Raw genomic sequence first — 133,397 nt, forward strand, 5'->3', positions numbered from 1 at the left:
AGGGGGGGTACCAGTGCTCTCATCTGCCCCCCCTACCCATCACCTAAACAGGGAACACTGCTGTTAGGGGGTGCACCAATGCTCACAGGGGGTGCACGTGCCCCACCTGTGCATCCCCTATGCTTCGCCACTGATGGCAGCCTTGTTCCTACTCAGACACAGCAGGCCTTTTAAAAGAGTTCACAACTTCCTGCGTGGTACATAAGCTAGGGCAAATCAAGTCAATTTTAATTAATTTAATTCAGTGTTTTACCTTTATTTCACTCACAACACATAAACATTTATGTTATTCATATCAACAGGAGTCTCTCACAAAGGGACAAAGTAGAACAGCACTTTATTTTATTTTATTTTGCTACCTAGGCCTCATTCCTGTCTCAGTTAATGGAGTCATTCCATTGAAGCTAACTGAAAATGTCTTAAGGGACAGAAAAATTAAACCAGTCAAAGGGGGACAAGTTGTTTATTGTTTTTTTAACAAGCATGGAGAGGAGCCAACAACTGTACTGTTGCTGCCTTGTGCTGTTAGGGGAGAAAGACAGTGTTAAAAGAGTCCAGTAAACTCCTTATTAAGTAAGGCAGGGTTGCTCAGCCACTGGCCCTGATGATGACTGTGAAGCTTAAGTTGATCTGGGCCTACTCACAAAAGTTAAACTACAAAAATATTGATGACAATTGCATAGTACAAGATGTGTTTGCAGTTGGACCTTCTGAAAACAAATAATAAGGCATCACTTACAGTGCATCTATGATGATTTTAGGCAGGCTTCTGTGTGTTTGGTATGTAACTGTGTAAAATGTCTATCCTCGATTATTTAGTATAGTAAATAGTTCTTTCCAATTAACTTGTGTTTATGTGCAGGAAGAAACATTCTCCATATGGGTTTTGATAGGTGTTTCTTCCTGATTTACTTTTGTTTTGCCTCAGTGGTTCCCTTGATCTTCCAAGGACAACTCCTAAAAACCTTTGTGTTTTTCCTGGTTGATAAGCACTTTCTTGATATATTCCAACTCAGTACAAATCGATAACCTCCTGTTACTGAGGAAGGTAATTCAATGAAAATTGGGACTTTCTGATAACCAATAATGAACAGTTTGACTAACAGGATTTTCCTCTTAAATGTTGCTTGTGTTTCTCTCTTGATTTACACAGCTACAAAAAGGCTTTGAAGATGTTGGGCTAAAGGGTGTAAAAGGGGAATGAAGCAGTTAACAGGGTGCACTTTAAGAATGTGAAATAATTCTGACAAAAACAGCTACTGGACCCAGCTGATCTTCTGGTGAACAGATGCACATCTTGAGAAGCTGATGAGACTGTGACTGCCTTTTTGCCTTTATTGGTGAGATACTATCACTTTTACAGCTAAACATACTGGACTTTGCTTTGCTTTAGGCTCATTTAACAGTGAATAGTTGTAGTAAATAAAGGCTTTCTGTCATTTATCAAATGAGTTGTCATGTTAATTCTTTATACACTAGTCCTGAATCCCATTTCATAATTTAACAGGCCCGCAGGCAAAATTCAGCCTATGGATCCATGGCATCTGGATCCTCATGGGTTGGAAAATTTGGCAACAGGGGAGCGGTGGAAGCTCCGTGCAGCAGGATCCAGCCCCACCTTAGTCACTGTTGTGCAACAGGATCTTGGCCAGACACCCCCCCAAATCAGGCCAGGCTGCTCCCCCCCTCCAACCAGATCAGGGCCTCAATGCTTTGCTCCTACCCCCACACGTCTCAATCAGGGCCACTCTGCCTTCCCTCCTCCCCAGCTCAGGACCAAGCCTCTCTCCCCTGCCCCCTCCCAGGCAGACAGATCAGGGTCAGGCTGTGCACAACCCTCCATGGCCAGATTGGGGCCCTGCCACAACAGCACCATGTGTGAGATGAAGCCCAGCAGCCCAGTCTGGCTTGGGGACGGACAGAAAACTGCCCATCTGGCCCACACGGTAAAAAGGTTGGGCACGGCTGGAATAAGGAGTTTTTGAGGCCCTACAACAGTGATTCTCAGTCGGGGCCTCGCTACATTGCAGACAGTTAGGGAGGTGGGGCCTGACTCCAAAGAGGTTGAGAACAGCTGCTGGGAGGGGACCCCCAAAGCTTCTCCAGGCATCCTCTGGAAACCATTGCCAGAGGGGCTGCCCCACGAAGGGCACTGCTCCTCCACCTCTCCCGACTCAGGGCCCCTCATGGCAGCAGAAGCAACACCCCAGGCGCTTCTGTAAGGGGTGTAAAACCCAATGTGCCTATTCCAGGACTTCCCCCTCCTTGCAGAGAAGCCGGGATCACCCAGACAGGACCAACCCTGACTCCTTCCCCCCGCCTGGCTGAGAAGCCCCACCCCCTGAGGAGCCCCCCCCCATGACGCCACACGCAGGCCTGCCACCGCCCAGCAACTATCGAGAGCGGGAGGGCTACGCCTAGCCAGGCGCACAGGGAGGGAAGGGGGATATTTCCGCTCACGTGATTTCCGGCAGGGCACTCTAGTTGGCCGCGCACTTCGATGCTCCCCAGGTGCTGCGGCCGCAGTCCGCCCTGGCGCTGGCGGAGCATGCGCAGAAGCCGAGCGTGCCCTAGCAACCGCCTGGGTGACAGTAGCAACCGGAATGGTGAGGGAGGCGGCGCGCGGGGCCCGGCTGGGGCCGGGGCCGGGGCCGGGGCCGGGGCCGGGGCTGGGGGCGCCTCGAGTCCGGCCGGGGTGCTCCGAGCCTGAGGTGGCTGGAAGCTCGGCCGGCCGGCCCCGGGGCGCGGGGCCTCTCCCCGGCTCGGCTTGGCCGGGCGGCCGCTGCCCCAGGCGGGGCGGCCCCAGGAGCGCCGGCGGGGCCGTGCTGGGCCTGGGCCGGCAGCAGACACTTGGGGCAGCCCCTCGGGCCCGCGGTACCACGCGTGGACGCTGCCGACGTGGCTGAGTTGCGGGTCACCCCGCCCGGGGCAGAGCGGGTGTTTCTGCGGGGGGGTTGTTTCCACGCCTTCGTTGATAGTTGTCAGTGTCCCTGCAAACGCAGCTGTTCGGCGGGATGTTTTTAGCCCTCGGTGGCTTGGCATAATCGGTAGCGTAGGATTCGGGTGACTCGGCCTGCCTTGAACCTCAGTCGAGGCGACTCAGGTTGGTCCTGAGGCCGCACGGACCATTGGGCACCTTTGGTGTAGCAATAACTGTCCCCCATTCTTGTACAATCTGCCAGTGTTAATCCCCTCTGGTCTTTGATGCTGGTGGTCCAGCATGTCCTAGGTCTTCCTCATCTTGGTCCGTCCACAGCCCCCTGCAGGATGGCAAATCAGCCTGTGCGGGGCCCAGATGTGGCAGGGGTAGGGGTAGGAGAGGGGTTGGCGAGGTTGCCCCACCCCAGGGATGGCCCAGGTTCTAGGTATAGATTAAATAAGCATGGTGAGAGAAGACAGCCTTGGTGTACTTCTACTGATGTTGGGAGTCACTGTAGGAAAATTGTTCGTTCCCAGGTGAAGTTAGTCTCAGAAATGGGCTTGTTCATGTCAGATTTACAGCGAGGTCAGTTGTGCACCATGTCTCAGATGGGTGAAGCTCTCCAGTGGCAGGAAGAGAAGATGTATTGGCTGCGTCCACATGAGCATGGACATTGGGTTCCCCGGGGACAAGTAGCAGTGGGATACCTTGTGCTACCACTAGTTGTCCCCTGGGAATGCCTGTGCCACGTGCCCTCTGGTGTGCGGCAGGTTACCTTGGGTGGGGTAGGGGAGGCTCAGGTCAGCACTGGGCTGGCCCCAGCAACATTACCTGGGGTCCTGGGGGGCTCCTGGGGCTGCAGCAGTGGCAATCCTGCCGCTCGGAGCCTGGCTGACAGCCGGAGTATGGCTCTGGCTGGCCAGGCTCTGGTTTTGACCAGCTCACGCTGTTCCTGTGTGTGCTGCTCCTTTTTTTTTTTTTGTGCAGGTTTTTTGACCCATGGATATCCATGGGTCAAAAAAAACCCCTTGCGCTGCTCCCTTGCAGCACAGAAAACACCTGCATGTGCAGCATGCATCTGTGGTGCCACATACTGTACAGCTGCGCTGGTTTGGGTGTGGCTGTTGGGGCTGTTCTTTGGGGTAAATTCAAGTCAACGCCAAGAAACTCTGAGCTATGCTCCCTAGTTAGACATGTAAATCTTCAGGGGACGGTGAATAATCTTCTGTCTATACTTCAATTATATCTGGACCCTCAACTGAAGGCATGTATGTGCCTACCATTTGGGACCTGGTTACCTGAGAGACCCCCTCTCTCACTGTACTGTACTGCCACTCATGAGATAAGCAGAGATGTTCGAGCCTGAGTTTAAAGAAAGGAGGAAAATGACAGGCTGTTTTCTGTGACAGATTCTTGACTCAGGAATATTGTTCCTTCATTGGTATGCGTATTAAAATCAGAATTTGTTAAACTCTTGAGCATTCTACATGTTTCTGTCTCTTCCTTAACATTGGGTTGAAGGTACATTGAGAATCTCATGGTTTCTAATTTGGTGGTGATATTTTTGGTGAGACAAAATTCTGTTGTTACTGTAGGATAGCTCATTAAAAGACCTATATAGTAGCTTTCAGATTTTTCTGTATGTCTTTTAGTAACGTAAAGGGTTCAGACTTACAAATGTTTATGGAGAAATTCAGCTAAAATAAGAAAATTCCATAACCTACTTCTGGTCCTTTGCAACATGGGTAAAGTTCTCGTCAGTGCATCTCAGAAAGGCCTAGTCTATAAAAGGATAAAATGGTAGCCTTCCAGATACAAAACTCAGTGATTATTCACTGGTACAGACAGTGTGCTTTGCTAAGAGCATTAAACCAAATTCATCACTAAGAAAACTTTCACTGAATTCAGAGGAGTTATATCATGTACAGAGAATTTGATGTAGTGTTCAGTGTCTTGGATTACCCACATCTACAGAGAGAATAGACAAGATTCTGATGTGCTTGTCTGTGTGGGATATGCATCTGCATATAACAAAAGCAACTGCACCACTTCTGAACTTCTTGTTGACTGACCCACTGAGTGAATGAATAAAATTAAGAGCAGATTTTGAATGGTGGTTCTTTATTCTGGCTTCTTAAAATTGGCTATAGGAAGATAAACTATTTAAAAAGAATACACTAAAGATTCTTTTTCTTTTCTTTTCAAGGCAAAAGCAACAACTATCAAGGAAGCTCTAGCCAGATGGGTAAGTACAAGAACAGTGTGTGTGGGAGTGTTTGTGGTACTCAGTGGCACAGATCTTAGTTGCAGCTAGAGTGGCTTTGTGCAGTTTGGCAAGTTCACTACAATAACACTGAAGCACCAGCCACCAAATAAGATTAAGGAAGTAACATTCTTTTATGAATATGAAAAGGCATTTGAACTCCTGAGCTCTCTTCTTGTTAAATTCCTCTGATCATCAAAGACCCATCCCATTTTGGCCTCTTGTCTAACACTGCCAAATTGTATGTTGAAGTAAGATCCGGAGCTGCAAGATTTGTGCTGCAGAATGTTTTCCAGTTTTTGTCCTTGGTTTACACACCATTCACTCTTGATCATCTAATCAGAATTTGTCCCTAGCACAAAATAACCAAGTAGGAAATCCTGACCCTCAGTGGGGGTTTGCCATTAGATACAGTGGAATTAGGAAATCATTCTAAGGGTGGAATAAAGCAAAAATCCCCACAATAACTTTATTAAAAGCCAGTTCAGAATTAAATACTCTGAAGGTTAAAAATGATTCTTAGATGTAATACTCGCAGGTGATATTTCCCAGGCTAAGGGTCCATTATATTGTCTGTGATGCAGTTCTTGTTTATCTTAACAGCAAGGTGGTTGTTTTGTTTTTTTTTTTACTGTTCTTCAAGTACACTGTCAATACAGATCCTTGTTTTTTGGGATGCCTTTAAGGACTCAGAGCCTCCAAATTAAGTCTGGAAGCTATAGAAGGTTCTGGGTTTTTTGGAGATCATCAAACAGTAAGGTGAAATACTTTACTTCCCACTGAAATCCCAAAGAGTTTTCCACTGATCTCAACGTGCTTTAGATCAGGACATGTGTGTCATTCCCCCTTCCATTCTTCCTCCTCCACCCAACAACACACACTCCATCCCCACCCCCATCCCCCAGCCTACATACTGGTACATTCGAATTCATATCTTTTGCTAGAGCAGCTATTTACAGTGGTTTGTTTCTAGAACATTCTGGGCTTGGTGTGGAGTGTGCAGGTTGAACACAAGAGTACTGTAAATCTGCATGATCCTCAATTACAGGGGAGTAGATTCTTACTTCTTAGTTTCGGTATTGCTTAATGCTCTGTGTTTCTTTCAGTCTAAGGTTATGAAAACTTCACTCCTGGCATCACAGTGGGAGAAAAATGCAAAATCTTACAGAGTGTACTACTTCTAGTAATTTGAATTAAATAAGATTCTGACTCTTTCCACTCTTGTGCCCTAACATTTTTTTTTAAGTTGATCAGAGGTAACAGAAATGTATCAAAAGGTTTGATCAGTGTTAAGGAAGGAGCATTGAGAAGGCTTTGAGTTCAGGATGTTCCTTTTTAATTACCCTCCTCCCTATACCCCACCTATGTCTCTGAGGCAGGCAGTGGAACTTGATCTCAAGTCTTGACTGCATTCCAACCTACTGTTTGTCCTGTATTAGAATTTACTTCTATTAATTGTACTTTAAAAGCGGATTGATTCAAATCTAAGTGATGTAACTCTTCTAACAGGAAGCTTTAATTGAATTGTTTTGTATCTGTGCTTGTTGTTGTTTTCCTAAAGAGAAATTGATTCTCATTATTTGGTACAAGATGGTACTTCCTTTTACCTAGCAGAAGGCTGTACTAAAGCTATTCATATTTAGTTAATTAAAATTTAAAATTAGAACTCCAAATAATTGTTTAATTTTTATAATATGTTAGAAAATGGTAAATGACACATCTCTAATTTTCTAGATTTATTTTTTCCTCCGGATGATTTGTAGAAAGCTAAATTTGGACTGAAATTAGAATTCAATTACAATGCACAAATGGGATTTTTAAATTGTTATTGGTTAGTTATGTCACAACCCAAGGGTGTGATTTTTTGTTTGTGTGTGCTTCGGCACTGCTAAATTATTTTCCCGCCGTTTGTAGCTTTCTTTGCAGGGTGCATTTCTTCGTTGCAGCACAGAAATGCACATTGCAAGGAGTTCCCGCCGTTTGTATTTAAATTTGTGCCCCACTATTGGTCAGTTCTAAATTATTCCTATGTGGCGGCTAGCAATTGGCTTGCTGGCCGTACAAGAGGCTTGAGTGGTTTCCGCCCAAGTCGGAGAACTTTGAGCACGCTGCAAAGTGCCTCTAAGGAGATTTGACTTGCGGCTAGCTGATCGATAGACTGATCACCTATCAATTCTTCTCCCCGTCGCCGAACGATCCCTCGACGTACCCTTCCCTGCGCGCAAAAGTTCCACAGAGCCTTGAAAAATTTGTGTGAGCGAATCAGAGTTCTTTCAGAGTCCTTAAACTAGGATTTATGCGAAATATTCCTGGAAACGTTCCAGCCTACACCGCGACCATCTTCGGTGTAAATAAATAATCTTAAACAACCATTAAGCGTCCGTGCCTAATTCTAGCGCGCCGCCTGCCTTCCCCGGCCCGGCGTGTCCGGGCTGCTGGCCACAGCCCGCGCTGTACAAAAGGGCCTCGGATCGTTCCCGGCCCGCACGTGGTGACGAGGATGGGATTAGGAGAAGGCACGCTGGAGCTAGAATTAGTTAAGAACTGCCCTTGGCACAGTGGAAAACGCCAAGTAGAAAATTTCATGGAACTGGAGGCGCATATCGCTTACCACCAGGCGGGCAGAACGGGTGAGAGATTTATCAGTGGATGTCTTTCGCTGAAGGGAGAAGAGGGAGCTTCCAAAGATGGAGCCCCGAGAGAGAGGGAAGTGTATTTTCACTCCGCGGCATTCGGGTGTATGATGAGCGATGAGCGGGTCCTGTTCAGGCCCCTCGACACTGTGTCCCTCGCCAGAGTCAACCCGGCGGGCTAAGTGAACCCGACCCTCACCCAGGAGCGTGCCCGTTGCCTAAGATACGCTCGGGAGAGTGAAGAACCGGTGCCAATCGGTCGGTTCTCCCCCTTCATGGTGGCGTCTAGATTGAGGGGTCGCGAGCTTCCATCCGAGCTCCGCGAAGATCTGGAGACAGAGGAACGCGCTGCAGATGAGAAGGTGGCCCCACAATATGACAAGGGGGGAGTGTTAACTGCAACTTTTCGTACTATAACTGATTTAATGAATAAGAATTTAAGTTTGAAAGCCCAGCTGCGTATGGCTGTTCGAGCGGTCAGAGAAGTGGCTGAGAAAAAGGATCCTGAAGCACCGGTCCAAGATGGCACCGAGCAAGAGGGAGACCGCGTGGAAGAACCGGAAGAGAAGGGTGGAGCTTCGAAGGAACCCGCGAGAGTTCGGTCAGCGACTCTGCCCACCAACGCAGTGTCGTTCCCAGCGACCCCGCCCATCGACGCAGCGCCGTTTCTGACGACCACGCCTTCCTGCCGACAAAAGGGAGAATCGAGCGGAGGAGTGCACCTGCCTCTCCTGCCTGAAGCAATAACAACAGCAATGACTCCCGCAGCAGTAGTCCAGCCTGTAACAACATTGACTCCCGAAAGAGCAGCTCGTCCTGAAACAATGATCAACCCAGTGACTGATGCACAAGATGCCGCCACCAGTCGCATTCGTGCTTGGACAGAGTTACAGGAGCTGTACAAAGAATCTGAAATGGAGTCTGACGAGGCTATAGTCTTATGGCTAGAACTCATGTCTATGGAGTTTGAGCTTGACTAACCGCCTTGTTGTATGGAAATTTTGTAAATATTTTGTTATACGTTAACTTATTTTTTGAGAGTTTTTGTTTACAGATCCAGAATTCAAAGTGCATGGTGAAGGAAAGCCCCAAGAAGGATAACATCATTGAAAGAAGTGAGGGCCTGACACGCGACTTCGCCATGACGCCCACTGAAGCCCTGATCGTGCAGTTTTTTGTTATGAATCTGATTATGTGTATATGTATTTGTGTTGGTTATTATTTGGTTCGATCCCTAGAGGACGAACTTCTTATGTTAGTGGATTTTGTGTTTACCCATTTTGTTCGACGACCCGTGATAAGAGCTCTTGATTACTCGAGTGACGAGCGTGCAGCATAATTTAGCTATGCCTTCAGCAAGGGGGGACGTCACAACCCAAGGGTGTGATTTTTGTGTGTGCTTCGGCACTGCTAAATTATTTTCCCGCCGTTTGTAGCTTTCTTTGCAGGGTGCATTTCTTCGTTGCAGCACAGAAATGCACGTTGCAAGGAGTTCCCGCCATTTGTATTTAAATTTGTGCCCCACTATTGGTCAGTTCTAAATTATTCCTGTGGCGGCTAGCGATTGGCTTGCTGGCCGTACAAGAGGCTTGAGTGGTTTCCACCCAAGTCGGAGAACTTTGAGCATGCTGCAAAGTGCCTCTAAGGAGATTTGACTTGTGGCTAGCTGATCGATAGACTGATCACCTATCGATTCTTCTCCCCGTCGCCGAACGATCCCTCGACGTACCCTTCCCTGCGCGCAAAAGTTCCACGGAGCCTCGAAAACTTCGTGTGAGTGAATCAGAGTTCTTTCAGAGTCCTGAAACTAGGATTTATGCGAGGTATTCCTGGAAACGTTCCAGCCTACACCGCGACCATCTTCGGTGTAAGTAAATAATCTTAAACAACCATTAAGCGTCCGTGCCTAATTCTAGCGCGCCGCCTGCCTTCCCCGACCCGGTGTGTCTGGGCTGCTGGCCACAGCCCGCGGTGCACAAAAGGGCCTCGGATCGTTCCCGGCCCGCACAAGTTAACTAAAACAAATTTAAATATACTAAATATAAAGGAAAAATGTTTTTCATTTAGAACTGATTTTTATTAAGCAAAAACCGGTTATTTTTAGTGAATTGAACTGATTGTTTCTCATCATCATGTGGTTCCTCTTAGTTCTAGCTCTAATAGCCATCCTCGTGCACCTCATTTTAATTTGGATAAGTTATGAAGAAAAAAATAAGGTTTCTTGTCTTTTTTATTTCCCAGTTGGTCTCTCAACTATGAATGAACTAATCATTGAACTGAACTAGCTGAATAAACTGAAATGAAGAAAACCGTTCCTCTGTATCTGCACAAGAGGATACTACTTTCAAACGTTGGCTTAGTACCTAAATAAACTATGACTCCAAAGGGCCAGACACTACTTACAGCTCATCGTTTGACTTTTTTTTAAATCTGTGGAGTAAATGTGCTATATTACTAGGAGTGAGTATAAGAGAATCCTATAGGCGTGGAGGGGGAAAATCAGGAAGACCAAAGCATGAATTCAGATGCAGCTAGCAAGGCTTATAAAAGGCAACCCCTCTGCTTCTCAACTGGCTACTGCTGCCTCCAGGTAAAACTGCCCTGCATGTCTGCTGCAGTCAGCCTAAAAAGGGCTGTACCACGTACACAGTCTTCTTGCACTAGGGCTCTCTGCTAACCCTAAAACAGATAGAGCTGGCTTGGGCTGTCCTGCCCCTTCCCCACCCTCTTCCCAGAAACAGAGGCACTTGATTGGAACTGTGCTTTTGGCTGCTGTTTCTAGGAGGTACACAAGGAGAGCCAGACCAGGAAGCATACTATGTACCAAGCCAAATCTGCCTGTTTTAGGGTTATCAGAGAACCGCATTGCAGCAGGAATGCATGCATGATGCATCCCTGGGTATGGGGCAGTTCTACCTGGCTGCTGCCACAGCAGCCTCTGTATCACAGCATCCCTGATGAGATCTCACAACACCCCAGTTGAGAATCACTTAGGCTATTCTCTCTGAGACCTCATGAAGGTCAGGCAAGGTCCTAAGATATTGGAAAAAGGCAAATACAGTGCCCATCTTTAAGAAATAGAAGGAGGAGGGTCCAGGGAATTACAGACCAGCCTGTTGAACCTCAGTACCCAGAAAAATTATGGAGCATATGTGACAGACTTTGGTTTTGTTGCAATATTTCTGGGTTTGTTGTGTTCATAGTTTAATAATTTTTCATGCCTCAGTTTCCCTGACTAGCTTGTACATGGTGAAAAAAGGGGTTAATTTTATTTGAAACCAGATCACTTGGCAGGATCAGCCTAAGTGATCTAGTAGCGAATAGTGTGCCGTCAAGCAATAAAGAGCTAATTTGTCTATATTGACATACCAACTGGATTCTGGCTAAGCACCGGAAGAGACTCCCTGCTATTTTTTGGTGTCAAGAAGGCACTTGAGAGGAGAATTGTGCAAAGAGACTGGTCTTCAAAAACAGAGACATCCAAAGACAAGAGAAAGAAGCCTGAGAGCCCTGAGAGAGAATAGCTGGGGCTGTTTTTCCTGGCAGAGACTACCTGTGAGTTAGCCAGGGGTTTTCAGACCTGAGGACTCTGCCTGCTGTGTTCCTGTTAAATAATGGTTTTGTTTGAGATGAGCTGCCTGCTTCACTGCACGTGACTTTGGGTGCACCCTCTCCCCTTGAAAAGGTAACAACTCTCTCCAGGAGCTAAGCCAGAAGGTAGATCTCTGAAGAGGCATGGATAACCAGTGTATTGGGAGCCAAATTGCTGAGTCTTGACTTACAGTGTGGAAGCTATACCTGGGCTGGCTTCAGGGGGTACTTAACGAGACTATACAAGCTTGTTGAATCCAACCATGTGCACCTCTGGGGAAATCTGTGACAGCATGTCATCAAGGAATCTATTTCTTAACACTTAGAGAATAATAAGATGTTCAGGAACAGCCAATATAGAGTTATCAAGAACAAGTCATATCTCATCAGCCTGCTTTCCTTCTACAAGGTGACAGGCTTTGTAGATGAGGGAGAGCAGTGGATGTAATGTACCTCGACTTTGGTAAAGCTCTTGACACTGTTTCCCACAACATTTTCATTAGTAAGCTAGATGGAAGTATTGTGAAGTGGATATCTGATTAGTTGGATCTTTGTGCTTAAAACTGCAGTCATTCATGGCTCTCTGTCTAATTGGAAAGAAGTATTAATTGGGGTTCCACAGGTCTGCCCTAGGTCTGGTACTGTTTAAAATATCTGCTATTATGATTTGGAAGATGTGATTGAGTGCACACTCAAATTTTGTAGATGGAAATTTATTAGGAAGAAAGATATTAGGAAGAACTTTCAAACTAGGAGACTGGTTAAGCATTGTGGAATCCTAGTCCTTGGAACTTTTTAAGAACAGGTTATACAAACATTTGTCTGGAATAATTTAGACAGGGATGATCCTACACTGGAGGTCATCTGGGTTGGACCAGATGACCTCCAGAAGTCCCTTCTAGCCTGAATTTTTTTCTATTATTCTGTAAGCTACTTGAAAATTATTTTCCATTCAAATTATTTCAATGGATTAAAGTAAGTTTAGACCTTAATATAGGTTGTCATGATTTAATATTTAATTGTAAACAGAAAGTAGAATTCAGTGTCTCTCTACTGACCATTCCTTCCTTTCTTTTTTTTCCTTAGGAAGAAAAAAATAGCCTGAAGGCATCAGAGGCCAAGGAAGTGAAACTGTATGCCCAGGTTCCTCCTGTAGAAAAGATGGATGCATCTTTGTCCACACTTGTTAATTGCGAGTATGCTCTGTTTAAAAAAACAATCCTAGAAATACTAATTTTTATCATTATTTCTGGGGGGGTTTGCTGCCCTGTTTTCCTTACCTTTCTGTGTAGTTTTCATCTTAGCACCACTTCTTTTGAAGCTCTTCCATTCCTCTCATCCAAGCATCCTCCTACTTTTCAGCTTTATACTATCACTACTGTTTACCTGGGAAGAAAGGAAACACAATTCTTATGAATATTTACACAGACTTGGTATGAATACCAGTCCACGGACTGGCTAATAGATGGTATCCAGGTGTATCATTTTTATTCTGTATCTGCATTCCACATGTAGTGAACCTTGAGAACCTTTCAGTACTCCTGTAGACTTGTAGCTGCCACAAAGGCTATTGCTCATGTCTCTTTTTGAGATTGTTAACCAAAGTCTGCAGTGCCAAAATCAAGCTACTTGGGGGTTCCTTGTGAGCTTCTGTTCAGTAGTAAAAAATCCTTGAGGTTCTTGCATGCTGATTGTACTAAATTTTATTTTCTGTATTAACTTCCTAACAACTGAATGACAGACATACTGGGTGTGTTGATATGCCAAACCCTAGTGCCACACAGAGGTACCCAAACCAATTTGTTTAGAACTAGCTTGAGTCCAGAATCAGTGGCTAATTAACTAATAGCTATGCTACTTCTAGTAGCCAAGTCAGCTTTGGTATCTGTGCATGGTGCTGCTTTGTGCCAGACAGATATACCATATTGTTCCAATTATAAGTTGACCCTGCATCTAATCCAGACCTACATTTTCAGATTCAGTTTTTAGGAAAAACAACTTTTTCTCTGAATATAAGTTAATAACTACAGATAAAAACCTTGAACTACTGCTGCCCTTACAAATTCCTACAAGCAAATCAAATAACTCTGAAAAGGACCCAAAGGACTAAAAGCATGAAACATACTAAAATAAAAACTGCACTGAAAAAAAATTCTGACTTAGTATTTTTATTGTATGGATATAAATACTGCTAGTACAGAAGTCAACACTTTCTTAAACTTGATTATAAGTCAACTCTTTATATAAATCAGATGTAATTTTATTATTTTTTATGCTTGGGGTGTTAGATTTCTAGGCAGAACAATATGATATATGCTGAGTTCCTGGTCCACTACAATAATAGGAATTTTGATGTCTGAGTATAGGCTATTCATAACAATTAATTGGGCTCCTGTTTAGGACATTGCTTTCAATCAAAGGATATGCAAAGAGAACGTGGTCAGGTTAATTTTTGTATGATTAGGAAGGAAGAAGAAAAATGAAGCTGAATTGCAGCTTCACAAAGAAAGGTTTGGGGAACACTTAACTTGCCTTTGAACTGGACCTAAAAAAAGAGGATCCTATGCATATGAAAAACAACTGGTAAGAAGATCTCAAAAGTATAAATAAATTTTAGAAGGAGGGTTAATATGAGGATAAGAAAAGGGTTTTATACATACAAAGTTGGTTTGCTACATAATCAGAGAAAAGTAAAATAAGATTTTATTCTAAGAAAGTCTTGTTTTTAAGAACTTTTTTTGATCTGATGATTCTTATCATTCTGTTAACATAAGCTATTAATTACTCTTATTTTTAAAGGAAATTGTCTTTGTCTACAAACTGCATTGAAAAAATCGCCAACTTGAACGGCCTAAGTAAGTGATATGTCAGTGACTGCTTTTTCCCTAGTTGTTTGGACTTACTTGTATTCCATAACACGTCCAGCCTTTGACGTTGTCTTGATTATCATCTCTAATCTCCGTCCCCCAAAATTAAAGGTGATCATTAAAAATTGCATCAATATTATCATCAGAGGTGGGTCTTGGAATAACCTGTGCCCATGCAGAAGGTCGAAAGTGTTTTCTCTGTACAAGTGTCAAGATATATTGCCACACGTATGACCTCACTCAATTCTAATCTTCAATATCTAGACAAGTCTAAAGAGAGAGAGCTGATTTCCACACCAGTTTTGGGGAGAGTGTGTAGTACATTACCTCTGTGTTTACAGTATTGCCTGCTGTAGAAGCTAAAGTAAACCAGAGCTGGTTGAAGAAAGGTAATTCTATTTTGCAGAAGATCTGGGTATTTAGAAATCTGGCTTTGTTCTGATTTGGAATGAAAATAAAACATTTTGAAATTCATAAAAGGGAATAGAGTCTTAGATCTGAGCAAGACCATCTGGTCTGGCAGATTTACCCCTGACTTGTGGACCTGGGGAGTCCCAGAGTCTAAGGCTTAGGCAGTTGGCCTGATAGACTGCCCTGGAGCTATGAACCCTGGGAAGCCAAGCTCTTGAGAAGCTGTGGGAGCTGAGCTTTCAGGGCTTCCAGGCTTTTGGCTGCCTGCCGGCCCATAAGAAGACGCATGAAGGAATCTGGTCCATTGACTCAACAGTAAGTTTTCTTTATTTTCCTCGAAAAACAATTGTGATGCATAACTATACCCCCTGGAAAAACAAGTCTGTTAAATAACTATAAACTCTATATCAACAATGTACAAAGAAGATATTTTGGGTCACATCAAGAAACACTTAGCGTATTTCACGGTGTATAGGTCGACACAGTGTATAGGTCAACCCCCGGCTTTCTGATTTGAAAGGCAAGGATTTTCCTAGGCACAGTGTGTAAATCAGGGCTGGGCTCAGCTCTCAGCTGGCATGGCCCCATCCCTGCAAGCGGCACTGCCAATGCTGCTCACAGGGAATGGGGCCATGCCAGTTGAGCGCTGAGCTTGTCCTCATCCCTGTTTCCGTCCCCATCTCCTGCAAGTGGTTCATCCCCAGCCAAGCGCCAAACCTGGTCCTGTCCCCCCATCCCCAAGCTCGGTGCTGCTCACAGGTGATGGGGACGGGGTTGGGCTCAGTGCTTGGGTGGCATGGCCCCATCCCCTGTGAGCGGTGCTGGCTCGTATGGGTTGGGGCTGCACCAACTGAGCCTGTCCCCATCCCTGTCCCCTGCAAGCAGCACCAGGCTCATGGGGGATGGGACTGTGCCACCTGTGTGCCAAACCTGGTCCTGTCTGCTGTGAGTGGTGCTGCTGAACGCCAAGCCCAGCGCTGCTCACAGGGGACAGGGACGTGGCTGGACTCAGTGCTCAGCTAGCGCTGCCTCATACCCTGCAAACAACACCACCGGGGTTGGTGCTTGGCTGATGCAGCCCCATCACCTGCAAACAGTGCTGCTGTAGCCCAGGCAGCACGTTTGCAGGGGATGGGACCATGCCAGCCAAGCTCCGAGCCCAGCCAAGCCGAGCCCTGTGCCCAATTTTTTTGGTGCAGCACAGTGTATAAATCGACTTTGATTTTTAAGACCCAAAAATTGGGCTTCAAAACCTGACTCGTACAGTGTGAAATATGGTAACTGTGTGGTTTACTCACTGTCAGAGTTGGGTTGAGGAGATCTTGCTTCTTCCAAAGTGTTGAATTACTCGGGGTATTTAAAGAGCGTAGGAGTCTGTTGTGAATCTTGGAAAACTCACTTCCAAGAGAGGTTAACATCCTGAACAGGCTGTAGCAAGAAAAAAAGATACTACACTTGATCTGAGTACATACCGCATTTACTCAATTTCCCCCAATCAGCGTAGGGGAAAAAAGCCCCATATCTTATATCTGCATATGAAGTGGAGAGTGGACCAAGGGAGCAGGAAGTATTTCTCAGAATATTTAAAGAGTGATGTATTCCCCAATTGAAAATCGCACCATTTTACCAATTTTTACAACTTTTTAAGCACAAGTCGATAGATAAATGTTAAACGTATTACTTGACAAGTTGGTTTTGTTACTAAAGTTAAAAAATAGTTGGTAGATATTTTAAAAAGACCAATGATGAGTACTTTTGAAAATCGCACTCATAATTTCTAATCATGGGGCGCATCTACATGTGCTATTAATGTGCAGCAATAAACTCTGGTTTATTTCACCAGAGTTTATTGCTCCTGGGCGTTGCATTTGAACATACGCTTGGGACTGCAGCATGTTGAGCCAGGTTGGAGCAACCCCGGCTGGCAGGGGACCCGGGGTAGGGGGGTCAGCCTGCCAGCCTGGAGCTGTTCTGACCTGGTTCAATGTGGTGTGGAGGGGCTGACTGGGTCACAAGGGTGCTCCAGTGTGGGACTAGCTGGCAAGCAGCCTCCGTACTGAAGCACCCTTGTGCCCCAGCTGGCCCTGTCAGAATCTACATGTGTATTGCTATGAAGTAAAATACTCCACTGTAGGACAGCACTCGTACTTACAAGTACTAACCTACTGCAGAGTTAATTAGTTTACTCTTTCCTAATAGCTCTGCATATGTAGACACTGAGACATTTACTATGGACTGGAAAAAGGCCAATGTGGTTCCCATTTTCAATAAAGGGAGGAAGGAGGACCCAGGGAACTATAGGCCATTCAGTCTTACCTCGGTTCTGCGTAAGCTTTTTTAGAGAGTTATCCTGGCGCATGTCCACGAGGGGCCAGCCAGGGAGATTATGCTTGGGGGCAACCAACATGGGTTCATTAGAGGCAGGTCCTGTCAGACCAACCTAGTAGCCTTCTATGACCGGGTCACAAAATCCTTAGATGCAGGGGTAGCAGTGGACGTAGTCTTTCTGGACTTTAGGAAGGTGTTTGACACTCTCTCTCACCCTATTCTCATTAAAAAACTAGGGGACTGTGGCGTTGACACCTACACAGTCAAATGGGTCACTAGTTGGCTGGAGGGCCGCACCCGGAGAGTGGTGATGGACAGGTCATTTTCGACCTGGAGGGATGTAGGCAGTGGGTCCCCCAGGGCTCAGTCCTCGGGCTCACACTGTTCAACATCTTCATCAGCGACTTAGATGAAGGTGTAAAAGGCACCTTGTTCAAATTCGCAGATGACACTAAGATGTGGGGAGAAGTAGGCACTCTAGAAGGGAGGAATAGGCTGCAATCAGATGTAGACAGGTTACAGGGGTGGGCAGATGAGAACAGGATGGGTTTCAACACTGACAAGTGCAAGGTACTGCACCTGGGGAGGAAGAACCAGCAGCATACCTACAGGCTGGGGTGCTCCCTTCTTGTCAGTGCAGAGGCAGAAAAAGATCTTTGAGTCGTTATTGATACCAAAATGAACATGGGCCGACAGTGTGGGGAAGCGGTCAGGAAGGCCAACCGCACCTTGTCATGCATCCACAGATGCGTCTCAAGCAGGTCCCAGGAGGTGATCCTCCTCTATGCGGCACTGGTCAGGCTGCAGTTGGAGTACTGTGTCCAGTTTTGGGTGCCGCACTTCAGGAGGGATGTGGACAACATGGAGACGGCCCAGAGGAGGGCCACTCGCATGATCAGGGGGCAGCAGAGCAGGCCCTATGAGGAGAGGTTAAGGGACCTGAACCTGTTCAGCCTCCACAAGAGAAGGCTGAGGGGGGATCTAGTGGCCATTTACAAACTGGTCAGGGGGGACCAGTAGGCATTGGGGGAGTCCCTGTTCCCCCAAGCACTCTCAGGAGTGACAAGAAATAACAGTCACAAGCTGGCAGAGGATAGATTTAGGCTAGACATCAGGAGGCACTACTTCACTGTCAGGGTGGCTAGGATCTGGAACCAACTTCCAAGAGAAGTGGTGCTGGCTCCTACCCTGGGGGTCTTTAAGAGGAGGCTGGATGAACACCTCACCAGGGTCGTTTGACCCCAGTACTCTTTTCTGCCATGGCAGGGGGTCGGACTTGACGATCTGCTCAGGTCCCTTCCGACCCTACCAACTATGAAACTATAATTAGGCAACTGCAATAAATGTCTTGTGTAGATGCACTCACAGATCCAGAAAGTATGAGGATAATTTAGCTAGATCCTGAGGTTCTTTTTTATGCCATGGGGGACTTGGAATATTCAGGTTAATATGGTTCTGATAAGCTTCAGAGCTGTTGATTATGATTTCCATTTCTGAGCATTGTCCCTTCCAGTTTGGGGATCACTTCATCTAGCCACCTTTCATCTCTGCTCCACACAGTGTTCTTCTCACAAGAAATAATTCTTGTTAGTTGATGACGTGCATGTGCTTTGAGTTTTCATTACACATTCTAATTGCACCTGAACTTCAGAAAGCTTTCCTTTATCCTTGTATATTTTACATACTGTGCATAGATTTTATCACAGCCTTTCTTTTGTTGGATTCAGTGAAGGGCCAGTGCAAATCACTCCTGAGCAGCCTAAAGCCCCCAACCTATCCATTTCACTAATTCTGCAGCACCCCTTGGTATTTGATTAGCACATTTTATTTATTTCCTTCTTGAATTTTATGTGCTGCATTTCTAAGCAGTGTTGGAACAGGAGCAGAGCAAGATCATTAAGTAATGTCTAATCTTGAGAGGGGGCTTGATTTATTGAAACTAGTGGTTAGTGATTAACCTTCTTGGATGCTGTACTAGAGTTTTCTGCATGTAAGCACCTAGTAAAATGCTTTGGTAACAGCTGGAAATTAAGTTTCACTAAAAGACCATTTTTTGTGGCAGCTTTAGGTGTTCTGGTATTTTGCTAGAACTATTTCTGGCTGAGCACTATGGGCGTTTTGAAGAGAAATTGCATCAGAGTGGTATTGCTGTTAGAACCTAGTGTGCTTGAATAACTGACACCTCATACCGGACTCCAGTTGCTGTTCAGGGACACCAAGTGCTGTCTCCTGTTCTGGAACTGAATCTGTTGCCTTAGTAGTGGTCTCTGTCCTCATAGTGTTAGGTGGCATGTGATGTGAAATTAGGACCAGCAGAGTGACTTTGCTTCTCGTAGTTCAGGGGCAAGCAAAATACAGCCTGCGGGCCGGATCCAGCCCACCAAGCACTTTCATCCAGCCTGTGGCGCCAACCAACAAATTGTGCCTTGCCCAGCCTTTCCACCTGTGAGAGTGGGAGCAAGATGCACATGTGTATACCACCTCCCCCCAAACATACCCTGTTGCCTCGCTCCCACCCTCATGGGCAGACGGGCCTGGTTCAGGCAGCGTGCAGCTTTCTCATGGGGCTGGTGCTGCCATTTCCGCTGCTGCAGCCCGCAGGGACCTGCTTGCTTCCCTGGTCTCCTGCTGGCTCCGAGCAACAGGTAGGGAAGCAGCGGTGATGGGGCTGAAGCTGGGTAGGAGTTGGTGGCAGTATGGAGCCTGTGCCCAGGGGGATGGGCGGTGGCAGCGCATAGCTGGGGTGGGCAGCGTGTGGGTGGGTGGGAGGGAGGGTGGGGGATGTGGGGATCCCCTCACACTTCCCCCCATGGTGCACAGTCCCAGCAGGCAGTGGCAGCAGCAGCAGATGGGGCACAGATGCCCAGTGGCACGTGGTTCTGGCCAGTGCTGTACGTTGGCGAGGGGGCCCAGCCTTCCCTGGGCAGTTTGTATAGCCAGCACTCCCCGCCACTCACATGCAGCCCCTGCACTCACACAGCATGAGAGGGAAGTCCCACATGCTGAAACTGGCTGACTTCCTCGCCGGGGCTGTGTAGCACTGGAGAGAAGCCTCAAGCGCTGGAGCCATCTGCCTTCCCCTCTGGGGCTTCACAGCCCCATGTGCTGGAGCCAACTGCCTTCCCCACCCCCCCAGGGGAAGGAGCCTAGGGCTTCCCTTCCCTGTAGCGCAGCTTCAGCGGGAAGGCAGCTGGCACCAGCATGTGGGGTTTCCCTTCTGTGCTCTGCCAGTGCAGGGGCTGCATGTGAGTGGCAGGGAGCACCAGTGATACAGATGGCCCGGGGGAGGCTGTACCCCTCGCTGTGATTGTTCAGCACTGGCTGGAGCTGCACCCCAACAGGTGCCTGTGCCCTGAGCGCCTTGCCTGGTGTTGCACCATAAGGGTGCGGGGGGGGGTTCCCACACCCCCACCCTCCCTCACACCCACACCCTGCCCCCACAACCCCTCACATATACATAATCCCCAACATACCCTATGCCCCCCCACACCCATACCCCACCATACAGAGCCCCCCACAATTTACAAATCTAAGAATTTATTTTTTGAGTTCATAGTTGATAGGGTCGGAGGGGACCTGAGATCATCAAGTCTGACCCCCTGTCATGGGCAGGAAAGAATGCTGGGGTCAAACAACCCCAGCAAGGTGTCTATCTAGCCTCCTTTTGAAGACCCCCAGGGTAGGAGCGAGCACCACTTCCCTTGGAAGTTGATTCCAGATCCTAGCTGCCCTGACTGTGAAGTAGTGCCTCCTGATGTCGAGCCTGAACCTACTGTCAATCAACTTGTGGCCGTTATTCCTAGTTACTCCTGGTAGTGCCCAGGGGAACAGGGACTCTCCCATTCTCCACAGGTTCTCCATGGTAAGTTTATAGATGGCCACCAGATGCCCTCTCAGCCTTCTCTTGTGAAGGCTGAACAGGTTCAGGTCTTGTAGCCTCTCTTCGTAGGGCCTGGCTGCTGCCCCTTGACCATGTGAGTGGCTCTCCTCTGGACCCTCTCAATGCTGGCCACATCCCTCCTGAAGTGCGGCGCCTAGAACTGGATGCAGTACTCCAACTGTGGCCTGACCAATGTTGCATAGAGGGGAAGGATCACCTCCTGGGACCTGCTCATGATGCATCTGTGGATGCATGATAAAGTGAGATTAGCCTTCCTGACTGCATCCTCACATTGGCAGCCCATGTTCATCTTGGAATCAATAATGACTCCAAGATCCCTTTCTGCCTCTGTGCTAACTAGAAGGGCGTTCCCCAGCCTGTAGGTGTGCTGCTGGTTCTTCCTCCCCAGGTGCAGTACCTGGCACTTGTCAGTATTGAATCCCATCCTATTCTCATCCCCCCCACCCCTGTAACCTGTCCAGGTCTAGTTGTAGCCTGTCCCTTCCTTCAGTCATGCCCACCTCTCCCCGCATTTTAGTGTCATCCACGAATTTGAACAAGGTTACTTTTCACCCCCTTGTCCAAGTCACTGATGAAGATGTTGAACAGTACAGGACCAAGGACCGAGCCCTGGGGAACCCCACTGCCCACATCCCTCCAGGTCGCAAATGCCCCGTCCACCACCACTCTCTGGGTGTGGCCCTCTAGCCAATTTCTGACCCATCGAACTGTGTAGGCATCAACACCACATTCACCTAATTTTTTTAATGAGGATGGGGTGAGAGACAGTGTTGAAGGCCTTCCTAAAGTCCAGAATGACTACATCCACCATGACACCTGTGTCCAAGGATTTTGTGACCTGGTTGTAAAAGACAACCAGGTTGGTCTGACAGGACCTGCCCCTAACGAATCTATGTTGGTTGCCCCTGAGCATAATCTCCCCTGTGCTCCTGGATAATTTTCTCAAAGAGCTTCCCCAGGACTGAGGTAAGACTAACGGGCCTATAGTTATTGGGGTCCTCCTTCCTCCCTTATGCAGTCACCTCTGTATATAGTACACAAACACAAATCATGACAAAAGTATTTTTTGTAATAAAATTAAAATATGTTATAGTAGGTGTTTGACTTTTAGGTTGTGATTTTTTTTTTTTCTGGTTCTAAGATGGCAACCCCCCTGCCCTCCAAAAGGAGTATTTCCTGGGGAGGGGAGGGCAGGGAGGCAAGAGCAGGGACTTCCAGTGGCAAAGATTAGGGGTTAGGGGGTAGGACATTCGGTCCTGAAGATGGCATCAGGGGCAGGGCAACTGTCAAGGGGTGGGGCTACCCATGCAACCCTCAACAGCTCACCAAAACTCGCTAAGCAGCCCTCCACTTGAAATAATTGCCCACCCTTGTCATAACAGATCACTAGAGCAGGAGAAGATCTTGTTCCACACCTACCTGGACTGAAGCTGAATTGGCAAATTACAGAATAAAAGCTTTTATATCTATTTACAACATTTTGAAGCATTCACTCTACCTGTTCATTACAATTCATAGACAGAACAGTACCACATATACTTGAATGTAAGATAATACTGCATAATTAGATTCTACATACGGAAAATTTATAAATTTGTTAGTTTTCCAGGTATACAGTCTAAGTATCAGAGGGTTGCCTTGAATCCTCCATGCCCCACCCTGCTACAGCAGGGAAAGCAGTGGCGGGGGGGGGGGGGGGGGGGTCATGTAACCCCCCCCCCCGCCCTCTGCCCTGCTCACTTTTTCCCCATTACAGCCTTCTTGCTCCCCTGCTACCTGCCCCCTCCCCACCTCCAGCTCCCCACAGCCTCTGCCTTTCTCCTCCCCAGTCTCTGCCTCTTTCCTGTGCCCTCCTCCCCCTTCCTGCGAGATGTTGCTTGAGCTGATCTGCTCTGTCCTGTGCTGACATGGAAGCTTAGCTCTTGTCTGGCCATGCAGCAGTGTCAGCGCTGCTTATTGTCTAGCCAAAGGACGGAGTTCCATGTCCTGTGCCCAGGAGTGATCCCAACCCAAGCTGGAGCCAAGCTGTGCCTTACAGTAAGGGACAAGAAGGCAGAAGCTGCAGTGGGGGGGACTGGTGTGGGTCTGACTCTGCCCCCCAACCTGGGGTCAAAGCCAGAGTCAGAGCTGCAGCAGGAACCTGCTCCCCTTTCTGCTTTGTATGTGAATATAAGATGATGGCTTTTTTCCCCATGCTGATTGGGGGGAAAACTTTGTCTTGTATTTGAGTACGTGCGGTATGTATTCAGATCAAGTGTGGTAATAAAATTTAATCTCATCTATTAATAAAATTCACTCTTTTTTTCCTTGGTACGCCCTGTTCAGGATGTTAACCTTTCTCGGAAGTGAGTTTTCCAAGATTTGCAACAGATTCTTACTTTATTAAACATTAACAATTTATTAAAATAAATTATTTCTCCATTGTAGAAAACTTGAGGATCCTGTCACTGGGGAGAAATAACATAAAGAATCTAAATGGATTGGTATGTCCCACTTTGAATTCTATGTTGTTTTTTAATTTAAGCAAAAACGTTCTAGATTACTCTAGCGCTAAAGCATAGGGGAGTTCCCTTTTCTCCCACCTCCCTCATCTTCATTCACCTCAGTCTTACTGTCTGACCATTCCTTTTGTTTCCCATCTTCACGCCCTCCTACAGGTTCTTTTGAAGCTCAGAATAATCTCCCATTTTATTTTGTACTGGCCAACTATATTCGCATCAAATCTGACCTTAAAACACTGTTGTAGACTCTGAATGCTAATCTGCCACAGAGAAACATATCGCAATACCAATAATCCTAATAAAGACTAACAAACTTTTCCTTTGAAATGTACATTGTCTGCTACCCTAATTCTCCCAACCAGTCCACTTTTGCAGACTCCCTTTGTTGTTGCCTTGCATTTTCTAATGCAGAATTTGATCGTTTACACACTGAACGTCCACTATTTTCAGTGGAGATTCTACACGCATAGGAGTTGCAATATTGGGCTATTGGCTTGAAAGATCTGCAAGTAAAAACTTGCATTTCCTGTATCTGCAAAGCATCATAAGCTCCAATATGCCATAAACTCCCTCAGTAGTATCTGAATGACAGTTTCTAATGGCTTTGCTTAAATTAATCTTCCTCCTTCCAGGAGATGTTTATAGATTGTGTTCCAATACTGCACATATTGGTCAGCCTTTGAACCCACATTATGAGTCACTACCCCTCCTGGAGATCATTGGCACTCTTAACAACAGGATAAAAGGCCTGGGACATAGACATTGGTGGAAAGTCAGGGATGGGAGTCAGTATAGAAAATAAGGCAACATTCTAGAGGAGAAGAAATGGAATAAGATTAATTTTGCTACATTTGATGAGAACAGGACAGACACATTCTTATGAACTGAATGTTTTAAAGCAAAGAAATAAAAAGAAGCATTTTGTTCTTCAAGAGAGAGTCTGCATTCCTGCTTACAGGATACAACTTTTTAAGACAGTTGCCTAGCTCAAAGTCAAGGTCACCATCTTGTACAAGAGTGAATGTACCGAGATGACTATTCTTCTTCTTTGAGAGTCATGTCTTGTTGGAGAATTGCTGAGGACAGAAAGTGCAGTGTTAACCCTTTAGTTACAAATACTTACTTGTTTGAGGCAGTTCCCCATAAACAAAGCTTTCTGACATTGGTGGTGAACTGTAGTCATCAGTACCATAGAACTGTCTGCATATAGATAAATCCAGTCCTCTCTATCCGTATGAGTCGGGTAGATCATCTGCTCTGCTTAGACATTCAGTGGGAGCATCTACACATACATTAATGAACCTTTTCTAATGCACATTTAATACCTTCAATATGAGGCTGTGCTAATGTGCAGTAGGCATTTGCATGTTTTTTCAGTGAAACTTCATGAACAGTAGACTGTTTTACTGAGTATTAGCATAAAGTCATGGTTTTTTACATGATGCTTTAAAATACTCAGTAAAATAGTCTACGGCATGTTAAAGCGCATGTGTAGACATGCCCACTATATTTTACTGGAGTCTTGATTTTTTTTTTTCCTTAATAGCCCTGGAGACTTACTTCAGAAATTTTGAGTTTGAACTTGCTTGGGTGTTTGTCATCCAGAATTAGGAAAAAGCAAAGAATATGGAGGGATGTGGCTCTTTTTTGTGAGACAGGGTTGAAGTAGTAAGCTGAGAATTATGAGAAGATTTATCTGAGGTGTTTTCATTTTTTCAGGAAGCAGTTGGGGATACATTAGAGGAGCTGTGGATCTCATACAACTTTATTGAGAAGCTGAAGGGGATCCATGTCATGAAGAAGTTGAAGATTCTATACATGTCCAATAATTTGGTGAAAGATTGGAGTAAGTCAGGGCTCATGGTTTCTGCTCTGCAATTTCTTACTGTATATAGTGAATGTGCACCCAGTGAGTCAATTTGAGCCATGGTATGTATGGCTGATAGCATTGTGCCTTCTATCAGTGAACAAGTTCTCTAGATACCTGTTTGTGCAAGAGATTTTCTCAATATTTTTTAACTCTGTATATTCAGTTTCTAAGTCAAATGGGATTTATTCTTTAAATTGTCTTTCTCTCATTTTTTTTATAATGTGAGAACTTCCACCCTTCATCCTTGAGACAATGCTTGCTTTTTTTTCCTCCAAAACAAGCTGGTTGCATCTTTGCTGATTTCATAAAATAGCTTTGGTGCAGATGTGTTTTCATGTCCCACAGTCAATTTTTTACTTCTTCTTTTGTGGCTGCAGCAGAGTTTGTGAGACTGGCAGACTTGCCATTACTGGAAGATCTGGTGTTTGTTGGCAACCCACTAGAAGAGAAGTACTCTGCCGACCAGCAGAGCAACTGGGTTGAGGAAGCCACCAAGCGAGTGCCTAGACTGAAAAAACTAGATGGTGAGCTTTGGGTAGCAAGTGGGCAGTTAATAAGAAAGTTTATTAGCTTAATCTACTGTAAACACTAGGAGAGTGGATCAGCACCTAACCAGTCCAGCTGTGGGATCTTGGGGCAATACCCTTTATTTTGCCTTTTAGTTGTTACTCTCAAACATATTCTCTTCTAAGCTAGATAAATTAGCCAGCCAAGGCCTCAGCTTTTCCTGTACAAATTTAGGTATTTTGGAGAGTTGGAAAAAGTGGATTCTGTGGAACTCCTTAGTTTCAGCCCTCAAAATAAGTTAATTGAAAGAATCTCTGTCCTAAAGATTTGAGGTACTCCTGCTCCCAGTTCACTACAACTGTTGAGAGGGTCTTGCTTCGATATGATCTTCACATACTACCTAGCATGCCTTCAAGTTATCTTGTTCAGACTGCTTAAACTGAAACATGCTTAGGACTCAAGGTTCAGGACTCAAAGTTTGGGACTCAGGGTTTCCTTACTAGAATTGGTGGTATGAACAAAGCTTAATCCTGGAAAGAGCAGGCATTTTGTATTCTGCTTCCAGAAACAGGGATGTAATTGCTTGCAGGATTAACACAGAATTCCCACACTGTCTCAGCAGGTAAAACAGGAAATTATTTTTAAATATTTTGTTTAAAAACATTCTCTTACATTAATATCTTAAGATTATAAACCTTTTTTGGTACTTGTTAAAGCATTTAGATTTGCCTTAAAGGAGAAATTAAAGAACTCAGCAGTATTCCTGCCCAGAGCAGGGGGTTGGACTTCATGATTTTTTGAGGTCCCTTCCAGCCCTTAATTTCTATGATTCTATGAACTCCCTTTTTATTGACTAAAATTCTGGAAGTCCTTTGTGGGTGGTTTGGGTAATAAGGGATGAGGGAGAAGAGTGCATGGAGAGGGAAGAGGAGAGGATGATTTAGGCAAATGGTTGGAGAGAACAGGAACTCAGAGCCAGAATGACTGAAGAGAAGGTTAGGCAACTTTGTATATGTGGAATGACAGGAACTTTAGGAGCATATGATTTTGTGGCAGCTGAGCTGTAGTTTTGAGAATGTCAGTCATACCTAAAGGGTAGACTTTAGTACCTAATCTCTTGCTTCTCTTCACCTGTCCTAGCTGGCTAGTAAATTGCCATCAGACTTCTGTATATGAGGTCTGTCAGTGATTCCTAGTAGAACTTCTCTCGCTCTCTCTTTTTTTTTCTCTCCAGGTATCCCAGTTATTAAACAAGAAGAAGGTGAAGAAGGAGAGAACTAACGCGACTATTTCTTGTTTGGCATTAAATTATTTAAGAAGCTCTGGAACAATTCAGTATACAAAGCTTTTGTATAAACATTTGTTTTGAAAATGTTCAGGCAACATTTTAAAATTAGCTCATCTCCATACTCTTGTCTCACCCAAAGAGTTGCTTACCAAAACCAGGGGATGCCACCTCTGTGCATTTTGTTCCCTGGTTTAGGAATTAGTGAATTGAGGTTGCCTGCTGTTTGATTAATTAGAGGCCTTTACCTAAAAGATGGATACAATTTTTTATCCCTGAATAGTGCTGCTTGTAGATCAGTCTTGGGTAACAGTAAAACAATGTTGTTTGTCAACTTTGTCCAGCTGACACTAACATTTAAAACATGAAGGCCAAAACAGCATTGTTTTATGTAAAAGCCTCTGTATACGCTATGCTCTCACAAGGATTGGAACACTTTAAATATGTGAGGCTTCCTTTTATGCTCCTTCAACTATTATGCCAATTATCTGTAGCCAAACAGACCTAATAGTTGTCATGGGCTTATGCCTTAAAAAGGTATTGCTAACAATCTTGTGCCATCAGTCATAGGCCCAGAATTGGCTGTTCCAAGATACATTAGCCTCTCAACATCATAACCCAGAAGGCTGCAAATATTTTTATATATTTATTTATTTTAAATGAAGAAATGGAAATTCTTTACATGGCTTCCAGTGGAGTTAAATTACCTATTGTTTTTTCTTTACATTAAATAAAAAGTAGATGCTTTAGGATTGAATCCATAGACATACTCGCCCTAAGTGGCTTGTGATATTAGCCAGAACGTGACTTTCTTTTTAACAGGCTAATGAATGCAGTCCTTCACAGCTCTAGAATCTTGCAGTAAATTAAGGAGGTTGACACCTTGCCAGAAACAAACAAACAGAAGACTGGGGCTCGAGAATACCTTTCATAAGCTTTGATTTGAGGATACTCACATGTTTCAAAAGCACAGATATAGGCAGCGGAATTAAACGTGCATGTAACTGGTAGAGGAGAAGAAAGGAGTTTGGAAATAGGAACAGGAAAATAAATATTTATGGGAAGCGATATGTCCCCCTGTCATAAGGGTTCATTTTAAGTGAAGCCCGCCGATTGTTATAAAGAAATTCTTTTCAATGAAAAGTGTGAAGTAGTGATTAGAAAAAGCACTTAAATTTACTGTATGGGTCATTGCAGACTTCTCCCTTCTTAAGAATCGATAAAATGCCATACAGGTTTTTCCAACTCAGGTTTTTTAACTTCTAGGGCTTTTTTTTCTATTCCTGATGCTCTTCTGGTTTAATTTTAAATTATAATGGTAACAATAAGCACATTGCTCAATCAGGAACAAACAGTGAGGGAAGAAAGCAAGCACATCCCCACTCTTACTTTGCCTCATATTTCTGAAGTTGTGGCAGTGGCTGAGTTTTTGAACACAAGGGCATAGATGAGAACCATGATGCAGTTGGCCCCAGACAAGTATTATACAGCTTCTGGTATTACAAACAGCATCCTTAATTTCCCTAAGTCTAATTTTGATAGAAGAGAATCCCAACTTTGATAATCAAGCTGCAAGTGAGCAGTGTGAAGTTAAAGACTAAAAGGAGCACTCAGTGTTAATTAACTTTGTTTATAGTTACTCTGCACCTTCCTACAGAAAGTTATGACTTTCTTGCTGATAAAGTGTCCATGGCAGGTAGAGTCAAATATAATTTCTGTTGTTCCTTTTTAACAAACAGTTGCAGAGCACTTTCTGCTTTTGATATATTTCACCTAGGATGATTCTAGGCAGTCTCTGTTGACCTGAATGCATTCTGCTTCTCCTCTCTCTAGGGTCTGCTATTCCAGGGGCCTGGCTGGCTGTCTGGTACTCAGCTTGCTGTTTGAAAGTACTTTTCTAGGAATAGTTTCCTGGCTTTATTGAGATTCCATTGATCATAGAAAGTGTGATTGGTTATGGTGGGAGCTATACAGATAGGTGGTCACCAGGCTCATCACTTCAACACTGGAGCACCAGATTTGTTTTAGTTAGCAATGAATAGTGAACAGTATTATGTATGTTTGAAGCCCCCATTGCACTCAATCAGATGTCTTCTTCACTAGAGAAGTGGGCTAGGCTTGTGTCTTTGAATACTGTATGGAAAATACCAGTGTTTAGTGCAAGCAAAAGCCTGAGTGGAAACAAAACTTCACTTCTGAATCCTTGTAAATGGAGGAATTGCCAAGTAGGTACAATCCCTCCTCCTGTAGCTTACAAAGTGCTATTGAGTGTAGGGGAGAATTACCAAAGTAGTCTTCTAAGGGCAGCAAGGATGAACTACTTACAAAATTGATCTACTCCTTATTTACTAATGAGAGAGGTTGTTAACCACATTAGTCTTAAGTCAAGCAGAAGGCAGGTCAGGGTGGGCAACTGCAAAACCAGAAATCATCTGCAGCCTAGATTGTTTTAAGCATGGTCTCAGCAGAGACTCTGGATTCTTATCCCGTTATCTGGACTAGGTTTTGTGACTGTTACATCCATCTGTGGGTTAACTGATTCATTTAGTTATTTTGATCTCTTCAATCCATCTTTGCCTCTGTTGGCAATACCCTTTCCCTATCCTTTCCTCCCCCTTTCCCTACCCTTTATGTTTAGATGCCTTTATTCCTTTCTATTTAGTACCTGTGTTCCCTAACAAATCTATTTGTAGCACCTGATTAAGTAGGGAGCTGACTACAAAAGCTTATGCCTTTCTGAACAAGTTATTCTCTAAGGTGCCACCCTGTCCTGCTGTCTGCATTATTTTCTGAACTGGATTCCCTTCCTAAGTCTTGGTATGAAGGTTTTCCAAAGTTACACATACTGTGATTCTCTGGGCACATGGGATACCTGCTGTATCAGTGTTAGTTACAGTAGGGCCAGTGGTAACTGTAGCTCATGTAATTACTTCGGAGTACTGCCCACAGCTTTCATCTTGGGTAGCTCCTGGGCCCACAGCAGACTCACTTTTGCTAGTTGTACTTTCAGAGAAAAAAATGCCCCATGTCACCACCATACATACAGCGATCACATGCTTGTGTCATGCTGGAGTCCTGTTTTATCTCCTCTACACCCCATTGGAGAGCGTGTATAAAGTGGAAAGGAGGGTGTTAAGCAGCGGAAAACAGCAACTCTAGATAGTTGAAAATAGCTCTAACACACCCTTTAGAGAGGAATATGCAATAGTGTTACCATAGAATATGGCCAGTCAGAACAGTGGCCACAAAGTAGTTTATGTAGTCTGCTGTTGCTGCTTTGTCATTTTAGTTAAGAATTCACTGGTTATATTAAATTATAGCTAATTAACTCTATTAGATTAAATGAGACAGCAGAGTGGGTGTAAGAGAGACCTTTCAATGCTGCAGCCTGTTTTGCAGGTGGTATGCCAGTATACGAGTAGCTACAGATGCAGTAGTTCTTCTGTTCTGACTGAACTGAGAAATTTTGAGGCAAATATTGTGAGAGTCAGGGATTCTTTTGGGTGATTTTTTTTTTTTTAATTGAACTCCATGGTTAGGATAAAGTTTGACAAGCTTTCAAATGCTTGGCCTTCTTCAACATGTCACTCTAACACCATGAGAACAGAATAGGAAGTGGGAATTAGTGCCTAATACTGCTGTACTGAGGAACAGACTAGCGTAAGCTTTACCGAACAAAGTGGAATTCATGGCTCCTGTATTGTTCTACACGTTGCGTGCATCTACGTGTGCAATTAATGCAGCGCAATAAACTCTGGAGCAGTTCAAGCCAGAGTGAACTACTTCCAAGTGCAGCATCTACACATGCACCCTGAACAGCAGCATTTTGAGCCAGAGTAGAGCAGGCCTAGGCTGGCAGCAGGCTCTGGGGAGTCAGCCTCAAGCTGTGTGGCAGTGTCGGGCTGGCTGGGGCATGTGCGCGCCAAACGTAAGCCTTTTCTTGGGGTTACTTGATGAATTCAATGTTGAAATAATACAGGGGCGGGCAATTATTCCAGGTGGAGGGCTGCTTACTGAGTTTTGTCAAGTCATCAAGGGCCACCGGACAGGCAGCCAGGGACATATAAATATTAATTTTATTAATTTTTTTAGGGGCCCTGCAGACCGGGTAAAATGGCCTGGCAGGACACATTTTGCCCACCCCTGAAATAATAGCAGTGCTAATGACAGGCTTACCTGAAACACTGTGTTAAGGAATGGGCAGACAGTGGGATTCTTTCCTGTCAGGAAAATCAAGGTGAAACTCAGCTCCATGTTGCCCTGCCTGATTTATTAATCGTGGTTGCTTTTATGAACAAGTCAAAAGAAGCCTAGCCACCAAACTTTTGTTTTCTTTGCAAAATACAATGGGGAAGGGGTGTTATAAATTTTTAAAGATTTGCACTTTAAATATGCACTGGATGTTGGTGAAGAGTACACAGTATGGCAAAGGTATAGCAGTTAACTTTGCTTGGTGGTATCATTGTACCACACTGCAAATAAGCAAATAGAAAAGCTTTAACTAGACTTTCAAAGAGTAGCTGCCTTGCAGTGAATTTGATGGGTTTCCTTTTTCTGTTTGATCTTCCATGTTTCACCACGTCCATTATGATACCTAGCACACATTGCTCCTGGATGGAAGGAGCACTCATAAAATTTCAAGCCATGTGGAATCCTGCTCTGCTCATTAGAAATATGGTGGGTTAACTTTTCCCTGCTTTTCCCACATAGACATGCATTAACTTAAAATTGAGTGATAGCAAATAGATGGGTTGTTTGCCAGCATGGTATCAGACTAAACAGCCAATGCATGCAGCTATTACACTGCAAACTGTTGGAAGAATTTATGTTAAAACAGCAGTTTTTGCTATCTATTTGTGGACCACTCAGCTTACACTGGAAGTCTTGTCTTCTGAGTAAACTCCAAATGGGAGACTGGTTTTAACACCTAGTTTGTTGGCAATCTTTTATATACAGTAATTTTATAGCATGACCAAGTTGTTATAATGGCTGTGTATTAAATTAATTTAGGCCTGTTTCTAAATGTTACTTTGTGAGACTTGTTTAAAATAGTAATAAATGTTATTTTATAAGAAGAAAAATTGCCTGTCTGCTATGTGATGATAATAGTTTGGCTGAAGCACAGCTGGGAGGAACCACAGGGAATATCCTCCAGCTCTACTCTCTTACCTATCCCAGCTGCCTACAACATGAGAAATAATCTTGCCCTTAATTTTCCTTTTGATCTTTACCTTGCGATAGGAACTGAGAGTTGGGTCCAGCCCCCTAAAGCACCAGGCATTCACCTGCCACACCAAACCCTCTCTACTGAATTGTACTGTTGAAATGCTCTCTTTGTGGGTTTGTTTCTTTAAATTTGAAGTGGCTTAGTGGCACTCCCCAAGTCAAACCACACTCAGGCTGCTTGTAGACATTAACAACAAAAAATCCTGCGCTTTACGGAAGCAGCAGCACATTACTTTGACCTGGCTCCACAGCATCTTCATAAATCAGGCACTTCAGCAGGGCCTTTTGGTGCTTATATCTAAAGCTGAGTCAATCAGCTATCTAGTAACAGCTCCACTAAAGCACCCAATGTATATAGACATTGGGTGAGTTGGGTCCAACTAATGCGATGTCTCTTCTGGGCATGCACTGGGCTCAGCGTGGGAACACGCGGAGTTTAAAGTAAAGCACTGTTTTGGTTTTTTGTTTTAACGTATGTAAGCAGCCCTAACTTCTGACAAAGTGCGCTGATCCTTATACATCTATGAATTAGTCTATAAGGTGCAACTCTGCCCTGCCTTATGCCTGATTTCACATTAACGCAGCTAACCACCTAAGAGCCAGTTCAAACATAACATGTTTCTATAGGGTTTTTTTTTGTTTTTAATCTCCTTGAAACATGGCACAGTATTCTGTTGTGCCATATGCCTTCAGGTTTCTTCCCCCCTACCTCATTTTCTCTTCAAGCCTTCTCTAGTTTTGTAACTCCTTAGCTTTTAACCCAAGAGAAAGAAATACAAATATTAAAAACTGGTATGACTGCTTGGGATGGATGCAGATACACAACCTCCTAACATTTGCTAAGTCTTCTCCTAGCAAGTAGCTCTGGTGATTCATTCATGAATTGTGATCTATTGTAGCTACTATCACTTGAAAACTAGCCACCTAGGTTTGTAGTAAGATTTTATTTTTTCAGACTGTGCCCTAAAAGAAGCAAATGTTAAGACTAATGGAAAATTACTGGGATTAATATCACACACTAAATCCATTAACAGTTAATCCAACAACTGAAGTACAAAACTGTAGTTGAGCTCAGTCCTGGCATAGATGCCTAGAAAATTTTCTATTTCAAAGGAGACTAACTTGTTAAATTCTGCCTCTAGAAAACCCAATACCTTCCTCCACTATTCTCAATCTGAAGAGGTCAACCTTACAGCATGGCTTGACCTAATGTCAAGCCAAGTGTTTGTTAAGGAGGAAAGAGTAAATACCAGGGGCTGTCTATCCCTCCCCCAGAGACTACATTCAAGGATAAGTTCCAGTAAAAGGAGTGAAATCTCCTCCAGTCTTGAAGTGGCAGCAACCTGTTAAGCTCATAAACTGGAAATGTCCTGCTGCACTGGTATTCAAAAGACAGTCTACCACTGCCAAACTGAGCTCAACATTTATTTTGCAGTAGCAGATTCACTGCAAGCGGTCTGAGGGCAGCTGCCCCACCTCAGAATTGCTGTTACTGTGGCATGCCACCAGAAGAGGGCAAGTATTTTGCTCAACATTTTACTCCAGGAATCAGATTTTATTCTAGAACTTATTTAAAAACCTGGTCAGGTGGCCCCAATTGGAAATAACTATTAAAATGGTCCCTCTGCCAGCCTTTTTTTGTAGCAGCTACATTAATTTATAGAAATTGATAAATAATGTGGGGCAGATGTTTGATTTTTCTTAACTAACTGCTTCCTCAGTGAAGTGGTTCACATTTAGATGCCTCCAGATTTGATCTTTACTATCCCCATTTAATTAGTCCAAATGACATTTATGAAATACTGCTTAACTATTTCAGGACAATGCAGTCTACTTTTCAGGGATGACAGTGAAACAATTTAGAGGTATGTAACATTTGGCCAGGTGTGCCTCAGCAGTTGAATATTTTTTTTCTAGAAACCCATCACTAACAAGATAAATCTAAAAATCCTGAACAAGCAGTTTTAGAAGCAGCAGCAATTGCCATGGTGTTTCACTGTAAAAACTGTTAAACAAAATACCACCTGTGCTCCTCTAAATGATGTTTTCTACTAGCAACTTCCCTTATTCAGGCCCCATCTATGCTGGAGCTGAAGAGCAGTGTTTAATCTCTTTTCCAACTTTTTTGACAGCTTGGCCAGCCATGATGGAACAAGGCTTTAGTAACTATACATGTACCATAGACATATAAACTGTGTGAAGCTCCCTTATTTACTTAAATTTATTCATTAATCTGTTACTGTGCTACAAGATATGACTAGCACATGGTTTTAGTGAGCTGCCTATTTTGGCAACTCATTTGTTTTGATTTAAAAAGAGATTTTAGGCACTTGTATGCAATAATGGTGAGAATCTTATAAAAAGAGCTAACCAACTAACTAGAAGTTAACTTTGTTTTGAAGCCACAAAAAAGCAATTTAATGTTTTGGAGAGACCACAGAGAACATGAAGATAGTTTCAGACAAAGCTGTGCTGAATCAAATAAACAAGATCAACATCACAAAAAATGTTTAAAAAAAATGTCCTTTTCAGATACAAAAGCTTCTGTTTGTTTCTGAGGGTATGGACACATACATTTGGATTCAAAGATGAAAAAGCAAAGGCACAATAAAAAGCTGAGGAAGCCCCCTACCCACATTCCCTTGACACACACAGATGACAGAACCTGCAGCTAAGAAAACTCATTTTTAAACCTTATTTAATAAAAGGTTTAAAAAGATACAGAGGGACATTAAGTAAATAAGTTACATGGGTACATTACAATCACATCAAGATTTCCTTTAGTGTATTAATATTTTGTAAAAAAAAGCACACAAAAAAATAAAATCAGTCTGGTCTATCACAACTGTACAGCAAAAAAAAGGCAAATTTTTTATGTATATATATTATATGTACACACACACCCCCCTGCACTATTTTTTATATGTAACAGTCTTTGTAAAAGGTGCCCAAGGCAGCAAACACATAAAAGACAGTGTCTGCTCATTTGTTAAAATAAAAGTAATATACTTTTTATAATAAAGCATTTATACAGTAATTACAAAGACAGACTGTCCCTGTACAGTACACCAAAGCTTTAAGATTAAACGTCTAAAAACAGAACCAAAAAAGGTAAATAAACATGGAAAAATCTTTTTTGTATCAAATCTGAGCTGCAAAGGGAAAATAAACTTGGAGAAGCTGCAGGAAAGATGGTTGCTTTAAATATACAATTAACAACTATAAAAATGTGTGTCTCCTTCTAAAACTTAAGGAGTGAGGATTTTCCAGGCTCAGTTGCCAAGAGAATTCCTGTTCCAGAAAGAAAAACATTTAGACAGCTGGGGACTAGGACTGTGTGTTCATCAACATCTGACACAGGAGAGAATGTGAGTGAATGAAGCAGCTCAACCCCACATGGACAATTTGCAAAGAAATCCATCCACACAGGATCAAACCTACAGTATAGACACCACTTCTCCATCTCTCTGAAACTATAAGCTTCAAAGCATACACTGAAAGATAATGCAAGGAAGTTTGCATGGATAAGCACAGTAAGGAAAGTACACAGGAAAATGTCAAGGAATATATAAACTGATTGTGAGAGCAGTAAACCATGAATCTCTGCTTGTGAGACACTATCAGTGGACTAAAATCAGCTGTCATACTATCAAAGTCTGCTGGTAAGTAAATGGTGAAAGGAGACAAGATATTTATGTAGATACACAGACAAGTTTAAAAAACCAGAAGACATTTATTTACACCGTGACTTTCTAGACCGCTGACCTAAACAGAATGGAAGTGTCAGGCCATAGACACTTGCCGAGAAGCTGGTAAAAAAAAAGGGGTGAGGGAAGGAAAAAAAGGTGCATTCTGTGCGGCTTAGGAAACGCTTGTGTGTGCCAGTCATCTTAAACTTAGTGTGCTGTAGTTACAGGAAATGGGATGAAAAGGTAATCCACAAATAAAATGAGCTAATCTACATTTCACATTACACTATTAATTTTTGGGATGAATGCATATCTTTAGTACAGTTTTGGTTGATTTCAGCTGCCCTTTACCTGCTGTCAAATGGCTTTATTTCCAACTCTCTAGCTATAAAAATACCAAGCAGGTGAATACAATTGCTCCTACATAGTCACTCAGAATGCTACATGCCACTGTACACTTTTTATTTGCTTTTATTTTGTTGCATGTTGGTAGATTTGAATGATTTGCATAGGGCTGAGTACTCTCTGATCAATTAACACCTGATCAGCCCAGCCACCCACAAAATGAAATCTGTATAGAAACACAAATGTCAAATGAATACTTCCAGATAAATTGCAATATATCAGTAGCTACAGTAGATTTGCATTGCTCTGCTTATATAAAACAACGTACTGTATATACCAACTTATATACACTGTGCTATATAACAGAAATGCTCTCCATACATAATCATACCAGGCAGTAGATTTAATAGTGAAGGCTCATAAAAGTGAAAAAGAGCACTGGCAAAAACCAAGAATACTACACATTAGGACAAAATGGATGATTTCTCACAAGCCCCATTGTCAGTTCATCTGGGGCCTGATAAGATTCAAATGGGCAACAGTTTAAAAAATGTGGCCAAATGGCAACTAGGTTTACATTCTCATTTTAAGCCTGATCCCCAGTTGTGAAAAAGCTAGTTATATTATCCATTAACATATTGACATGAGCAGCATAACAACAGAATCATAGTAAAACAGGGCTGGAAGGTACCCCAAGCGATCAGTCAGTCCAACACCCTGCTCAAGACAGGATCATTCCCGTCTAAACCATCTCATGCAAGTGCTCTTCTAACTTCTTAAACTTGCAAATGATGGAGACTCCACAGTCTCTCCACATTATGTTTCAGTGCTTAGCCACCCCTGTAGTGAGAACATTTTAGTTAAACTTCATTTGCTCCCATAGAATAAGGTTCTCAAAGAGGAGAGACCTTGTCCAAACTGAACTTATTTGGGAAATATCTTATCTTATAAATTAAGACAAATTTATTGTACTGAGTGGAGATCAAATGCAATGCCTGGAAACACTAAAAATTACACATGGGAAATCCAATAAGCTGAAGCAGGAGCACATTTTCCACAGTGAGCTGGAACGCAGCTTACTCCAGAGTACATCCCACACTGCAGCAAAGCAACAGGTCAGGTGGTTACTTCTCTTCCCAAGAGCTGTGGTCAAACCCCATTTGGGATAAGCAGAGAAATTCCAGTAAGATCTTGTGTGTAGGGTGGTGCTTTCAAGACCTGTGGATCTCAGAATTTACCCTGGAAGTATCTTCCAGTCCTCTACTGTATGTTTTCTGGCAGCAAATATTTTAAAGGACAGGAAGAAGCACACAGAAATGTTTTACTTTTATATCCATTCCAGAAAGAGGTTATCCATGAGGCTTTAAGACAGCTTTAGGTTCAAAATATGATGCTAGCTATTGGGAATTCCTGGCATGAAAAAGCACAACACAGCAGGGGCTAACCCTACACTCCCTATGGTCAACACCCCCTTCAAGGCAAAAAACCCTTCTGTTCCTCCGCTGACACTGAATTAGAAAAGAATGTCAGATGTGATGGGGGTGGAGAAGAAGGGATCTGCATGCTTGAACAGCAGTCAGCTAGCCAACTAACACTTGACTCAGTATCTAATAAATACACCAATTTTGTAGGGTTTTAAATTTTTTTTCTACAGATCAAGATTTGAATGTGTGCACATGCATGCATGCCCTGGGAGAAGAAAATTGGCTTCTAAATATAAGTAACATTAGATACTAGTAGAGTATCTTAAGGAAGACTAAGTTAATGATTATAGCAATCATATAATCCTGTTGTGGTAGAATCCTTGTCTGCCACACAGGAGATGTGGGTTTGATTCCTGGATGCTTATATAAGTACAGCCATGGAGGTACTAAATGTCTGGCCTTTGGATTTTGTCTCAGTAGCCTAAAGGAGGGATGGAAGGTCGAGGCAGCCTCCACTCCTCCAAGATTCCTGCTGAGGCATATATGTTTGAAGGTCTGGGTGACCTCTCATGCATATACCATGATCCAGAATGATCAGCAGTTGCTATACAATCCTGTTGCTGGGCTCCTGTATTTTCTCACTCTACAGTCTGTCAATTGCTTGCTAACATTTGCAATGGCAAGTCACACTAGCTTATAACCTCTTCAAGGCTACAGCCAAACAACAGACTTTGGGGGCACTAAAATACTAATGGAAAGCAATAAACAAAACATTTCTTTGCCTTTTACTCTTTGGCACTAATCTTCTGTTCCAACAGGGTGAATAAGCATGTAACAGAAAAGCAATAATTCTCTGTTTGGAATCATGGCTTCATCCAGGATCTATGTCCAATTTTCAGCGTAAGGGGTGAACTACTTCCCCCCCCCCCAAACTGTAAGAGAAAAACCTTGCCTGATTTAATATGTCCATTTCTGTGGACACATTAATCTAGGCAAAGGCATTCAGTAGGAAAGTGCAGTGTTTCATAGCTGGTAGGGTCGGAAGGGACCTGAGCACATCATCAAGTTCGACCCCCGGTCATGGCAGGAAAGAGTACTGGGGTCAAACAACCCCGGCGAGGTGTTCATCCAGCCTCCTCTTAAAGACCCCCAGGGTAGGAGCCAGCACCACTTCTCTTGGAAGTTGGTTCCAGATCCTAGCCGCCCTGACTGTGAAGTAGTGCCTCCTGATATCTAGTCTGAATCTACCCTTTGCCAGCTTGTGACCGTTATTTCTAGTCACTCCTGGTAGTGCTCGGGGGAACAGGGACTCCCCCAATGCCTGCTGGTCCCCTCTGACTAGTTTGTAAAACGGCCACTAGATCCCCCCTCAGCCTTCTCTTGTGGAGGCTGAACAGGTTCAGGTCCTGTAGCCTGTCCTCGTAGGGTCTGCCCTGCTGCCCCCTGATCATGTGGGTGGACCTCCTCTGGACCCTCTCAATGTTGTCCACATCCCTCCTGAAGTGCGGCACCCAGAACTGGACACAGTACTCCAACTGCAGCCTGACCAATGTCACACAGAGGGGGAGGATCACCTCCTTGGACCTGCTCGAGATGCATCTGTGGATGCATGACAAAGTGCGGCTGGCCTTCCTGACAGCGTCCCCACACTGTCGACCTATGGTCATTTTGGCATCAATAACGACTCCAAGATCCTTTTCTACCTCTGCACTGACAAGAAGGGAGCTCCCCAGCCTGGAGGTATGCTGCTGGTTCTCCCCCCCCAGGTGCAGCACTTTGTACTTGTCAGTGCTGAAACCCAACCTGTTCTCATCCGCCCACCCCTGTAACCTGTTTAGGTCTGATTGCAACCTATTCCTCCCTTCTAACATAGTGTGTTCTGTAGTACTTTTAAAATTATTTTTTTAAATGCACAAAGTGCCCTACTTGCTTTTTAATTCATTACACCACTCCACTATTTCCAGAACCTGATAGCCAGAAAGGACTTTCCAAACTCCCAGAAGCAGCTGCCATACTAAAGGATAAGATCCAATAAAAGGTTACAACACTATTAAGCACAACACTCAAAATGGAACCAACACAAGTGAGAATTCAGAAGTAAAGTTACTTAAATTGAAATGCAGTAGACAGCTGCTTCCTCACCAGGGCTAGGGACAGCATGAAGCATGTGCCACCTCCAGTTTCCAAAAGAAAGACTTATTAATTAAATTTAAACTCCTAATGGGAAGATTGGTTTGCTAGAGCTTTTTTCTTTTTTAAATAAATGTTTACTTTTGATTCTCTCCAGTTTGCTAATGGATTTCAACAGCACAGGATTTGCCACCTGCCCTCATTCCAGACAAGGCTGGTTTCACAGAGGGACAAAGGAACAGTCATCCAAATCCTACAATGGACCAAGATGTATGCGACTGTACAGGGAAAGACGGAATCTAGGCTGGAATTTGGTCTTTTGATCCCTGGTACAAGCTGAGGCTTGGTACATAAGGAAAACATTGGGTTACAAAGGTAAGGGGGCATTTTTTCAGTAGTAAAAGTTAATATTTAAAAAGAAAACATTTCCCTATTAACCATGTTTATTCTTACTTAAAAGAAGCTATCTTTTCTGTTGCTAAGAAGGTGAACACAGCTGCACACCTTAACTTGTAGGGTAATCAAATATATGGCCCAAGGACATAAATAGGCAGTAAAATAATGCAGGTGCAAGTCAGGCCCAAATTTCAGTGTATAGGAAGCTCCAGTGCCATATGGCAAGAGAAGGTCACGGAGTTGACAGGCTTCAGTTTGTCCTGCATTGCTCTGTAGTTGAGCAAGCACAGAGGCATTCTCTTGCTTGAAGTTTAACAGCAAGTCAGCTGGATCAGCAAGTAGCCTGCTCATTTTACGGGAACCAGCCCTGCTCAGGAATGAACAGACCATTAGCCAGTCAGTCCGGCCAGCAGATGGCACTGTTGAGCCACAGGTGGTTGATCTGATTTTCACTGTGTGGAACTGGCAAGCTGGAAATTCAAAGCTACACTTCTGATACTATTACAGGGTCAGTGCTGCTATAGAGCTGGACTGGGACTGGGTTCTACTCCTGGCTCCGCTATTCACCTTCTCAGTGACCTCACACAAGTTGCTTCACTTCTGGATTCTGGCTTCCCAACATGTAAACAACAAGGATAGTGATACTGATCTGATCTCCTTTGAGATCTACTGATGGAAAATGCTATACCAGGCCTAGGTGGCAATGTTCCTGACCACACCTCTTTGCTCAAGCAATTAAATGCAACAAACATCAACACAAGATGTTCTACTACAGGTGAGAGGGAGAAACAGCTTTCTGGATTTACAAGTTCTTTGCGATACAGCTGATGCCTGACTCCAGGATTGGCCCCCTCTTATCCGATGGTTCTCTTCAGTTACACCTCCAGTGAAGGTGGATGTGGCTATCTTGATCTCTACAAAAGCAACAATTACATTCCTCTGCAGTGTCCAGAAGACAATTCTGTATGCAGCCCAAGAAAACACCTAGGTTCATACAGTTTTATGACATAAAATGATAAGTCGAATATGTATAACATTTGGAGAAATCCTGTGCAATATTAACATTCATGTCAAATGACCTGTGTTTTGCCTTCTTTAACTTCTGTTGCAACACCAGGCTTGTTGGCCCCCATTTGATATTGGGGATCTACACAAATCTAGTGGCTCTTCTGCAGCTCTGCAAAAGAGAATGCATTTCACCAGAAGAGGGGGTCATGACAGGAGAGCCCAACAAGCTCCGCTGTCCAACTACTGCATGGGAATAAAGAGAAGGACATTCCTACAGTACATGGTGCCACATCTCTTTTAAATGAATATTCCCTTTGAGGATATTTATATAAATAAAGCATTTAAAATCTCACTACTCCTGGAGCATAATCTAAGGGATGGCCATTTGTAGACCACACAAAAGAATAGGGGAAGGCCACCAGGAGAAGGAAAGGAGCATCTGGGGTAGGAGATTAAGGAAACATCAGGAGACCAAAGTCCATCCATGAAAACACTGGGATCTTGGTTCAAGCCTCATTAGAACAACCTCACTGCCTCTGTAACAAGTTAAAGCTCAAAAGGTCACCCACCACTTTCAACTTGATATGTGTGGGGAACCAGATTTTTCAAAAAAAGTGAGCTGAGATCAATTGCTTTGTTTTCTATATGCAACGTAGCAGGACCTTTGAGCTGCACTGCTGCTCTCATCCCACAGGATGCTTCGCATCCATTGCAGGACTTTTTATGGCACAGATTCCCTCCCCCCACAAAAAATAAACCCCCAAAAACCCAGCAGGTATCTCACCTGCTACAGAAAAATAAAAAATGCTCTCTCTCCAGGAGAGGGCGGGGCTTTGCCTTCTCTTTTTGCACCTGTTTCACTAAGCCATGTCTCATTCAGCAAAGCCAGCAGAGAGTGTGGAGAACACCCCTGGCAGAAAGCAGGAAGAGAAATGACAGAAAAGAGGATCTGCTGTGGAAGGCAAGCTCTATCCACTGCCAGCATCACAGTAACTAAATGCTGTACGTCTCTGAGCAGAATATCCTTCTTCCTGCTCAAGTTTGGAAGGCTTTATAGGGATCTAATAAAGGGTCTTGTCAACACAGATCTGAGAAAGCACATAGGGAAAAGTCTGATTGACCTGACGGAGAACTGAATTCCACTCTGGATGACTTCTACTGAGTACCTCAGGGTCTCTTCATAAATAAAATATAAATCTTATTTGTAAAAAAGAATATTCAAGTTCACACAGATCCATTATCCACTGGTTTGACTCGGTTTGTTCAGGCAAATCGAGGTGAAGCATGTGGGATGAGGAAGTGGCAACACTGAGGCCAGGTAGACCTCTGTTCCAACGAGGAAAGTGCAGCAAAGGAAGCAAACACATGGAGTATTGACCTGCACTGCCCTGTTGGGTCCAGCCTGGCTACTCCCTCCTCTTCTGGCCTGTCGCTAAATCTCCCTGTCCTCATCGGAGCTGCCACTACTGCTGCTGCCACTGCTGCTCCTGCTGTCGCTGCTCTCCTCCTGCTGTGCCTGGCTTCGGGCTGCTGCTACCGCTGCTGCTGCTGCTGCCTCTCTCTCCTGCTGCTTGAGTGCTGCTGCCTTCTTCTCCTGTTCAGCATGGCTTTTCATATGGGCACTGCGACTCTTCACCTTGTAGAAAACCCTAGGGACAAACACAGGCATGTAACAGTTTGCTCAATCTCCCCGCCCAATCCTCTTATCAGCATCTCCAGGTTGGAGTCAACAAACCGCAGGGCAGGACAATTCATCACCACTAGAAAGGATCTACTGCAATTATCACTACTTTTGCTCCCACTCCTCCCACAGCGCACAGTCTAAGGGACAGGGCACTGACCCCAGGAGTCAGGAGCCTAAGATCCTGTTTCAACAATCTGCCCAATGATCTCTTCCAAGGCTGCTTATGATCTGCTGTGTGACCCTAGCCCTGTCCTTTCACTTCTCTTAGCCTCCTCACCTTTTATTTATGTTTAAATTCTAAGCACTTTGAGGAAGAAGCTGACTCTTGCTCCACGTCTGTTCACTATGTGACACAGCAGGGCCTCAATTCCAGCTGGGGCTAGTGGTGCTGCTCTAAAGGCAAACACCTAATAAACAAGGAGACAACAGCTGGCACTCCTCTTTGCTGAAGCTGTAGGGATATGAGCAGGCTTGGCTTCCTTCCCCCTTTCCTTCCTTTGTCTACTCCACCTAGTCTTCCCCTATTTCCCCACATACAAATTCTTAATTCACTGTCACCAAATACTCAAATGGAAGCTTGAAGGCCATTCAGAATCCTCTCCTATTTCTCCTGCACCAATATCCAGGCCAGAAATACAGCTGTGTAACTCCTTGTAGCAGTGCCTCAGTGTCAAATACTCCTCCATGACACAGAAGAATCTCTGTCAGTACTCATCACCCTGCTCACTTTAAATACAGGAGTAACTGCTGGTACTACAAAGCTCACTATTCTTTATGATTACATTATTTATGTAATGAACTGAATTTTCTTGGCATGACTCACACTGATGGTAACAGATGCCCAAACTCCTGGAGTCGCATAACTAAAATAAAATGCATTTAAACAGGCACAGGAGACTGGTGTAAACTTAATCAGAACAACTGTCCACCATTTACCTGACACCTGCTGCTACAGTAATGATAATGCCTGGTGTTTCAATGGCATTGTTTATTTGACAAGTTCCTAGAGCACTTCATCAACTATTCAGGAATCACTCTACCATTCAGTGAAATGTAAACACTGCCAAGATGGAACATAGCAGCTGTTAACAGCACACATCAGCACTAAAGCATACTATAGCCAACTGAAGCTGAAGGGAAAATTGACATCAGCAGAATTATCTGAGCTGCAATCCGACTCGGACAGCGGTGCTCAACCTTTTTCCCTGGTGGGCTGGACTGGCAGCACCCAGTCTACCCGCAGGCTGGATTTAGCCAAAGTTCCCAATCCAGCCCCCGGGTGGTCACAGCAGGCACCATGTGGGTGCGCAAAGGGGCTGAGGGAGGGTGCCGGGGAAAGGACCCTGACCCTGCCACATGGGAAAGAGAAGAGAGGGGGTGTGACCAGGTCTGAACCCAGCCCCACAGGGAAAGGGGGCATGGCCCAGCCCTGTGAAGGGGGGGAAGGGGGTGGCCTGGCTTTAGAGGAGGGGGCATGACCAGACCCTAATCCAGCCCCACAGCAAAGGGGGTGTGGCCCACCTACAATGGGAGGGTAGGGGGCAAGGCCAGGCCTCAACCCAGCCCTGAGGGGAATGAAGGGGGCATGGCCCAACCTTGATCCAGAAGAGGAGTGGACAGGATGTAGCCCGGCTGCACAAGGGAAGGGGTCACCAGCAGGCCCAGCCCACTACACAGGGCTTGGGGATTGGGGGGGGAAGGAGAAAGGAGGGAGGCCATATTAATGGCCACTGCTTCGCAACCACCAAAATTCCTGATGCTTGGGGAGTTCCATGAGTCAGATGCAATGGCTGCATTTGGCCCACGGGCCAGAGGCTGAGCACTCCAAGGCTAGGACACTGGTATTTGTATGCCTACTACAATAAAAATGGCATGCCCTTGAAGGCCACAAGTCATTAAGAACCGATAGTTTTGAAACTCTAATCTGGAAGAGCGAGTCATGGGCGACTGGTGGCTCCTGAGTCTGGGGGACACCCACAGAAGCCACTGGTGATCTCCCACAGGTGCCAGCAACAGCAATGAGAGGTAGTGAGTTCCAGCAGATGCCACTGGCAGCAGGGATGGCCCTGTCGGGGGGGGGGGAGAGCACCCCCACTGCAAGTCGCCTATGAAGTGAGTCATCAGCAGCACAGGGCCAAAGGCATTAAGATGCTAACATTGTTCCCACCAGTTCCTAACCAAGTGTACAAAGGAAACATCAGGCTGAGAATGAGCTGTAGTGGTGATGTAGAACAATCCTGTTATGGCAAATCCATTCAACTGCTCTTACCTTCCACATTTTTTACATGGAAACGTTTCCTCATTTTGCATTTTAGCAGTGAGGTCTGGCTTTATCTTCTGTTTCCGCCTCCTCCTCTGTCCTGGGGGAAGAGTCTTCCGAAACTTAACTGTTGCTTCTTTAGGCTTTCTTCCAGTTCTACCACTGGCTTCTCCTGGTGCATTAGCCTCATGGCTGCTTAAACTGATGACCTCACTGACCTTCGCAGCAAGAGAAAGTTGTTAAAGCAAAATGAAAATGAAAACTTCTTGGAAGAATGGATGGTGGCTGCACTTCTAACCTTCAATTATCCTATCCTAGTCCAAGATCTTGCCCACAAGAAAGAATTTGTGGGATTTCTAACATACCCACCATCATTCCCATCAGAGTACAAATCACAGGGAGTTGTGCAGGATTCTAATATTATAAAAGCCTTAGTCTGTCTGTAACGCTTTATTCGCATTCTGATTGGCTGATTGAAACAACCAATCTGAGTACTCCAAGAGCGTTTGGACAGGAGACAGCGGGGACACAGGGGACAGAGCGGGCGGGGGGGGGGGAAGGAAATATGTGCCATCCCTGCAGGCAGTGGCAATAGAGCAGGCCTGTTCCCTCCTCCCTTGACCAGATGAGAAACGGAGGCAGGGCCAGACATGGCAGGGGGATGTGGAGTTGCTGGGCCCTAATAAAAGCCTGCAGGGAGGAAGAGGGAGGGGCACGGTGGTGGCACCATGCTGCCGCCACCCCCCTGACAACAACCCTGAAAGGGAGGGGGGCAGAAATCCAGCCTGGCCCCAAATAGGCAGGGGCGAGGGTGGGGGGAGCGGGCCCATTCGCCCCCTCATCCAGTTGGGGGAGAAGTGGGCGTGGGGCCATACGCAGGACTCTGTCCCCGCCTGCCATGATGGCAGGGAGCATGCCACTGTTGCCCCGCCACATCCTGACAAAAGCTGGCAGAGAGGGTGAGGGACGGGAGCAGGAGTGGGGGGTACTGTGACTGTGCCATGCCAACAGCTGGAAGGGAGGGAGGGAGGGGAGCAGGAAGGAGAGGCAGGTGGACATGGGCCAGGCGAACCTGGAGGGAGCAGTGCTGGACCCAAAGCGGGGGGGCGGCTGGCCGGCCGGGATGGATGGACACGGGCCTCTGTCCTCGGTGCCCCCCCATCATTCTTGACGGGCAATTGACTGCTCTTATTATAATCTCCTTCCCAGTCAAAACTCTTCCAAGTAAACTATGTAACACACCGCTGGGATGCTAGTAGGTCCATAGCTATTCCATTTTCAGCACATCCCCCAAGCGGAAAAAAAAAAATGCATCTGAAATTGCCATTTTACTCAATGTTTTCTGAACTGTACATGGGGCAAGTTGGGGACAGATGTACTACATACCATTTCATTGGCTTGTAGTGTTTGTGCATCTTTGGGAAATGCTGCACTCTTTTTTCTGTCATCCAGCTCTTCTGCCTCCTTAATCACCTTCTCTTCAGTCTCCTCTTCCTCCTCCTCATTCTCTTCTTCCATGTGCCCATGGTCCTCATTGTAAATGACTCTTCTGGGAGGAAGAACACGTGAAAACCTATGGGAGCTCTTCACAAAAAGTTAAAGGGACAGTTAATATTGTCTTATTTGACTTTCTTTCCCACTGCAAGCAGAGGTCATCACGTGAAATAGGATTCAAGATTATAAGACTGGGCCCACAGCATCACTCAAATTTGTTTTTACTGCCTTTGCCAAAAGTTGAGACCGACATAGAACGAGGCATTTTTAATTAGACAATGGCCTAGGGAATCTCTCCCATTCTTAAGAACACATATTTTTAAGCCTCTTGTTACTTACACAAAATAAATATAATTATGAAGAGCAAACTGCTTCAGTCCATGAAAGCAGCCTTTGACAACAAAGCCAACAGCAGGAAGGGTCAAGTGCTTACCTTAATATCAATTTCAGCTTCATCTTTCACAGACTTCTCATTAGCAACATCAATGTCCCCAAAGATTAAGGTCCCATTCCGACCAATTTTCACTTGTTTTTTGTATGTGTAGTAGAACTCCACACATTGGGCCACTGTCTTGGTTTTAATCTGATGTTAAAAACAAAACAAAACATTGCACAAGCATAAAGGTAAGATTTTTGTTTTTAAGAATAAACAAGTAATCATGAACGCATAAATGCAAATTGCATTTGTTCCAAGTTCTTTCTATTGTACTGTTTTTACCTGAATCCAAAATGACTTTGAATTTAAGATGACCTCCCAAATATATATTTTTTTCATGCCTGGAATATAATTAAGTTTGTTAAAGTTTTCCATGTCTAGAATCTAATTTTTGGAGGGTTGTCTTAAATTCACCCTCCCCACCACTGCAGTGGGGTAAGCAGCTACAGGGAGATAGATGGAGGGGTACCAGGTGGTGGGGAACCAAGTGGCCTGACTCCTGCACCTTACTGCCTGGCTCCTCCAAAACTTGCCCCACCAGCCGCCTAAATGGGGGAGAGGGGAAACCTTGTCTTGAGTAAATATGATATCACCGTTCTTTTAAACCCATTATCTTGTATTAATTTTCTACCTTAAAGCCTCTTATTTAGCCTCTGCTTTCCCCTTTATTCAATAGGAACATTCTCTACTCAATATTAAATTTTGTAACCAGTTCACTTAATTGCCACCTTACACAGAACACACACTATATACATATATTTACAAATACGTATTTATTTGTATATACATATACATACATGCATACAAATAAATAAATATCATTTTAAAGATCACCTTATACAGAATATATGTATATTCTGTGTAAATTAATCTTTGAATATATTAAATGAGGGAAACTGGACTAACAAATGGGGAAAAAAAGTCAGGAAGTCTTGGGGGTCATTTTTTAACAAGTTTAATGTTTAGTACCCTAAATTTCTCTAAGACGTCCTCCTAAATTTGGTGACCACTGCTAAGTCTGGTCATGTGAAATTTTAGAACCCACTGAAGACAGAACTCTCCACTACTGTTTTAAAGAATTAAGATTATGACCCCACTGAGTGAAATACTCTAAAGATGTAAGTAAGTATAGTTCCTAATCCAAGTAAATGCAGAGTAACTTACAAGTTTCTGGACCAGGAAAAAGTCTTTCTTATAGATTGCAATGCCTTTGTTGAAAAGTTTCTTCTCTGCAACTTTCCACTTGTCTGATCCTGTAGGTACAAATATTTAAACAGAAATTTTCAGTTCAAGTAATTTCTCATTCTCTCTCTTTAGGTTTCCTTTACATAAAGCCAGCCCAAAATGTATCAATTAGCTGAACATATAATGCACATGCCATATAGTACTATTTCTACCTCTGTAATGCCACACACCATTCAGAATTTCCCACTTCCCTCTCACATTTTCTTTTTTCCACAGATCAACAATTGAATGTACTCTGCATGCCTGTTAGAAGTGTCTTATATAGAGGGGTGTGCATATGAACCAAGGTGCTATTCTGGTGAACTGCAGGAAAAGCTATTACATTTCTTTCTGCCCTCAGATCAAGCAGGTATGTAGGGCTAGCTCAATCATGGAAGTTACTACCTTGCAACATTGTGTGAATATAAGGGCTGACAGCAGCATCAGACACTGCAGTTTTGCTTTCGAAGAGGAATTAGTGAACAGCCTGCTGTTCTCACTACTCTCCAACTTCCTATCATAGGCAGCACAGGCAGTGAGGGATTAGAATTCCAGCAGAACTCCCTCAATTCCCCTCTACAAATTCATGACAGGGAATGTGCAGTTCCAAGATCAGACTTTCCATCCATCATCTAACAAGCTTCCCCCAGCATCTTTCTGTAGCCTAGGCTCAGTGACTAGTTATCATTTTTCCCTGAAAGGAAGTCTCTGATCACAGACACGTGACTTATTGATAAATGGATTTAGGATTTGCAAGTGCATGAATTCACATGCCACATGTAAGTCATGGCATTGCAAGGGAAGGTTCCCTGCAGTTGATCAGCTGGTTTGGAAGTTAAGTGTTTTCTGACTTCTGTTATAAGTCTATATAGATAGGATGGGGAGAAATCCATTCCTGTAGATCAGCTACTTAAGAGACAAAAAGGCAGCAGCTCCCACTCAGAATACCTGTGTAGTGGTAGTCAGCCAAGGGGTGGACTGGTGGTCGCCCTGGCCCCTTCAGCAACAGTTTGCCCAAAGCAGCCTAAGAGACAGCACAACAGAAGAATTGGTTTCATGTAAAAATCAAAAATAAAAAGTGTACAGGTATGTAAACAAAGAACACCAGAAAAACCATTGGAATATCATCTACATTAATGGCAGATTAACAGAAAGGGAGCTAGTCTCTTTCCCCAGCATGCTCTAGCATGCTTAAAAGGTACGGTGAAAGGTGGAAAGTGAGCCAAGACTTCAAGCATTAAGTTCTTGACCCTACACTGACTCTGGCTCCTGGGCAAGTTACCTCACCCCTCCAGGCCTCAGTCTTTCTTCCTGCAAACTGGGTACAATAGTATTTATTTACTCTAACTCAAGGCTTTTGGGAGACTATTGCTCTTATATACAGAAAGCCTATACAGTACAAGAATCATCCTGCTTAGAGATGATTCTAGGTAACACCAGTTCCTGTTTGTTCCCATCCAACAACCGAGCTCTAAATAGGGATTTCTGTGCAGGTCCAGAACACCAGCGATCCAAACTCAAATTCAGTCAAGTGAACAAGATTCCAAAATAAAAGCTAATGATCATTACCACTGGCAGAAAATCAGTATAAAAATCTATAAAACTACCTGACCTGCATTTAATCAGCAACTATAATTTGTGCTAAAGTTAGAAGTAGGTGGCCAACTTATTGGCCTTTATAAACTACAGGTACTCTTCACTTAACATCATCCTGGTTAATATTTCATTATTATGTCACTGATCTATTAGAGAACATGCTTATTTAAAGTCATGCAATGTTGGGTTATAATATTGCTTGGCTGCCACCTGCTAGTAGGTAACTACTGTGTGTAATCAGATTCGCTTAACACGATTTTGCTTAAAGTCGCATTTTTCAAGAACGTAACTAAAACGTTAAATGAGGAGTAGCCATACACTTGGTACCTTTCATAGCATCTACCACATTACAGTGCAGCAACGTGGAGAAATAAGCCCACCTCACAGATGTGCACAGAGAAGTTAAGGGACTTGCCCAAGGTCCCAATTACCAGTACACTAAGCTCCCTCCCATGACACCCATCTTCCAGTTCAGGCGAGATCAATAAACTAATTTCAGTTGTCAACTAAATGAACCTTACGGGTTAAAAGTTTAAAAAGTCCCCACAGAAAATGATGCAATTTGATGTTATTAGCAGCCTCTGCATAGGAAAGGCCCAAGACTGAAATAATCAAGATGATGCCTATTATTTTGACTTGCTCTGTCAGATCTGTGTGAGGACTCATGCCATGAACAGCAGCAGCCAGAGATGCCACACACCAGGTTTCTGATGCCATGGCAAAAAGATGTGGTGTTTTGCAAGCTATCTTCTCTCAGACAAGCTTCTTGCAGATAGCTAACAGCATTTCAGGCTAGTATTCAGATTTCTTCCACAATAATGAAAAAAAGACTGATAAAACAGGTTGGAGAGGACTCACCAGAACATTTCCCTTTGTTTCATGCAAGAAGTGCAGTGCCAGCTCCTGATTTGTACCAGCCCCAGGAAAAATACTTGAACAGGCAGCAGCTAACAGATTTTCCACTATTCCAGGTAAATGACAAAGAAAAAAAGAAATAAGGGAGGTAGAGTGGAAGAAGCAGGAGATTAGAAGTAAGAATTTGAGAAGCTGTTGCTGTTTTTAATTCTTCAATACGCTTGGTTGAGGATCTCAGTATCGTTTTTGGCCAGCTAGTGCCCACTTACATCTTGGGTAACAGTTCCATTGTATCCTAATTAGTCCTTTCAAACTTGAACTAGAAATATCCTAGGGTCGGACAAACTTGGAACTCAAACTCCTCACTCCAAGGGAGTTTAGTGCCTGCAGACCATGTTGTGACAGAACAGAAGGTTGAGAAGGGCACATGAGAGAGCCAGTACTGAATGAACCTCTACAAGAAATTATCCTTTTGCCCTACAAAGAAGCATTCCCTGTAGATTTGCACTGAGGAACACCAAAGGTGACAGAATTCCAATCAGAATGACCACTGGCACACAACTTTTCCTTTCCTCCAGGAAAGGATGGTCTAGAGCTACTGCTGCAGCTAATGAGAAAACCCAGAATTTAGTAAGCCCAATTCCTTTTCTCAGCCCAGCAATCAGGTCCAGTTTCATGCTCGCTTGATAGCACAGTGCAAAGGAACACACGCAGATGAACATGAACTGCAAATTCTGTCCCAAACAAGGAAGGTTAGGGCTCCTTTAAGCAAGGGTGCACTCAATCCCCAGTCTGTACAGCCATGTAATTTGTACACCCGTAGGTCTCCCCAACGGTTCAGAAATTTGACAGTGAGGCAGTAGTAGCAGTTAACAGTCCCATATACCAGACCCACAGATTGGAACTGGTCCACAGATGGACCTGGGACCACTCATCCAGCCTACAAGTCAAAAAGGTCAGCCACCGCTGCTTTAGAGCATGGCCAAAGTACATCAGCATTTATTACCTCATGCTTACTCTTTTTCCCTCATCTTCCCTTCCCCAAGATAAAGCAATTTCCACACAGGTCAGAGATATTAACGGAAAACGTCTCTGTCACCATCTTTTGTATATACTTTTTTTTGCTTCTCTCTGCTACATCTCAGTGATGTGATGCAATGGTTGCAAATTAAAGCCATGGAAATTCAAATAAAAAAATACAGCACATTTTTTAACAGCAAAAGAGGGGGAATACAGCTAAGGCAGACCAAGATCTTGAACCCAGAACCTTGCATGGGGAAGCCAGCAAGCCTGCCACAGCACCACAGCCACAGGCCTTTTTAAAATTGGTATAAACTACAACAAGGATTAGTAGATTCTTCACCTCTTGATGACCTCAAATTTACTTTAGGGAAACTCAAGTGGTCAGGCTTATCACAACAGTAACTGCATGAAATTCTGTAGCTTATGTTATACAAATGATCATGCTAAATTAGGGTAAAGGGTCACACCATTGCTTCCAGTGGTGTGCGTCACTCATGACCTGTGGGAGTTCAGCGTACTCTTACACCCACCCACTTGCTTCTATTTCAGGAATTCCCTGAAATCTCCCTCCTCCCATGCAACAGTCTCTATACATGTCCCCCATTCTCCAGAAAGGCAGGAATCCATGTATTTCCAATTCTGCCATGTCAGGGTCTCCCATTCTGCCCCCTGCAACAGGTTCTATATAACCACTTATTCTCCCTTCCCCATGCCCACCATTTCTCCCATTCCCCCCCTTCCTCCCCATGCCAGGTATTGTGTATGCCTGACCAACCTGTGGCCCCAAAATTCCCCATGCTAAGGGCTCCATCTCTCCCATCCATATTTATTTTCTGTCTGTCTGGGAAAGATCTCATTCAGGATGGCAGTCTTTCTAACTAATAAGGAAGGGGTTGACCTGAGTGACAGTGTTCTGCAAGATGTTGCTAGCTGCCCTCAACAGTCTTCTCAATGTGTCCCCCTTTCAGTATTTCCAGTTTTCATCAAAACCAGTAAGGTTCTGCCTACCAATGCCTGAAACATTCTATAAAATTCTGGAGTTGGTTAACCGTGGCATTCAAAGTTACTGGTGTTTTTGTCCAAAAATGCAGCAAATTGAGCTAAAAGTTCACTTTTCTTGGTCAACAATCTAATGGTGCTGTCTGACCTTTAAGAAATCTACAAATACTAGTTCTCCATTATTTTCCAGAAAGCTTTATCAACAAGGCTTAGTAAAACCTGACATTTGATCAGGACTGTGGAGCACCTTTAAACAGAACTTAAAAAGAGTTACCCCAACATTGCTGCCATTTCTTGTTTTGGTCTATATTACCAACTTTCCCAAGTCCTTACCATTTTCTTGATTAGTCTTGTTGATCTCAAGATCTCCCCAAGGGCACCACACCAAGTCTGCCTTATGTTTATCACCTGCTGCCAAAGCTCTGTCTCGGAGGGGTGGGATTTCTGCTTGAAACCGAGTTCCCACATTGATTCGCCTGCATAAATAAATAAAATACATAAATAAATAGACCACAACACTCAACAATAGCCAGAAAGCACCTCTATGAATGACACTGACTCTTCTGGAAATCAAAACTTAGCGAGCATACTCTACAGGTCCCGTGACAGGTGTAAGTCGAGAACAACTTTCAACTGCTACAATTGGAGTGGGATTTAACGTTAGTGACCAACACATGAAAGACTCAATGCCCCACTACCACCTTTGGCTGAGGTTCTACTGCATTTCCTTGAAGAGGCTGAGAAGGTGAATTCCTCTTCCATCAGTGAAGCAAGCCAATGCAGAGTTCTCCAACTAGTCCCTGGCTCATACAAAGAGACTGTGAAAACAACTTGGTCAGTCTAACACCTCTCTGATCCCTAGAACAGCTAAGGATTCCTAGCACCATTTCTGTGGCTAAATTGGCCAGTGATGAGGCAGTGTCTCAGCACCAAAGATGCTTATGATGGTGTGGATGAGTCTGTTTATGCCATATGAGCCATCAACACCAAGGCTGCTGGTGCTGTGGAGTCCAACACTAGTTTTCCTCATGCCAGACACTGTTACAAAGCCATTCAGAGCTGGTACATGTGGGTACCAGAAAAGAGAGTCTGCTGCTTGAGCAGTATCAGAAGCTGTGCTACAACTGTCAGTGTTAATTTTTGCCTTTGAGGTATTTATGTGTGGGTCAGCTTTGAAAGTCAGGGATACTGGAGTTGCGGGGAGATGTCTTCTGACTGGAGAGGGAGAGCTGTGACTCCTCTGATCTCTGGAGCAGCACTTCTTATAGTCCCCTTTCCTGGGTTAAGACCAAAAGTAGCAGGAGTTAAGTTTCCAAGTGTCCCTAAGAGCACAGGGCAACATCTTGGCTCACCTGGAGGATGGCGACTGCTTGCTAGGGTCTGCAAATACCTGCATAGTGGTCTTGTAAGCTGCATCAACTAATCTAATTCTCTAGCTTTTAGTGTGGTTCAGGATATATCTGTACCTCAAGGAGATGCTCAAGCATGTGTTCTTCTCCTAGACATGAGGCATTTCAGATGTTTATTGCTGATGGGCAATGCTTCATTTTATTGCAGGCAAATCTTCAATCCTGTAGAATCATATGTGGGCCTAAAATGCACAAACCAAGGGGATCTAGAACTTGTACAGGGAAGAATATGGGGGGCAAGCAATTCTATTAGACACATAAACCAGAAACTTGTTTTTCTTTAGCACGAATGGGGTTAATTAACAGTCTTTATATAATCACTGGCTAACAAACTACCTACCTAAACAACTCTATAAAACAATCTTTGCAAGTGAAATACAGAAACTACAGGTTCCATTTTGCAGACCGTTAAGAAGGAAACAAAAGGAGGTCAAGATTGCCCTACGACTTATGCCTTGTGTTCTGGCAGTTACAAGGGCGTTTCAGAATACAGCTTTCACACAGGAGCAGGATATTAGGTTAATATTTCCTACTCCAAATCTCAGCTGGAAGCAACTGCCACGCAGTGCTGACAAAAGGTTTGGGGAAAGAGCATGTCTGTATGGTACATGGCAGTGTGGGGCTGCTGAGACACCACCACACTTGAATTCTTTTCAAGGATAAACCAACAAGAGAGTAGACAGATTTTAGGCGGACAGAAAGGAATGTCTGGCACAAGCCAAGGAGGTAGACTTGTTGTACAACTATATTGGACACTTACGGTTCAATGCTGACTGGCGTAGCTTCCCCCATTACTGAAAGGACAGGAGGAGTGACTTCTGAACTATCTGCAAGGCAAACAGAATTACTTAGAGCTTATCAATTTTACATGCCTGCCGATTCATGAGCATATGAAAAGAACATAAGAACACAGACTATCCATCAAACAATGTAGGTACTCATCTCCCTTAGAGTATTAGGCTGGCTAGCAGGGAGAAAGGAAGAGGGCAAACTTTCATGCAGCAATTATCTCTTCCAGTAAAAAGTCCTTCCCATTCACCAAATGGTCCAATCTTATGATGGACAGGAATAATTTTTCCAAAACCAAATCTACCTTTTAAAAGCCCCTGGGAGGCTCTGGAGCTGGTAGGTGCATCTCGACTGGTGTCTCTAGGGAGCCGCAGCTTGATTTCCACTGTATCCCAGCTCCCCAGAATTATGCCAGCAAGAAACTTGAGGTTACAGATATCTATAATTAAGTTATGACTTTCTTTTCGTCGCCCCTTAACCACCTACCCCCAATTATCCATCCTTTCTTCTGTTAGAACTTACTAGATCTGAGTAGAGTTCTGTGAGCACTTTTTGGAGTTGCTGGAGGTGGAACTGTGTGGCCACTAGATGAGAGGATGGCATTAAAATAGAGCCCAGACCCTTCTCTCACTGGGCTAAGTATTGGTGGTGGAGTGTAAGGAGGTAGCTCAAAGTTCCTGTCAGAAGGATGATCTGCTAGGCGGACAGGTGAGCGTAGGTGACTCTGATATGGAGTGATGTTGGAATAGACTGGAGGGGCAATGAAGGTGCCAGCTTTTGGCGGTATGAAGAGTGGCTCAGGTCTGGGGCGCTGCTTCGGCTTCCGGGCAAAGTTCTCTGCTTCATCCTTTGGAACAGCATCTTCAGGCTACAAAAAGGAAACAAATATTTTTACAATACAAAGTCAGCCAGAATGCATTTAGTTTTATGTATTTTAAAATATTTCAGTGCGATGACAACATGCTGACTTAGCGACTACACTGCAGGACAGGAGCTGGCTGGGACCGTGGAGGAAGAAATCAGTCACACTGAATAGTGGAACAGAAGAAAAGTCCAAGAAACCTATCAAACAGGCTATCAAACATCTAGTTGAGAGAGTCTTCCCAGAAGCTTATGAATTATATTCCACTTTAATAGACCACCAAAATTTTCCATGATAGTCCTCCATCTCACCCAGCTACATGAAAGAGTTATAAAAGGGGTAGGCCTGGAGGGGAGAAAAAGTATCAAGAGAATCTCAGCAAGGGGTTCTGAAACATCCTAATAGCCATAGTGTGTGGGGGGGGGGAATGGGGGGGGGAAAGGAAGGCTTTTGTCTTGGACTTGCTCAGAACAGACATGGGCGCACAGTCTTAAAACACAAGGTTATCTGTATATGCATACTAAAAACGCCCCTTGGTTCAACGTATCAAACTCCCTCACTTGAATGTTACAACCAAATACCTAAGAATTAAACTCTATTGAGCTTACCCAAATAATGCCCTGAAAAATAGAGTTGGTAATTTTAGTATAACTGTACATCCAAAAAAAGACAATAATTATCTAAAAGTAAGCCATAAGGGAGCAACAATGATGTAAAAAGGTGCCTTATGTACAGGATAGTTTTCTCTGGGTTACTTTCAGCTCAAAACCAAGTGACCCTTTCAGGCCTAAGGGACTGCCTTGTCACAGTTCAAGTTGTTTCAGCAGAAAGGGATGAAGACAAAAAAAAATCAGGCATGTAGCAGATCAGAATCTCCTTGGGTCTTTCTAGTGTGCCCATACCTGGAGTGAGTTTTCCATGTTGGTACTGCGATTGGACCTTCTTCGGGTGACAATCACAGAAGGCTTGCGTTCAAAAGGACCTCGATCATTTGCCTGGACTCTCTGGAGTTTCCCTTCTTCACCTTTTTCCCTCCCAAAGTCCTGCAAATCAACTTTCCTCACTGGCACAGACACAGGAATGATAAGAGGCACAAGGTTGCTATCTTCCCGTGCTCTTTTGGAGACTGGTGAAGAGCTGGCAAATTCCACAACGCTTTTTGCTGCTGGTGGTTCTGCTGCTGCTGCAGCACTCTTCTTCTCTTCTGAGGTATCCGACTCCTGAAAGGGAAAAAAAAATCCACATGTACCTTAAATGATCCAAGACTTTCAAATCAAATCGTCTCTCACTTGCAGTACACATCTTAAGTTTCTAAAATGTTCTCAACCTAACTTTGGAACTGGAAGTCACTGTAGTTCTAAGCACTTGTGGGAAAAAAGGATACTTGATTTGGCAGAAAAGTTATCATTGTATTTCACCTCATGTTAGGAACAGTACATTAATCTACTTTGAGTTTCATTCTTTCGTCCATAGTTTTACATTTTGTTTTCTGGACCAAATTCTCCCCTTTATAGAAATTCTACACAAAGAATTATTCTTATTACTTAGATAATAAAAATCTGGTTATTGCATGTCATTTGTTTCAAGTGGCTTGATTTTTGGTCCCAATCACTGAACTGCAATTTGCCCATTTCCCTTAGCTTTCTTTGTCTGAGTTTCATCTTCCAGAGCACTAAACAAGCTTTTGTCCTGTGCTTTATCCATCAGAAAGAGAGAGTATTTACTTTCCTTACAATAACATATGCACCTTCCACTGTGCTCAAGCTTGAGGACATTTTGGTTAGCAGTACTCACACAGTGCATGCCATTCATTCTTCATGCTTCACACCAAGGACTACTGAATTTCAATTCTCTCTCAACCATGGACTCTCCAAAATGCTGGATTCCAAGAACATCTCAGATGGATAGTGGATTGTAGAATATGCATAAGAACATAACTCAGAAGAAACCCCAGTTGCTAGAAGGTACATAACTCCTCCCTCAAGTGACTGTCCATGTATATACCCATTCCACTCTGTGCAACTCCAAAAGTGCTGTTCAAACTTTTTGGAGGTATGATTGCTGAGTTTTACGAGAACAGCATATGAAGCACCCTCTTTGCTAAATACAGCATGCAATCTGCAGGTTTCAGAGTTCATATAATGTGTCATGAATGTATGAACAGAGCTCCAGATGGCTGCTTTATAGATGTGCAGGGTGGATATATATATTTTTTTAGCAATGCTGTGGATGTTGCTTGAATTCTGATGAAGTATGCACTAGCAGTTTTAAAGAGACTGCTGTACCTTTCATTCTGTCTGCTATGGCAACAAAGAGCCGAGGAGATGATTTGAACAGTTTTGGCCTTTGTAAAGAGACGGCCATGGCACATTTTACATGCAGAGATTGAAACAAGGACATTTTACAAAAGCATATTTGTTGCAAACACCTTTGGTAAAAATCTGAAGTTTGTCCTCAAGGACACCTCACCAAAGGGGGAAAAAAGTAGAGAAATTCTAGGCCCTGGGCTTGGATCTCCTCCACTGAAGTGATAGCAGTTAAGAAGGCATCAAGGAAATGCATCAGAGAACAGGAGGTCATTGACTCAGGAAGCAGAACCCAGAGACCCTTGCAGCAGCAGTAGCCACGCAGGAATCTGCAGGCCAGGTACAAACTCCTCAAAGGCAGCCAGTTGGACAGTCCTGCCTAAGTCATGACATTATCTGTCAATCTTTATCAATGTGTGCTGCAGGAAGGATTCAAAAGGCATTGAAGATTGCCCTTACTTGCACATATGGCTAGAAAAAAAAAAAGGGATCATTTCTCCAGGTATCCAAAATTGACACAGTCTCGGTCTTATTCAGGGCCTGTAAGGGAACACAGTTTACCTTTTATACTCCTGAAGTATGCTGGCACTACTGCATGCACTCAACTATGCTCAGGGATTAATGACAAGTCACAAAAAAAAAAAAGAAAAAAAAAAAGATCTTGTAACTATTAATGATCCAAGCACAAAACTCAGTTATGTCATGAGTGGGGGTATGATGGAAATGGGAAATCAGACAACCCTGAGATGAAGAGATGAGAATCAATTCCCTTAATTCTGGAAGAGCCGGTATAAATGGCTGGCAATACCACCTTTCACTTCAGCTTGTAGATAAGAACAAGAGGTAACGGCAACCATTCCTTCTTAGAGGAATCAGGATTAAAAAGTGTCTGCTGCTTTCCTCAATGATGATGACTGAGAAATCAAACACAAGAGATCCTTGTTTTAACAGGACTTCATGATAAGAGGCCCTGAAGAGACAGAAAAGAAGGTTGGAAACAGGCACTAAGAACCAGACTGTCCAAGACCCACCAGGTCAATAGTGACACAGGTCCATACATGCCTAAAGTGGATCAAGAAGTTCCCAAAGGGGGAGGGAGGGTGGGGGCACACAGTAATCAAATTCTGGAATCACAAGTTGGTTTGCATATTGCTTTCATCTGTGGCAACCCTTTTGTTGTCGTTGTTTTTCCGAGGTGTCTTAAAAGATGTGAGGTAGAAGGGGAAACTGCAGGGTTAGTCCCTGAAGGGGGAAAAAAAACATTGTGTGCCATGCTTCCTTTGAAGCACTGGGATATGAATACTTAGGGCAGTGATTCTCAACCTTTATGGACTTGAGGTACACCTTCACAACTTTTGGGAATTGAGTGGCATCCAATTTCAAAAACTAATTTATATATTACAGTGCTTATTTCCTTACACAAGGGCTGGGCAGTAGGGATGGGGAGGAAGGGGGTATCATCAAGGCAGGGACAAGCACAAGCCTGGTTTCTCCTCGCATCTTGTGACACCCTTAAAAGGATCTGGCAATCCCTGGTTGAGAACCACAGACTTAGGAAATGTTATCCTAGGGCCCTTTTCAGTGGTAAAGGGCTCCGTTTCCTCAAATGGCAGGTCTTCCACAAGGACCTTCTTCCTTGGTGTTTCCCCAAGGATGCCTGATCCTTGCAGCCAGGATGATTGCACCATAACCACTATTGCAGTAAAAAACGAGACCATGCTGGCCATTTCTAGAACCACATGAAAACTGATCCAGGCCATCATCTGACCTGACAGAAGCAAAAAATACTCCTCCCTGAAGTCAGATGGCAGTTTGTCCATGAAACAGGTGATACACAGATCACAAACTACCTCAGAGCAGAGCTTGATATTAGTGACCCTGAATTGCAAATTCACAAAGTGTGCCTTACAGTATAATAAATCCAGTGTCTGTTACAAATTTAAGCTGGGAATTAGAAGAAGGAACTTTCTAGTAGTAAGAAAAGCGAACTTTTGAAGTCCTGATTTTTGATAATGTTTCAGAGTTGTCTTCCTCTAGGTATCCCTCTGGAAGGGGTTGTGGCTGGCAGCAATACCCCAGTGGGGATTGGTGTCATGAGTTTCTCTTTCATTACCAATGCAGTCAAGACAAATACTGATGAAGCTAGGCTCTGGAAGAAAAGTAAAACTCTTCTGCATCACTGTAGCATCAGTTCCTTAGCTTGACACTTTGGTGGCAGGTTGCTGGCACCACGATGCACATGAGATAGACTGGGAAGCACTCGTGGATAGAAAAAAAAAAATCCTGGTAGAGGGCAGGGGTGGATATCTCCTTCCAAGGAAGATGAACCCCTCAAGTCTCCCCTACCCTTTACCTTAGATGGGATTTTCCTGCCCAGCTTTAATGCTGAAGATCTAAGACAGGGAGTCTGCACCAGAGAGCAGGTTCTCCTCAATCCAAAGGCAGGTCCACCAACTGGCTTAAGAGAGTCTTCGTCCCATTGTTCATGAGGATTTGGGGGGAATAAATGCTTCATCCACAAATCTTTTACCTGGGATGCAGGATTCTCCTAAGCAGCAGAGGCACTTAGGTTCATATTCCTTGACACAGCCTCAATACATAAGGAGTAAAAGTTAAATGAAAGGAGCCTTTAGACCAACATTCTGGGTTCAAGTACTACTATTTGACCCAGTCTTCTTCAAAGAAATTAACAGGTTGCCAGTAAGTGACTAGAAAAATGAATTCTACTTACCTAAGGGGTTAAACTAAGGTTAAAAGAGTTTGTTTCCCTGGTGTCTGTAAGGTGATGGGAAGCAGCTCTGCCCTGAACTGAGAGGGCTGATCAGAACTGAAGTGAAGGAGGCACATTCCACCTATTATGCCCCTGATGGGAAGCATGAGATGAGGTAAGCCACATGGGTAAGATGGGTGCTTTTGGTCAAAGTTATCTAAGTTTGGGTACAAATATCTGAAGAAGAATATATCTTATTAAAATGGTTTAACATAACTCTTCTTACACAACCTAGTGTCCTTTAAGCGATCTGTATTCAGTAAGTTATTTCTGCACAGTTCTGATCAATGGAAAGGCAACAGCAGCTTGTAGTGTAGGATGAAAAGGCACACGAAGAAAAGGGAGTGAGAACCATTCTCCTCCCACACACACCTTCCCTCTCACATGTATATTATCTACACATCATTTTTTTAATCCTCTCAGAAATGAAGGACCCAGGTGAAAACTTTAATTGTTCAGGCTGAGAATCTTCCACAGCTGTCAGAGATTTGGGTGTACAGAATCTTTTTCATAAGGGAAAAAAAAAAAATAATCAAACTCTGAATGGTCTTTTCTTTCCAATAAGCAATGTCGCAAGTGGCTGCAGACAGACATGCCTAAGTGCAAGAGATTCCTGATTCAAGTCTCAAGTTCTATTTGAAGGTAGAGTAGAGATGTACCTTTTGTAGACCAGTGATTCTCAGCCAGAGTGCCGTGGTACCCTGGGGTGCCTTGAGAACCTTGTCAAGGGTGCCGTGGCCTGTCACACAATGTGAGCACTGTTAAGTTTGCAATCATGATTCAAAAATAAACCCCTAAATTTCACATAGGAACCATGGTGCTAGAAAACAAACATTCTGACCTGTTGTGGTCTGAGTTCTTTGCAACAGAAGAATTGTGCTATTTGTTTTCACTCATTTTTTGATTACAAAAATAAAATAAAAATAAGAGCTAGCATTTTGAGAGGGGTACCTTGAATCTAAAATGGTTGAGAACAACTGCTATTGATTAAATGAATCAGAGATGCATAAACTAGCATGAGCAAGAGCTCATTCCATCAGACATTACAGCACAGCATGATGAAAGTTCTTGCTCACACTAGCCTATGTATTTCCAATTCAGTTAGTCTGCAAGATGCACCTCTACCCTGCTTTCTGCCTGACTTCAAACTAAGTTCAATTTGATCCTCCTCAGACCTTTTCTTAAGCATACAGCTGCTCTATTAGTTTTCACTCATTTTTTGACTAAAATAAAAAAAAGAGCTACCATTTTCCAAGAGGTGCCTTAAGTCTAAAAAGGTTGAGAAGAACTGCTGTCGATTAAATGAATCCGAGATGGATAAGCTTGCACAAGCTTGCACACAGCTGCCTCTCTCATGATTACTAACACAATGGGTGCAGCTAATTGTATGCAAGGCAAGCCTCCATGGAATTAGCTTCTCCCTACTGTTCCACTGAGTTACTAGTAGGTAACTTGCTTAATAAAAAGTTACACAATAAGGGAGAAGTAATTATGGCACTATAATAACTTCACTAACCGGTAAAGGTTGTTGGAACAGAGCAAGCAACCTCAGTAGCTGGACATAATCATTTAGCACTGATCAGAAAAACTGAATCAACTGCACATGCCTCAAAGGAGAAAAGGGGAAGAGCAACCACTGAGGAAGCTGGAGATTAGAAAAAAAGCTCACATAACATGCAGAATCATGAGGAGGTTAAAAAAAAAAAAAAAATGTAAGCCAAAAAAGCTCATATTGCGACACCTAGTTTTTTTTTTCCTCCCAACTAGCAATGATGGCTCCAAGAAGATGAAATCCTATGTTTTTTTGAAGAGGGGCTCACAGCAGGGTCAGTCAAAGCTAAATTATAAAAGAACATGACTATGAACCTATTTATACCATGACCGGGGGGGGGGGGGGGGGGGGGGGGGGGGGGGGGTCACCTGCTCGGTCTTCATGCTATATGAAGTGTTTGCCACTCATGCTACAGGTACAGGTTGCCAAGAAGAATGACATGAGAAATGGCATACCTCATCCTCAGCAAGGTACACAGCATCTATCCCAATGAGATCATACTCCCACAGCAGGATCTACAAGGAGCTCCTAGACAATTACGTTGCTGCCCATGGGGTAGCCCAGTTTGTTTAGGGGTTTGACATTCATGGTAAATTGGAATTTTTTTTATTTCAACATTGAAATAGTGATTTGTTAAATATTTCATCCTCTGTGCTTTGAACGAGGGAGTCAGAAGAGATGCAGATGAGAAACCTTAAACAAACAAGGCAGGACAAGTGACATATCCCAAAATAAATCGAATAAACGAGTGGATTCTTACTCTGTTACTACATTTTTGATCAGCTTGAGATCCCAAGTTAGGCACATAAGTCTACTAGTAATGCTCAGTTCATCCGGCCCTGTGGGCCTGACCTGACACACGGGATCAGTCTGCAGGCTCAATCTAGCAGGTGGTATCATGTCATTTGGCCAATAAAGCTCCCTATGGGTCCAGAAACTTGACAGCACGACAAGTAGCAGCAGGACAAACAGCAGCAGTGTTAATTACTGTGGCTCCAGAAACCATGGTAATTAATGCTGCCACCACTCCCCCACTGATAAATTACTGGACGGGGGGAAGGAAAGGGGCAGGGAAATCGTGTGGGTTGGATCATATGGCTCCATGAGCCAAATCCAGTCTGCATCTTGGTCACCCTGGTCTATACCAGTGAAGCGAAAAACACTACTCAGGTTGTCATATGTGCAAAGAGATTTGGTAATGAAGCTTATGTAACCATTCCAGGGTCAAAAACATAGTGTCTCTCTTACATCAGGCTGACCTCTTGCTCCACACAACAAACATTTTTTTTTTCTAGTTCTGCTTTAAGGATGCCATCTTAGAAGTGCTATATAGGTCAAGATATACCTCTTACCTTGACATCCTGGAGAGAAGCCAGCTCAACAGCCTTTTGAGCCAAGGTTAGCAAGTTGGCCTCTTGAGAGACACGCCGTCTTCTCCGGGTGCTCTGAATGACACCACCTCTCACACTTGAAAAGTCACTCACTCTCCGTGTGCTTTCTTCACTTGTTGCCACCTGCTTCTCTTCATCCCTGCCATTCTGTGATGCAGCTGGTTTCTCTGTTTCAGGCTGGGTCATCTCGCTGTTAAGCAGGGTCTCCTTCTGTCCAAGATCCATTCTTGTGGGCTGCAGATAGCTCCCCTTGTTGTGGCCCAGTATCTCAGGGTGATGCTGCACCTGCACCTCTTGCTGCTGCTGCGATTGCCAGTGGTGCAGGAACAGATTGCTAGATTGTTCTGCCACTGGCTTAGAAGCCAATACTTCTCCTGCAGAGGATGTTGGCAAAATCCCTTCTTTGGAGAGTCTCCGTGACCTCCTTGGAAAGGACAACTGGGTCTGAGGTAGCACAGTCTGTTGGTTCTGCTCTGTTAGAGCCTTGAATAGCTCTTGGTTTCTCTCAGTCTGCTGAAACTGGTGGGCCATCATATGATGCTGGGGTGCTGCTGCTGCCACGTGAGGCTGTGCTATGGAAGTAGCTTGCTGGAGGCTGAAGGCTTGTGTGGCAGCCTGTTGTTGCTGCTGTTGTGGATAGAAGTTTTCAAACAACTGCAACTGAGGAAGCTGTTTCTGCTGGGTGGTAAAGGTTGGGCCACAAGTTGGGGCTTCTTGAAAGACATGTAACAACTCAGGAAGACCTTGCTTCTGGCCTTGGTGACCAAATGCAAGCTGAAAAGGCTGTAAAGGTAGACTCTGACTCTGCTGCTGCTGCTGCTTCTGCATCTGATGGAACGAATTCATTTGTGCTTGCTGCCTGACCAATGCTTGCTGTTCTAACTGAATTTTCTGGGACATCATCTGCTGGACAGCATCCTCATAAAGTTCAAACTGGGAAACCACCACCCCCTTTTCCTGGCTTCTTTTCAGGGGGCCAGGATGGCCATAGAACCCTGGGGCACCAGCACTGGGATGGGTGCCTTTCTGGTGGCCCCCATAGGCCATGTTGTGGTTCCACATTGCAGGTGACGGCTGCCAATTGGAATCACACCTATCTGGCAACCGGCTCCCCATCAAGGAGTTTTGCCATTTGACAGCAGTCACTGGCTGGGACATCATCATCGACTCCGCCCTATCTGGAGGATATACTGAGTTCATCAAGGCAACATTGTTGGGTGCACCAGGTAATACCCCTGCATTAGTAAATTCCATAGCTTGGGAGGTAGGTATATTCCCTCCATGTCCATAGTACTGTCCTTCCTTAAGCTGGTGCTGAAGTTCTTTTGATGGCACAGCTATATCCTGCTCATTAAAATAAGCAATCCGTTTCCCAGCCCTCTTGTTTGAAGACTTCTGTTGAGCTTGAAGATTCATGGTTCAGTTTTCTCCCCGTTAAAAACAGAATTACAACACACCCATCTCCAAGTCGGGGGAGAACCAAAAAGGCTCACTTTCTCAGTTCCAACGATAACAATTTATTACAAGTCCAGATGGAAGAACCTCCCCCTGTGCATTCCTTGCGTGCTTCCCCCCTCTCCTCGTACTATGCCTATCCTTTCCAGTTCAGATGACAATGAAGTCCACTTAGTCGCAGTACCTAAAAGAAACTGAGAAACAAACTTCAGTGAGTCATCATCAGGATGGAGAACAACACAATGCCCAGAATCAGCAAACAGTAAAGTATATCCTCCCAAGGAAATCATGACCAGGAGAACAGCTGGTTGAGTGGGGATTTTTCTTCTTCTGTGAAGAGCAAAGTATGTGTACACAAGTGTGTCAGAGGAGGAAAGGAAACCTGACCATCTAGAGTATCACATTGATTTGTCTGAAATACATAAATATCAGACATTTGTAGGACTAGAACAGCTGCCACACATAGCTTTATAGATTTTAGCAATGATTGTTCAGATAGTCCTGAAGACTTTTCTCTTCCTTTGCCCCCTGATCATCCCCCACCACACCAATAATTCTGGATTGTTGGCTGGGTGATTTGCTTTTAATATAAGCACAGTGAAAAAAGTTTGCTGAAGCAAAGAGATGCAAACTGGCTCAGGGGTCCAGATCTCCTTAGGAGGTTAAACTAAAGAAGATAAAGCACTAAGCTTCAGCCAAAATGTGGAAGATGCTCCATTTAACACTGGCCAGGATAGAGATGTGTAGTGACCTTCCAGGCAAGAAATCCTCCAAACCAGGGTATCCAACCGGTAGCCTGCTAGCTGCATATTGCCCCTGAGGAATTACCATACAGCCCATGGGCTCCCATCCAACTGCCACCACCTACCCCCCAACCTCAAGTGCCCCAACCAGGGCAACCGGGAAGGGGCTGAAGTGCCCAAGCTGCATGTGTGAAAAAGGAGGAAGCCATGCTGCCCACACTGTAGGTGGGTGGCATCACAACTAGGGAGGGGGTGGAAAGAGGGAAGTAGGGCTGGTCACCTCGTGTGGTCCCCTATCTGGAAGTTGGACAACCCTGCTCTGAATGCTTACCAAGTGCCCTGAGACTACAGAAGGGCCTGCCCAACGTGCTCTATAACCTGTGCTTTTTGCAGCAGTTGAAAACTAAACACTCCCACTCAGGTATTTCACACTTACTAATGGTTTGCAAAGAGCATGGGAACAGCTTTAAGCATCTTCAAGCGCTGCTAATTCTATACCAGCAAATCAACACAGGAAAAGGAGGAAAAGCCAAAATAAGAAGACTGGCCTCTCACATGCTTTGAGTCTAGCCCCCTACCATCATAAGCAATCACAAACAGACATTTGTCCAGAAGGGTCCACAAGAAGATCCAATTCAGCCCCTGCCATACACCACTACAATCACAAAATGCTTCATAACTAACTACATATTGTAAGAGGAAAAAACCCTGCAAGATGCCACAGGAAGTGAGCAGGAGTAATGGGCACAATTTATGCCTTCCGCTCTCAGAATCCCAGGGAATCAGTTCAGAAAAATCTGCCTAAAAAGATCCTAGGAAGTGAACCATGTCCCACACTGCACAGGAAGAAGGAAAAAGTCAGTCCTTGTCAATTTGACTTTGAGGGGAAAATTCCTTCTGGACTGCAAATTTGGCACTTGACTTACTCCTGAGCACATAAGCAAGACCCACCAGTCAAACATACAAGAGGTTTTTTAGTACCATTTAATAACACTAGCACACTGCATCTTGTCACTCATCTCTAACTATGGATACTATCCAATATTACAGAGAAAGTTTAGAAAAAAGGGAAGTAAAGAGCCAAGTAACACATCCCAGGAGGGAGAAAAGTTTCTTCCTGGCCCCTGCAGGCAACAAACAGAAATCCCAAAGCATGGGATTAATACAACAATTTTGTAGGCCATCTGCTATGGTACACACTCTTAAAATTTGCACTTGATATTAGAGATTTGGCTGTTTATTATTTTAAAACTTAATAAAATTAAAACAAACCAAACAGCTTCCAAATGAGGCAACCCAAGCATACATTATGCCACATCATCATGTCTCACATTTTACAGAAGTATTTCAGATAAGTGCTTAAAAATCCACTAGGCCTATTATTTGCATCTTTCTACTTGTAAAGCCAAACTGTTCTAGTAACCCGAGCCTAACTCTCTAGACTTCATCATGATAGAAAATTGTAACTTTTGTAATCTCTAGGATTACCCAGAACAAGTCTTCTAAAAATAATAATGCCATGCTTTTAGGATTATAAATCAATCAATCAATCAGGACTAAGCCCCTCAAAAGCTGAGAAGCTGCCCCTTCCAGCAAGATATAGCAACTATTTATAGTTCTCATGGAGATTTTGGATCTTAAACTCATCACTGGTTCAAGCCTGAATATTTTTTAATTTAAGATTTTAGCTAAAATAATTAAAGAAGTTCTTCTGTTTTCTTTTTCCTCCATCTTTTGAAATGGAATGGAAGCAACAAGAGAATCCTGCATCTGGAAGAATATACAATGTTTAATGGCATATAAATTTAAAACTGCTTACACAGACCTATATCACACAAAAACTCTAAAAACAAACATATGACCAAACGATGACTTGAGCAGCATACTCTACAACACAAAACCCAAACTCAAGTCCACCCTTCCACTTGTTACTGGCCTGTGCTAGAGATCGATACATGTTTATATTTTCCCACAGCCTTGAAGACAATGTGCAGAGTCTCTTGAGGTAAAAACATTCATTCACAGCCACTCTTGACAATACTTATTTCCTTCTTGTACAAAATCTTAATGACAGGCCACAAACTCATTCTACTATCTGGTAAGCCAAAACCTCCCTTTAATCATTCAGAGGAAATGATTGTTTATTGCAGTGCTGCACTCCAGTATGAGTTTCTGCATAATGAGAAAAAAGTCTCTCTACAGTTCAGCGCTCCCACCAATGAAAGTGACCTGGCTGTAGAAATAGAGAGGCAAGCATTGACACAGACTAAGAGATCAGACTGTAGTAATGGAAACGTAAAAGGTATGGACAGAAATCAGATGTGAGAATACACTTTTACAGGTTTAATGAAAGGAGAGACATTTCTAAATTCAAATCATACCTATTATGAAGAGATGGCCCACAGGCTGGGGGTTACAAACTCCTGATGACTTAGGGAAGTGATCAAAACCAACAGGACTCTCTTTTGAAAACTGTTACGAGATTTTTAAAATCCACACAAAAATAAATCAAGACATTGTTATTACTATTACTGACTCCATCAAAATATGCAGTAAAAATTGTCTCTATTAAAAAGAGGGGTTAGGCAGAGGGATAGGTCCAAATGAGAATCCTGTAACCTGAATCTCTTCAAACTTCACATGTCTGCAGGGCAAGTTTTATGAGAGGTGGAAGGGAGGAAAGAGGCAAAAGGTTCATACAACTTATGCAACTTCCACCTCTGAGGCCAATTCTCTGCGAGTGGAATCATGGGCCTGCTGTTTCAGCAAGGACTGACTCACTTCCTCAGCCTGTCGTATTGCTGTTCCACCCCCCTTGCTCCCCCCGCCCTGGTCCTGGCTACAAGCAGTGGAACCCTGCCACCTAGCATCAGAGCACCAGGGCGTTCCTTCCTCCACTAAAGTACAAACTCTCTCAGCTCATTTTCCAGTCCTCCTTGGACAGCACAAAAATAACTGCAGGAGAAATGAGAGACACTTGACATGGAAAACACTCTTTTCAAAATGCTATCAGCATACAAACTAACAAAGCATGCTCAATGCAACCCTACTTTAAGGGGCACCAGGAGAGAAGAGCCATACTCCACAAAATGAGACACGCTTTCAACTGGAACTCTGACTGCAAACAGGAACAATTCAGAGTTACTAGGTTGCAATAAGTCTCTGTGCATGAATATTATTTTCCCCTTTGCTTTTTGCAGCGGTGCTACGAATTTAAATAGCAGTTAACAGCCTTACCACAAGGTATGAAGTAATGATAATAATAGTGCTATACTATTTTACCTTCCAAGCAGTTGTAAGTTATGTGTTGGGGAGGGGAGAAAATCTATTGCATTACAGTTTTCCTTCCTTCATCCTTTTTGAATTCCTGTTGTACTGGAATCTAACTCTACTAAGCTGACACAAGTGAATGAATTCAGAGAAGTACAAGACACTACCATCAAACCAGCTTTCCATCTACATGTCTGAACTTTAAGATAGGTTCTTTCTGATCTCCGATGCCTAGGTGGAGACAATAAGGGCTGTCTAAGAGCTAGCAGACAAAACAAAGTTGTAGTTTCCCAATATACAGCTGACGCCAATATGAAGTGTAGCTGAAGCCTCTTACTACTACAGTAAAAGCTGTGCTATCTGGAACTTTATTAACCGGCATGCTCTATTAACCAGCTTGTATAAGTAGATGGTCTGTGCAGGGTAAACCCAAGAATTAAGGCCTTTTAAAATAGGGATCTCAGGCTTGCAAAGGCCTCCACTGATATAATGTTGAGTAACTCTCCAACCCTCCATTATTAGACAAGGACTCTTATGCATTCAATGCGGTGCATGCAGTGGCATGCAGCTTGGAGATGTAGTTAGCTACAGAAGAGAAGCAACAGAAACATGAAAGCAACAGTTACAAAAGAAGATCAAAAGGGACCCAACAAAAGGGAAAAGAGCCTTGAGTCTTTCTAGTGGGTACAGAGGGGCTTAAAGGCTTTTTTCTGCTGAGTTCTCTTATACACTTTTCTTTTCTACTCAAGAATGATGGCAATTGAAAAATGAGTGTAGTTATGACATCACAAAAATCAAAATATTGCAAAAACTGAGCCACTGAGTAGGGAAGCAGTTTCTTAGTCTATTTAATTTAAGACATTTTGGAAAAAGAATATTTGCCAAAATTAAAATCTGATACTACTTCAGTTAAGTTGTAAGATCTCATATAACAAAAGAGACCTCCAGAAAAGTTAAAAAGGACCTAGATTTAAGGCTTCTCTTATTTCTGAAGCTAAACATGTTGCATAATCAGCCCTTCAGCTCTTCTTCATGCACACGCACAAAAAACTCTGTGTGCTTTATCTTTAAAACTTCTGTTGCTTTATCTTTAAAATAAGAATACTACATAGTTTGAACAGAAGTTATCTATGTGCAGGCTACAGCATCCTTACAATTGATGGAAGCTACCAACTGGTAACTTACACTGCTCAGCTCTGCTGGCTTAATGACTATGCAGGTTCCCCTCCCTAAAGACTGGGAATGACCTCATATTATAATCATCCTGGTCAGTTACCAGTTTGTTAAATTTCAGTACAACAGTCATCCTCCAACTGCACAGTAAAATGGCTTACAGAAGGCATCTGCAGTATGTTGCTAGGCTTAGTGCTCCTCTGCCCAAGGGCAAAGAATGCCTCTTGCTGCAGACTGCATCGTAGCCAGACCCCAGGCCATGCTCCCTTACAGAAATGGTGTCTAACCTCAAGTGTATGACACCTTACATTGTTGTTTTTACAATGGGTGGAGGACAGATAGGACTTAAATTAACTTAAAGTCTACAGCTCTCACTACATACCTGGTTAACCATTTTGCATACTACTGGCTTCTCTAAGTGAAAAGCCTCTCAAACTTTTCTTCAGAAGACTTCCTTTCCATAGCCTGCCTTACTCTTGTACTTCCCACAATACTCTTATCAGTATTTTAAACTCTGAAAGACTTTCTTGCTACAGAATCCCTCCACAGAAACATTTCAAGCTACAGACATGCAGTACTCTTGCAGCCACAAACTAGTCTACAGTACAGCACTGAAGGGAGCATTGGGGAGAATTCTGGCTGAGGGATCTGCAGTAAACATCTGCTCTCTGCATCACCGAATGCTACTATCCACAGAACATTCAGAGCCTTATTTTTTTTAAAAAGCACATACAAAACAACACATGGCACTAAAATCCACCTACCCTCGAACAACAAAGGACTGAAACCTTAGTTAAATGAACAACTTCATGTAGACAAGTTAGTTTAAAAGAAAAGTATATTTTTTCATGTAGAAAAGGCACAAAACAAATTTACCAGGAGTGCTACATGCTACCTTTGCCTATCCATTCACCTGCTATGGGCTGTACTCCTTATTCTACCCTATTCAGCCTCTCAACACGGCTTAGAAATTCCACATTCCAATTACTAGAGGGAACTTTTATCGTATCCTTCCTCAATCTATAAGCCTCAAGAATATCCTATAGAATCATGGAAAGTTACGGTTAGAAGGGACCTCAGGAAATCTAGTTTAGCCCCCTGCTCAAAGCAGGACTATCCCCAAATACAGTAAGAGCTGTGTTAAGAGGCATGAGTGGGGTAAGGGGGTGCCAGGTATCTAAAAATTCCAGTTATCTGAGCCAGTGGTTTTCAACCTTGGACAGGTTTTCAAGCAGGACAGGGCAGGAGGGGTGGCAGCAGCAGCTACACGTGGAGCGGCAGGCGTGGGCAGGGGGGGAGGAAGGGAAAGGGTGGCAGTGGCAGCAGCAGCAGCCGCCTCCACATGCTAGCTTTCCCACTCACCACCCTGTCTCCCTCGCGGTCGGCCAGCCAGAAATTCCAGTTAATAGAGTATTCCCGACAGTAGAATCCCGGTTAACAAAGCTTTTACTGTAGATCATTCCAGACAAGGCTCTCTAGCCAGGCCTTGAAAACCTCCAAGGATGGAGCTTCCACCATCTCTGGGGGTAACCTGTTCCAGTGGTTTACTACCCTCCCAGTGAGAAAATTCTTCCTAAAATTGAAACTAAACTTCCCTTGCTGCAACTTGAGACCATTGCTCCTTGTTCTGTCATCTGCCACCACTGAGAATAGTCTAGCTCCATCATCTTTTGAACCTCCCTTCAAGGTAGTTGAAGGCTGCTATTAAATCCCCTCTCAGTCTCCACTTCTCTAGACTACATAAAACCAGTTCCCTCAGTCTTTCCTCATAAGTCATGTCCCTCAGACCCGTCACCATTTTTGTTGCCCTCCACTGGACTCTTTACAATTTGTCCACATGCTTTTTGTAGTGGGGGGCCCAAAATTGAACACAGTACTCTAAATGCGGCCTCGTCAGTGCTGAATAGAGGGGAATAATCACTTCTCTTAACCTAGTGGCAACACACCTAGCAATGCAGCCCAGTATGCTGTCAGCCTTCTTAGCCACAAGGGCACACTGCTGGCTCATATTCAGCCATTGTCCACTGTAACCCCCAGGTCTTTTTCTGCAGAGCTGCTGCCCAGCCAGTCAGCCCCCAGCCTGTACTGGTGCATGGGATTGTTCCATCCTAAGTGCAGGACTTTGCACTTGTCCTTGTTGAACCTCATGAGATTCATTTTGGCCCAGTCCTCCAATTTGTCTAGGTCACTCTGAACCCTAGCCCTATCCTCCAGAGTATCTATTACTCCCCCCAGCTTGGTGTCATCAGCAAACTTGCTGAGGGTGCACTCTATGCCATCTTCCAGGTCACTGATGAAGACACTGAACAAAACCAGCCCCAGGACCAACCCCTGGGGCACTCAATCCTATGCTCCCTCTGAAAAGAGTTCAAGATCCCCTGCACTTTGTATGGGCTTAAAAGGTTATGGAAGACTTTAAGGCCAAATGAAATACATAACTTACCTCAGAAGGAAAGATTAGTTTGCCACATGATAGTTGTGTTCTCCCACAAGCAGGGTGTAACAGAGAAGCATACGGTGACAAAGCAAAGAATTATAGAGTAACTATTACAAAACATTTCTAGACTTCAGTATTTAGAATGACAACCTTCATGGCAGAAGGAGATTTTTAACCTTGATTATTAATTTAAAATGTCTTCCCATTACTATTTCAGTAATGTTACTTTACTTTCACATAAATGTATCCTTATATCCAAAATCTTGGTTCTAGCTTGGAAGTGGTTTTACATAGAAATCTGCTGTCTTTTCCTCTTTATGTAAGTATTGTTTTCCACTTAAGCACACACATCTTTCTACTATTTTATGTGCCAAGTTCATGACCTCACATTTTGTAGTAACATTAAACTTGACTCTCCAGTCCATCTGTCAAGAGCCTCCTGCTGTTTTGTACTCTCCTCGGTTTCATTTGGTACTCCACCTCTATTTGGCAGCATAAGCAGGTTTAATTTCTGTGTATTTGATCACTTTTAAAATGGATCATATACAACAAATTTAAGAGGAAACTTCAGTAACGAGTCATTACCCAACTCCTCCACAAAACTAAACCAAAAAGTGAAGGGTGCAGAAAATTACAGTAAGTGGCAGCAGAACAAATCTCCCCACCCAATTTTGCCACTTCTACAGAGACTCCAAACTCCCCTATTTTAGAAAGGTATTTCAAGCAATAATTTTATCAAAATCCTCATTGGGAGGGGCTTGATACCTGTGTTGCCTTGCTCCCCACAATTTTATTTGTCAGCCTCTTACAGGAATGCTGTCAGATTAGAGTGATGAGCTTGGTTTCCCATTAAAACCCTGTACTAGCAGCTACTAAGCTTACTGTTCTCTTCTCTTAAAGAGGCTCAAGCACTTTGTCTCTGATGAACAACTCTAAAGCCTGTTCCTGGAATCAAAATCAGCTGTACCAGGGTACAAAGTACTCTATTTCCCTTCCAAGAGGGTGCAGTCTCTGATCCAACTTCACTCTAAAATGCAATTTATTGAGGCTAGACTACCCCAAAGCATTTATGTTATATGGGTAAAGTATTATGACCCACATTTTACCAAATGAGGAACTAAGACCAGTCACTTAACCCTTCTTAAGATTACAGAGCAAGTCAGTGGCAGAATCAAGAACACAATTTGGAGCTTCCCTACCAGTGCTCTTCTTTATCTACTAGTACTTCCATAATTTACATAGTAAAATCCCAGATAACAGGGATTTTAGTGTAACAGGCACACTCCAGTAACTGGAATTTCTGGCCAGATGCGGTGGGGCGGAGCCTGCAAATAGCTACCACTGCCGCTGCCGACCACCATGCTGCACTACTGCCGCTCCATGTGCAGCCACCACCACCCTCCCCTCCCACTCCGCGTCTGACCGGGCTCAGGTAACTAGAACCCCCCCATTCCCTACTCGTACCTGATATCAGGGATTTTACTGTATACAGCTAATCATTGAAATAACACTATAAAACACTGAAAGCATGCATTTTTAATTAACTATCTTTGTTGTGGAATTCTTAAAATCACTCTTAAATAGTGGGGGGAAAAAGGCATAAAACAGATATGCTCCTTACAGGCCAATGCTGAATGGCCGTAATGGATTCACTCCCTTTGGTATCAAGTGTAGAAGCAACTTGCAAAACGGTAGAATTCAATAGCTTTCCAATGTTGGGAATTTAGGATGAATCCCAAACAAAAAATAGGTCTTGGCCTACTGCAGATCTGTCTTTATGAAGCCACTGTTTATTGCAAAAGTCCTGGATAAAGTCTGGGGAAGCGATGAAGGCAAGTGAGGGGTAGAGGGAGCTCCACAGCTTCTGCATAAAACACACCTAGCCCTAAAGCTATAGTTTCTCCATCACTAAAATTCAACCTCCACAAAACAAAACAAAAAAACCCCCACAAACTACACACTGAAATGTTTTCTTGCAGGCACTTAACACCATCAAAACCATCAAAATTCCTGCTGATGGTTTGCCACTCAGCCTTCCATCCCACTAACAACCTCCAGGATCCTAGAAGTGGGAAGGACAGCCCTCCTACACAGCAGGAAAAAGAGGAGTTATACAGTACAGAAAAACTACAATTGTAAAGTATGTGAAATGATCCAGAAGAAAAAAAGTATAGCATAAGAACAAAGGCTGTAGTGAGGAAAAAAAGACACCATGCAAAAAAAGGAACTTTCTAGCATACACGTGTTCAGGGGAAGACGATAGTATACCGAAGACAGACAATATGGAAAGGAGAGGAACTGGCAGCCAGGAAGCTCAGTGTTGCAGAACTACTGAACATAGTAACTAAACTGGGCCAACCACCACCAAGATTCAAAACGTATCCAGTTTTGTTGCCTACCTAGTGGCTCCATGTAGCTCCCACACACCTACTGAGAAAAAAGAATGATGCAGCAACTTAAAAAACAATTAAAAAAAAAATCAAAACAACCACATGGTGCTTCTAATAACAAACCACATTTTAAAACGATTATGCCACTCTTCTCATTTAATACCAGGATCTCTCTCTTTCAATTAAGTCACAGCAAACTGAAGTATCAATTAGTATGAAACACAGCAGTTCTGTAGCAGGGAACCAAGTTAGCCACACACTACCAGAGATCAGAGAGGGTAGTAGGTACAACATACTAACTGCACACATAGACAGGAGGGCAGGAGACTATCATATCGCAATCCAATCTGCTCCTTGATAGAGGGTCAGAGAAGCAAACACATTAAGGGCCATGTTTTAATATTACCAAAACAGATACTTAAAGTAAACCTGTAGGGAAATTGCAATTCTATTTACTTGAAAAAAATATTGAAGAGAAAATTTTAACTTACTTTGAAGTACAATTCAGAAAACCGAAATATTTAGATCAGGGATGTCAAAGATCTGGCCCGCAGGCCAGATCCAGCCTGTAGAGCCCCATCGCCAGCCCTTGGTGCTGTCCCTGGGTGCCACACATGGCATATGCCAGCCTGGCCCCATGGGCAGGGCAAGGGACGCATGCAAAACTCATTCAAGCTGCGCTGGGATACATGCTGCATGTGAAACAGTCCAGCCAGGGTAGGTGCCATGAACCTTACAGCGCCTTCCCCAGCCACTCCAGAACCTGTGCCGCATGCAGAATGGGTCTCGGACCAGTTGGAGCAGGCTCTGCAGGAAGTGGATCTGGCATGCTAGGGGGCAAGGGAGGGTCCAACCCATACCAATCCAACCCATGACACAGCCCTGCACTACTCATTTGGCCCACAGGGCCAGATGAGTTGTCACCCCTAATTTAAATTCTTGTTTCTTGTTTACATCACACAAACACCTTCCCTGTTGTTCCACCACATAACAATGCATAGTAGAAGAAACAAGAGACCTCTGGAATGGAAATCTAATATAAATGATTTAATTGACCTGTTTTCTGTTTGCATAGCAACTAAAAAATCCTCAAAATTATACAATATTCCATACCAACATGCACTCTTAGTTGCCTTTTTACTCTAGCATTTATCCGTCTGGCAGAAGGTAGCGTAGGTTTGCACCTTATAGCCTAACTAAATCACAGCTATATAGCACCAATTATATGTTTGGATAGATTATTTACTCTCTAACTTCATTGGCATCTTCCTCATTCCTTCCAAGTACTTTGACATGTTCTAGCAAGGGGCAGGTTATAAAGAGGGAATTCCCGATGGGGTTGGAGGGTCAGAAGCACAGCAGCTGTCTCAGATGAGGCTTTCAGACTACAAAAGAGGGAGTTGTGTACTTTAAAAGGGACATGTCAATATGACCTATCATTTTCATTCACGTTCCTGGTTTTCACTCACACTTGTAAACTAATGGCAATTACTGAAAGACTATTTTTCCAAAATGCTTCTGGGTTTTGTTTTTTTGGAAGCAGGAACCAGGAGGAAAGTATTAAGGGAAAAAAAGCATCTGGAATGTGCTGGTTGAGAGTTCATCCCATAACAAACCAGCACAAAGCCATCCCCCAAAAAAGAACAAAACCTTGTGGATGAAATGAAGTTACATTAGGGAAAACAGTTATGAGTTTTAAGCATACCAGGCCATTATGAAACAAACAAACACTGAAGCAAACAAACTGATTTTAAGGGATAACAATGTCCTTTCAATGGTTGTTGACAATTTAAACCATATAAACCAGATCCTCCTCTCAAACTTACCCCACCCCTAAGCAAATCTGAATGTTTCCCAAACTACACTAAAAATTTACAGATGAAAAAAAGCTGATGAAATGCAGGAAAATCAAGTTTTATGCTCTGCAGTAGTCTCATCAACATGCAATTCTTGGTGTAAGAGAGAAAGCAATCCACATACACTGGGTTACTCCAACCAGAAAGAAGGGGAGAAGGGAAAAGTACAGCCATTTACATGGATGGGAAGCAAAAAACCAGAGTAGGATTGCAGTTCAGCAGATCTAGGTTTCTGGTATGTTTCCTCCAATTAGTTAATGTGTATAAACTGTAGTAAGTTTGGAAGTGCTATTTAAGTGCTAATTATCATCATCCATCATCATGGGAAATGCCATGATCTGAAATAGTCTGAATAGCAAGGGGGGGGGGGGTGCATAAAGAAGGCGGACTAACGAAAACATAAGCAGCACTGTATATTCTGAGATTTTGTAAAGTTAAGTATCAGTATGTTATTCTTTGCTTATGGAAATGGGTTAACAGTTCAGCTTATTTTAAGCACTTAGCTAGCTATTTTAGTCTCTTCTGTTTGGAGCTGTCAGGGAAGGCAGTTGCTAGAGACAGAGCAACTCCAGCATGCAGAAATTGCAGAAGGCTTGAGAGTCAGAATAGCATGGAGCTGGCCAAAAGGCTCTCCTTGTGCTTGTACTCGCATAGCTGACATAGTCACAATACTTTCATTCAGAGTGCCTTCCCCACCGCAAATAAGCCAGCTGTGGAATTGGACACACCCAGGAGACTGGCAGAGTAAGTCTCTGTGCCCTTTTGCACCGAGAAGAATGCGTGTCTGACTGTAGACCTGCAGCAAGCAAAAACAACCACACATTAAATCTTTGTCCATTCCTGACTTCTCCCATCAGCTGGGTCAAAACTAAGTGAGACGGAACTCAGTGTCCACTGTATAGAGGATCACAGTTTGAATGCTTAACAGTGTTATTCCATGCACATGATTTTATGGGCAGGATAGTCTACTCCAGGGGCAGGCAATTATTTTGGGCAGAGGGCCACTTACCTAGTTTTGGCAAGCCGTCGAGGGCCGCATGGGTAGCCCCGCCCCTTGACAGGTGCCCCACTCTCTGCTCACCATCTTGGGACCAATGTCCCAATGTCTTGGGACCAATGTCCCAGGGCCAGCACCAGTGGGGCCCAAAGTGGGGTGCAGGCTGGCAGGGGTGTGTGGAGCCGTGCTGGGCTGCACCAGCAGGGAGAGGGGGACACTGGCCCGGCTCCATAGAGCCCCCGACAGCTGGGCTCCCGCGCTCCTGCCACCCTGCTCTGGGCCCAGCCAGCACTGGCGCTGGGACACGGGTGTGGGCCCCGTGTTCCCACTGGCTTTCACATCCACTCACTCCCAGTGCCCCCCAGCCCTGTGGTACAGGTGGGGAGCAGTGCACAGCACCGACCCCCTGCTCACCGGCAGGGAAGAAGCTGGTGCTGAGCACAGGAAAAAGCAGCCCCTCCCCCGCCCCATGGCCAGTGCTCCCTGCTGCAGCCGCTCACAGCCCATGCAGGGCTATCTGGAGCAAGCACAGGCAGCCCCATGTGGGCTGCAAGCGGCTGCAGCATGGGGCACCGGGCACAGGGTGGACGAGGGGCCACTTTTCCCACCCCCCCTGCACTCAGCTTTTTCCAGGGCTCCTTCCCTGCCCTTCCCACCCCACCTCCCCTTACTTGAGGTACCAGTGTGGGGCAGCCATGTGATCCCTGGCCAGAAACCCCTGCTGGGGCTTCCAGTTGGGAGGGCCCTGCTGTTGTGGGTCCTACTGCCCTTGGTTCCTGTCATTTTTTACAAGAACCAAGGGCAGATAAATACTAATTTTCTAATTTTTTTTTTTTTTTCTTTTTAGCAGCCCCGCAGGCTGGACAGAATGGCCTTGTGGGCCGCATCTGGCCCGTGGGCCATATTTTGCCCACCCCTAGTCTACTCCAATAGAGGGACCAGGGGAAGGAAACAGTATTTTCCATTACTCCTGGTTGACAGGAATCCAAAGAAGGCCAGAGTTCTTACCTTCCTAGAGGTATGGAAAAATAAGGAAATATAACAGCAACTAAAAAAGGGCTGAGGTCTACCGTGAAGCAAGCAGCTGTCAGTAATGGTGCATGTGCCTATTCCACAATAAGTGAAAAGTAAACTGCAGGAATTTAACTTTGCTTCACTGAGGAGGAAGTCGCTCTAGTTCAGATTTAATGAACTACAGGAAAATAGCAGGTACACAGATAGTCACCACACGTCACCTTCTCTGTGGAAAGATCTCCACTCCCTTTTTACTCCTTGCAGTTTGTTCATTTGTCCACACACAAATGGATATGCTTACAACCATTAAGCAGGCATTATCCTTTGAGACTGGCTGAGGCTGAAGGGTATTTCTGCACTTGTGCTTATTAGCCATGTGACAATGGTCAAGAGATCTGGGTTCACTTTCCAGCTCTGTCACGCAGTGCGAGATAGTGAGAATGTTGTTTCAATTAGTCGTTCTCCATCAAGCAGGTAGCATGTGTAGTCTGTAAAATGAATGTTTCAAAAGTGCTTTGAGATCCTCAGATGGAAGGTTACATTAATTTATATTATAAAGTACCTGTCACATTTTCTGGGAGCTGTTTAAAAATAGATAGGCATGGATCAGTTCCCCCAAAAAGTTTACAGCCTAATTTTAGACACAATGCAACAAGTTGGAGATAAATCAAACAGTAAGGAAGCAACAGGGTGGTAGAAAGATACAAGCTATGCCACTAATGTTATGCAACTGCTCATCAAACCACGTGCATCTTTGGCTAGATCTACATTACAAAAACAGTATAACTTCAGCAAGCAGTTTAGCCAAACTGGCATTCTGTAGCATAACTAAAAACACGTAGAAATAGCCACAGCCATAGCAGCAGCTGGCTACACCACCACCATCAGCACCATAGCAGCCAGCGCTGTCCCATGTGCCTGTTAACACTGGCTACATATTTCCACTTACAGATAGATCGTTGTCATCTTCCAAGGTAAACAAGTTGTTTAGTGCAGTTTTCCAAATCATTATATAAATATTTTTTCTGTTTTTTTTTAAGTTCTGCAGTTCCTTAGGTTGCAAGTTTTTTGGCACAGGAACTGTCTTTTGTACGTGAGTTTATACTGAGCTGAGCACAGTGGGGTCCTGATCTGTAACTAGGACTTTGTGGCACTGCAGTAATAACAAATGAAGGTGGGGGAGAAAGAGAGAGAGAGAGCAAGTATTGGGCAGTGCCTCTGACATGGTCAGATTCACAGGTTGAGAACAGGTTCAAAAACTGCATTTCTGAAGTGCAACTGGCATCATAGGAGCAGTTTATTAAAAAGGTAAAAGCCACAAGATGACCCTTGGAATTCTCTTCTGGGCCACAGATTCAAAATTCCTTCCTGCTCCCTCTCTCAAATAATACCTCCGCCTTTTAAGGGGAGGAATTTGATTGGAGGATGGAAAGAGCAGATGGTTGGCACCAAAAGTGTACCAAACACAAAACAAATCCTTGCCCAATTCTGTAGCAGCTCATTAGTATCCTTATTAAACTACTTTATGAATCAGCACTCTGAGAACTCTGCACAGCCAACATCTGCCTCAAACTTATTGAGGGCAAAATTAGGAGTTTCACACAAAATCAATTTCTTCTAGTGCACAAGAGGTGAGGGGCAAGAGGACACAAACATTTGTCCTGCATTTTGCAATAATTCAGGAAAAGGGTTTGTTGTTTTTTTTAAACATTGAGCTTGGAATAAAATTTCCTCTATTTGAAACCTTTGCAAAAAACTAGTTTTCAATCAAGTAGAGGACTCATTACTGAACAAAGGACAAAGTCAAAACCAGGTTTTAATCACAATTAACTTTGGAATAACAAAAAAACAAAACCATCCAAACTTTACCTCAGACCAGGCCACTGTGAGGATTACTCAGGTCACATTTGTAACATGCTTTGACATATTTATTACTCTGCTCTTACAGTTCTTTCTATATCTCGAAACAAGATTTCCATCTTGAAATCTGGAAACTAATCTGCATACACTGGTGAAGCAATCCTCATAACATCTGTGTGGCTGGCCCCACGTTACAGATTAATAACTTTATTTTGTGGGTAAATCGTACATTTCCCATTAAAACCACTGAGAGCTGCCGGACACAGCAACCTGGGGGTAAAGCTGGCAACAGACTTCAGCCTCCAGTTCTAAACACTAGGGCACTTCCAAAAGATCTTTATAAATAAATATTTGACTGCTTCCTTACATATATCTTCATTTTCACTTTTGTTCACAGTGCAATAAAAAGTTAACACTGTCACAGATACACAGATTCCATTAGAATCTGCCCCTGAAAGTCCAGAGGATTTTTGCCAAGAATTCTATGCGAGTAAAAAGCACCTTTGCAGTCATAACCCCAAATTTAGCAAAATTGAAGGGATGTTTCACTAACTAAATAGGTACTTTTCATTTAATAAAAAGGCTAGTTACTAGGCTGGATCCAGTACCATGTTTAATCTGTAGAAAGTGGGTGGAAGTCACGGTTCCACAAGTGCAACAGGGTTAGATTTTAAAGCGTTTAGAAGGGTTTAGGTTGTAGCCGTGTTGGTCTAAGGACACAGGCAGACAAGGTTCTTTGGGTGAATCTGATATCTTTTTATTAGACCAACTTAAAATAGTTGGAGAACAATTTTTAAGCAAGCTTTCGGGTTCAAAAACCCTTCGTCAGGCTAAGGAAGTTTCAGCAGTTCATGTGTGCTCTTCCTGGATGGAATGAAAAGTAAAGAAGCCGGCCCAGCCTCTGGCTTTTTTACTTTTCATTCCATCCAGGACGAGCACACACCAACTGCTGAAATTTCCTTAGCCTGACGAAGGGTTTTTGAACCCGAAAGCTTGCTTAAAAATTGTTCTCCAACTATTTTAAGTTGGTCTAATAAAAGATATCAGATTCACCCAAAGAACCTTGTCTGCAAAGTGTTTAGAAAGCATTTTACAATACTCAAAGCAATGCATGAACATATATTAAGTCTCACCCTTTGCCATACAGAAAGTAAATAGCTTAGCAGGGATTATAACTCCGGAGTTCCTGGATCCCAACCCTCTCCATTGCTCATTCTGTCAGACTGCGTGATGAGATAGACCATTGTTCATGAGATGTCAGGAAGAGGAAAAGCATCTTCATCTTGATCCCATGGGTTAAAATGTAGATGTTAAACATGAGGGAGTACTACTTTAAAAAAATAGCAATTTCACTGCATCTCATGTAAATAATAGGCTATTTTGATAGCAATGTACTGCTTTCTAAAATGCACACAAGTTTAGCTATTGCTATCTATAAAAAGCTCTAACATGATATATGACAGCATTGTATTAAAGTTTGCTAACTAGTATTTTGCAGATCTGTCCCTTAGCATCTCTACTGTATTATTCAAGAGCTCTACTAAAAGTACAGACTGGAGGGAACAGCACCCAAAACATTTGTTTGACTGATTCTGACATTCATAAACCAATACTAGCTAAGTGCTACAAACGTAACTACCAAATCTTCATTCTTTTACTATAACATAGAGGGTCAGCTACAGCATCCTCTATTTTATAATGATGATGGGCCATATTCATGCATATCTAAGCCCTTCAGAACATTTATTTTCCCTCATTACATCACTGTGGGGCAGGTAAATAGTACTGTGCCCATTTTACAGATGTGAACAGAGGGGCTACATGACTTGCTCAAGGTTGTCACACTGGAGTCTGTGGAAGGGAGGATCAACTTCAGTTCCTTGCCAAGTCCTATGCTAGTGTCCAAAGCCTTGGTCATTCATCCTCTCCCATCTACTCTTTGACCTCATCCACAGTTCTCAACATACCATGGTTCTGATCTGCAACACCTTTTCTATGCCAATCTAGGGCCACTCTTCAAGGGGGTCTTTTGCTCATGCTAAGCTAGGGCTGCAGACACATGAATGAGATACCTCAGGAAATCCCTTGCTACTAAGAACATTTGTTGCAGCCTCCTGAACCGAGAAAAATCTTCCTGAACCCTATAAATTTGACACTGATTTCATTACTGCAGGAGTTGCCAACCAGGAGTATGCATATCCCCAGGGATACTTGGAAAGGCCATAGGGGGTATACATGGGCAGGCAGGAATGGAGCAGGACCAGGACAGGGCTGCCCTCTGTGGGCTGCATAGGCACTGCCTGACTGGCCAGAAACAAGGAGGGGACGGAGGGGGAGCTCACACGTGGCAGCCACTGCTGCTGCTGCCATGCAGCACCCCATGCTGCTGCCACTCCACGTATGGCTGTGCACCACCCCCCACCCACTCCGCGTCCGGCTACACTTCCCACTCCATGTCCGACCACCGGGGATACAGTCATTAAAAAAGGTTAAAAACCCCTGCATTACAGGAAATCTCCTCCTGAAACAAGGTATCCTTCTTCCAGGACAACTGTTCATGTGTTCAGACAGCCTGAGAAGTTGCCTCCAGGTTTTTATCTGGCGATTCCCCGTCTTAAAACTAATCCATGTGTGCACCTATGGCTTAAGTACTTGTTAATAGTGTATAGCAGCAGGAACAATTTACTTTTGGATCATCTGATATAGTAGTCATCTACGGGCTTGACACAAGCAATATATTTACTGTAATAGCATACAGGACATGCACAGCAATCCCATCCAGGATACATGAATGTTAAGTTCAGACCACTAGCTCTAGCTGGTACACACAGCACTCATTTCAGTGCAGGCCCACTCCTCAGCAGGGACCATATCTTCATGGCTAAGCCAGTGATTCCCAAAGTGTATACCATAGCACACAAGTGTGGCACAAGAGCAACCCAAGTGTGCCACAAACAATGATACTTTATCAGTATCATACCCAGTCTGTGAAGCCATGTCAACCAGTCCATGGGGCTCCCACAGGTCCAGAAATTAACACTGTTATTGCTCCCCCATTACCAAATTTCCAAGCTCCATGTGGCAGGTTCATGCCCAAACCAGAGAGAAGCCCAGCACCACTCACCTGGCCTGCAGCACTTGTATGCACACCCCCCTCCTCCCTCTCCAGAAAAAAACAGCATGCCCCAGGTATCAAAAGTTTAGGAAACACTGGTCTATACAATCATATAGTACTTCTTATCAGGGATTTAAGAGGAAGGGGGAAAAATATGATTTTAAATATAAAAAAAAAAAAAAATCAAGCTCTCAACTAAGTGGTCTGGTCTGTTCATTATTTCCTACTTTGCTACCCACTCCTGCAGAAGAAGAAAGCTCTCTCTCCCCTCCTTGCTACAGTGCAATTGCAAACTCAGAAACACCACAAATACAGGTTGCTTCTAGGCCTCTAAGAAGCTGAGTTATGCTTGAATTACAGGGGGGGGGTGTATTTCATTTCGTTGTTTTGGGAGGGGGGTGTTGGTTTTTTGTGGGGGAGGTTGGAGGGTTTAAGAGTCCAGTAGCTCAGAACCAAATGTGTCCAACCTTTCTTATGACAGGAGAAATACAAATACCTAACATGTTACCAACAAAGTCAATAATAGCAAAACTTATTAATTTCAGCAGAAATACAGATCAGCCATCACAGAAACAAGCTTTGGATTCCCAAATCCAAATCATTCCAATGCAGTCATTATCACTGAGAACCAATTTTGTAACTTTTAACACTCTAGTTTGCCTTATATTTCTAATGGTGAATTCACTTGCTGAGGACAAGCTCGGCAGATCACCCCAACTTTTGCTGCTGCAACCAGAATCCCTCTGCTTACTAAAGCTCATGCTGTACATCTCTAATTAGTCTGTGACAGCAATCCGCAACTTCTCTAGACTCAAGGTGCCCATCAGACAAGAAACCCCCTGCAGAAAAATACCAAGTTAGTTTTCACTGGTTTTGACAACAGAAAAACAACAGAGTGATTCTGCTGCTGCAAAGAACGCGGAGGCCACAACAGCACAGCATGCTCTTAGCCATCTAGCTGAAGTCTCTGGGTTTCCCTTGCGAATTATGCCTGCACACCTAATGGTGGCAATGCAGTGTGGCTCTCTGCAACACCCCAAGAGGATCTCCAGGCACCCCGGGGTGCCCTGGTACTATGGTTGAGAAGCACTGATCTGCAGGATGCAAACCTACCCTGCCTTCTGCCCGACTTGGACTTAATGCAGCTATGGACCTCTCCTGAGGCTTGATGGCAATCCCAGTTATGAAAACCAATTTCTCTGCACACCAAAGCGGAGGCTGGGAAACCCTCCTGCAGTTGCTGCAACCCAACACCTGGGTGCCTGGAGATTTCAGAAATCCAACCATTGTCACCGTGGGGCACATGGGGAGCTCCAGAAACACACGCAGACACCTGCTCCTGCTCTGGGCTCTTCCGTGACAGAAAGCAGCAGCCAGGCAATGCCCCAGCTCCTAGTGAACGGAGAAAAAACCCTCCGCTCTCTCCTAGCTGAGGAGACATCCAGGAAGGCGGCAAGGCTGGAAGCTCAGGCTTCATAGAAAATGGCAAACGTTTGGTAGCGCACCCCTTTCACGCAGGCTCCCCGCCCCAGCCCTGTGCTGCAACAGCCCGAAGAGATGGGCGCTCGTTTTCGGGGAGCAGAGCCCGCTCTGCAGGCTGCGCACCCGCGGGCAGGTCCCGCCAGCTGCAAGTTTCCGCGCTAAAAAGAAGAAGAAGAGGGGGCATCTGGTGCGGGGAGAGCAGCGCAGACAGCAGTGCAGCCACCAGCAACAAACTTCCCCAGCGCCCCGTTTCCTCTCCCCCGCCGCAGCTCCCGGCTTGCAAAAGCAACAGCCATGATTCACCAGAGCCCGCGCCGGTCCCAGCGCGGGGCGTGCAAGGCGCCGGGTCCCGCGGCCCGACCCGGCTGCAGCAGGCGCTCGGGAAGCAGCAGCAAGTTGCGGTGCAATCACGAGGATGCGGCCGGCACCCCCGGCCGAGCCCCGCTTCCCCCCGCCCTCACCTCCAGTCCCGCGGCGCAGTGTCAGGCAGGATCGGTCTGACTCATCGGCTGAGCTCACAGCTTGCGAAAAAAAAGAAAATAAATAAATAAATTAATTTAAAAAAAAAAAGGGGCCAGGCCACATCCAGCAGGCGGCGGCAGCCTCCCCGCGGTGCACGCGCGCACGGGCACGGACACGGCCCCAAACCAGCTCTTCCACTTCGGCAGCGCCGCGTCTCATGACCGCCGCCCCCTCCCCACGCCCACTTCCTGTTGCCAAATTAGGCCGGGACTGGGTTTTTAAACCAGGCAGCAACTCCCCGGAGCCGGGGATTTCCAGCAGAGCTGCTCTCTGCTTCGTGGCTTTCCCTCCCTCTGCAGCTCTCGCACAAGCCCTAGGGTTTGCTTTGCAGAACAGCGTCCCCTGACAGCCTAGGGAGACATCCTTGCCTTGGAGTAACCCCTGGGTGGGGTCTGAGGGACACCAGTGCGTGTCCTCTTTCCACACGTCCTTGCCCTGCAACTGGGAGACCAGGTGGTCTGGGCTGCGGAAATGCTCTGCAAGCTGCCTCCCCGCAGGTCCGCTTGGCCAGGTCCTCGTCCAACAGTCAGCAATCCTTCCACGGGCCCACAGTACCTGCCACAGCCTGTTGGGGGCCTGTCTCCGGTGACTTAGGCCACAGACCAGTCCACAGAAGTTACAGGTCTTTCTACAGAGGAGACTAGCTGTAGGCTAGGATTTCTCCTCTGTTTCCAGAGCAAGACACTTTACCTCAAAACAAGCTGCCACTTGAGTGCAGCACCCTTGACACAAATTACACATAAACTGCCTCAAATGTGTAACACAAGCTCAGTGCACATAAACCACTTTCAAAATGGCCAAAATTGGTTTAAGATAAACCTGGATGGATGTAGTATCAGACTTAACTGATGTACTTACGTTAAACTGGTTCCTTGAACTTCTGTCCCAGATCCCCTCCAGCTTCATATTAATGCTCAGTCCCCCAGCACCCCAGGATGCTTTGCACCTCCCCTGCAACTCCCTCCTGGCCGGGTGAGTGGGTAAGGATGGCCCAAGCTGTCTGCTCCAGCCAAGCAGGGAGGTGTGCTCCAGCACCCTCCAGCTTCTGGCCTGGACCACTGCAGGCATGTGGCTGCACTCGGGACATTTATATGCATCCATTTGCCTGCTCTGATGCACAGGAGCAAAGCAGACCTGATTAATCAAGTCTGTGGAGCGTGCAAGCTGACACACCTGGTGCTGCATCACATGCATTTGTATAAATGGCAAAATGCGCGTCAGCCCTGAGAAAGTGGTGGCATTGTGCTTTTGAACTACAACACCTTCGATGTGTTTTAGTTCAAAAGCATGCCACCACCATTTTCTCTGCACTGACACGCATTTTGCCATTTATACACATGCAGGCACTGTAATGCAAGCATGTGTACAAATGCCCTTGATTATTGGTTCAATCTATGCAGTTTAAACTAAACTGGGAAGATTGAATCGATTCAGTCCCTGGCTTTTTGACTGTGGAGTTGGTTAACAGCCAGCTCCTGATGACCAGAAATGAATGCAAGACAAAGCCTGACTTGATGAAACAGGAAGTAGAACGGAGTTAGAGTACATTTCTCCAAACTAAGGCAATTTGCTTATACCCGGCTTTTGAGTACCACCAACCCCAAACATTCAAAAACTTTGAGTCAGAGCCCCAAACAAAATAATTACAAAAATATGTAATACATAAAAGCATTTTGCATGTTGTGCCCTAGGTTTCTGCAATTTTTGTGCTCACTAGGTGTACATTTTGCAAGTTTTATCTCATCAATCATAAAAGCCTGAAGCTTTTTTTTTCACCCTAATTTAAATTGAGAGAACATTCTCAATAATCATTTGTCCCCAAGAGCTCAGAAGAAGCATTCAATATAAAGCGGAGGATTCCAAGCACTGTGAAAAAAATCTCACAGCACCAATATGAGGAATTGTCTATACAGATGAAATAGCAAATCTGCCTATGCATAAACTACTGTCACAGGCAGAAAGCAAACTGAAAAACAGAGAAAACTTATGCTGCAGAACCCATACCAAAACAACTGCATTTCTTAAACTAGCAGACTTTCTATCCTTCAAGCACAACCCTGGGCCCCAGTTTTGTAAAATGTTCCAGGTAGGTGGACCTCAATGCTTGCACAGAGCCCCACAAGGTTTTCTATGCAGCCACAAGGCTTTTTCCATGTGAAATGGCTTAAGGCCGTAGAATTTTCCAATATTCCACTCTCCATTTTTGTTTTCGTGCAAGCACAGACAACAGCCTGTTTCCATTAGTGTTGCAACATGCAGGAAGCCTAGCACAGAATTAAAGAAGAACTAAGACAAAAAATTAGCAGGCAGAATAAACTAATCTCTTTTCTGAATTTTGAAGCAGATTGATCCCTGCACATATGCTTTATCTTGCCACTAAATTCTCCCATGGCACATTTAATATAATAAATGGTAGACTGGCATCTGGTAGCAAGTGCATTTAGTCTCACAAAGAGTTAATGGAAAGAGAAAATGTTCTACAAGTGACAGCACAGCTCATGCAACATTTTTCTGTGGTGCATACACTACAACCTCAGAATTTCACCTCATCTCTTTCAATCAATGTCAATACTTCCCTGCTTTCCTTGTGGGACATTCTAGAACAGCAGAAAGAAGTCTCACAGAGCAACTTCTACGTAGATAAACGGCGTGTGCTGTAATTAATAGCAAGCCAATTCTTCCTACAATACACAAGATAAATCGAGTAACAGCAATGACCTTCAGACTGCAATTTTACAGAAACCTCTCAAAGCTCAACACATGCTCTACTGAATAAATATTTTGGCTTTCACTTTGCTCTGGATATACCAAGAGAGACTCATATAAAAAGAAGTTTTTAAAGAGGCAATCAGTGAAGGGGAAGTGGGGGAATTTCTCTAGTGCTTAATGACCTGCATTTTTTCCCTTAAAATAATTTTTCACCTCCATTATTCTCCTTTTACTTGCTTAAAATGGTGACTATTTTTTTAAAGAGGAAGTGGTTTCCCTCCTTCCCTCTCTCCCTTTTTTAACTTTAGAAATATCAAATCTGACCTGTTTTTTTTCCCCTCGAAGATTTTCCTAGATATTACAAAGCAGCTTATTAAGCATTGTTCACTTTAGTAGAGCAGCAGTGGAGGGGAGGGCTGAATATTTCACAACAAGCACACTTATACCAAAGATGCATCAGGCATTGGAGTTAAATAAATATTTGTTTCCAGCAGGAGCTAAGCACACTTTCCCTGCTCAACTTTCAGTATCTCAACTCTTGCAGTGTCATAATGTCACTAACTCTCTAATCACTCTTCTGAGCTGCAGTGCTAGTCTTAAAAAAGGAAAATGCCTCTTGCCTCCCTCCCCTCCCACAAATTATCAGTGTCTTTATACTTTCTAATGCAGCAAAACCAAACATAAGATCACTTCCATCAGTCCACTTTCCCCCTCCATTAACCACCTCTATAAGCAGAGCTCGAGGGGGACGTATCCGAGGTTGGGTCTGCACTGTGGGTTCTGCTTTTTTTAAAAACACACTCTAGCTCTCTGCAAAAAGGACTGAGGAAGAGAAAGGGCATCCCTCGAACAAGAACTCCCAAGTTGCGGTTCCAATTCCCAGACCTACTACTGTGCATGAAGAAGGGGCCTGAAGAAGGAGCGGGCATTGGTGACCAACACAGCACTTGCCAAGTACTGTGGGAATGAGTTTGTACAGTTAACTGATCACTCAGTACTTAAAAGTACATGCAAGAAATATGTTTTTTTCTGGCATCTGGTTACAAATTGGCTGTGCATAATACAAGTTGCATGATGCCTTGCCTAGAATCCTTTCTGGGAAGCCCAGCACTTGAAAGGTATCATTCCCAGAGCTCTCCTTCCAGGTCAAAACTTACCACTATGACCTAACAAATTCCATATGTGAATCTAATACACAATAACAAGTACTTATGACCATCTGGTAACTACACTATACTTAACTAATCTTTGAGGTGCCCTGCACTCTCACTTGGGTCCATGGGGCTTGCCTGGTGCATCAGTATTACTATTTTCAGGACACTGTAGACCTAGCAAGGCTGAGACCATTCTGATCAAAACAGCAACCTGAGAGACCATGCCCTCTCTTCTGAGATTCAGAGAAGACTCGTATGATTACAGGACAAATCTTTTGATGCAAATGATGTTTAGGACTACTACTTCACATCTCAGAAACATACAGCATCATTTTCACTCCACAGACTTTACCTACTAAAGAAAGCCTCCTTTTACCTTGATGATAGGGACTGAAAACATGTTGTCCAAGCCAACTTCTTCTAATAGCCTTGGCTACTTACAGCAGTATAATTGGAAATACCATTCACATTTTATCCGAGACGGGACAGTTTTGGTTTATATTTCTGTTTGCTTGCTTGTTTTTGTTTTTAACATTGGATTTAAGTATACAAAATCAATCCCTGGACTTTAGAGCACAGCACTTTGGTCAAATGCTCTAGAAAGCATGCCTGTAACTACTAAATATTTCCCAGATTTGTACTTGATTTCCAAATTCCACATTTGAAGCTAAAAATTAATTTCCATGTTCTGGAGGATGGATACTTTCCTGGTCCCTCTGGGCTGGAACAAATAAGTTGTTTTGGTCACTAAATTTCAGCTCATACAGACTACTCATAAAACAGAGAAGGAGGCTTTTTGCTTGTTTATCATACTAACATTTGGATTCTTTTAGTGACCATGATCTGTAACTTACAACCATCCATCAAACTGACTCTGGAATACTCTTCTCAGCAAATTAATTTCTTGGACATCATTGTGAAAATTTACAGTGGCTATAACACCACCACACTGTATCAGAAACCAACCAACCATGACAGCAATCTCCACACCAGGAGCTCTCATTCTAAACATACCACTAGATCCACTGTGTATAGCCAAATTCTACATTACAACCATATCTGCTCTGACTGGGATGCACACATTAAGGATCTGGAGCAGGGATTCCTACAGTTACAATATAATCCTAAAATAGTAACTGCTCAAATCAACAGAGCCAGACTCGGACACCATTCTGGCCTGCTACACTGCCAACCCCCCCAGACAAGGACAACAGAATCCTTTTGGCTGACACCCACAGCTCCTCAAGATTAAATACCTTAGACACATCATGAATAACCTCCAGCCCCTCTTGGAAAATGACAACCGTCTCAAGGCAGCCATGGGGGACAAACCTGTCCTGGCTTACAGGCAGCCCTTCAACCTCAAATGGCATCTCTCCAGCAAAAGACTACCTCCTATGCTCACCAAGACACCAGAGACCTTGCTCCAGGCCAGATGCCAGTTGTGTCCGCTCACAGACCACATCATCACTGAACCAAATAATATCGAATATAACATCTGAAGTTCATTTATCTGCACCTCTACCAACATCACATGCTTACAGTGCCCCTCTGCCATCTAACAGCATGATCCCTACATATATGAATGAATAAACACTGATCTAACAGTAATTCTAGAAAGACACACAGGGCTGCAGCAGAACACTTTAACCTCCCTGCCCATTCTGTTATTGCCCTCAGAGTGGCTGTTCCCAGACAACAAAACTTTACAAACTTGAATGAGAAACTGCAGAACAAGAAGTCATTCACACGCCAGACTGAGTTATGTATGGTCTAAACCAAGACTATGGATTCTTGTCCTATTACCTGAATTTGCTTTTTTAACCCCTACGTCCCTCAATGGGTTAAATGCTTTTCTCCCTCCTAGCCACCAGCAGTGCCTCTCCTTTTTCCTCCCCTCTTCTTTACCCTTTGTATTCTAATCATTGCTTTCTATTTAGAAGCTCTGCTTCCTGCAGTCCTTTCACAGCATCTGAAGTAAGTCCTCCACTTAGGAAAGCTAATACTATACATCTCTGATTTAGTTAGTCTTTAAGGTGAAAATCTACCCAGCTTTCTGCCTGACTTCAGACTAACACAACTACCTACTGTCACGACCCAAAGTTGTGGTTTTTGTTTGTGTGTGCTTCGGCACCGCTAAATTACGTTCCTGCCTAAACTGTAGCTTTCTTTGCACGATAGAGTTCTCTGCTGCGGGAGAGAACTCTGGTGCAACGGGGGATTTCCCGCCAAATTACAGCTTCTTTGCATGGTGCATTTCTTTTGCATCTTAGAGATGTACGGTGCAAAGGAGTTCCCGCCATTTGTATTTGGATTCGCACCACATTATTGGCCAGTTCTAAATGTAGGCACACGTGGCGGCTAGCTATTGGCTTGCTAGCTGTACAAAAGGCTTGAGTGGTTTCCGCCCAAGTTGGAGGACTTCACGAACACCAGGAGGAGGAGACTTCACCCAGTGTGAAGATCTTTAAGCACTGCGGATCCTTACGGACCCAACGCTTTTCTTAAGCAGGCAATAGAGGCTTAACAATTGGACCCACGGAGCTTTAACTACTCCAGAGGGGAAACAAAAGAACGAACCGCCTCTAGCCTCTCCCCGTCGCCGAGCGCAATCCAAGACGTATCCCTTTCCTGTAAACCCAACTTTTGAACCCACGGAGCCTAAACAACTCCGGGGGACCAGGGAACCGAACTGAACCCGCGGAGCCTAAACAACTCTGTGGGAAAGAACTGACCAAACCCGCAGAGCCTAAACAACTCCGTGGGAAAGAATTGACCGAACCCGCGGAGCCTAAACAACTCCGTGGGAGCAACCGAATTTGTCGTAGTCCTCCAGCGAGGATTTAAGCGGAGCTGCACCTGGAAACCTGTCCAGCCTACACCACTACCATCTTTGGGTGTAAGTAAATAATCTTTTCAATCAACCACTACGCGTTTATGACTAATTCTAGCTCGCCACCGGTTTTCTCTGACCCCGCGTGCCCGGGCTGCTGGCCACAGCCCGCGTGCGCAAAGATGGGCCGCGGATCGCCCCTCCTGACTCGCACTTGGCAGCGGGATCGGGGCCCGGCCCGCACACCTACCTCTCCATGATCCATATAGGTCACGGGTATCAGAGTTGCAAGAAGACTACACCAATACTTTTCTTAGAGGTATCCATAAGCAACTCAGTTTTGTACTCAGCTTCATGTGCCAGGGCCTCCTTAATGAACTGAATAACACTGCACACAATAAAAAACTTTTCAGGCCTTGTTATCTATCACAGGGCAAAAAAAAAAGTATAAACAGTGGGCTTCAAGTGCAGATGATTTTCCTACCCACATTGACTGCTTTGGAAGATGCACAAAAATGGCATGAACTTTGCTAACAGATGAAGAAATAAAAGAAGTTTTAATATCTGGCTGTTCACCATGGGCATATGCCATTTAATGGTTACCTACAAATGAGTTCGTACTGTTTTTTTCTTCATGAAAAATAAAGAAGACCTGAAAAGATTTATACTTTGTGCAGGTAGGTGATGTTATTTGGTTGTTCATATGTCTGATACCCCTCCCTCAAAGTATAAAGAATTGCAAAATTTTATCCTCCCCAATTCTGCCTGAGAGGCTTCTGTAAACAAGACAGATTAACATTTTAAAGTAACTTGTTTTCAATAATAAACTTTAATCTGCAATAGAAATTCTGCCTGTGTAAATGTTCAGAATACTGAGACACAAATGGTAGAAGCTTTCTTTTAAAGTCACTTCCCAGATAGTACCATTGACAACTGCCAGACGAATCATACCCAGTGAAGCTCACATCAGTTTCCTTCCATGCTAAGATTTTAACAGAGGAAGGGATATGTTTGTGTGCTCTTGTTCTTATATGCCAACTCTACTGGATGAATGGTGATAGTTATACCTAACAGTAAACCAGGTGCAGAGAGGTTATAATAGTAGGGAAGGAGGGTTTCTAAAGAGTTAGCAGTTGTTACTGTCAGTTTTCAACCCCATTTGCTGTGGTCTTCCCAGCCACTGACCGTAAAACAGAGTCATCTGCCAGAACAGTGTCAGTGCCATTCAAAATGCTACTGTGCTTCTGTACACAGAATTTGCTTCCCAGCAAACTCTTTCCTTGATTTTCATATTTAATATTAGCTACATATATGGAAAGCTAGATTATCTATACAATACATATTGGAGAATAGCACACGCAGCATGCTTTAGCAGCTCATGCTCTAGACTAATTCTAAATGAAAGCTATAGCTACTTTCAATAAAGTAGATGACACTCATCATCAGGGACCCTGGTTTACTCTGATTAAAAATAGCAAATTCTCTGATCAAACCCCCCCCCAAATCTGTGTTTTTCCAAGATTAAAATGAAACTCCACTAATTTTATTATATATATATATATATATATATATATATATATATATATATATATATATATATATATATATATAGGTATCAGTTGAACACAATGTTTTATTGATATATTTACAATTTTAAAGCAAGTTGGAAGCCTACCAGTGCCTCAATCACTATAATAAAATACATTCTAAATACCTATATATTTTGGTGCTTGATTTGGGGTTTTTTATCATGGAAAATCAGAGCTTCCCCTGCCTCCTTGGCTCACCAGGATGTGGGTCCAGCTGTGGCTGCACTTGGCAGCAGCAGGGGCAGTGGTGTGGAATTGTGCCTCTGCTGCTGCCATGGCACATGGTCGCGGTGGCCCCCAGGGGCAGGGCAACCCCAAGCCCACAGCAGCCAGCCTGCATCTGCCCCCACCCCGTGCACAAATCTGAGGACACATGCCCCCCCATGCCCTCGCAGGTGTGTGCACGGTGGCAGGGAACCAGGTCCCCTGCTGCCCCCCAGATGCCCTCGGCTCCATCCTGCTCCCTGCCCAGGCCCTGCAGCCATGCATTTCCACCCCGGCCCCGGGCCCTAAGCCCCAGGCCACATGCACCACCCCAGATGAGCAGTGCCCCCAGCCCTGCCTAACACTCTCCCTCCCTCCCTCCCTATGGGGGCCTCAATCCCTGCCCTCTCCCATTTATGTGGCACCCCCTGCCTGATTTCCACATTTTTCTCCTTAAAGAGAAAATCCACATCTTCCCCCTAAAATGAGAACATCTGTGTTTTTCTGCATTTTTCCATGGTGAACAGAAGACCTGGATCCCTGCTCTTCAGTGACTGTGGACCACCAATCTGCCACTGAACTAACTTTTCCAGGCTGAACTCAAATGTAATGAGGAGACCAACATCTTGCAAAACTATTATATGCTTAAAACCCTGAAGTAACTATTGGCTGCACATCACAGTATGACATTCCATAAAAATAATATTGTAACAAGAAGTGAGACTAGGACTAAGATGGGAACATTTGTCACATGGCAAATCATTAAAGCCCTCTCATCTCTATTGCTGCCAACAAGAAAGGGTGACAGAGAACCTACCTATCCTTGTGGTGACTTCTGATTAAGCTTCCTCTTAGATACCTGCATCCGAAGTTATTACACTCTTCTTCTTTGCAAAGGGTCACTATGTCCTGCCAATTCATCAACTCCCAAAATAAACTTGTTGAGTAACTAAAGATGTCAATAGCTTTTCACATTCTCTCCATGCAGACAACATCGTACAGCTGAGATGGTAACTCAGATACAAAGTGGATGTTTCATACTTATTCACAGAGGAGCATTTTCCAATGCAATTGTCATTTGTAATATCCCTAGCACCTTAACAAGCCAATTCACATTTTCCTAGGACTGACATTTTAAACAAGGAAAACACATCGATAATTTAAATTCCATCAGGACACGACAACAGTTTTTTTCAAGCCAGGACTATCCCTGCCAAATCAAAGTTTGGTTGCTGTACACCTAAATCGTACGTACTTGGTCCCTGAAGTGGAATCCAGAACTCTGAAGCTGAGTACCTATATTTCTTATAGAGAGCATAAAGAGGATTAGGCAACTCAGAAATAGCCAGCGCCCTGAGCAGGAAACAACCTAGAACAAGCTAACAGCGAACAAGGATGAATGGAGCATGTGTATGAAATCCCACCCTTTTCAGGATCTTCGCCACTTGGGGATCTGCAGCCTAGAATCCTTTCCCGAACAATTCCTGAATGCTTACAACTATTTCTTCCAAAACAGAGCAGGGCAAGTTTTTAAGATGTGGGAGGGATTTTACATGTAATATAATAGCCTTGAACAGGGGTTGGCAGGGCCTGCTGTGAAACCCAGGATCCCAGGGCCCTGTCTGTGGCAGGCTGGTGAGCAAGAGCTGTGCCAACATAGCCCCATTTGCCCTACAGCTGCTTGTCCCATCACAACCACCACAGGCACTGCCTCCACCACAGCATGCAGCCACTTGGCCCACGGTCACTTGCCCAACCACTGCCACTTGTGCCAACACCAGCCCTGAAGCTGGCCCTGCTGATCTGTACCAGGGCACAGCGTAATTTTGACTCCCCTGATATACAGGAATAGTCCCATAAGCAGGGGTTAGAACCCAGGACTTTGCCCCCTTAGGGAGATGCTCAAAACAGTAGACTACAGTTGGTCCAATGAACTGAATTATTTTCTACACAGTGGCACAGATTCAACAGGAAAGATAAGGAGTGTCCTACGCACAGAACAACCCATCTCTTGGTTATCCTGGGAGGTGGTAAAGGCTAGTTTGAACTCCCTCACACTGAGGAGGAAATTAAATGCAAGTCTCTTACTTTATGTTTTAAAAGGAACCAGATACAACTGCATTTCTGTAGGGTCCCAATCCTGTGGGGGTGGTGTACATTTGGAGTGTTCCAAGATCAGTATGGACATCAAGAGACAGGCATAGGACCATACAGTTTCTGAATCCTAAATGAACTTGGATATAAGCTAGGAACCAACTTTCTCAAACTAGGACAGCATAAGCATGACTCCATGTAGTTTGTGAACTAAAGACAAAATAAAGTCCTCTAGCATTAGGTGGCAGCTAACCAGGGCTTTTTGGATCAAAAATTTGTTGTGCCAAAGTCCTGCGTTAGGTGTTTTAGATCTACCCCTATATGCTACTATGTACTCTCCGAGTTATGATGTTCTTCGCTTCTCTCACAATTGCTTCTAATTCATTTAAACAAATCATTGCACATAAAGTACATAGCATCTTCCATGAAAGAATCTCAAAGCACTTTACAATAAGCAATTAAGCCTTACAACAGCAATGTTAGGCAGGTAATTATCTCCATTTTACAGGGAGGTAAATGTAGCACAAGAAGGGTAAATTACTTGTCAACAATCACGTAAAAAGCAACTGGGGAACCTGGAAATAAAACACTTCCTAGTTAAGCTCTATGACCATTAGGCAATACTCCCACCCTACAGAGTGCTGTTAGTTTCTCTATCAACTATATTTATGATTTCCTATATTAATCTGATGGTATGCAAATTTAAAATTCAAGTCTGTATGAGATCCAATTGCCATGTTTGAAAAACTTTGGCCCTTTTACTGGCCTTTTATTCAGGGAGAAAGAGGAAAAGATTTTTTAAATCTTAAATTCACAACATGCACTTCAACAGACAATTTTAATTGCATAGCAAGCAGCCCATTGTATTATCAATGCAGATGAAAAATCAATCAATTAAAATAACACAGGATACAACACTTTTCCAAAAACATTTTCAGGAACAACAGCAATATCAAGTAAGGAAAGTTAGAGGAAAAGGAACTTGTACAGCAATAGCACTGGCAATTGAATCTCAGAAAATAAGGTAACTTCAAAGGACAAGATGAAAAGAACTTTGTGTCAGGCTTCTGTTAAACTGGAGGAGAAAGAGACATGGAAAATAACTGTAGCTTGAGAAGAGAGAACAGGTAATATGTTTTCATACAAAATCTTTAAGGCTAAGTCAGTGACTACTGACAGGAGCCTGTGGTCACCTCTTATCAGATTTCCTACTATATTAAATACATTAGAACATAAAGAATGCCTCACCCTCAAAACGGAGAAAATTTTAGGCCCGGGTCTTGCAGCTAAACCCATATGCATACTGTAATCTCCCTGCACAGATCTCTAGTCACAGGACTGTGGCTTTAGCTAGCAGACCATTTCCTTAACTGTGCTTTTGACAGAAGAGGTAGCTACAAATCCCAGAAGAGTAGTTTAATACTGGCTGTTTTAATCTAAAGAATATTAGAAGTTGTAGTAGAAGCAGAGTGGTTCAAATCTGTAAATAAATTCTCAAATAAAAAAAAGGGGCAGTTTGGCTCAAGAATTTTCCATGCTATATACCCCAGAAATTAGAAAGGAAATAACATCTCTCTCCCTCTTCTCATGCTACAAAGAATAGCAGCAATTTTCTTAAAAGCAGGCTAGACTAAGAGATGTGAAATATTTCTATTTAACGTCTATCACCAACAACCTACAGAAAATTCTCAAACAGGGACTGGTGGAACACAGACACAGATGTTAGTTCTATTTAATTTTTACAGCAAAGGTTTCTCACCTAAAATCATATTTTATTTTGAAAAGGGGACATTAAGGACTGAAAGGCACAAAACTAAACATTACACTCTTTTTTACGTCCTACAGATATTTTCTGCAATTTGACACAAAAACAAAGGCTGCAAAATTGTTGCATTCTAGCTCTTTAGCAGAGTAATACCAACAAATCAGGGGAACTACTTTTTATGTTTTTGGTTTTGTTTTTTGGGGTTTTTTCGTTTATCAGCCCCACAATACTTCCAATTTGTTATTTTACGAGTAGTCAAGAAACTACTCATTGTGGTTAAGTACTTGAATTTGGGGTTCCAACTATATGATACTAACATTTTCGTTTAAGGAGACATTAAAATATTTTATCCAAACATTAACCTACCTATTTGCTATTTAGTTTTGCAAGTTTACCTGACACAAACAGACTACTCTGTATTTATCTTAAACAAAAATCAATAGTAATTTCATATTAGCAAAAAATACAATTAGTCAAGATAGGATTATCATATGTGTTTAGCCCTGTCATCCTTTGATGTCTTGCCACTGAAAGAGCAATTCTGTTCACACACACACAGTTGGACACTGGCATGGGCGAACCAGGCAGCCACCCAAGGCCCAGGCAGAAAGGGGGCCCAAAATGGTAATTTAAAAATTATCATCATCATTATCTCTGGCAAAGGGGAGCCTGATAGAAAAGTTCACCCAGGGCCACCAGGAGTCTAGGTACGGTGTTACACACACACACACACTCCAATTTAGCCCAGAGCCAATTACATGGCTAGCATGTTGTTATATATGCATCCCAAGCAAGGAGTGTTTTGTGACTTTAGTTCTTTTTTATTATCCATGGGAACTATCAAAGTATACTGGTCCTTTAAATAGCCTCTCAATGCACATGGCCAGCAGTTGTTGATATTAACAGGTATTTGGGTCAGTGCCTTTGGTCTCACACCTGCCTCCTAATGGCTCTGATAGAGGTGTCTTGTAGAGAAATCTCTGAACTTACTAAACAGCAGCAACAGAGCCAAATGAAACATTTATTCTTGCTCTATAAAATACAACAACGTTACTCTAATAGTTGTATCTGCTTCTTTAAAATCGGGCCTCAAAGGATTTCTGATATGTTCTAGTGTACATTTTAACAACTTTATTTAATCATGGTCAAGCTTATTTCAGTTTAACAGAAAATATATCCTAGAATATATGCACACACAAGTAAAATAGTTCACCTTTCACTGTCAGTAAACACTGCGTTGGAGGATTTAATTTCCATGCTCAGATAGTTTATTAATAGTAATTATTATTAATAATAAAATGCTGTGGAAGAACTGTAAACACAGGGAGTCAAGCCCAGATTTTTTTCATACCTCTTTCACTAACAATGTAATATTTAACATCTCTGGACCATAGCGTAAGTCATACGTTAAACTAAGAAAATATACTTATCTTAATAAGTCTTGAGATCATTAGATATGATTAAAAATAACTCATCAGAAAAAGTAGTTAAATAAAATTAAAGAAAAGCTAAAGAAAATGGAAATGTTAAGGAGCGGTTCTATATCCACTTCACACTTAGAACAGTCAGTGACGTCAATGAAAGTCTTGTACATGAAGCACTCGCAGAATCAGGCTCAACAAATGGATCCTAATTATTGAAGAGCGACAAACAAAAATAAAAAATATGTTTGACTATTTCTTTCAAACTTGTTTTAAGGCAAGAAGATGGCTGAAAGGCATATGTCTTGCAGTTGCAAGCTCCAAATAAACGTAAAGAGGAACAAAGTCACAAGTTTTACACACACCTTGAATTGTAACATCAAATGTAATACAATAATATACAGGTAACCCCCACTTAACGCTGTTTCGCTATAACACTCATTTTAAATTGATACCCGTTTCCACTTAGCGCTCAGTGAGTTTCGTTATAACGCCTGCAGTTGCCATCTTGGGTCATTAAAACTTTCAGTTTCGCTTAACACACAGTTTTTCAGGAACCAATTAAGAGTGCTAAATGGGGGTTGGCTGTAATCAGATTATTAGCTGAATCCATACATTCCCCAGTGTGTTTAAATGAAATCAGAACTGGAAATGTAGTATTCTGCAGTGAGATTTTTGCAAAACTGTAGAGGATATTAGACAATGTCCAAGAATCATGGACAAGTAGGGTTGGAAGGGACCTCAGGAACTCATCTAGTCCAGCTTCCTGCTCAAGGTAGGATCATCTCAGTCTAAACCACCCCACACAGATTGGTATAATTTGCTCTTAATGCTTCCAAGGACAAGGTAGCCTGTTCTAATGCTTAAACACCCTTACAGTAAGAAATTATTCCTAATATCCAATCTAATTTCCCTTGCTGCAATTTAAAACTGTTACTCCTTGTCCTGTTTCCTACAGCCATAAGAAGTTATCAATTTTTAGGATTCCAATTCTTCACCTGTATAGATGGAGCAATTGATGATTTAAAAACTTATTTTCCAATTTACTGAGCTTTGTCTTTTTTAACAGTTATTTGAAAAATATTCAAACACAATTAGTGATAGAATTTTCTGCTGTTTAAGAAACACGCGTGTTGTATCCAGTGTGAGTTTTTAAGGACCAAAGTATGATCCTCTTACTCAAACAAAAAATATTTTCAAATACTACCTTCCACTTAAAGGGGTTTACTTCTGGGGTAAGTTACCATTCAGTATCTGTAAGTATTACAGTCTCACCCAGTTGTCAATAGCCTTTTCAGGCTACAGGCCATAAAGACCAAGCTCAGGTCAGAGAAGGGCAGGAAGGTGCTACGACCAGACTACTACCAAATACCACCAAAGCTCCACGTGTCCAAGCTGGATACAAAGGCTCCACAGGCTGGATCTGACCTATATGCCATAGGTTACCACCAAGCCTGGGTCTAGACTTACATGAGGTCTACTTTAAATTTCTTGGATGTTGCATTTTTAATAGTTCTCTAATTCTCAAATTCTAAGTTGACAGACAAGCCAAAATTGTTTATAAAATAAAATTAAACTCTCACATTTCCATTCGTATACAGTAAAAAGAGCCCTAGTCAATACAGAATAGCAGGTTTTAATACTGTTTCTAGAATATTTTGCTTCTGCTGAAAAGAAGAAAGCATATGTAAGCAGCAAACAAGCAGAAAAGTTAAAAAAAGCCCTCACACTATTAAGGATATATTAGTGCAATGCGAAATGACAAACATCTCCTTGGTAGCTCCTTCTCATATGGAGTTTGAAAACCATGGATATACAGGCTGTGAAGACCACTTAAATTTTAAGACCAAACTAGCCTGTTCTAGGATCCTGCATTTAGCACTGTGACACTAAAGCACCATTAACAATATTATTTCTGGGCCACAGTGCCCACTCTGGGCAAAGCGCTGTCCAAACTCCTGAAGAAGACAGTTTCTGCACCAAGAATTCCACAGTCCAAAAAGAAACAAATATGTTATGCCTCAGAAATAATTGATTTCTTAGAACTTTTTATCCAAGTATTCCCAAAGTCTGTTACAAGCATTTACTATGCCTTAAAATACCCTGTGAGGATACTCTCTCATCAGGCACTGAAAAATTGTGCAATTTGCACAAAGTTAAGTGTTTTGCTGACTTCCCAGCAAGGGGGCATTATAGTATGACTATGTATATATAGAGTACTATCTAGATGCAGTTTGTCAGAAAAAAATATATAATGAAACAGTTTTCTGCTGGAATTTGTTAATTTACTAAAAGCTAACCATTCTATCCAAACTATAATATTTCAATTAAATTCTAACAGAAAACTACCTTGCTTCCTGCCAGTTTATCCACTTGTTGGCTTTGACATCCCTGACTTCTAGGCCAGGCTCTGGGACACCCACAAGTCAGACTGCTTGGAGTTGCACAGAAATTAAGCTGCACCAAGAATGTCAAAACATTGGAGTTTTGTTCAGAATTTAAACAAAATCAGTTTTGAAACAGCAGTATCTTTTGTTAAATCTTTCACCACCCAAGCCTACTAACCTCTAGGAACTTAAAGAACTCTGCTTTCAGTAAGTACCCAATGAGCAAGGACAATATATAAGGAAGAAGGAATGAAGTCTGAATGTTGTATTGCCCTGGCCTGCTAATTGTATGTTCAAATACTAAACTTTGTATAAAAATGCATCAGCTCCTCCAGGTATATAAAAAAAAAAAAATCAGAAACAAAATATATTGACGGGAAAGGGAAACAAAAAATGACTAGGGACATAAACCGGTTTAAGTGATCAGAAACTGGTTTAAACCTGTAACAGAACAGAAGCTCAGTGCAAAACCAGTTTCAAAATGGCTGAAACCAGTTTAAAATAAACCTGGTTAAATGTAGTATCAGACTTAACTGGTTTGGGTCAAATCAGTTCATGAAACTTGTCCCAGACCCCTTCCTGGGACAAGTTAAATCAGAGTCCCAGCATGCTTTCCAGTCCTGGGCTGGGCTGTCTGCTCCAAAGAGCAGGGCTGGCCCCGGCCCTCTGCTCCCTAGCTGGGGCACTGAGGGCTGGCTGACAAGGGAGGGGAGGCAAGCCCAGCTGGGGATTCAGCAAACCCCAACTGGGGTCTGGGACAAGGGAGGAGGGTTAAATACCCTTTCCTCCTGCTCACATTTACTGGTGGCTGCAACTGTGGACTACAAATCCGAGAGGCACCTGGAAGCAGGAAGAAGTGATGAGCAACCCTGCAGAGTCCTGCTGCTGTAAGTCTGGACTGCAAATCCTAGAGAACTTGGGGGCAGCAGGAAGAGGAAGTGAATACACAGCTAGAGAGTTGTGCTGTAGTACCCCCTGGCTTCTGGCCTGAGCCACTGCAGGCATATGGCTGCATTTCTTGAATCAAAGGTAAAAGTCTGTTTATTTCTGCTTCAGTTTAATCTGTGCAATTTAGACTAAACTGCAAAGACTGAATTGATTCAGCCTCAGGCTTTTTGACTGTCTGTACCTAGCCCATAAGAACACCAATGCTATTAGATCTAATGGCCAAAAGCTGTCATGTGTTCCAACAGCCTCTGAGCATGTCAATGGCAGACCAGGAAGGAAAATTCTAGACGCTTTCCAAAAACATTTTCAACTCACAGATATATGAAAGCTATGTTTTAAGCAACTGTGATCAGGAACCTGGAGAAACAATACATCAGAATATTGCAAACTGCACAAAATGGCTGACTCATACAATTATCAAATCCTAAAGGATGATGTAATTCACAACAGATTACTAATAGGAATGACAACCACAGGAACTTAAATCAGAAAGCTCAGACAGCTACAGACATGTGCAAGACATGAACAAGATCATAACCAAAGGCAGAAAAGAAGTGGAACGTAAGACTTCAGTGAAAATACTCAGGAAACCCAAATGATCCTGGAGCCAAGCAGTAGGGCATCTTTTCACTTCAAACAATACAGATTTGTTCATTATTGTAAACTACTATTCAGAGTGCTGTAACTAAATGAATTGTCACACATCACCCAAGTGACCATCACAAGCAAAGCAATGAAGCACTTCAGCAGATATGGTATCCAAAATTGTCTAGTTTCAGAAAACAAATAGGTTCTTTTGCAGGGAGTTGTGCAATTTATCTGGTAATGGGAGTTTAGTCATAACAAGACATCAAACTTCAGCCATCCAAAAGGCAAAGCCATATCAGCATTTAAAATTACTTTAATAGTTAAAAGGCCTTAACAGCAGCCTATTAAGTTCTACCCACATTGTTTGGTACCCGAGTACATCAAGCTCCCGCATTATTACAAGTAGTGGTGGAAGAAAAAATGAACCCGTTGAGAAACATGTAAAAACCAAACCACAACTACAGATAAGCTAAAAAACTTCTAGAACTGTATCCAGAAGACCCTGTCAGGATCAATTTTTTTCCTCAAAATAAATCATACACTTGGAAGTAAGCTACACGTTAGATAAAGCCTCATCCATAACATGTTGCATTGGAGGGACATGTTCACTAACCCCACCCCCAAACTGCCACAAACTCAAGATATAGACGTGTGTGGAGGACCCTGGAATATAAACCACAATGAAACTTGATCAACAAGACAAAAGGAACAAGCTGAAAATCAATCATGAGATATCAGAAAAGACTCTCAAAATACCGCATTACCAAATTAACCATATCCAAGAGAGTATCCTCTCAATACAAACTTCTGCAAGGTATACACAAGACTTTGTATGAGACTAAAGACATGAAAGAACAACGCTCCCAAAGAACAACGCTCCCAAACCCAGAGGAAAATACCTTTGTCTCGAAGCAAGTTAATGGTTAGCTTAGAGAGAGAGAGAGAGAGAGAGTGCGTGTGTGTGTGTGAGAGAGAGAGATCTAGACTGTTAAATATGTAAGCAGATTATGATTATTTTTCTGAAATAAAAGATGACAAGAAGGATATCGCAATAGATAATCATACTGCCATATATCTCTGGAGGCCTAGTAATGTAGAACCATAGAAAGAGAGGGCTGAAAGGGACCTCAGAAGGCCATCTAGTGCAACCCTCTGCTGAGAGCAGAGACAAATGTTGTTTAACCTGCATTTAGAAACTTCAAGTGACTGAGACTGCACATCTAGATCCTCTAGACCAGCGTTTCTCAACCCCTGGGTTGCAACCCAAAAGTAGGTTGCAATTATATATGAAAGGGTTGCAAACAAACTTTAAAAATGGATTCTCCTTTAATAGAGAAAAAACATGGCAAACTGGCTTTTCCCTTGCAGGCTGGCAGAGTTCCAGCTGCAAGGGGCTGCTGGGAGCACGCTTTGCCCTCCACACACCCACCCCTTGCCCCACAAGAGTGGGGATGGTACCTGAGGGCAGGAGGAAGGAGGTGGGGCAGCGGGTTAGGAGTGGCCATCAATATTTACATATGCATCCCAGTACAAAAAAGGTTGAGAGCCACTGCTCTAGATAATCCTGTTTCCAGTGTATAACCACCCCCACAGCTAAAAAGGTCTTTCTGATGTCAAACCTAAATCCTGTTTGTTGCAACTGAGGCCCATTATTGCTTACATATGTGGAGGAACAGCACATTATGTCTCCCTTTATTTCTGTGCACACAACAAGACAACAGCAAAGCCAAGAACAGAGACCAGGAGTCCTGGTTCTTAGTCTTCTGCTTTAAATCATTTGTAATATTTAGCCCTACAGTTGCCTTTTTATATTGCAGAACTCAAAATTAATGTTCAGAGCACTTGGAAACAGAGGAAATGGAGGAGTGCAGGAAGAAAGTGCATTATTCCATAATTTACACACGTCTTATTCAAATAGATTATTTTTTCAAGTGCAAAATGACTGGCTGCAGAAGCAGTAAGAGGCATTGGTACAAGGGACTGATTGTCAGAATCAATTATAAAAAGACACCAAGGAAAAAAACCTAACAGTATATATTCCATGCTATAGAAAAACCTATATGAATCTACAGCTGAGAAGAGGGTGAGGTAGTCTCTGAAGTACTGCAGCAAAGATCCAGTGACCAGAGTACAGACCCAGGATCTCTGGAGGGCTTGAACTCACATTGCAAGCTTCTGTACTACCGCATCTTCCCTGCTACTGCTACCCATGCTACACTGATTTAAACTTATTTTAAGTATTCCTGCCTGCACCACAATCTCAACTTAATTTTGCTAGGCAGACATACCCTACATGCCTGTGAGAAATTCCACTGAATTTCATGGGATTATTGGGAACCTTAAAGTTATTTTTCTGCATAAGGGTATGCAGGATTGTGGCCTAAGATCTTTTTTCACATTGGTTTTCAAGCACAAGATTTAAAAAGAAATATTTCTGTATCACAAGCACAAGCTAGTCACAGAGCATGCATTATTAAAGATTTTTAGTCCAAGTTTTCTATTTGATTCTAGTAGTGGTGTCACAAAGCAAGTCAGGCATAAGATTCAGGAAAAACTGTACAAGTACATAACAGCTTGATCACACACATCTCAAAATACCTTTATTTATTTTACTTGTACATACTGACGGTTCACCAAAGGAACATTAGCAAGGTTAGTGGGCCTAGCATTTGACCTAAATATTTTGGTTTATAAATCATTTGCAAAGCTCCAGTAAAGTTCTACTTAAAACAAACACATGACTTAGTGCTCTTTGTTCAAGAAAACTGAGTACATTTTACTTTATACACTTTATAAGCAATATTTAATTTGCAACATGGGGGAACTTACAGCAATAAAGTAATGCATATATGCCTCAAAAGTAAAATATTCCTAACGGGGTAGATTTTGGCCCCAAGATGTTATAAATAACAGTTTTCTCTTTTGTAGCACCTTTCAGAAAAAGAATGTCAAAGCACTTTTTAAGCATAGCTCAAGCCTCCTAATATTTACAAAATAGTGCAGGACTATTATTCCCATTTATAGTTGAAGGAACTGATGTAGAAAGTTTAAGCTCACGTTTTAAAAAGTACCCTCTGATCTTAAGTAGACCTATTTCTTTGGACCAAACTGGAGACACTTTAGATGTGTTATGTATAAGAGCCACTCACCCGGAGATTAAATCAGTAGAAGTTAGGGACATCCAGCACCTCTGAAAAGCAGACCTAAATTGTGCACACAAGAATTTAAGCACACCAAATAGCAGGTCCCTTTTCTAAATCTAAGCCAGCAGACTTGTCAGCAGTAAGTCAGTGAAAATAAGGGGTAGAACTGAAAAGTCCCAGCTCCCAATTCTTTTCTCTGCCACAAGATAACACTTCCTCTAGACAGCTGTGGCAGGCAGGGTGGCACACATAGACTACCTTGTCCAGAGGAGCCAGGTTGTAATCTCTACAGAGCTTTGTTCCAATTCTCCACATCATTGATAAATTTGGTTTACAGGAGAAGTTAGTCATTGCAGTCACCCAATCACAAATCCCTACATTCAGAATTAATATAAGACCCCTACAATATTAAATATCTTGAAAATCATGAGGTTATTAAGAAATAATAAAATATGCATTCTTTTTATCTGCTTCCTGGTTTTTGTGCCTCTAGGAAAACAGGGGTCATGTTTTCAAGCTTATCTGCACCCATACAGGCTAGAAACTCTGTTTTAAAAAATTGAGACGTTCATTCAAAAGATTCCTACAATAGAGGCTTTAAGAACACGAAATATTGAACAACTACTCATAAGAAAAATCTCTAGATTTGGCAGCAGTGTGTTTCCATTACATGTAATCTAGTCCTCTTCTTTATGGCTCCATTATATATGACCTAGTCCTTTTCTGAACCTTTCATATGTTGTTGCATAACAGCTGAACTATCTCCTTTGCCTCTCCCTCTCTAAACAACAGGGTAACTGAATTGTTCATTTTAATGCAAATGATCTCCTTATCCAGACCCCACCTACAGTAATATTTTTACAGCAGAACCCTACATGAGATCCATCACATTGTATTAGAAGTGACTGCTTCACATTTGCTGCTCAAATGCAGATTCCATAATCTGGCAACATCTTTTGCAATTCCAGACGCCTCGTACAATGTACAGCATCTAGGACTTCTGCAGTGGGACTTCTCCAGGAAGTGCAACATTTTCCTTCTCCATCCCATAACAGGCAGGGCAAGTATACACTTAACTCCGCTTCTCTTCACCCTCTGTACTTCTGAGGTGTTTGGTAATACTTCAGGGAGAGATCTTCCCTTGGGGTCAAAGGGCAAAGAGGAACTTGGCATTTTAGTAAGGAATAAATGCTCTTTTTTGGTATTTGCAATGCAAATCTGAGTTTTGCTCAGCACAGAAGTCTTGTGCAATAGCCTGTGTACACCCATTCGTTCCAACAATGCCTTCCTATGCAATCTTACTGTAATTACACACAGTCATACAGCTGTTGCTACTGCTCTGAGCTGCAGTATCACTCTCTAAGCAACTAATCTTAGTCCCTGCATTAGGACATTTTCCCTTTCTTTCTTTACCCTCCCTTTGCTGCTTGCCGACTACTCTATTGTGGAGCGGCTTTGCACGGTCTGCAAACCGATAAACCAGGATTAAATCAAGTTCTTATCTTGGCTGTTTTAACATTTTCAACTATTTGTTTTAAAACAAATGCCAAACAAGTCCACAGAATGCCAAGTGGGAAAATATCCTGCGGGTCTGCAACCCCACAAGGTTTTATAAAGCTGAAATAAGTCTTTGCTCACATCTATTAAAATAAAAGACTTGTAAGTATTATATAAGACACTCACATATGTGCGTGGGCGTATTGTCAGCTTTTACTGGTAAACTGCAAAGAAACAGTCCTTTTCAGTTACTGTCACATAAAAGAACTGTACAACTGAGAACAGAATGCCAGGCTGTCAGAAATAATGTGGTGAGCTGCTTTTTTCTTTCTTTAAATATGATTTCAATCCCCAAAAATGGCTGCAATATTTGCAAATCAAGGGCCACGTTGTGTTCAAGAAGTAATTAAAAATATACATATATATATATGTGTGTGTATATATATATATATTAGCTTCTTTGCTACAAGCATGAGGCATTAAAAAAGGAAACATCTAGCATGCTTTCTACAATGTACCCATGGCAAAAGCTAAAGAAGTGCAGCATATTAGCAGTCTTGCACCGAGTGCCATATATGGAGCAGACGAGTTAAGTTTTAACAGAAGCAAAAATTGTGCAAGAGGGAAGGTAGGAGGACAACATCCAACATCTTGAATGTAATGATGTGGCTTAGGGGGAGGGACAAGAGATTTTGATAGACGTCTTTTAAAAGCTTATTTTAAAAAAGACAAAAAACCAGCTCTTTCCTGCGTTTCAGGAGAAACGAGAAGGCGGGGTTTCTCAGGAGAAAGGAACTTGTGTCACTCACGGCACTTCTGCTCGCTCGGGCTTGCTTGTGCCCGGGGCCCCGGGGGGTGCAGTCAGCTGCTCCTGTCATTTGGCAGCGCGGAGGTGGCGGGGCTGCAAGGGGACACGGCCACAAAGAAACTTAGCTGCGGACCTGCCTCCTTGCTCGTCGTCCTGCACCTAGAAACTGCAGAGCACCCCGCGGGTGCCAGGAAGCGCGCCTCTCTCTGCAAAACCCGGGGGCGGAAACACCCCGACGCTGAAGCTGCTAGAGAAGAAGGTGGGGAAAGAAACTCTTGTGCTCACCTCGGCGGCAGGAGACAGCTCTGGGAAAGGGCGGAGAGGGCGAGGAAGCAACTGACAAACGCAAACTTTGTTTCTTTCTCTTCGGGACTCGCTGAAGGCGTCACTTCCTCGTGCTGCGAGGGCAGGAGCCTCCCGGGCCCCTCCTCCCCCGCCCCGCCGTGTGCCACGGCAGGGCGGGAAGCGCGAGGGGGAAACCCCCTTGCTCCGCGCTCCCTGCCCCAGCCCCTGCAGCGTGGTGAGGGCCAGGGGAGGATCCAGCCCAGCCAAGGCTGCACCCCGGATTTCCTCACCGAGTGCCTGGCCTGCCCTTAACCCAGAGACCAAACTCCTGCTCTCCTAATGCCAGTCTTTGAGGTTTGCCCCTATTCTTATTCATCCAACCATCAGTCGATGTGCTGCTGTCTCATGAGAACAGGCACACAAAGGTTTCACAATTTAAGAACAATTTTTCCAACTATTTAGTTGGTCTAACAAAAGATATCGCATCTACACAAACAACCTTGTCTGCCAAAGGTTTTTACAGCACCATTAAAACGGACTCTCCCAAGGCCCCGGTAGAGATGGACATGCTCCTTCAGCTGCTGCGCAGGCCAACCTAGAAGGAATGATGTGCTTAGGCCCATGTATAGTCCCCTGCTATAAACAAGAGCATTCAAAGCAGTAGCGATTGGGTTGCGTCCAGCTGAAGTCAAAGGGATGCGATCCACGGACCCAAGGGCTGAATTTGCTCTAATGAGCAAAGTGAGTATCAATCAGTGGCAATGCGTAGGGGGTACACAGGGGAGCATGTGCACCCCCTGAGAGTGTTGGTGCACCCCCTGACCAGCCACACTTGCCACTTAGGCAATGTGCAGGGTGGGCAGGCGGGAGCGCTGGTGCCCCCCTGCAAACACTGCCGCTTCTGGGAGTGGCTGCAGCGATCTCAGCGGCTGTTGTGGGATCACCTGGGGGGGGGACCCCTCCCTCCCCAGTCAGTAGGATCGCTCGTGGCGGACCTCTCGGCAGTCGGCAGCATCTGCCCCCCCAGTTGGCGGGACTGACTAAGGCAGCACCAGTTGCCCATGAGTATCAAGCATTGGCATTTTTACCTGTGCTTTTTGGAAAGTGCTCTGGGACCTGAATCTTTCATAAAGAGCAGCAGTGGTAACCAAGAGAAGTGGTTTAAGCTTCATACATTTAATGTGAAGGACACAACCTCCTAAAGCAGGGGGTGGCAATGTTTTTGGACAGAATGCCAAAAAACAACCACCTCAACTTGCATAAGATGTTGGCATGCCAGGGTCAGATGGCAGGGGAGCCATGAGGAGCCTGATCTTGGTTGTGGCAGTGCAGTCCCAGCCCCTTCCCTGCCATCTGCCACAAGGTGCACATGCCAAACAAAATGCCTTTGTGCGCCATGATCTGGCACCCCAGGCCTTAAACCAGGTAGGAACGTACCAGAGAACAGCTCCACAACTTGGCAAGAAGGAGAAACTGGGCTTCAGGAAGTGAACTATTTCACATAACAATGCCCATCAGAAGTATGACAACATCATAATGCAAAAGCCGTACTGTGACAGAAATGTCACAATCCCATTCCATGGTTGCCAGTGCTATGTTACCCAGAATGCGTGTGTGCTATTGTATTCTTGGAGCTGTTTTAACAGTAGGCATCTCTTAAAAGCATCCATCCCATGGGTACTAAGGATTTTCGGGTCCAAATTACAAGATGGTCACCACGAGAACAAATCAAAGTCATCACAACATGAATAGAAGGCTTTATAAATTGTTTTGTAAATATTTTGGCAGGAGCTCTTCCGTAGCTCCCTATTGTCTTCTCCAAAATCAAATCATCATATTTTTTACTGCAGCAACTGCTGTTGCTATGCTGTCATCTTTTTTTGTTATGATATCCAAGGTTTGCATAGGTGGCAGACCATGATTCTATCAGGTAGGAACAAATATCAATATATATGTACTCCCTTTTGGGTTGTTTATTTTAGTACTAAATTAAAACACAAGACATGAGAAAATTTCCTAGAAAAGTTATATAAAATCTTTGAGTGTTTGTAGCTATATCTTGTACTGGAATAGCGACAGCTCTGACAAGTAGGATTGTGCTGAGTCACAAATTTGAAGCAAAGATTTAAGATGCAAATACCTACATTCTGCAAAAAGTAGAACAGATATTCAGTAGGTGGCACTCTTTTCACTGAGTCAAAGCTGAACCAATGTCCCAGCCCCTTTCCTCTGTCTGAAGACAGTACATCCGCATTGTGGGAGAGTGTTTTATGCTACTTGAGTTGCTATCCTTTGGAATAAACACCTGAACTCTTTTTTGTCATGACCCAAAGGTATGATTTTGTGTGTGCTTCGGCATTAGAATTATCCCCGTGGGATTACAGCTTCATTGCACGGTGGAGTTTTGCTGAATAGAGAACCCGTGCGCAAGGGAAAAGTTCCCGCCACTTTGCAGCTGTCTTTGCAGGGTGCATTTCTCAAGTTGCGACAGAAATGCACGGTGCAAAGGAGTTCCCGCCACCCGTATGCAAATTTGTTCTCCGCTATTGGCTAGTTCTAAATTATTCCCACGTGGCGGCTAGCGATTGGCCTGCTAGCCGTATAAGAGGCTTGAGCGGTTTCCACCCAAGCTGAGGAGGACTCCACATTGATCTCGTGGGGACTCTGGGTACACGGCAGGGCAATAGAAACCTTGTGTGAGTTCCAGAGGAGTTTGGCGGCCTGATCCACTGCTCACCTCTTCCCGTCTTCGAACGAAAAATTATAAGATGTATCTACGAGTTTCCATTTCGGTGGCGCGCTTGTCCAGGACATCCGGAGTTCTGTCTGCGTGGAGCCTAGCAAACCCCACGTGATTGTTTGTGTTCTTTTTGTTTGTAACTGCAACTCAAGCAAGTTTTCTAGCCTGCACTGCGACCATCCCAGTGTAAGTAAACAATCTTAAAATCTACCATTACGCGTCTGTGCCTAATTCTAGCTCGGCGCCCGCCCTCTCCGACCGGGCGTGCCCGGGCTGCCGGCCACAGCCCGCGTGCAGCGCAACAAGGGCCGTGGATTCGCACCCGGCCCGCACATTTTTGTGCACCATTACGCTCTTTGTAAGATGGAGTATTAAACCCCATTATCTTGGCCATGTTTCCAGTCAGGTAGTTGCACTCGGCCTACCTAAATTTCTCCTGAATTTTAGATGTTGCACTCCTCTTCAGCTCCTACCTTAAACTGTTGTTTTGTGTCATCATGCATAGTTAAATGGTTACACTGTTTGCTTTCAGATGTGTATGGGAGAAGTATTCCTTCCCTCTCCTTTGTCTAATCATAGAGACTGAGATTCAGTTTACTAATGATAGAACAGTTTGAGATTTTAAAGTTGAAAGTTACTATAGATGTACACACTATTATTTTTATACACTTGGAGTTCTGCAAGTTTTGTTTTTTAATTTCTATAATTTTTTTTAGTTTCTAATTGAAGACTACTTAGGAGAGAATCAGTAGAAATATTGACAAACTCGTACAGTTTAAAATTATATATGTTGGATGTCTTTTAATCTGCAGTATTACAATGGAAAATGTTTATCAGAAACTAGTGTTTTACACGATAATTATTCTTGTTACAAAGGAAGCTAAATTTCCATTACAAACTCTACATCAATACTCTCTTTCTCAGAATTAATCCAATACACCTGAAACATTGTACATGTGATCTTATGCTAGAGGAGACAGACATTTCATGCTAAACTAGACATTTCTTTGGAAGTTTGTTGCAGTTATGATAGGACATCTGGAGATGAGAGGGTTTTTTTAGGAGGTGTTTTTTCCTCTTTTCTGAAAATGTCTTCTTGCTAATTTTGTTCTTCATATCTGAAAAATCACTAGAAAGAGAAATTTTACCTTATTTTCTTGAATTCACGATGGATCAGTTTCTTTGACTAGTTAGAGCTCGTTATTTATTTATAAAATACAGTTTATGTCTACAACAGAAACCCCAGGAGCTGACTTCCTCAGAGAGACTTTGTTAGATGAGAGGAAAGGAGAGACATTGTGGTCTAGTCAACAAACCACATGCGACACGGTAGTCATGTTGCTTAAAGCGCTATCGAAAAGAGCTCAGATTCTACGGTGTTGACTGATGAGGCTGATACACAAATCTCTAAAGTAGGAAGTTGTGTGTCAGCCTGGAAACCAGAGACTTGTGAGTTCTACTGACGCCTTTATTAGACTGTATAGTCTTAGTAGTACTTTGCATACTTTTTTGTGCTTTAATACCCTTTTTCCTAGACACTCAGAGTACTTTACAAAACTTTGTTATACCTCAGAAAACCCGTAGGTAACATTATTCCTATGTTACCACTGAGAATACTGAGAAGTTAAATGACTTATTCAAGGCCCATGAGTGATTCAGTGCCAGAGCTAGGATTAAGTCCTAACTTTCAAGTCCATATGACAATTTATTAGGTCCTGTTATTTCATCTAAGCCAGAGGTTCTCAAACTGTGGTCCGTGGATAACCACTGGTCCGCGAGCTCCATTCAGGTGGTCTGCAGAAAGGTTGTGGAACAATTGAGAATATCTGTACTTGTAAGGTAACAACTCATATTTTAATATCAATAGTGTGTGCTTTGATTTGACTCTCAACAATTTTCAAGTGGTCCACAAAAAAAAAGTTTGAGAACCACTAATAAGAAATTTATTTTTTCAAAAACTTCCTCTGATTTGAACTACCTTGCTTCTTGGGTGCCCAGCTTGAGACACCTTCCAGGAAATAAGGCACTGTAGGAAAACATGCTCAGTGCCATCCTTGTGAAAAGAGAAAATTCCTCAGCTTCCAAAACTGCTAATATGGCTCCTTTAAAATCACTATATAACCTTAATAATAGTAGGACAACTAGTGCATGTCAGTGGTCTTGTATTTGAAGCTAGTTAGATTTCTCTCTATGAGGAAAGCATGAGTTCAGAGAAAGAAGCCAGCTAAGGAACTTAGACCTGGAATGACCTGTGAAATCAACTACATAAGCAGCTTGCTGCTTGTCTTTTGATTAGCAGGTGTTTTTAATTAGAAGAGCAATTTCTCATTTGACCTGATGGTAAACGAATAACTCAAGCAAAAATATTGAAACTATTCATGTCAATGATTTCTTTTAAAAACTGCACAGTGGAAGGAAGTATACTATGCCAGCTATATAAATATTATATATACCATAATATATATCATTATGTAGTAAATAATAATAATAATATATCATTTGTATATTTAGTCCCTCCATCAAGGGATTAAAAAGAAACTTGATCTGTGTGCAGAAGGTGTCTGAAAAATCCCATGCTTTAGGGCTTCTGCTGATCACCTATCAAGGCCAGAAAAAGAAATTCCCCCATGAACACATTACTAGCTTCTAGGATTTCTTCACCCTTCTCTAAAGCAGTAGTTCTCTACCTTTTAAAGCAGCCCTTGGAAAATGCCAGCTCTCAGTTTTCTCTCATTTTGACTACACAACAAAAATAGAGCAATTTCTCTGTTGCAAAGAACTCAGAGAAACCACAACAGCTGAGAAGGTTTAAAATTTCTGGATTTACCTTCTGAATTCTTTTTGCACACCTAACAGTGTTAACATTGGGTCGCACCCCATAGAACCCTTGAAAGGATCTCAAGGCACCCCAGGATGCCACAGCACCCTCACTGATAATTGCTGGACATTGGCCATGGCCAGGTGGAGGAACTTGGCTGTTGTGCACTGGTAATTCTAATGGTATTAAAAACCTCTTAGCTGTCCACCTATTTGGTCTGGCCCATGCACTCAGGGTTAAACCAATTGCCTAATAGGGCCTGGAAGAAATATTTCACTAGGTCAGCTTGACATGGATTGTGGGCTTTTTTGCTTTCCTTTGTATTGTGGGGTATATTCCTCTTTTGTAGGATCACCAGTTGCAAGGCATTAGTGGTGCCTTTGCCTCTTTAGCTCTTTGCCTGTGGATCAATCTGTGGGCAAGGCACGGGCCCCCAAGGGGATGCTTGCCTGCCTGTACATGAATGCCAGGAGCTTGGGGAATAAGCAGGAGGAACTTGTCCTCCTGCTTAACATAAATAATTACAATGTCATAGGGATAAGGGAGACCTGGTGGGACTCCACCCATGACTGGACCATGGGTATAGACAGCTATACCCTGTACAGGAGAGACAGAGTAGACAAAAGGGGCGGGGGTATAGCTCTCTATGTCAAGGAGAGCTACGCATCCCTGCAAGCCAATATAGGCGACCACAGTGAATGGCTGGAGACCCTCTGGGTTAAAATCTATGGGGAACATGGCACAGGGGACACGATGGTGGGAATCTACTACAGACCTCCCACCCAAAGTCAAGAGCTTGAGCAGGAGTTCACCATGGCTGAGGCCACATGCTCCCAGTCCATGGCTGTCATGGGAGACTTCAAGTACCCAGACATCTCGTGGGAAGAGCACTCGGCTAAATCCAAGTGGTCGCAAAGCTTCCTCTCGTGCGTGGATGACCTCTATCTGACTCAAGAAGTCTACAGGCCAACGAGAGGTAAAGTGCTGCTCGACCTGGTACTGGCAACCAGGGACAACCTAATCAGTGACCTAATGATCGATGAGAAGCTGAGCGACAGCAACCACAAGCTGATCACCTTCACCATCCACCAAAACTGGCCAACTGCGGCCTCGGGTCCACCACGATCCGCTGGCTGGGGAATTGGTGCTGTGGTCGGACCTAGAGGGTGGTGGTTGACGGAAGTCAATCATCATGGTGCCCTGTGACCAGTGGGGTCCCCCAAGGCTCTGTCCTTGGACCTGTATTGTTCAACATCTTCATTAATGATGTTGACATTGGAGTCAGAAGCAGACTGGCCAAGTTCGCTGATGATACCAAAATCTGGGGTAAACCATCCGCACCTGAGGACAGGAGGGCGATCCAGACTGACCTTGACAGGCTCGGGAAATGGGCCGATGAGAACCTGATGGTGGTTAATGCAGAAAAATGCAAGATTCTCCACCTTGGGAGGAAAAACCTGCAGCATCCTTATAGGCTTGGCAGTACTATGCTGGGTAGCACTACAAATGAAAAGGACTTAGGGGTCATGATTGACCACAAGATGAACATGAGCTTTCAATGTGATGCTGCGGCTAGTAAAGCGAGCAAAACACTGGCTTGCATCCATAGATGCTTCTCAAGTAAATTCCGGGACATCATTCTCCCGTTGTACTCAGCCTTGGTGAGGCCAGAGCTGGAGTATTGCATCCAGTTTTGGGCTCCACAATTCAAAAAGGAGGTGGAGAAGCTTGACAGAGTCCAGAGGAGATCCACGCGCATGATCAGAGGTCAGGAAAACAGACCTTATAACGACAGGCTGAGAGCTATGGGGCTCTTTAGTCTGGAAAAGCGCAGGCTCAGGGGCGATCTGATGGCCACCTATAAGTTCATCGGGGTGTTCGCCAGGATCTGGGGAAACAATTGTTCACTAGAGAGCCCCAAGGGATGACAAGGTCGAACGGTTATAAACTCCAGCAAGACCTTTTCAGGCTGGACATAAGGAAGAATTTCTTTACTGTCCAAGCCCCCAAGGTCTGGAATGGCCTGCCATCAGAGGTGGTTCAAGCACCCACATTGAACGCCTTCAAGAGAAATTGGATGTGTATCTTGCTGGGATCCTATGACCCCAGCTGACTTCCTGCCCCTTGGGCAGGGGGCTGGACTCGATGATCTTCTGAGGTCCCTTCCAGCCCTAATGTCTACGAAATCTATGAAATCTATATTATAGGGTTTTTAATAGTGTGCTTTGTGGCTGTGAGAGGCAAGATTTTATTGAGGGACCTTCTGGAAAACTGATTGCCTATGAATGTAGGTAACTGGACTCCAGCAACCTATGAGGTCCCTTTCATTCCTGTGTTCCTATATACCATCACCAAAGTCTCCAAAGAATGGGAAGGAGCTCTAGGGGCAGCATCTGAAAACTGTGAGCTGAACAAAAATTGTAACTGAACTGTTGTGGAAAGTAAAAAATGAAATTAACTGCTTGTTATTTTCTTTCAGGCTTGCCATTTTGGACATTCGGACCATCAACTGTCCAATGCCTGGCAAGTTGTAAAGACAAGAAAAGGAAGAAATGTCGACAGGTTTCTTGAAACAGTTAGTGAAAGCCTATGAAAAATGAGGGGAGGGAGGCAGCTTAAGAATGGATGGCATTGCTCAGTGATGATAAGCAGAAGGACAGAGAGACCAAGAAAGAGAGCCTTGCAGTAACCAATAAACTGGCAAAAAGGGATTCGTTGTGAGCCAGGGAACTGGTGGAAAGTGAGTTCATAATGGTGGAACAGAGCCTTGCTATGACTGAGCAAACTACAGAAACGGACTGAAAGATGCAGAGAGGTGGCAGAGATGAACAACAAGCAGATTAATACTTCTGGGAAGTGTGTTCTATCAAAACTGCCTCTTACTTTCTGTGGAGAACTCTTCTTATCAGGAACAGGAGTTTATCTATAAAACACCATACTACAGCTCTTTGGCACTGAGAACAGCATACTTTGGTAGCAAACTCCTTTGACCCCTATAATCCAAATGCTGAACTGATGCCATCATAACATAAGAACATAAGAACTGCCATGTACTAGGTCCCACTCCAGCTCCTGCTCCTTATTCTACTCCAGCTCCTAAAATGCTCCAGCTGCCACCAAAAGGAAAGGCTACTTATGGTGATTGTGAGCCTTTCTGCAATGAACCAAAAGCTCCAGACTGAACTGAAATCTCCCTTACTCTTTAAACTCCTACTGTTATCACTATTTTCACTTGTAGGATAATCATATATATTCCATTTTACATTTTTAAGGTTTTTCTTTTTTTTTTAATTTTCACCCATCAGCCAAAGAGTTCCTGTTTGGAAAATTAATAGTCATCCATAAAGGATCTACAAAGAATTGTTCACAAACCCTACACACAAAAATAAAGGCTCCTAGTCCAATAGGCCCAAGCACACAAAGCAAAAGACACAAAATGCTAGAAATTAATTAAAAAGTGCAAAGCATGCACAATAAACCTAGGCTGACCGTATGGAAATCCTGGACATCATCTGGGAAATCCAGGACACTGCCTTGGCACTCTGCACCACTCTGACTGCTAGCCAGATTGTGCCTTGCGCCTCTGCATTTCTGGGACGCCCATTATAATTCCAAATAGTCAGCCAGGACCAGCCTCTGAAATCTGGGACTGCCCTGGCTAAAATGGGACATGTGGTCACCCTAAATAAACCCCAGAGAGTGATGATGTATAACACTGCTCCAGATTTTTTACATGCACCATCCTGTTAAAAATCTATATAGAAATGTATGAAGAGTACACAAACCAATGTTCCATAGAGCCCAACAGACCATGACTCAGTGCTCCAAGAAATGCAAGTAACTCAAAAGTGTTAGGCAAGGCATATATACCAAACATGATGTTTTTCTCTCCAGGTAGGTGCAAGAGGCCTTATTGATAACATGGCTCTGGAAGTTGTCATTTAGGGAGTTTGTCCTGCAGGCTGCTCAAAGTAACCTGAAACTCTCCCAACCCCTACCTCCAGGCCCTCAATGAGGCTCTGGCTTTCTCTCTTGCAAATATTGTACAGGACACAGCATGCAGCTATAATTTGATACGTGTATTGCTCGACTATTTCCAGCTTTATAGTAAGCTTCTAGTTACCCTTCATTCTCTCAGAAACACATTCCTCTGTCAACCTACTGCTATTCAGGCAGTAATAAAACATGCTTTTTATGTTTTAAATATCCAGGAGAAGTTTTAATTAGCTATAATAAAAGACAGCAAGCAGGATCTTCCAAAATAAGAGGAGGAATGCTGACACCATTAATGTCCACAGTATTAGCAGCTGTTTTCTTAGAGAAAACAGGTGATTGTTCCTGAAAGTTCTAGCAGCATGACCTTTTCCAGACCAACTCACATTAACATTGGTAAACCTAATACAGGAGTCAACCAGGCAATGTAGAACACCAAACAGATAACCCTTTCTATTTATTAACACACTAAGACCTTGGCATGGCGGGATAAATAAAAAAGAAGTGAGGTCCACCAGTTGTTCTAATGCTATTGAAGAACCCTATAAGCAAAACCATTAGCAGTTTCTTGAGGATATGTGAGCCTAATAATATGTAGTGATTGCAAATTTTCAACAGTAGAACAAACTTCTATCACAGCCACCCCAATGATTGATTTGTCATACCAAATTGGTTAGCAACTGAACAGTAACTAGGGTGGCCATTTGGTCCTGTTTCTATACCGGACCATCCTGTTTTAAATGCTTTGTCCCCTGTCCATTTCTAAATGAAGAATGGATTGCAAAAACTCCTGATTTTCAGCTCGTTGGTGGAAATACATGTCAATCATTTGTCCTCATGATTCTATTGCTTGTGGCTAGAGGTAGAGTGGTGCACAGCCAGAAGAAGCAGGTTTCTGAGCCAGGGAGGGAGGTAGCCTTTTTATGGTGGCTCCACCCATTACTGCTGATTGGCCAAGGGGCCCCGTGGCCCCCAACCCTCACTGCTAATTGGCTGAGGCGGTGACCCTGCCCCTCTCCACTGATTGGCTGAGGGGGCCAGCGGTCCCCCTCCCTCACCAAGGGGATGTCCTGTATTCTGAAGATGGTTAGTGGCCACCCTAGCAGTAACAGTGAGGGGTTGTAAGTTTATAGAACAGGGGTGCGCAAAATACGGCCCCTGGGCCAGATCCAGCCCATGGCAGTTCCCTTGGTCCTGCCTAGCCCAGGCATCACCAGCCCATGACATGTCCTGCCACACCCTGGGCACACAGCAGGGCTGGAGTGGCTCTGTGGCTGCACTGCCTTTCTAGGGAGCCCAAGCAGCGGCAATGCCTTCCTGCCTCTGCTACCACTGACCCCAGTCCTGTGGTACCGGCAGGGACCCATGTACACAGCCCCAATCCCGCCTGCCCTGTGCTTCCTCTGGACTCACCCGCCCATGCTCAGCAGCGGCAGCAATGGTGGCAGCTGGGCAGAAACTGTTCCTCCATGTGGGGAACAAGTGGCCCCTCCCCTTGCCACTTCCAGGCCTTTCCTCCTGCAGCTACCCAGAGCCCACGCCAGGCTCCCCTGCATTTCTACTGCTTCCCTTTGGCCCCTCCCCCTCACTGCTGCTGGGTCATTCCTGCTGCAGCTGGCCAGATCCTGCAGCAGGCTGCCCTGTGCCTGCTCTGCACTACCACCACTGCTGCCTCCGCACCAAGGAACAGTTTCTGCCTGGCTGTCACTGCTGCTGAGCCTGGGAGGGTGAGTCCAGAGCAAATGCAGGGTGAGCTGGGTCGGGACTGTGTGCGTGGGTCCCCACCGGTACCATGGGGCTGGGGCCAGTGATGGCAGCAGCTGAAAGGAGCCACCAACTCCTAGGCTGCCTAGAAAGGCAGTCCAGCCATGGAGCAATGCCAGGCTCAATGCATGCCTAGGGGGTGGTAGGTCATGCCACAGGCAGGCAGTGTGGAGCAAGCGTAGGGCAGACCAGGTCCGGGCTGTGTGCATGGGTTCCAGCTGTTCTGCTCCTGCTGGGGTGAGTCCAGAGCGGGCACGGGGCGGGGCAGGGGCTGTGTGTGAGGGGGCATTGCAGGGTGCGCAGACTCTGAGCTGTTGCAGGGTGGGGGTGGGGACAAGGACTGACTGGCTCAGGGGGGCCTGCAAAAGGGGGGTTCCTGTGCACACCCCATCATACCCACAAACTGTCCCCCACAACCACACCCTCTCCCACCCACATCCACACATATCCGCACACCCCACACACACACACACTGTCGCAGGGCACTAAGGCACCTACTTCTTTAAGAGCAGAAAATGCCTAGGGAGAGGGTCCTAAGAGCCAGACTGAAACCCCACAGGTGCAGGTTACTATGGCAGCAGGCTAACAAGGGAATTAGCCTGCACCTGCACCCAGTCAGCTGACTGGAAGAAGGCGGGGCCCTGGCACATATAAACCCCAGGGCTGAGAGCAGCAGAAGTGAGCTCTCTGGCAACAGCCAGGGGAAGAAGCCTGCAGGGAAGAATTGCCCAGAGACACTGTGGCTGCCTGATATGCTGCATGTAGGGCTTATGGGGCTCCAGGAGCCCACCAGGTCCCGTGGCCTACAAGGCACTTAGTGCGGGGGGGAAGTTTGACTCTTTTAAAGGGACAGAGCACACCCTGAACTGCTTGTGTTACATTATAGCCCAGGGACTCATATTTTGGTTGCTGTTTATAAACTGGTGGATTGGGCTGAGGCTATTTGGAAAGGAAGAGGCCTCATTGGGGGCCCACTACAGTGTGGGTACCCCAGCACCAGGGGGTGCGGTGACAGGGGTAAGCAGACCCCAGCACCAGAGGGCACAGTGACAGGGGGTAAGCAGACCCCAGCGCGTGGTAACAAAGGGGCTGCAGAGAGTCCAGCACAGAGACAGGGCTGTGAAAAGTCCGGTGATGACAGGAGGCCGAGTTATAGCAAGCCCCCAGAGAGGCAATGTTTAAATACCATCTGCGAGGCTTAGGGCATGGTAAAGAGGTGGTTTTGAAGCCAAGTATCTAGCCCATAAGGGTGAGAGCATCCCATGAGGCATCCATTTTGAGCAGGACCCAGAAAGAGGTCCAAGAACCCACAGTGTTCAGCGGGGTCCATCAGGACCATGTCTAAACACAAACTCGAGGGCAGCCTCCCTATATTATAATTACCAGCAAGATGTAGCAGGAGAGGAAAAGGGTGCCCCTTGGGTAAGATTGGCATAGTCATGGAGCCCTAGGGGCATCATGGCCATCCCTGGTGACCCCATCCCGTGACACACACATACACACACCTACAAAGCCCATACCCACCCACCCATATCCCGACACCCCTCCACACGCCCCCAATGTACAAGAGTAAGATTAATTTTCAGCTATTATGTAATCATCTCTATATACACAATGCAAACACACACAAATTAGAACAAAAATATTTAAAAAATAAAATTAAAATATTACTGTGCATGTTTGATTTTTAGTATATAATTTAGTTTTTTTTTTCTTGTTCCAAGATGATAACCCCACTTCCAAAAAGAAGTGCTTCCAGGAGCAAGGGGAGGGACTTCTGGGGGCAAAGGTCAGAGGTTACAGGGTGGGACCTCTGGTCCCAAGATGGAAACCAGGGGGTGGGGCACCTGTCAAGGGGCGAAGCCACCCTTGCAGCCCTTAACAGTTCACCAATGCTTGTTAAGCGGCCCTCCAGCCGAAATAATTGTCCTCCCATTCTAGAAGATAATGGCAATAGGCTTCTGAATGGATATGTTAAGTCTTTTACTGGTGTACTACCTATGCTGCTCTAGGGTAAACTCAGAACAGATCTCCAGGAAAGTGCCCTTTGTTATCTTGAAGTTTAGCCGTCACTGTTGTTCATCCCAGGCCCACAATATAATCCTTTCCACCAACATATGCTTGTTCCTCATGTCACAAAATAGGCTATCACTCATAAAAGCTTATGCCTTTCTGAATGAGTTAGTCTTTAAGGGTGCCTATAGATTTGCAGAGAGGCCAATTAATCAAGTCTGCTGGAGCATGCTCATTAGTGTGCTCCAGTAACCTCCACATCTTGTGTAGCAGCGTCCCCATGCTACAAAATGGTAGTGGGAGCATTTTATCTAAAGCTCATTCAACAAGCTTTAATTAAAGCACCCCCACTGCCATTTTGAAGCATGGGGATGCTGATACATGAGACACTGTGGCCTCTTTAATTAGAGCAGCTCTCACTGAGACGCTCTAACTAAAGCGCCTGCCCCACCCCCAGAGCACATGTAAAAACACCCTTAGGTGCCACTGTGCCCTGCCTTAAGCCCAGTTATAGAGACGCTGGTCCAAGAAAAGTCTCTCCTGAAGTAGTTTTTCCAATTTCCTCCTCCTCCTTGTTCTTCTCATTTTGGTGTAGCTACAGGTGGGGAAGGGGAAGTTGTAGAACTTCCCAATCACCTGGTGGTTGATTTGCCAAACTGCAACATCTGCACAAGCCACTGCAGATGACTGACTGCCAGTCTGAGAGTTGCGTTAGGACTTTCAAACTGGTGCTTGCTGACTGAAAAGAGAGGATCCTGGGATGTCAAGAGAGGAGTTTTAGAGTTTGACCCCTGACTGTGGAACACATAACTTTTGGCTAGTTTCCAGTAGTTATCATATCATCTATGCACGCTGGGATGACCAACCCCAGAGCACCCAGATCCCAGCAGCAGTGCAAAGGAGTGCTAGATACCCATCTACAATACTTAATGCACAGTTTGGAGAAAATCTCCATGATGCAGACGCAATGACTGACTGTGATTCGGATACTGCATGCCAGTATATATAAAGCAGCTACAACAAAGATTCTCACTTCTAAGTAAATCCCCTCAAGGAGACAGGCCTTCTGGCTAACATTCCAAATGCTCAGCCGCGTCAGGATTCAAACAGCTGTATTTTTTTCCAAATCAACTTGCCACAAAAATAGCTGCCTGTTTTCCTAACACCGCATATTTGTCTGAGGCCATGGCTGGGCCAGATTCAGTCCTGTACTGTGACAACTTTTTATGCAGAACAAGGCCATGGTTTTAAAGTCTCATACCTTGCAGGACTACAAAACTAGAAGCACAAATATTTCCAATGATGAAAAGCCCCCAATTTCCCAATGGGACTTGGCACATGCTCAAAACTCTGTAAGGTCCTGAGACAGCAGACTTTAAAACAGAGTCATTTTTAGATATGGAAAAGTTACTTTAGGCCAACTATAGAGTTTTTAATTTCTCCCTCTGACCCCTATGGTCAACTCATTGTATTGAAATCATTTTATGGTCAGAGAGATACCAAAAAAAAGAGTCTCAGTAAAAAAAAAATAAAAAATTAAAAATTAAAAAAACGTTAATCTCTAGAATATTCCTATAATTCAGTGGTTCTCAACCTTATCAGACTCTAGGCACCCCTTACTGGGCTTAAGGCACTGCTCTATAACTTTTGAGAATTAAGTGGCACCCAATTTAAACAATTCTAATATAATAAAGGGCCTAGTCTGTCTGTGTCTGTCTCTCCATAATGCTTCTGGCTAACTGTGCATGTGCCGCCAAGAGGGCAGGCAGCAATTGGCTGGGTGGCCCAGGCTCTGCGGACCCAATTTGCGCCACTGCCGGAAAAGTTTGGCAGTGGGGAACACGTCCTGGCTGTCTGAGCAGCGGGGCTTCCCCCATACCTCCCTGCCTTAGGGCAAAGGAGGGGATCATGGCAGTGGTGCCCGCCCACCACCCAGCTCAAACGCCCCCCAGAACAGCCAGCAGGGAGGGGGTGTCGGTGGGCAGGGTGGGGAGCAGGGAGGCAGGTGGATGTGGGCCAGGCAGATTCGAAGCAGCAGGGGGAGGGAGGGAGCAGGGTCAGACCCAAAGCAGCAGGGGGGAGGGGGGAGAGTGGGGCTGGACCCGAAGCAGTGGTGGGGTGGGGGGAAGCGGGGTTTGACCTGACGCGGTTTGGGGGGAAGAGGGAGGAGCGGGGTCAGACCCAAAGTGGGAGGGTGTGAGGGGGGAGCAGGGTTGGACCTGAAGCACTGGGAGGGGGGTGAGGGTGGAGCAGAGCAAGACCCAGAGTGGTAGCAGGGGTGTGGAGCGGGGCCAGACAAGGAGTGGCAGGGAGGGTGCAGAGCCAGATGCAGGGATCCGTCCTTGTTGGCCCCCCGCTCTGGTTATTCTTGATGGGCAATTTGCCAGTTTATTTATATATTACAGGGCTTACCTCCTTGCAGAGGGGCTGGGCAAGGGGGATGGAGGATGGGCCAGACAGGGACAAACCTATTCTAACCTTCTGCTGGAAGCAGGATCATTCCCAACTGTATCATCCCAGCCAAGGCTTTGTCTAGCTAGGACTTTAAAATCTCCAAGGATGCAGACTCCACAATCTCTCCGGGTAACCCATTTCAGTGCTTTACTACCCTCCTGGTGAGAGTGTTTTCCCAGTATCTAACCTACACTTTCCTTGCTGCAACTCGAGACCAATGCTCCTTGTTCTGTCATCTGCCACCACTGAAAACAGTCTAGCTCAAGGGTTGGCAACCCCCAGCACGCATGCCAAAACATGGTATATTAAGACATTCTGCTAGGCATGCCAGCTTGCCACAGCTGGCCCAGGCTCTGGCCAGGCCCCTGCCACCATCCACAGATCCCGAGTTGCTTACAGCAGGCAGTGGGAAGGCTACAAGCAGCTCCCCTGGGGTCTGTGGAGCCCCTGCCTGGCTTGTTGCCTGTGATGGGTGTATGCGTACCTTGGGACAGATGGCAGGGTAGCCACGAGGGGCCAGATCCTTCTTGTGGCAGCGCAGCCCTGGCCCCTTCCCCACTGTCTGTCCTGAGGCACATATATACCCACCACCAGCAAGGACTTGGGGCTCCACAGACCCCAGTGCAGCTGCTTGCATCCTCCCCATTGCCTGCTGTGAGCAGTCTGAGCTCCATGGCAGGTGGCAGGGGCCTGCCCAGAGCCTGGCAGTCCAGAGGCAGTCCAGAGGCTGCAACCAGCTCACCTGGGGTCTGTGGAGCCCCAGCCTGGTTTATTGCTGGTGGTAGGTGCACGTGCGCCATCAGTGTGGGTTGGTGGGGCTGGGGCTGCACTGCCACAAGGTTCAGGACCCTTGTGACTCCCCCACCACTTCCCCTCCCTGCTCTCTCCTGCCTCCTTAAGTGGCATTGCAACCCTTCCCTTCTCCCCCTTGCCCACTGAACTGCTTCCTTTCCCAATCTAAACGATAACTGGTAATTCCCTCCCCCGCCCCCCGCTCTGTTTTGTTTGCCTGACACACCAACATCTTACAAGTGGACATTGGGGTTTTTTTGGCAGTCTGCCCAAAAACACTGCTGACCCCTGGTTTAGCTCCATCCTTCAGGTAGTTGAAAGCTATTATCAGATCCCCCCCTCAGTCTTCTCTTCTTCAGACTAAATGGAGACTAAATCATCTCTTCTGATCCTCACCGCCATTTGCATTTTCACAGACCTACATTTTGCATATTGGCTTCTATTCCACCATGGAGAACACAAAACACCATCAGACTCTCTATAATCGACTGTGCCATACACCAGTGCATCTGGTTCGTATGGGTTTTTCAGACATTGACATTGCTCGGGGAAAAGATGGCCTACTATCAAGTCGGATTCCAGAGGGTCCTCACTTGCCATGTCTTTGCTGTAATAAATGTATTTAGTAGGGAGAAAGATGTATGTTCCGTCCCTCCTGGTCTCCTCCTTTAGTCTTCCCATTTTGGGGCTCCGCCTCCCCTACACCCTACCTAAAGCCAACCAATGATGTTGAGTCCTGGTTTTCTGGGTTTGGTTACGGTACCATTACATGTGTCTTGGCCTTTTGAATCAGTATAAACATATACGGATGTCAGTTCACCCCACTCTGCCATACTGGGACTGGCCTAGTTGCTTCCTGACCCCGGCTTACCTTGTCTCCCAGCATCGGTTCCACTCTCCTTGGCCTGTAATCACCATGGAGTGGACAATTGTCTCTCTGCAGGTCCCTGGTGGGTCCATTCCGGTCAGGAGATGTCAGGAGTCCACAGCTCCGCTTCAGGTGAGTAATATAGCCCTTCTGGGCTTAAATTATCTCCAAAAGCCCCTTCCTGGGCTGCCACCACTTTCCCTCCATGGGGCTTTGCTCCGCTCTGAGCTGCTTGTTGCCCACCGGGGAACCCTTTTTCAGTTCCCCCTGTCTCCTGTCCAGCAGGGTTTTTATTCCCTTTTCAATGAGCTGGCTGGCGAATCAGCACCAGCACACAGCCATAAAATGCGCCCACACTTCCCAGGTTGGCTGCTTTTTGCTTTTTTTTTTTCTTCTGGCGTGGCGTTCTTTCCAGCTGCTGCTCCTCTGTCTCGGCATAGCTTTGCGCTGGCTCTGCTAGTCTTTCCCCCCAGGTAAATTCTCTTCTGGGATTCTATTTTTGTCACACTTTCCCTTATGCCTAAAGAAGGACATTTGTGCACAAAAGCTTGCAAATAATAATTTTTCCAACTATTTAGTTGGTCTAATAAAAGATACCACATCTATCCAAAGAACCTTGTCTGCCAATAGTATACAGAACACTCATTTAACCTCATGCAGCTCATGCAGCTGCTTCTCTTTTATAAAAAGGAATCCTTTGTTTGCGATTTTGTTTTGTTTAGGTTTCGTAAAAGTACCATCAAAAGATGTGGAAATGACCAGCCCATATTTATCCACTGACAGCACATTTGGAGTTGACTGTTTGCACCAGTGTGCAAATCAGGGACAGTGATTCGATTAATTGATTCAGATCACTGTCCCTGATTTGATTTGGCCGAATCTGAAGATTCAATGCTGATTAAGACATAGACACAGCTTTAAATGTTTTTTCTAAATACCCTGAGGTACCAGTGTGGCTTCTGAATGCTGTGATGCTGGGACGCATGGAGCAACCCATAGGAGCGCGGAGGGGCCCTCCACGTGCTCAGCGGCAAACCCAGAAGTGGACTGGAAGTACTTCTGGGTCCACTGGAGAGCGCGCTGGGCCCCACCCTCCCTGCCTTGATGATTAGCCATGGGGGGACCCCAGGTGCCACCCTCAGACCCAGGAGGCATCAGTCACTGAGCCCGGGGGGGGGGGGGAGTGCAGGGGGGGCCCCCTTGCGCACTGCCCGGTGGACCCAGAAGTGGACTGGAAGTGCTTCTGGTCCACTTCCGGGTCTGTTGCTGAGCACGCTGGGGAGCCCCCTGCGCTTCTGTGGGACACTCCATGCGCCCCAACATCTCAGCACTCATGAGCCACCTGGTATATAAAGGTAAGTAGAAAAAACATTTAAAGCTGTGTCTATGTCCGATGTGCCGAATCCCTCCGAATTGATTTGGAGGGTTCTGATTCAATTTGGAGACATTAAAGGGTCCTTTGATTTGATTCGGATTCAGAGATTCAGCCACTAAATCGGGCCGAATCTCTGCTGAAACGAGTCAGGGACCAAAGCTTTTCACAGCCATAGCAGAGACACATTTGTCCCATCCATTTACTGAGAAGGATTTCAAGCTTGGGAAATGGAATTCATAAATACAGTAAGTTAAACATAAATTTCATTTTTGGGTTCTGGGTAAAATATGCAAGTCTTTGGATCATACATCTATTTATTTTTCATAGGTAGAGCTTTTTAGCAAAAGTTTCTTTGGATACTGACATAATGTAATTTGATTTATATTTAACCAGCATTGCTTTTTGTTTCCCTGTCACTAAATACCTCAGGTATCTGTTAATATAAGCAATGAAATCACAGGAAAAAGAGAGATTATCGACAACTTTGTTTTCCATTTCATCTTTTAATGTGGAGCTACAGTTAAATGCTAACTAGAGCAGTTAGTGGGGATAAGAGATAATACCTCATACAATTATCTATGTCCGTTAAAAACTCACCATTCTTTCTTGTTCTGAACCACAACTCATGTACAATTGTAGCTCATCACTGAAAAAAAAGCCAACCAAACCAAACACATACCTCTTTCTCCCCTAAGCACAGATTTGCATCTGGCAATGTTGGTTACGCACATAGATTCATAGATGTTAGGTTCGGAAGGGACCTCAATAGATCATCGAGTCCGACCCCCTGCATAGGCAGGAAAGAGTGCTGGGTTCAGATGACCCCAGCTAGATGCTTATCTAACCTCCTCTTGAAGACCCCCAGGGTAGGGGAGAGCACCACCTCCCTTGGGAGCCCGTTCCAGACCTTGGCCACTCTAACTGTGAAGAAGTTCTTCCTAATGTCCAATCTAAATCTGCTCTCTGCTAGCTTGTGGCCATTATTTCTTGTAACCCCCAGGGGCGCCTTGGTGAATAAATCCTCACCAATTCCCTTCTGTGCCCCCGTGATGAACTTATAGGTAGCCACAAGGTCGCCTCTCAACCTTCTCTTGCGGAGGCTGAAAAGGTCCAGGTTCTCTAGTCTCTCCTCGTAGGGCTTGGTCTGCAGGCCCTTAACCATATGAGTGGCCCTTCTCTGGACCCTCTCCAGGTTATCCGCATCCCTCTTGAAGTGCGGCACCCAGAATTGCACGCAGTACTCCAACTGCGGTCTGACCAGTGCCTGATAGAGGGAAAGTATCACCTCCTTGGACCTATTCGTCATGCATCTGCTGATGCACGATAAAGTGCCATTGGCTTTTCTGATGGCCTCGTCACACTGCCGACTCATATTCATCTTGGAGTCCACTAGGACTCCAAGATCCCTTTCCACTTCCGTGCCACCCAGCAGGTCATTCCCTAGGCTGTAGGTGTGCTGGACATTTTTCCTCCCGAGGTGCAGCACTTTGGATTTCTCCTTGTTGAACTGCATTCTGTTGTTTTCTGCCCATTTGTCCAACCTGTCCAGGTCTGCTTGCAGCTGTTCCCTGCCCTCCGGCGTGTCCACTTCTCCCCATAGCTTTGTGTCATCTGCAAACTTGGACAGAGTACATTTCACTCCCTCGTCCAAGTCACTGATGAAGACATTAAAGAGTATCGGTCCAAGGACCAAGCCCTGCGGGACCCCACTGCCCACACCCTTCCAGGTCGAAACCGACCCATCCACCATGACTCTCTGGGTGCAACCCTCTAGCCAATTCGCCACCCACCGGACTGTGTAGTCATCCAAGTCACAGCCTCTTAACTTGTTCACCAGTATGGGGTGGGATACCATATCAAAGGCCTTCCTGAAGTCTAAGTATACAACATCCACCCCTCCTCCTGTGTCCAGGCGTTTTGTAATCTGGTCATAAAAAGAGACTAGATTGGTCAGGCACAATCTGCTTGCCACGAACCCGTGCTGGTTTCCCCTCAGCATAATTTGTCCTGCCGGGCTCTCGCAAATGTGAGCCTTGATAATTTTTTCAAAGACTTTGCCAAGGATGGAGGTGAGGCTGACTGGCCTATAGTTGCCTGGGTCCTCCTTCCTCCCCTTCTTGAAAATGGGGACCACATTGGCCCTTTTCCAGTCCTCCGGGACTTGGCCCGTGCGCCACGAGCATTCAAATATTCCCGCCAGTGGCTCTGCAATGATGTCGGCCAGTGCCTTCAGCACTCTTGGATGGAGCTCATCTGGGCCTGCCGACTTAAAGGCATCCAGTTCTTCCAAGTGACTCTGCACCATCTCAGGGTCTATGCATGGAAGTCTGGCGCCTTGCTGCTGCCTCTCTACAACCCCAGTGAGAGACTTGTGGTGCCCCTCGCTTAGGAACACTGAGGCAAAGAACTCATTGAGGAGTTCAGCCTTGTCCCCCCTGTCTGTCACCAATTGTTTCTGCCCATTTAGCAGGGGTCCTGTTCCTCCCTAGGCCTTCCTTTTACTCCCTATATATCTAAAAAACAATTTCTTATTGTCTTTTACTTGGGATGCCATTCTCAGCTCCATGGTAGCTTTGGTCCGTCTAACTTCCTCCCTACAAGCACGAGCAGAGGAGGTATATAAAATAAAATAAGGTAACTTCAGACGAAGTCTGTCCATTCTGAGATAATCGCCTGCCTGAGGGAGCATAGGCACTTGGCTGAATCTCATTCATGAAACACTCCCACATGATAGCAAGTATTGTAAGGTTCCTCCTGTGCTGTAGCCTGGGTCATCTCTGTAAGACTCAGGCAGACTCCAGCCCTGTAAACCTTGTTAAGTACACTGACGCAGTTACTACTGATCAAGGCCAGCTGACCCCCAGGCTCCTTCCCCGATTGGTTCTGGAGCTGCATTTAAGGAACTCCTTCAGCACCTGAGCTATGCTGCACAACACATGGGTGTTCAGTTTCTGAATAGTTTTTTTGTCCTAGCAATACCTCCAATTTCCCTAGTTCCTGACAGTTCCTTCAGCTTGCTCCTAGATTTTGGCATCTCTCCCTACAGATCTGCTTCCTGATTCCTGACCCTAGTATAGCTTACTCTTCAGACTCTTACTCCCTTCCTGGCCTGGCATTCTGGTTTCTGACATATAGCTTCTGAACCTTACCCCTGCAACCCCCCAGTGTCATGCCTAGTTCTACCTACTAGGGCAGCTGGCCTGGTGGACCATGGCAAATGGCCCTATGGTACCTCATTGCTTTTAGACTCTTGGAAGGAAAATTGGTAGAGCTGTTAAATAAAATTCCTCTGTTACATAACAAATAAAGGTGACATAAACAGGGATCCTGGTTTTCTTTGATTAAAAAAAAAAACCCTCAATTTTCAGCTATAAAAAAGTAACCCAAAATCCATATTTTTCCATGATTAAAATGAAACACCATATAGTGTTTCTATCTTGTACTGTTCAACATCTTTATCAGTGATGTGGGTGTGAAAAGCATGCTATCCAAATTCGCTGACGACACCAAGATGTGGGGCGAGGTGGGCACACTGGAGGGGAGGAACAGAATCCAGCTAGATCTAGACAGGTTACAGAGATGGGCAGATGAGAATAGGATGGAATTCAACACAGACAAGTGCAAGGTATTGCATCTAGGGAGAAGGAACCAGCAACACACCTATAAGCTGGGAAACACCCTTCTAGTCAACATAGTGGCAGAAAGGGATCTTGGAGTCATTGTTGACTGCAGGATGAACATGAGCTGTCAATGCGAGGAAGCAGTAAGGCTAACCACACCTTGTCATGCATCTACAGATGCATCACAAGCAGGTCCAGGGAGGTGATCCTTCCCCTCTATGCAGTGTTGGTCAGGCCGCAGTTGGAGTACTGCATCCAGTTCTGGGCACCGCACTTCAAGAGGGATGTGGCTAGTATTGACAGGGTCCAGAGGAGGACCACTCGCATGGTCCAGGGGCAGCAGGCCAGGCCCTACAAAGAGAGGCTGAAGTGCCTGAATCTATTCAGCCTCCACAAGAGAAGGCTGAGAGGGGACTGGTAGCCGTTTACAAACTCACCAGGGGGGACCAGCGGGAATTGGGGGAGGCTCTGTTCCCCCGGGTACCACCTGGGGTTACTAGGAATAACGGCCACAAATTGTTAGAGAGAAGGTTCAGGCTGGACATCAGGAGACATTACTTTATGGTTAGGGCTGCCAGGCTCTGGAATGGACTCCCAAGGGAGGTGGTGCTCTCTTCTACCCTGGGGGTCTTCAAGAGGAAGCTGAACAGATATTTGGCTGAGGTGATACGACCCCAGCACTCGTTCCTGCCCGGAGCAGGGGGTCGGACCTGATGATCTGTTTAGGTCCCTTCTGACCCCAAACACTATGAAACTATGATATTTGGGATACTTCCTGTTCAGAATAGTTGCAAACAAAGCTATTCAAGGATCTCCCCATTTCCAAAAAATCAGATACAGAATTGAATCCTTGAGAGAACATTCACATGACAAGTTATGTCTTTTTGATTAGTTGGACTGCTAAATAATTGATCTTCCCCAAAAAGTATATATAACTGCTTGATTATGCATGCATACTCCTACAGCTTCTTGACAAAAGTGAGTGGGAGGATTGAGCTTGATCCTCCCTATTTATGTAAAATGTTGTTGTATTTTATTTTAGAACTTGGATGGTTGTTCCTCTCAGAAAGAGTGGAAACAATTTCTATGCAAGTTGTGTTGCCTTAACCTCCAGTACATTTATACATGCCTGGGTATCCCTTGAAGACCATGGGCCACAAGTCTGATAGTGTTTGAAATGGGTCCCCAATTCTTCTAGGAAACACCTTTAATCAAAATGTTATAGGTACAAGGATAGCAAATGGCACTCAACACACATACTGTTGCTCTTTCTGGA

The 133,397-nt window shown here is 44.2% G+C and overlaps 2 protein-coding genes across 3 annotated transcripts; one reads left to right on the top strand and one right to left on the bottom strand.

Moving 5' to 3' along the window:
* The first annotated feature begins 2,396 nt into the window (after window positions 1-2,396).
* On the top strand, window positions 2,397-32,158 carry DNAL1 (dynein axonemal light chain 1). Its single transcript, XM_006272554.4, has 8 exons — window positions 2,397-2,606; window positions 5,127-5,165; window positions 12,494-12,603; window positions 14,207-14,262; window positions 23,342-23,397; window positions 25,135-25,261; window positions 25,663-25,809; window positions 27,027-32,158. Exons 1-8 carry the CDS (start codon window positions 2,604-2,606, stop codon window positions 27,071-27,073), a joined length of 585 nt encoding a protein of 194 aa, XP_006272616.1. The 5' UTR covers window positions 2,397-2,603; the 3' UTR covers window positions 27,074-32,158.
* Window positions 32,159-34,984: 2,826 nt separating this feature from the next.
* Window positions 34,985-109,862, bottom strand: MIDEAS (mitotic deacetylase associated SANT domain protein). Of its 2 annotated transcripts, none has more exons than XM_006272553.4 (13): window positions 109,685-109,862; window positions 63,907-65,594; window positions 56,829-57,146; window positions 55,587-55,932; window positions 55,036-55,102; window positions 53,200-53,342; window positions 50,848-50,951; window positions 49,342-49,417; window positions 48,334-48,422; window positions 47,167-47,316; window positions 46,626-46,823; window positions 45,249-45,457; window positions 34,985-42,944 (listed from the first exon to the last, which is right to left on the bottom strand). In XM_006272553.4, the coding sequence occupies exons 2-13, from the start codon at window positions 65,359-65,361 to the stop codon at window positions 42,728-42,730; spliced, it is 3,372 nt and encodes a 1,123-aa protein (XP_006272615.2). In that variant the 5' UTR covers window positions 65,362-65,594; window positions 109,685-109,862; the 3' UTR covers window positions 34,985-42,727. The 2 variants fall into 2 exon arrangements, with proteins under 2 accessions (XP_006272615.2, XP_019352139.1); XM_019496594.2 differs by lacking the exon at window positions 109,685-109,862 and adding an exon at window positions 86,199-86,368.
* Between the last annotated feature and the right edge of the window lie 23,535 nt (window positions 109,863-133,397).

The sequence above is a fragment of the Alligator mississippiensis genome, chromosome 2 (assembly GCF_030867095.1).
Source record: "Alligator mississippiensis isolate rAllMis1 chromosome 2, rAllMis1, whole genome shotgun sequence".
Taxonomy (NCBI): Eukaryota; Metazoa; Chordata; order Crocodylia; family Alligatoridae; genus Alligator; species Alligator mississippiensis.

Coding starts and splice junctions, on each gene's coding strand:
- MIDEAS (XM_006272553.4), bottom strand. CDS start 65,361: ATGAATCTTCAAGCTCAACAGAAGTCTTCAAACAAGAGGGCTGGGAAA. Junction 57,147..63,906: donor CTTCTCTCCAGGATGTCAAG/GTAAGAGGTATA, acceptor TTTCCCTTTCAG/GAGTCGGATACCTCAGAAGA. Junction 50,952..53,199: donor CAAGACTAATCAAGAAAATG/GTAAGGACTTGG, acceptor TACCTGGAATAG/TGGAAAATCTGTTAGCTGCT.
- DNAL1 (XM_006272554.4), top strand. Junction 25,262..25,662: donor TAATTTGGTGAAAGATTGGA/GTAAGTCAGGGC, acceptor TTGTGGCTGCAG/CAGAGTTTGTGAGACTGGCA. Junction 25,810..27,026: donor TAGACTGAAAAAACTAGATG/GTGAGCTTTGGG, acceptor TTTTCTCTCCAG/GTATCCCAGTTATTAAACAA.